Genomic DNA, 144,179 nt, shown 5'->3' on the forward strand with positions numbered 1-144,179 from the left:
AAATCCTACAAGAATACTCATCATGACTTAAGACATATCAGTAAAGCTGAGGGAGGGACAGGAATTGGGCTCATGGGGCAGAGGAGGGGTATTAACAGCACAATCCCAGAACTAGGCTGCCTCAGTGGGACTGCATGTCACACTATCTAGCTGGATGACCTCGCAGGGTCATTATGGGAACCAAATGAGATAATGTGAGTACACTTTTAAGGACCCTGCCTGACACTTAATAGGCACCATATGTGTTTGCTATTATTATTCTGATACTACGACAAACCCACAAATGCATCATTAAGGGAGAAGCCCTTGATTCAGACCTCACAGGTTTCCCAAGAAGTTTAAAACACTCAGTACATAGCCCGGCAGGTGTGGCTTAGTGGATCGAGCATCCTCCCATGGACTGAGAGGTCCTGGTTCGATTCCCAGTCAGGGCACATGGCTGGGTTGGGGCCTCAATGTCCCATAGGGGGTGTGCAGGAGGCAGCTGATCAATGTTCCTCTCTCATTGGTATTTCTATCTCTCTCTCTAAAATATCAATAAAAACATATTAAAAACATTTTTTAAATAAAAATAAATAAAATAAAACACTAGGTCCATCAGACTGAATTCCTGAAGTCGGCTGCAAACCCTCTGTGTCCTCTGTTACTAGCTTTCCCCTTTACTATTGCCGATCCCCTGGATGAAGTGTCCAGTCATTTTCAGTTGTAGCAGGGGAGTCACAGGAGGTGATGTCTCCAGTGTGGGGTGGGACTGGATGGAGAACAGAGGTTCAGGAAAAGTGATTCTAGAGATTAGCTAAGAGACTGGGTGTGCTTTGAGAACGCTGGGCCTCCCTTCAAGGTAAAATAAGGTGTGGTAAGGTAGACTGGACTCTTTATGCATTATATGACCTTTTCTCAATTCTTTTTTTCACCCGGGAAGTGAAAACTTGAGGAACTTGAAACAACCCAACACTAATTAATCTGCCACTTTCTTTTGTATCAGATGTTCTCCCATTTTCTTTCTTCCCAGTCCCATCCTGTGCTGGAGAGGGATGCAGAAGATGTGAGCGAGCAGAATAAAGCGGCGAGAACACTGTTGGGATCAGGAGACGGAGAGAGTGGGTTTAAGAGGTCAGTCTCCTTGCAGTCTGGCCCCGGCTCCCGCTGAGAGCCCCGAGCGGGGGGGGGGGGGGGGGGGGGGGGGGGGGGGGGGGGGGGCTTCTCCGCGCTCCTCTCCTCGCTCCAACCTCTGTATCAGGTTGGAAAAACATCAGATATTTACTTTGATTTTCCTTTTCAAATGTGCTTGATCCTCGAGCCCAGCTTGTTGGGGACACTGCCCCCACTGAGCCCAGGCTGACATCACTGGGTTCCTACCCTATGGAGTAAAAAAATAAACCACAGGAATCTCAAGTCACAGAGCAAGTGAATTTGTTAGACTCATTTAAACTTTCTCCAAGACTAACTCCTCCTGAGTTTTGTTTGGTTAAGAGTTGCTATAAAGTTTCTTCTGCAATGAGGGTGTCAGGTTTTTTGTTATGCTTTGTTTTTAAGCAAGTAAGCAGTAAAACAAACACGCAAAGTATTTTGATAAGAGGGGCAACCATGCTGTTCGTATCTTTCAGAATCCAGAGAACTCCTAGTGACCCACGTTTTTGGAGTTGAGGCAGACCCTTAGCAGACAGGATCATGCCCTTGATTTTTATCTTTGTGGACTTGAAGTCAATGAAAGTCAGAAATGTTATTACTAAGCCAGAATGGACTGTGCATTTCCTGCACTGACTTCTCATATAAGAAGGCCTAGTTGACTTTAACCTTGTGTTTTTATTTCCCAGAAAGGAAAAAAAAAAGAAGAAGAATAGACATACAGAGAGAGCCTGGGACTTGAGGCCAAGCTCTCTAGACAAAATATGTCTGAAATCTATGCCCTTCTTCCATCTCTAATGCCACTATCCTTGGGCAGTCAACCATTACTCAAATTGATCTTCCTGTGTCAATGCTTGGCTGACTTCTGTGTGTTTCGCACATACACAGGCCAGGGTGATTTTCAAAAGTGTAAATCAGATCATGTCACTCCCCCGACTAAAACTCCAATAACTTCCCTTGCACTTAGGGTACACCTGAAGTTTTTACTATGCACACTTTTCACTGTGGATTCCATGGCCCTGCCTGTCTAGACTCAATCCACTGTCCTCTTGCCCCACCAGACTTCAATTCCATAAATAAGCTCTTTCAGGCCTCAGGACCTTTACATATGCTGTTTCCTCTACTTAGAAATCTTTTCTCCACCCTATCCCCTTCTCTCAACTGATTCTGTTTCCATTCTTTCAACCTTAACTCAAATGTCACTTCCTCAGGCAGAAGTTCCCTGACTACCCTATTTAAACCAGATTTCTCATTCTGGTCATTAGTTTCTATTTTAGTCTTTACATAACATTTATCATGGTTGTCATTATTTTTCCTTTTAATTTATTATCTTTTTCTGATTTATTTTCTGTTTCCTGCACTTGAATGCACAGGGTGAAATTATGTTTTTCTTGCTCACCATTGTATCCTTTCTGTTTAGCAAGGCACTTGGCACAAAGTAGAGACTCGACAAATATCTGTTAAGAAGAAATGCTTTATTCTTCTAGGGGGGATTAAACATGGCTGCATTTTCCACAAAGCAGTCTGCTCTTGAAATTTTAATCCTATTAAATTATATATGGCATGCTCAAGTGTCTGCTAAAATCATCTAGTTTTAAATTTCTTTGAGATTGTTTCCATCCCCTAATTCCTCATGTTTTCTTGTCTCAACCTTTGTGAATTCCATCAATATAAATGCATACTAGAATGTAAGCATCATTTTTTCTGTTTTAGTCACTGCTGTATCTCTAGTATCTACATGTGCTTGGCACATCGTAGGCATTATATATGTACTGCTGTCACATAAAAGCTATCCAAGGTGAAATTTCTAAAATGATTTAGCACTGCCCTGGCCAGTTTGGCTCAGCAGGTAGAGTGTCGGCCTGCGGACCAGAGAGTCCTGGGTTCGGTTCCTGCTAAGGGCATGTACCTCGGTTGTAGTTTGTCCCCTGCCGCCGAGTCATGTGGATGGCAACCACTCCATGTGTCTCTTTCACGTCGATGTTTCTCTCTCTTCCTCCCTCTCTCCCTACCACTCTATCTGAAGATACATGCAAAAAATGTCCTCGGGTGAGGATAAATAAAATAAAATGATTTAGCACTAAAGACTGTATACCCACAGAGCAATGGTTCTTATAACACAGATTTTGCCAACTGGCAGTATATTGGCCAGAGTGTATTGTTTGACCTGGGTAGTAGTGTCTCTGTTTAAAGATCGGGATTTTGTATGAAAATCCCGACACCGACTTTTCTTGCAAAGCCAGAAGATCCAGCCACCCCGGGTCCTCTGCCACCTGGCACAGGGAGCTGCAGCTGGAGAGCAGCTGTCTCTATTGGAGGTCTACGTCCTCTCTGTTTGCTTTTTCTAACAGTCTGTGTTGACCCAAGACTCCTTCCCCATACAGTCATCCTGAAAATAAAAGTTGGGGCTTTTAAAATTAGATAAATATAGAATTTCATCAGAAAACCCATCAGAAATGAAGAACCAACTTAGGGAATATTTGTGCAAGATGGAAATGGAATTAGGCCTGATTAGTCCTTCAGAGAGCTGTTCAAAGCTCCCTGTGAGTGGTGCGGGAGGCGGCGGCTAGAATAAAAATTATTTACCCTGGAGATTTTCTGTGTTGTTCAATTCTGGGCATGGAGTAAGAAGCTAAACTGATTTCTTCCCCTTAGGACCAAGCTAACTAAGCTCATAAAAATTAGTGAAGGGTACCACGTCCCCAACTGCTATAAAGAAGGGAGAGACATTATTTAAATCTGTTGCTGGGCCATATGCCTTGAAAGTTGGCAAACAACTACCTGATAAAACAAGTTTAGCAAAGTGCTTATTCTTTCGATTGGTGATGAGTGAACATCACCACCGCTGATAAAATCTGAGTTTTCATCTGGACATTTGAAAACAAGTTAAGCCTCCAAACAATGTAATCAACCATTTGAGCTTGATATAAAGAAGTTCCAGTTACATTTGATCAGGAAATACTTTGGCCATGTCCGTAATAAGGGTCAAAATAACAAGTGATTCATGAGATCTAGAAATGAGTTATTGGCCCTGGCCGGTTTGGCTCAGCAGTCAGAGCGTCGGCCTGTGGACCAGAGAGTCCCATGTTCGGTTCCCACTAAGGGCACATACCTTGGTTGCAGTTTGTCCCCGGCCCGGGTTCAGGTTGTGCAGGTGGCAGCTAGTCAATGTGTCTCTCTCACGTCAATGTTTCTCTCCCTCTCTTTTCCCTCCTCTCTCCCTCCCGCTCTATATGAAGATAAATGCAAAGATGTCCTCGGGTGAGAATAAAAAAAAAAAAAAAGAAGAGAAAGAAATGAGCTATTGGCCTAAGTAAATCTATGCTGATTTCAGAATGATAATTGTCTATTATCAGCATTTTGCATTTAGAATTTTATTTTTTTGCCTCTCTTCCCTTATTGTTTTGGTCACTGTGGAAAAACCTAGGCCTGATGTGGGTAAAAACATCCAAGTACTGCAGAGTTTGATTTAGCCTAGTAATTAGATACGTTTTTGGGAAGTGCCACTAATTGTCCCTTAAAATAAACTGGAATGTTACAAAAATGGATGTCACAGTCTAAAATTACTCATCTATTTTGAAATCTAATTCATAGCTTCCACTGAAATGTTTACAGGTTATAGTAAAGAAAAAATAAGAACTATTAAAATTATAAAATGTTTAAATATAATTTATAAGGAATGTATCATTCATGACTTAATTAAGTGGTTCATTGCAGCTGTTCAGATTTATACCTGAATAAAAATATCTCACACCCAGCAGTACTCTTGAAAATGAAAAGTTTTACAAGACTAGCTAGCTTTTCTTTCTTCTTTTTTTCGCCTAAAAGTCTAAGAAAGCAAGAATCTGGGAAATTGGAAAAGAACACTTTCTAAAACATGGAAAGCATTAACATGTGGTCACTTACCGGAAGAGTAGCAGTCCTCCATGCTCAAGGCCCACGGCCCTGGGATAGGATTAATCTAGAATTCCTGGTCTGGTCCACATTGGCTCCCCCAGCTCAGGAAGCTGAGGTTTCAAATTACTGAGAATCATTGACAGGGCTTATTAAAAATATGCATGTGTCTGGAGCTTTGGTTTACTTAGTTCTAGGCTAGAACCTGGAAATCTGTAGTTTGTAAGGTGCCCTGGGCGGATCTGATGATAAGTGTGTTAAAGAAGCACCAGTCTAGTTCTAGAGGATTTGAGAGACACTAGAGAGACCTGAAATGGATCTGACGTCCTGCTGTCCTTCAAACTCAAGTTTGCTGGGAAACCCATGATCTAAACCAAGTGCTTTGGTCCTTCCCTCCCAATGGTCTTAGATTCAAATGCCTGATCTGAGGTGAATGATTATAAGAAATTTGGCAATCAGAGGATTTGGGTTCTAGACATCTATCTACTTTCAGCCAGTTGTGCAAAATCGCTTTCATCTGCAGCATTACCATCTGTCAAATAAAGGAGGGGCCCCTAAGTGAGGAATACAAACTGGTGGCCTTATGCTACTTCTAGACTACAGATTGACTTTATTGGGTCTATATGATGCTTGAAAATGAATTTCAATTAGTTTCCCATAGAGAGATTTACCTCTCAAATCTAGATTTTCAGCTTATCTTGGAAAATTTGAAATTCTGGACAACAATGGGACCCTTATCCTTACCCAGCAACTGTCACCTGGGTAGAGTAAGATTGGTTCCTCTTTTTTTTTTTTATTTTAATTTTTTTCATCTTTATTGTTGAATGTATTACAGGTCCCCCCTTTTTACCTATTGACTCCCCTCCTCCTCAATCCCTCCCCCTTCCTGCCTTCCCCACACTGTTGTCTGTGTTCATTGGTTATGCATATATGCATAAAAGGTTTTTGGTTTATCTCATCCCACCCCACCTTCCCCCTTCCCTTTGAGGTTCATCAGTCTAAAAACCAATTTGTACTTCTTAATTATTTTATCTTTTTCACCACCGCCCCCAGCCCCCACCCATCTGGCAAGAACAAAAAGTTCTCTGTATCTAGGGGTCTGTTTCTGTTCTGCTTGCTCATTTTGTTGGTAGATTCAATTGTTGATAGATACGTATTAATTGCCATTTTATTGTTCCAATTTTTGTTGTTCTTCTCTTTCCAAAAGACCCTTCAACATTTCATATAATACTGGTTTGGTGGTGATGAACTGCTTTAGCTTTTTTTTGTCTGGAAAACTTGATTCTAAGTGATAGTTTTGCAGGATAGAATAATCTTGGTTGTAGGTCTTTGCTTTTCATCACCTTGAATATCTCTTGCCACTCCTTTCTGGCCTGCAAACTTTCTTTTGAGAAATCAGCTGATAGTCTTATGGGAACTCCTTTGTAGGTAGAAACTGCTTTTCTCTTGCTACTTTTGAGATTCTCTCATTGTCTTTAAACTCTGGCATTTTGATGATGTGTTTTGGTGTGGGCCTCTTGGGGTTCATCTTGTTTGGGACTCTCTGTGCTTCCTGGACTTGTATGTCTGTTTTCTTCACCAAGTTAGGGAAGTTTTCTGTCATTATTTTTCAAATAGGTGTTCAATTTCTTGCTCTCTTTCTTCTCCTTCTGGCACCCCTATGATGTGAATGTTGGCATGCATGTCCCAGAGGCTCCTTAAATTATCCTCATTTTTTTGGATTCTTTTTTCTTTGTGCTGTTCTGATTGGGTGTCTTTTGCTTCCTTATATTCCAAATCGATGGTTTGCGTCTTGGCTTTACCTACTCTACTATTGATTTTCTGTAAATTATTCTTTAATTCAGTTAGTGCATCCTTCATTTCTAACTGGTCCTTTTTTATGTTGTTGATGTTCTCACTAAGTTCCTTGGAGGTCTCCTTAAGTTTCTTGACGTTCTCACTAAGTTTCTTGAGCATCCTTATAACCAGTGTTTTGAACTCTGCATCTGATTGATTGCTTATCTCCATTTTGTTTATTTTTTTCCTGGAATTTTGTTCTTTTCTTTCATTTGGGACACGTTTCTTTGTCTCCTCATTTTGGCCGCTTCCCTGTAATCATTTCTATGTGTTAGGTAGAGTTGCTATGTCTCCTAGGCTTTGTAGGGTGGCCTAGTGTTGTGGGTGTCCTGTAGGATCCAGTGGCACAGCCTTCCTGATCACCCCAGCTGGGTCCTTGACGTGCACTCTTCGTGTGGACTGTCCACCCTTCTGTTGTAATTGAGTCTTGATTACTGTTGGCATATTAATGGAAGGGATTTACTCAGGCTGATCAGCTGTAAGGACTGGCTGTACCCTCTGACTATCTTGGAGGATCAGCTGTGTAGGGGTGCACCACACAGAGCAAGATTTACTTCAGCAGGGCTCTGGTACCCACTGAGTCTACTCATTGAGTGTGTCACTTGTGGAGGTGGTTGGGTGGTGGTGTTTCAATGTGGTCTGAAGCTGTCCACTGGGTGTGCTGGCTCTGGGGCAAGGTCAGCCACTGCCTGTGTTCTTCCTGGGGCTACCAGGTATAAGCTACAGAGTGATCTGCCAACGGCTGCTTCTTATGCTGGGCTTGGAGGTGCCCAGGCAAAGCCAAGTCGTGAACCAAGGCTGGTTGCTAGAGTGCTAGACCCAGGGCCACTTAACAAGAGGTACGGGGCTTCCTGAGACCAGATGCTGCTTATTTGAGAGATTTTAGGAAAATCTGAAACAGGATCCAAGACAGGTCAATCCTGTGGTAAAGCCATTGGAAACAGCTTGTGTGAGCCTAAAAGTAGAGTGGGGCGGGGCCTCAGGGAATCACCAGGGCCGGGGCAAACAGTGTGAGTCGGGTTGCTGGAGTCCCAGATATGGCAGCTGTCTGCCTCCCTGGGAAAGGGCTCACCAAAGGAACAACAGCCTCCACCAGCACGTCTGTCCAGGAGAAATCTGCCCCTCCAATTCAATTCTTCTCTGTTCTTCTCTGGTGCCTTTCAAGCTGCCTCCCCCACCCTAGAGTCTGGAGGATGTGAGCCCAACTAAGTCCATGCATGGGCCCTTTAAGAGGAGCTGCCTGGGTCTCCAAAAGCCTCAGCGTCCCTCAGCCTCAGATCCCATTGGTTTTTACAGCCAGAAATCATGGGGACTTCGCTTTCTGGCACTGGAACCCTGAGCTGGATGCCTGGTGTGGGACAGGGACCCCTCACTTCTCAGGGAGGACCTTCACAGCCCAGGTATCCTCCTAATTTTTATCCGCCACACGTGAGTGTGGGACCAGCCCATCAGCGCTTCGGTCCCTCCTGCAAGTCTCAGTGTGGCTGCTGCTTTAATTTCGTAGTGTTGGACTTCCATGCAGCTCTGTGTCAGGCGGTTCTGATTGATGGTTGTTCTGTACTTGAGTTGTAATTTTGATGTGGTTGTGGGAGGAGGCAAGTACTGAGTTTACCTACACTGCCATCTTGACCGGAAGTAGGATTGGTTCCTCTTAATAAGGGCCATGCACACTTATATGTCAACAGTAGCCAACCAGCCTGGAGCTGGTGGAGCTGGTAACTCCTGCCCCAAGGTCATTTTTGCTGATTCTCTCGATTGCATCCTGAGGGTGGGTGCTTAGTCCTGTGCCGGTCTGGCACCTCAGCAGTTGCTCATTCCTTCTTAATTTTGAGTGAGGAAAGCAATTTCTGCTGTCCCTTTTTCAGGGCCTAGGGAATCGTTAAGGAAGAAGCAAGAGAGGAGGAGCCTGAAGGAATGTGGTGGCTGCAGCTGTAGCAAGGATCCGAAGAACTGAAATGTCTGTGTTTACAAATTCCTAAGTGCAATATACCCAAGTGGCCTTACTCAGGCTGAATGTAACACTGGTTATGGGCAGTTCCACCAAGAATAAAGACATTGCTAAATTGCCAGGTTTTTGCAAATTATAATGAAAATTGTATGTCACTGATTCCAAAATCCTTGTACCAATATAATAATTACTCTATAATTGGAATTACAGCAAGGAAGTGGTTTCTCTGGGAAACAAAAGTAGAAAAAATTCTTTTAGCTTTCTCAGAAGCATCTTCGGCCTAAGGTAGAATTGTTAAGGTTGAGGAACTTGGGAAATGTTATTTAATTGATAAAAACCTGATTATAGATTAATCAGATCTCACCATTATCGGAGGGATTGACCTATTCAGGATATGTTTTTCACTCCACTTTTACCTAAATCTCTTCAAAATATACCAAATATAGTGTGGCCAGGGTAGATATTAATCTCAACTTCCCAAGTCAAATAAGGTGTCAAGAGCATACTCTGTATGGTTGTTTAATTCAAACAAAACATTTCTTGGTCTCCAATTATGGGCCTGATTCTGTTATAAAAGATGGATAAAATTGGAGCCCAGAGTCTAGCATATGTTACAGATATCTATTCAAGTGACAAAAACAAACAAACAAACAAATCAACAAAAACCCTTGGATATTTCCATTGCTGAGAAATGAACAACATGCTATGGGAAAGGGAGGAGGGTGTCACTTAGGTTGGATCTACGAGGATAGTCTGAGTTGGATGGAGAGATGAGAAGGAGCTGTCAAAGGGCCTCACAATAGCACCAGGTGTTGGGGGACCCCTGAGTGGTCTGCTCTCAGGGAGTCGAAGCTCCCTGAATAAAGAGAGACATAAAATGGAGTGAGACTTGGCAAGAAACAAGGGTAGAAAGCTAAATTACAGCCAAATCGAGAAGGCCATGCTAAGGCATTGGAACATTATTTTTAGATAATGGTGAAAGCCAATGAAGCTTTTTGAGACAGACATAGGATTTTTCATATTTTTATTTTAGAAAAATAACTCTCCCCGCAGTGTGCAACAAGGATTAGAGAGGTGGAATGGGGAAGAGGCAGATTTTTTTTGAGGTTTCTTCTTTGGGTTTGTTGTTATTTTCTTCTGCCTTAAATCTAAAAGATAAAATATCTATTAGTTTATACTTTGTTCAATGGTGTGGTTTAATGTTAATTTAATGTTAAATTTGAATAATAGCTATCCTAGGAAATTGAATTATTTTCTTAAAGTACATAGATATTATTTTATTCTAATATACTCTTTCATTAAAAAGTAGTACGAATAAAAAGATAACCACAGTTCAATTATTAAGGGATTTCTCCCTCTTCTTTATGACTTTCCTGGGCCTTTTCCGCTTTCACTGTATTCTAGGCTGTTTTGCAGTAACTTCAGGGCAGTATTACAGAGTCTGGGCATTGAAACTGGGATGCTAATATTTCAGATACAGTCTAGGGGTCTGTATGACCCTCAATATCCCTGTTCTCTTTTGCTACAGATAGCTAAGAGTGTCATGTGACATATGGGATGGAAGCTATCAAGCCAAATGTGATAATAAGCCAATAAACAAGAAATCTGATTATGGCAAGAAGTAGGAATGAAAAAGAAGCTTAACTCAACGAGAAGGGGGAAAACATAGCACACATACTAATCTTTCTAGTATGCTTCACATTGGTCCATTATATATGGAACCTGTTTCGGCCTCATGGAAAATAGATGCTTTTCAATAGAGTCTACTAATGATAGGCTTTTAGGGATTTTGAAGGGAAAAGGGAGCCCTTATGTGTAAAATACAATTACCACCAAGTGAAATACCTTATTGCTGGGTCTGGTATTACTGCACTGCACTGATAGAGACATACTTAAATGTTTAATTCTCGTAAAATATGGAAAACGACAGCTGATAAGGAATATAAGGCTGTTTCATGAATTTCACATAACTTGGGACTCATTCCGTCCATTGATATGCGTGGCTGAAGAAAAATTCTGCGGAATGAGGAAAGGCTGACTTTAATATTTTATTATTTTGCTAATACTTTTATTATTTTGGAGAGCTATTCACAAACTACTTTATTAATACTTCTATTAAGTATTACTTTTACTAATTATAACTCGATATCATCTTAACAAAAATGATAGAATCCCAGAGTGTTTTAGTTGGTAAGAAGGCAAAGAGCAGTAAGCACACTCACAGAATTCACATTTTGAGCAAAGAGAAGGAGAGGTGGAGCTGAAGTCAGCTGCCTCCAAGTTCCTGCAGAGTGCCAGTGATGGACGCTAGGGGCCCTACTGCATCAAGTCTCTGTGATGTCGTCATAGAATCCACGGCTAATCCAAGTTAGCTGCTCCTTTCCCATCAACACACCGTAGTCAAGGTGAAGACCTAGAGTCAGACAGGCTGGAGCTTGAAAGTGGCTCTGCTGTTTACTAGCTATGTAGCTAGAGCAAGCTACCGAACCTTTCCATGCCTCAGTTTTCTCATCCGTTAAATGGAGACAATCTCCTAGGGTCGTTTTGAGTGTCAAATGAGATAATTCATTGGAAGCAGGATTTACCAGTCTTGGCACTAGTGATATTTTGTGCTGAATAATTCTTTGCTCTGGAAGGGTTGCCCTGTGCACTGTAGGATGTTTAGCTGCCTCCCTGGCCTCCATCTGCCAAATGCTGTATCACTTCCTCGTGCTCACCTCTCTGTAACACTTGACAATTAAACATATCTTCAGGTATTGCCAAATGTCCCCTAATGGGCAAAACTGCTCTCCTTGACAAATAATCTTAGTAAGGTACTTGGCACATGGTAAATGCTTAAAATATGTTAGCTATTATTACTATTATCTCTATTATTTTGAATTGCCATTAACAAGCAGAAATTTGTGCTTACAGATTTTCTTTGTTTCTTTCCTTGGCTGTCATAAGTATGGGCAGATACATGGTCAGATGTGAGGAGCAGGAAAGGATGAGCCACAACTGTATAATCAGCTCCTGACGGTTTTGTTAAATGTGGTGATTTTTTTTTTTTTTCCTGTCACTAAGGAAAGGAAGGTGACCCAACCCTTGGATCCTTCCTGATATTTTCCAGATTTTGCCTGGCTCTGCAGATGCCCGAGTAAAGAAAATGTCGTCACTTCACCAGGCCTGCTATATGAGAAAAGGGGAACAATAACATGGTTAAATCACGCACATGCTATTATACAAGTTGCGCTCTGGTGAGCCAAGCTGTCTCTAAAAGTAATTTCCTTGTATTTCCTCACCTCTCACCTTCCACCATTGCCATTACTTAACCCACTGACCCAGATAGCTGCTTATTAACATTTAATACATGTTGAAGTGTTAGTGGGCTTTGAACAAAACATAAAGAAGTTTCTGGCTTGCTTTTAGCTCTTTGCCCTTAAACCATTACATGAGGAATTCTTTAACGCTGTGTACGGCCATTGCTATACCCGTGGCGTGTCTTTTCTTTAAGATAAAAAAGAACAAATTTATGAGAAGAGCCCCCCCATACATGAAGCTTTCGTTCATTTAACGAATGTTGATGAGCTCCTATTATGCTGTACATCCTCTGCTAGGGAGGGCTCGGGGAGCAGACCTGGTGATTGTTTTCTAGTTGCTTGTGGTGGCCGAAGGCAGGGGAGGCTGGGGAGGCTGGGGATACACTGACAGGTAAATGGGCAATTACAATACAGCCATGGGCTGCTTAATGACAGGGGTACATTCTGAGAAATACATCATTAGGCGATTTTGTCATTGTGCGAACATCACAGAGTGTACTTACAAAAACCTAGGTGGTATAGCCTCCTGCACACCTAGGCTGTATGGTATAGCCTATTGCTCCTAGGCTACAAGCCTGTATTGCATGTGACTGTACAAAACAACATGAGATTAAATCAAGCACAAGAGGAAATGATGCAATCTAGAGACGTAATAAACACGATGTACGAGGCTGCTGCTTGCATAACATGGCATACTGTTTTAGAGCACATGTTTTGTGTATGTAGAAAGAGTAAAACAATGATAAAAAGTATAGCATAGTAAATACATAAACCAGTGACATAGTCCTTTATTATCAAGTATCATGTACTGTACGTGGTTGTATGTGTATACCTTCATACAGCTGGCAGCGCAGTAGGTTTGTGTACACCAGCGTCACCTCAAACATGTGAGTAATGGGTCACGTCATGATGTCAGTAGGTGGTAGGGACTTTGCAGCTCCAGTATGACCTTGTGGAACCACAGTCATATAGGCGGTCCATTGTTCACTGCAATGTCATTATGCAGGTGTGACTTCAGAGCGAGGGGTGCTAAGACACAGAAGGTGTGTCAGCAGTCACGCCAATTAAAATACATAGTGAGCCCATAGCTCAGTCTCCAGGGCTTAGAAATGTTGCCTCTCTTTAAAACCAAATGAACAGAAAATTATGCCCACTACCCTCCCTTGCTTCCTAATTAAATAATGTCACACTGATGAGAAATATATAAAATTCAGTCAAGGGGGAACCTGGAAGTTTGTGACATCTGACGTGTACAGCCCTGGTATATGCCCAGTGAAAAAGTACCCAGCACAGGAATGTTTAATTTGACACAAATATTTATTCATATCTAAGTGCATCCCAGAAAATAGCCACTTAAAAAAAAATTTTAAATTAGAGAAGTAATACACGGACATAGTTGAATAAAAGTTAAAAGAGTGCAGAAAGAAAAAGAGGAAGAAGTGAATCCCTCTATTTATGCTCCCCTTGCCCCAGTCCATCCTCTTGTCTTAGATGAATAGTGAACAGTTGGGTGTGTGTCCTATCGGAGATGTAGAGATATATTCTGTGGAACCATGTAAAATTGCTGTTTTAATTGGTAAAAAAAAAATAATAATCAAATTATACCTTCGTATAATTCCACCTAATATTTATTTAACACAACTTGAGTCATCCTGCTCACATTATTCGGTGACTTCCTCTTTCATTAACAACTTACCTTTAAATTCTGTGAACATAGATCAATTTCATTTCTCTGGCACATAACAACTCTAAAAGGATTGTTGTAAAAAAATAATCTTGAGACAATAGATCCATGCTACAGAGGAGAGATGGGAGATAGTAGAGCTACTGGAAAAATTACTCACGCTGTGCTCACATTTGAAAAACAAGCTGGTTGTCTGAGGTCAGCCTGCCCAGAAGGCCTGTTCGTTCTCTCTCCCAAGCCCAGTGTGCATGGTTAAGAAACTTTTCAGTTTGCAAACAAAAGCACACCCCCATCCTTGTCACTGCTGGGCTGGCTCCTCCTGCCTCGTGTAATTTACCTTGCAGCCACCCAGCAATCTCCGCCTGCCCTGTGCTGGGCTCCACGCTGTCTGGGAGAGAGGCTGGCTGGCTCCAAGACCCAGAGGCCGTAGTCTGCAACTCAGACTAAGTTTTTGTGTTAACAACAAATGTTAACTTAGTTTCTGATGACCGTCGGAGTCTTAGGATGGTACCTAATCCTTCTAGATGGTTGTCTAGTATAATTTTTCATAATTGCTATTTTTTCATCATAATGCCGTCAGTGGAAGCACCACTGACTTATGGTCAGAACACTTGCCTTTAAATGTCTGCCCCATTGTTTATTAAAACTGATAGACTTTGGCTAAATCACTTCTCCTCACTGGACCACAATTAGTTTTAATAGCTATAAAATTAAGATAGTAAAAAATATCTATCATTTATTGGGTGCTTACTATATGCCAGGCAATGTTTTTCACACTTTACATATATATTAACTTGTAGTTGTCATCACAGTCCTATGAGGTAGTTGTGACCCTATTCTCACCCCATTCTACCGATGAGGAAATAACTTTCCCAATTCACAGAACAAGGGAGTGAAAGGAATGAAGGCAAGAGCTGTACTGCTTAAAGAAGGGTGAGCAAGGATGAAAGGTTTCGGCATCTCTTATTGGTCACCAGGGCAAAGAGTTGGTGATATTTTTCCCCCTTCAAATATTTCCCCCAAATCAGAGAACCATAAACTTTTAGAACTGGGTAGAACCTCAGAGATGGTCCAGGGCAAACCTCCTGTTTTAAGAGAGGAAAATTCTGGACCCAGAGCCTTTAAGGGACTTGGGCAAGGTTCAAGCTTGCTGATGAGTGTGTAGGGGCATAGATTTTGCTACCCATTAACCTCAGGCATTCCCATGGTTTCCCCCATTTGGTTAAATACTGTAAACAGTTTTTAAAAACTGTTTATTGTGGAGAAATCTAAACTCCTACAACAGTATATGGAAACACATGTCCCACCACCCCCCAGCTTCAACACTCATCAACCATTTGGCCAGTCTGTTTTCATCTAGATTCCCACTCACTTCCCACTTCCCACCCCGCAATGGATGATCTTGAAGGAGCTCTCAGGCACTAAGCATTTCATCATCTATACTGTATGTATCTCCGAACTATCAGAACTCTATTTTTAACATTAGCACAATACTATGACCACACCTTACAATAATATTATTGCTTAATATCATCCAATATCCCTTCAGGGTTCAGTTGCTCCATTTGCCATGCACTTTCATTACTTTGTAGTTGGTTTGCAGCACACAAGTGTTGAACTTTTAACAAGTGCAGGACACTGTGGAGGACAGGGATGGAGAAAAATCAATTCCTACCCTTTGGTTCTGAATGGTAGGTATGAAGTTGAAAATCTACTACCATATTCAAGCGGAACAAACATGCACCGTGGGGCAGAAGGAAGCAGCACGGTGTGGACATTTGCTCCCTGTATGTCTGGGTTCTAAGCCTACCTCCCCCACCTTAAGTGAGTCCCTTGACCTATCAGGCTTTTCTCTGCTTATCTGCAAGATGGGGCTAATAATAGGCCAACCTCAGAGGGTTGTTGGAAAGAAATGGGATAATATAGGTAAACACTTGGATCAGCACATGAAACATCATACTCAATAAACATTAGCTATTATTATGATATCCCAACATGTAATGACCCATTAATAAGTCTTAAAGGCACTTCATAGTAGAAAGGTGGGTAGTTCTGGTTATTATGCCATTAATAATAATAATACATAATAATTATTATTATAGATGATTATTATTATTTCGGTCAGGATTTATTTTTTTATGTGCAAGTCAGTTAAAATTAATGACTTTAATTGTCAACTACAATTAATGTACAGCTGTTTTTGCACTTTCTCTCTTTCTCTCTCTCTCTCTCTCTCTCTCTGCTCACACCCTCCTCTAAACTGAGTTTGGAAGGACTCAATTCCAGCAGCTACATGTTTAAGACATTTCTTTCCTAAAAGACTTAAGGCCCACAAGAGAACTGATTCCTAATTGATATGGGGTAACAACAGAGAGGTTACTATAATCTCCATGCTCAGAGTAACCATTCATCCTGGATTGCTTGGTTCATGCCTATTGTTCCCTTTCACTTCCCAAAGTGTCCCAGTTTGGATGATAAATTATATGATCACCCTGTCCATACCCAACTCAAAATATCAGTCATGTTTTAAAAAACATTTATGTCTTGCCTACCCCACTCCCCCACAACTCCACCCCACTCTCACGCCCCACCTTCATTCTACCAACTACCCCAGCTCTGCCCTTATATACATTCATCTCCACAGTCAGTGTAACCACTGGAGGCCTGGCTAGACTATGACTAGACTAAGCTATGACTAGAGCTATGTCTCTTGCTGGGAGTGGTTTATGTTGCAGCACTGGTGTAACAAGGGCCATGCTCATATTGTTACCCCTTGCACTGTGGAAGTAGTTTCTATCAATCAAGGGTGAGGGGTGGGTCTCTAATCTGAGCCCATTTACTTGTCAATTGTAAGAACTGCACATACCCCAGCTGGTGTGGCTCAGTGGACTGAGTGTCCTTCTATGGACTGAGAGGTCCAGGTTCGATTCCCAGTCAGGGCACAAGCCAGGGTTTTGGACTTGATCCCCAGTGGGGGGCATGCAGGAGGCAGCTGATTAATGTTTCTGTCTTTCTCTCTCTAAAAAAAATAAACACATATTTAAAAAAACAACAACAAATTGCACATAGATTAAATAATTCTGCTCTCTCCCTCCACCAATCAGGAGACCTGGTTTATTTGTCCTGCTCTTTTTATGTTAAATACATTTTACTCCTTGTATTTACTCAACCATTTAACACTTAAATCTTAACGCAAGTTTTTCTTACTCCTGCAATGTGACTTCTTTATCAGATTCTAAGGAAAATGTGAAAAGGTGAAACAGTCATAGGACTCAGTATGAGGTTAAGACAGATTTGGATTATACATATTTATGACAACAATAGTAATTTCTAAAATAAGCAAAAAAAGTAAGCTGGATTTCTTGGAGCCAAAACAAATCCTGATAAAATAATCGTAGGAAAAAGCACGCAGATGCACAATTTGTCAGCAATTCCAGTTTGCAGACGTGCAGTACCTACTGTGTGCACGGCTTTGTTTGGGGCAAGCCCTTCCGTTGAATCACAGCACAGTTTCTTCAAGGAATGGAACATTTAATGGAGAGGCTGTGACAGGGTTACGAATAATTCTAAGGCAGTGATATGACTTAAGAGATGTCAACCCTGTGCTGTGGGGATTTATGGAACAACCAGTGTGACTCTGGAGTCTAGAAATGCTCCTAAATTCTGGGAAGTAGCATGGATTTAGATAAGAGGCCCTATCAAGTTGTTATTTATTTTTGTACAGTGCCCCAGGCATGGGAAGTTCTCAACAATGGTTGTTGATAATTATGACAAAGTAATCTTTTAGTGTCATATTTTAACTCTAGGGTTTTTAAATGAACCCCACACCCTTCTCCCATTTCTCTGGACTGTCCCTGCTGTTTTCTGCTGTCCATTCCTCCATCTTGGCTTTAGATGGTGTTTCCATCTCCTGTTTCAGTCTTCCTCGGCACCAGCTTGGGCACCTGGATCTCCCTCTTCTAGTGCTCTCACTTCAGCCTAGACCTTTTCCAGGCTCCCCAGCCTCCCCTTGCTCCCTTGCCCCATTCCTTCCTTTCTTATTCCATTCCATTTCTTTTTCTTTTTTTATCCTCACCCGAGGCTATTTTTCCATTTTTTGTACAGATAGAGTGGGAGGGAGAGAGAGGAAGAGAGAGAGAGGGAAACATCGACGTGAAGGGACACATCGAGTGGCTGCCACCCGCATGACTAACCAGGGCCGGGGACAAACTGCAACCGAGGTACGTGCCCTTAGCGGGAACCGAACCCGGGTCTCTCTGTACCGCAGGCCGACGCTCTAACCGCTGAGCCAAACCGGCCAGGGCTCCATTACATTTCTTAAAAACATATCAAGCAATAAATTCTTGGATTCACCTCTTCACTTCTAAGGTATTGCTCAACCCACAGCAGCCAGAATTCTGGGCCCACAAACTGTGTGTGTGTGTGTGTGTGTGTGTGTGTCTGGGTGTGAGAGTGTGTGTTTAGTCCCCAAACATCTCCAGGTTAACTAGGGAAGTGAGTTATTACAGTAATTAAGCACAGGAGCTATGCAGTAAGACTGCCAAGGGTTCAAATCCTGATGCAAATTTGCTCAAGGTACTTAACATCCTCATGCCTCTGTTTCTGCAGCCATGAAATTGGGAGACTAAGAGTAACTGCTGGGCAGGGTTATAGTGAGGATTAGATGAGTCAGTGTATAAAAAAAATTTAGAAATGACTAGGCGTTGTCGGTTCTTATTATGATTACAAAAACTCCAATCAATGTTTGTCCTTATCTTATCTGACCTCTCTAAGAGATAGGATACAAGGGAAGACTCCCACTTTCCTGAAAAATCTCCTTTTGCCACAGCCCTCTTGAGTTTCACCTTTCTGACTCTGATTTATCAGGAGTTTGTGTGGGATCTTTTTTCCCCCCCATTTGTCCATTAAGTGAGGGTGTTTCCCTATGCCTTCCTCAAGGTGTACTCTCTCTCTGGAATGACCTTATCTAAATCCTTGGCTACAGCTACGTCCCTAATGCCTGGCCCTCTGCTGAGCTCTAGGCCTGCATGTCTAGCTTTGGAGAAGTCCATGAGCACCTCAACCCAACAGGCTCAACTCTAAATCCTTCACTACATAGCTAATTGCGTGTCTTGCTGAAGGAATGCACATTGCACCAGAAATTGGGGCACTGTCCTAGAGCCTCTCTTCCCAATCACCTTCCCCAGTGCTGTTAACGATCAAGGCCTCCATGACATCTGTCCTATTCATCCCCTCTAACCATTCTCACCTCCATGAACTTAATTCTGTTCACATTCTCCCATGAATCACTACATTAGGTTTCTTACTATTTTATTCCTGCCTCAAATTTTGACCCCTTTAATTCATACTTCACTGAGTTTCTCCACTATCTTTCCAAAATGTAAATCTTATCACATTTGGCCCCAGTGCAAAGTCCCCTCGTGACTCTTCCTAGGTCAGGAGGTGAAGTTCAAGTTTCTTGGCATGAATGATTTTTGTTTATCTCTGTGTCTCAACTCTTCCCAACCCCAACAGGCCCTGTTTCCCGGTGTCACGTTGCTGTGGTTCCTCCTAGTCCTCAGGCTTTTCATGCCTCCTGCCCTTTGCACATGTTCTTCTTATCCTTGAACATTCTCCTCCTGGCTTTGCCTTCCTCTCCTGATCCCTCAGACTCTGCCAGCTCTTTGGGGAGCCTTATGAAGTCACTGTACAATCATTTAGGTGCTCCTCTGTGTTCAAACATTGCCCTGTGCATGGAGCTCTCTTAGAGCGTGTTCAACAATGCAATCTTTGACCCTCGCCTCCCTGCCCCGCACCGTGTCTTTTTTTCTCTGCAAACCCCATGAGGGCAGCATTTGTATTTTGTTTAACTTTGTATTCCCTGCACCTATTGTAGCACAACTGGCACATAGATGTTCAATAAGTACTGAATGAAAGCTTGAACCGAGAGCATGCATCACCTTCCTCCAACCTCCTGAACTGAGAGGTGGTTATTGTTAGTGTAGAATCTATTCCCTTCTACCAGTTAATGGACAGAACAGTTTCAAATGGTTACTGGAAAAACAAGGACTATTAAGTAGCCGATTTGAAAAGGATTACATCTTTGGTATAGTGCTTTCACCTCTAGGAATCTATCCTAAATAAATAATCAGAGGAAGGAACATTTTATTCACCAAGATGTTTACCACCAAGTAATTTATGTAGGAAAAAAAACTGGAAAAAATAGAGAAATGATTAAACATCCAGAATTATGGTACATACAATTGGTCATTATACTGCCATGATACATTATGTTTTCCAAGTAATTTTTAATGGTTTGGGACAATGCTTATGTTATGCTTAATAAAAAAGCTGGACAGAAAACTAGCAAATGTTATAGAATCTTAAATTATATAAATAAAAACTCCTTAGACTAAGCAGGAAAAAGATTTGAAAGAAACATGCCCAAATAAATTCTTCAGTGATGATATTTTGGGTGATTTTGTTTTGTTTCATTCTTTATCATTTCTGGTATTTCCTAAATTTTCTACAATAAGCATTTTATTTTTACAGTCAGAAATATAAAAATGCTTTAAGTTAGAGATTTGGGCTGTGTGAGACTACAGTGAACATCTTTTGTTCTCTCTGTGTAGCATCATTCCTCCTTCTTCTGGTGAGAACACCTCAACTTTGGGAGACACATCCCTTCCCATTAAGAATAGCCTCATGATGCAGACCCCAATCCAGGCTCCAGGGGTGGGTATGTGACCCAGACTTGGCCAATTATCATATTCCATGTGGCTTCAGTAACTAGTCCCAGATGGGCATGTGACTTAAGCCAAGTCAGTATTTTTATAGGAGATGTTCATGAGGGCAGAAAAACTTTGCTTACATTGGTACTAATGAGCTATAAGCCTAAAGCTGCTTGAATATACGCAAGTACAGAGAAGCAATAAAGGAAAGTACAGAGATGGAGGAAATACATGTGTGTATAGACACACACGCACCCTCTTCAAGGCCTGATGACTTTGAGTTCTTGAATCGAAGAAAGTCTGGAATACTGTTATCCAGTTACAAGAGCCAATACATTTTAGGTTTCTTGTTTGTTTGGTTAAGTCCGTTTGAGCTGGGTTTCTACAAGTTGCAATCAAGAATTAACTAATAATAATAATAATGATAATAAATAAAAAATATAATAATTCATGAAAGGGTCCAGGGCTATCACTGGACTGGAGGCTCTCTGCTGTGCCTGGCATTAAACTTTAATGGATCTGAGGAGATTTGGGGTATCTCAAGAAAGGGGTTGGAGGAGGCACTTAGGTATTTAGGGGAGTGGCATTTTTCCAATCAGTACACAAGGATTTTAATATTCTACCAACCTATATGGCTAACTTGTACTGGCTGCACCTGAGTGCTGTTAGCAGTTGTCATAGTTTTTTATTTGGGTATCTGCCCCCGCCCCATGGACTGTGAATCCCCCTAGGCAGGGACTTTGTCTTGTGATTGTTGTAGGTCTTGTGCCTACTTAGGTGCTCAATAGATGTTTGTTGAATGGTGAATATGAAAGACAGTCCAGCATTGTATAATTCCCTATTCTGGTATTTTTTCTGACAGTTTCCTGCCTGGAATTAAATTGCAATATGGTCTCTTTTCACCCACTTTCCTGAAAAGACTTGTTATCCTCTCCAATATCAGTTGATTGAAGAAGAAAATTGTAAATTTTCTCTCTCAGGCATATTGTTGATATTTTAACTCATAGTGATTTTTTTCTAACTACAAAATGGATTTTAGAAATAAATCAAGATCCCAGAAACTTATTATTGCTTTGAGTAGTAGCTTTTATCTTTGTCATCCTAAAAGATATGGTCCAATGGCCCAGAACACAGAGAATTTTGAATTTCAGTTCTCCCACAGCTATATGACTTGAACCATTTGCTAGGACACTGGGGCGTGGGTTCCCACACTTGACTGTAAAGATGGTGGTAGGGCCCACATCTATTAACAATGGTACTTCCAGTGCCTAGTGGCTCCTTGTTCACAGTAGAAACGAAAATGATTATTGAATAAATTAATGAGGTTAAGTAGAAGCAATCATACATATTGATGTATGAGTGATAATTTTTAAGCAGTTAGCTTTAAAAATCATTGTTCTTAAACCAACTTAGGTCTTTTCAATATCAAACAGGAGAGTTTTCAATATTAAAGTGGGGGTGCTGGTTAGTTATAATTTTGTACGCTGTTTTATGGAAGAGTCTAGGTGTATCTAAATTATTCAATTACTTTTTCTGAGGCACCTCCCATTTATTTTCTATTCTTAAGCTCTCTGGAGGGGTGTTTTACTTGTTTATTAGGATGAACTGGGAAAGCTCATCACACCTGAAGTCAGTCTTAAAATTACTAGGTCTCCTCTCTATTAGCTGTGTGATCTTGGGCCATTTTTGGAACTAAAATAATAAACGTATATGCTCTACTTATTTCACAAAGCTGTTATTATGAGCATGAAATAATACTCAGTGTAAGAAGGAACTATAAAACCCTATACAGATACTGTTATCACCTTGGGTAAAACACTTTCTTGACAGTGGAATCTGGCTTAAGAGAATCATTTTACTATCATTTTGCTCCTGGTGCTGGCTAAGGCAGCTAAGAGGAACCCTGAGATCCCCACCCCTCTAACAGTCGTCTCTAACAGAGAGGCAGAGAAATTACCTGGAAGAAGGGGGTGGGGTGGGGAGAGAGAGAGAGAGAGAGAGAGAGAGAGAGAGAGAGAGAGAGAGAGAGAGAATGAATAATAAAAAGCCACATAGAGGACTTAGCAATGCCTTTGGCGCAAATGGGTTTAAAAACTCAGGCTCCCAGAGCAAACTTCACAAGACACCCTTCCCTACTCTGCAAAGTCTCCGCAGAGGTTTGTGGGCGGAGGCCACTCAGACCAATAGAAACCAACTGTGCTCCCACAGGTTAAGGAGCAGGTGGAGAAACTGAGCATAAAGAATTACCTCCGCTCCGCTCAGCCTTTTACCGTGGTGCCAGGTGTCACTCTTGATCCCCTTCGACTCATAGGAATGGTGCAGAATATCGGGGCCCAATTTCAATTCCCCTGAACCCAATCCTGTCCCCGCACCATCTCCACCAGCAGCAGCATACAACCTCCTCCCCCGGGAGCATGCTCGGGGACTGGGCGGACGACCTGTATTGTCTGGGGAGCACCTGCCAGGTGGCGGGCCGTGTCCTAATGTGAGCTCGCTGCCCAGCTTCACAAAGCGAGCGGGCAGCACCACCCTCGTCCGGGAACCGCCTCTGGCGGCCCGACTACATCAACAGGGGAGGGGTGGCGGAGAGAAGGGACTACGGGGTCGGCAGCGGGCGGCAAATGCCGGCGTGCCCTCCTCCACCGCGCGGGCTCAGCCCCCAGGGGTTAAACAGGTCGAAAGAGCAGGGCCCAGACGCCGACCCGAGGGAGCGCGATCCAGGCGGGAGGGAGGGGCGTTGGAAGGGCAGGCGAGGAGGGGCGCCGAGAAGGGGCGTGGCCGGCGCGCAGAGGGAGGGCGCTGGGAGGAGGGGCAGCTCCTCGCGCTGGCGGCTCTGGGGGCTCGGCTTTGCCGCGCTCGGTGCACTTGGGCGAGAGCTGGAACGTGGGACGGATCTCTGATCCTAGCGCAGCCACCGCGATGAGAGGCGCTCGCGGCGCCTGGGATTTTCTCTGCGTCCTGCTCCTCCTGTTCGGCCTCCAGACAGGTGGGAGAGCGCGGCGGCACGGGGCCGCGCCCCCCTTCTTTGCCTGTGCCCCGTGGGCTCCAACTCGCTAGGGTTTTTCGGGGGAGGTGGCTGCCGGCCCCCGGTGCCCGTGCGTTTGAGCCTCAGGAAAGATTCGAGGCGTCCCTGGAACTCTCCTGCGTCCAGCCTCGCTCACCTGCGCGAGGAACCCCGGCCACTGGGAGTGGGGGTGCTACACTGGGGTCTCCCGGGAATGAGGGCAGCAGGGGGCTAGGGCGTGAGCAAGGTGCAGACTGAGGGCGCGGGTTGCGTACTAGTTTGGGGTTGCTTTGTGCTGAGGGTGCGCGGGGGCAGAGGCAGGCGGGTCGGGGTTCGCACCCAGTGCGTTATCCCCGCCGTGCGCGGCGCGCCGCTGCTTCCTTTTGTTAAAAGTTGAGCGTGTGTGACCGGAGCCCGGGAGCACCGGCCCGCAGGTTCTCACCGCGCCAGGGGCAAAGTTGGAGGGCCTTTTCTTTGCTCTGCGGCTGCTGCTTTCCAACCGCGGGCGTTCTTTGTGCCCCGAGCTGGGGACCAACCCGCTGCCGTCTCCGCACGCGGCGTCACCCTTGAACACGAGTCCGAGGCTGCGGTGTCGCCCGGACACCCTGGTTATGCTTTGGCGAGGGGAGCGCGCGGCGTGCGGCTGCGGGGCCGGACACCGCGGACCTGGAGGTGGCAGCGACAGGGACAACTTGGGCTGGGTGTGTGGAAAGCAGCCGCTAGGTTGCAGACTTTTTGCTTTTGTAAACCCCGTGCCGGAGGCTCGCCCCTTTCCACTGCGGTGCTGCTGGCTTTTTTCCTGCCACGCGCCTCGGAGCGGCTGGAGGCTGCGTTGGCCGCCTCCTCTCAGGGGAGGCAGGGACAGAGCGCTGGGGCACGGAGGTCCCCGACCCCGGCTGCCTTCCGCGCCCAGCGCTACTCTGCAAGCCCCTGGAATCGGTGTCTGCGACCTCTAATCGTAGGTCCGTTTTGTTTGGAAATTTTGAGATTTGCAACACCCCCTCGCATGTATATCTATACTTAAGGGCCCCTTGAGGGGGGGAGGGGAAATGGAGTGGGACTTTCTGCAAATGTTACTAGGATCTTAAATCTGATGTGAAAATCTGATTATATCTGCTCGGAAACTTGGGTGTTAAGGTGGAGGAGGAGGCGGAGAGGAGGATTTGCAGGGTCCTGGAAGCCCTCAGGCAGATTCCTGCCCCTTCTTCTTTTTTTCTGGGTGTCAGCCCAGTTCTCTCCCAGGTCTTATTTTTTTTCTTTAAATCTTTAAGGCTACTCTGATGATGTAAGGGTAGAAAGTGAGTCGGAACTGGAATGCAAGGGCTCCAAAGGGAGCCTCGCTATGAACTATTGTGGGACTCCATGGACTGCTGCTCAGTCTCCCCATAAAGTGTGAAGATGCAGCCTCCTGCTTCTCGGTCTCGCAAGGCATTGTGAGGGCTTTCCTGTCGGGGAAGAGAGGCCTTGCCTCTGGACCCTTGTGAGGTAGCAGGGATCCTGAGTTGAGTGCTCAGATTCCCTGACGGATCTGGCCACCTACACTTCAAATGACACATTTGGTTCTTACATCTTTGTGCCTTAGCATTTTAAATTTCAGTTAAGATACATGAATTGAGCCCCAGTAGGGCACGAGAAAGACAAACCACACAGAACAGTTCCCTTTTTAAAAAATGAAATTAATTAATTGCTTCCTTCTTCCTCATAATTAACCTCCATCCAATAGATTTTGGCAAAGGGGATTTTCAGGTCTGGCTTGTGGAGGGGGGCAGTATGGTGTAGTGACAAAGCCTTTTGCTGCCCTCTGGTTTTTCTCTTCTAAGCGACTTATTGGCTCTGTGCCCTTGGGCAGGTTGCTTCCATTCTGGGAGCCCAGTTTCCTCCAGAGGACAGTGAGGCATCCACATCCTGAAGGATCCTTTGGGTCTGAAGTTCTCCTGTTCCAGTGTTCTGAGTGTAGACGCGACACCTTTTCTGACCTTTCCCCCTGATTCCTTTCTGCCTCCTTGAAATTCCTCTGCCTCTCCTGGCTACAGAGATCATTTGGTGGCATCCTACTAGCCTACCCCTGGCTAAAGCAGGGAGATGTGGTTATGCTGCTCTCTCCTCACTCCACAAGTGCTCACCTACTGTTTCACTTTGAAGGCTAGGAGATGCCATCTCTGTAGGACCCTTCATCCTCTTCCCTCCCCCAAGTATTTACAACTCTTGTGCCCAGCAGGATGAACCTGCAAGGAGCAGTGAATCATACCTTCCCCGCGTTCCTGCAGGTGTGAGGCTAGAGTCATCCCCAGCAGCTGTACACACTCTGGATGATTATCCAGCTGGAAATCATGTGATGGTCTTATAAAGGGATCCAAATAAGTCATTTATCCCCATTCTGGTCTTTCCCAGTCATCCACACATTTATTCTTATGATTTATAAATCACCTATGCTGTGCCATTAGTACACATTTTCTGTGGTGCCTGAAATTTCACATTATCTGTATCATACATAGTTGTTGATATTCATTTGGAAACTCTGTGCCCAGCCCTGTGCTGGGGCCTTTACCTAACATTTCCAGTCCTCTCAACAAGCCCAAGAAGCATTACTCTCACCATCCCGACCATTTTACAGCTGGAGGAACTGAGGATAAGTCAGTTCCCAAAATAATCAGCAGTGGAGCCTGAGGTTAGTCCCTCAGAAATGAAGATAAGCTGTTGCTAAAATGACGGTCAGTTGAAAATTTTTCCATCCTCCACTCCAAAAAAATTAAAAAAGTGGTCTTAGCTTTATAAACTTGTGGCATCCTTGTGAAAGAGAAAACCCTCAGTAATGGGTAATATCATTGTGCCACGTACCCTGAATGAGCACAATGAGATATTTAAGGGCAGGTTACCACTCATAGATTTTATTCTCAAGCAAACTCTGTTGAGGAAGTGCCAAGTATTTTGTGGCTTCCCTTGGAGCACGTTTATGTACAGATGTTGTGGTGATGGATTTTGCTGCTGTTGTTGACAGCCTCTAGAAGTTGCTCTTAGGATTTTGACTCATTTCCTCAAGTCTTCTCCCCCCCACCCCCCAAAGGACACCAGGAAATGAGCTGCAGTTGTCCTAGGTGGAATTCTTGAAGCTGGACTGCAGTGTAGGGACTCCTCAAAGGCAGTGAATTTTCTCCAGAATGGATTTAGTTTTAACAATCATAAGCTAGGACGTGGGAAGTGCTTTATTTTGTTGTATTCATATGTGGTAACTTTTACAAAAAGGGATTGAAAGGCATTTGAAGGAATCTTAAATATGCAAAATTTCATGTGCAGTTTCTGTTACTTGGATATTGTTTTTCCATGGCTGCAAATCCAGAGTGGGGAGGGGCCTACGAGGGAGTTACCACCGGTAAAAGTTTGAATGAAGGGTAAATCTTTGTTGAAAGAAGAGGGGACTTTTGAGGAAGCCTGGTTCAGCCCCACTGATTTCTGACATTTTGGACATGAGACAGCTCACCTTTTGACTTTAGACTCTTAATAAATAAAGAGAAGTTGCATGCTGATAGCCCATGGACATGTTTTATGTGGCTCACATGATGCTTTTTTTTAGAAAACATTGAGGCAATATTAAAAAATAATGGAGAATTTACATCCAGATCTCTGAAGAATTGAAAACTGCCTCTCTAGATGGGACCTGTGTTCTTCGGGATGCTCTAAATTTGAGTCTAGGCAATACCGCTCTCTACTGCCAGCCCCCTTAAGCTGGAAGGCGCTGAGCTTGGATGTTGGTAAGCCCAGGTGGTACCACACACATCCTTAGTAGAAGGAGCACAGGTCTATGGAGTGAGACCACCTTGAATTAGTCTGCTGGCTCCACATCTGACAGCTTTGTAGCCTTGGAACAAGTTGCTTAACCTTGCTGAGCACTTTTTCATCCTAGTTTTAGCTGTGTGACTTTGAAAAAGCTACTTAACCTCTCTGTGTCAGAAATGTGTTGCTACTTATAAAGTTCGAGAAGCTCAATACATATCTGCCATAATTATTTGTAAAATAGGAATTATTATTTTCCATAGAATGGGTTTAAAGCCTCCACTAATATGATTGCCCTAAAAATTAGAAAGAGATTCTTGTAAAGATGCTTGGTACAGGGTCTGTGATAGGATAGGCACCTAACACATCCATAAATTCAGCAAGTATGTAGAATTTGACTGTTTCTCTTTATAATTCTTGTACACAGGCACCAGTAAGTACTAACTTGACAGCTTTTAAAATGGAACACACTTTAACTTTTGTCTTGAGTTTTACAGAGTGACATAACAGTTGGGAATCACTAGTTTTAGAGATTGAACAGATCTTGGGGTGGGGTGGGGTGGGGTGGGGTGAACCAGAAGATTTCGCCAGTGAAAACATTTATACTGGATAATTTTTCCATTCATCTTATGTGTTAGTCTTTATGCTTACATTTTGGTTATGACACACTTTTGTTAGACCTCTTCCAATGCATACCTTTCTGACAGCTACATTTTCTTCAACACTTTTGCAAATTTTAACATTAATGTTTAGGGCCTGTGGCACTAGAGTTAACAGTTTGGGCTCTGAAATTGACAACCTGCAATTTTATTCAGTTCCACCACTTACCAGTTGTGTGGTCTGCTTAAGACCCTTCACCTCTCCTTAAGCTTCATTTCCTCATCTGTAAAATGGGCATAGTGGCATAGGGCTACTGAAAGGAGTAAATGAGTTCTGCACGTAGTGAGCTTAGCACAGTGTCCCTCACAAGGGCATCAGGGTACTCCACTATTAGGCTGATTTTATGTTCCTCTTTCAGACTTATCTCTTATTAAAAAAGTGGAAATGGTTTAAAATCAGATTATCTAGAAGTATGTTTTGGTATTAAGATGAAGTATGTACATTTAGTATATAGTTTCTGTTTTGTTTTTTAAAGCCGATAGTTAGTAGTAATGCATACTTCTCTTTCTGGCTTTTTATTTAACCTTATTTAACTTGCTTTTCATCAAAGGGGGCCATCCGGATTGCTGGAGAAAAGCCTAGGAGGGGAGAGGTCTGTAAATGGCCATTTTCTCAAGGTGAATAGGAAAGTGTAGCTCACGTGGGTTCCACGAACACTATTACGTTGTAAAGTGGCATTGAAAGCTCCTTGAGATAAGGAGCTTTTTCCTGACTGCCTTCCTTAGGAGTGAGGGACCAAGGAGTAAGGGACCAGGATGAACTTGTCTATTACCCCAGGCTGGACACTCAGTGGTGCTCAGTAAATATTGGTTTAACATCTCTCCACTTCTCCAGCACTTGCAAAACACTTTGAACGCAATAAATGCTCAGTAAACATTTCAGGTTCAGTTTAACAAAGGTTTATCAGTCTCTAGGCCTTGGTCTCGGCAGGGACTCCAGGAACTGGCTGGGGGTGGGAGAGGGACAGGTAAGAACACAGCCACCGATTCACAGTAGAATTGATTTCTTCTGAAGTATGAGAAAGGGGGAGGTGGGGGAGGGTGAAGGTAGGCAGATGGGGGAAGGGGGACTCCTGCAATAATGTCAATATTAAAATATTTTTCGGTGAAAAAATAAAATACAGAAAGCAAACAAACAAAAAATGGTGCAAAGTGCTTGGGCAAGATTTCAAAGGAAAAGAATTCTTGGTGGGTGGGTGAAAGAGATCATGGATCAGTAAAAGTGTCCATATGAGAGAGAACATTTGAAATGAATTTCTACACCTTAGAAGAGAGAAGGTAGAGTGTCTGTAGTTGAGGTTTCAAATGGAAAAAACAGAAATAGAAAGCAAGACATTAAGGTCTTATTTGAGGCTTGTCCAATCTTTCTATTGGTGTGATGGCTGGGAGTAGGGAGTTGGAGGGGACGAGGCTGGAAAGGTGGACTCTGATTTTGCTTCAAGAGTAGTTAGTGTTAAGTTTGGTCCAGATTCTGAAAAAAGCTTCGAAGTCCAGGAAGTGATTCAGCAGTGGCCCTCCAGACTTTGCGTACTAGTCCAGAGCTGTTCACTCCACCATCCTATCCAATGAAACCCACTCCGCAACCTGTTCTGAAAACCTGGACACCCCCTGTGGGCAGCTGAGACTAAGGAAGAGATGAGTGTTTAAATTTTAGTAAAATACATATAATATAAAATTTACCATCTTAATCATTTTTAGGTGTACTGTTCAGTAGTGTTAAGTACATTCACATTGTTGGGCAACTAATCTCCAGAACACTTCGGTTTGCAAAACTGAAACTCTGTACCCATTACTCCCTATTCTCACCCTCCTCCAGCCCCTGGCAACCATTCTATTTTCTGTCTATGGATTTGAATACTCTAGGGACCTCGTATACGTGGCATCATTCAGTACTTGTCTTTGTGACTGGCTTATTTCACTTAGCACATCGATTTTCAACCAGTGTGCCACAAGAATTTTTAAAATATACGATACCTGACTAGTCAGGGACACTGACCTCTTTTTTCCTCATGTTGTCAGATAAAAAGACAACAGCCAACACAATAGCCGTCCAGTGTGAATAAATGAGAATTACACCTTTTTTGGGGGGTCTGATTGGCAAAAATATATTTTTGGGTGTGCTGCATAATTTTAGTAATTAGTTTATATGTGCCATGAGATGACAAAGGTCGAAAATTGCTGACTAAGCATAATGTCCTCAAGGTTCATCTATGTTGTCGCTTATGTTGTATGTATACGTATGCATATATCACATTTTATCCGTTTATCCATCCACAGACCCTTGGGTTGTTTCCCACTTTTGACTGTTATGACTAATGCTGCTATGAACATGGATGTACAAATACCTAAGGGAGAGTTTCTGAGGGGCCTCTTTTAGGATGGTGGATCTCATGGCGGAGGCTATGTGTTGTAGGGGAGCTGGGCACAGGGATGATTAGACTCGAGATGAAGGAGTGAGGGCCTGGGTTTAGGCTCTGGAAAGGAGGGACAGCACTTAAGGGACAGAAGAAAGATAAAGGTGGTAGACTTAATTCAGTTGGCAAATGTACAGGCTCCTTGGATATGTCAGGCAGCGAAGAGATCGAAGGGAAGGGGAATGGGAGTTATCACAGGTGAGGGTAACTGGGAGAACTGGTAGGGTGGAAAGAACAGAAATAAAGCCAAGAAGAGGAGAGCCCATTTGGTGGCCGTGGTGGAGGATATGATGTTAGACTCTGCTGTGTTTGTTCACTGGTTATTTACAGGCTGCATTTACTTGAAACTCAATTCCGCTGATGGTAGAAATTCTTCCTAGGGTCAGGTCCATGTACAAAAACAAAACTAAACCCCAAAGGTCATGGAACATGGTTGTATGATATTATGGTAGGATTGGGGGATTATCAAGAATTGGGTGTTAAAATTTTTTTTAAATAAACAAAAGAATTGCATGTTATGTAGCAGTTAAATAATAACAAGTAAATTTTCATGACAAGTACATTTTTATTAAAAGAAATACATAGCAGAAAGGTATAGACCTGCATGTATTCTCTGCATTAGGCTATTTAAAAAGTTTATAGGTTTTCTCAGGGAATAAAATGGACATTCTGGATATAGAAGAGGACATAGAGTTAATGAAAGCTTTAGAAAATAGGTCTTTTGAAGGCAACTTAAAGAAATTGGATTTATTAAACCTGGAGTAGATAAGGTAACAGAAGGTTTAGTGAATGACTGTTCAAATATTTGTAGTATGTGAGTGAAGAATGAATGGGACAAAATGAGAATAGTTTAAATTGTCCAAGAAGACAATTGAGATTTTTTTTTAAGGAAAATTCTTTGATTGGAAGAGTTGGAAAAGATTTCATTGCATTATCAGAGCTAGTTATAGGGTCTTCACAGTAGGTATGAGGAAAGCCAAATAATTTTCATTTTGAGATGGTTAGGTCCCGCCTACCTCAATTGGACTAATGACCCTTTAAGGGCCTGTCCGAAATCTTTTAAAATAAAATAACCAGCTCTTTTTTTTTTTTCGTCACTGACTTGGCTGCGGGATAGATTGTTTCTCATAGGTTGTGGGTAGACTCCAACATGATTCACTACTCTCTTCACAGTTTTTGGCCATATTGAAAATAGCCAATAAAGAACCTGTAGCCTAAAAATGAGTTATTGATCTGTTGGGGGTGGGGGGTGTCTAACCACAGAATGAGCTGTGCAGTGTGATAGCTTAAGCTGAATGCCAAAATAAGAAAAACAAAAGGAAGTTCGAGGTCTGGAGAAATCCATAATCTACCATAATTAGCCCTAACCTAAAATTTATAGTGTTCTGTGATTACTCAACTGACTGATCATTTTGAGATAGAGCCAGCCATGCTGCATGGGGGCCAAAAGTCCTTTTCCGCTGATTACTCAGGATGGGTTGTGCACTCTGTGGCTTACCCACCACCCCGACTTCCTTTCCCACCTGTCCTCTTTCCCTTTGGTCATTTCATGGTCAGGGCTCAATGGCACATATGAGGTCAGCCAGCGGTCCAGTAGGGGGAGGGTGGTAGGAACGATATGGCAATTCAACAGCTTCTAGTTGTTTACACCCTTCAGCCTGTCATGTTGAAGTGTATGATGAAGCCTGAGATGCAATCCCTGCCTTTTAGGAGCCTCAGATCTGTGGGAAGATAAGTGCTGGGGAGATGCTAATATGGTAAGATTTGTAACAAGATTAGAAGAACAGTCCTCTCCCAGAAGCAAGGAGACGTTCATTGCCATTGGCTTGGAGGAATGGGTGTCACTCTTGGGTTGAAAGGCTGATTCAAAGGAAAGAAACTCTTGGACCTGAGTTAATCTTGAAAAGTGGGACAGGAATCAGTCAGGGCGTCAACAGCACAAGCGGAGGGTTACCGTCCGCCAAAAGACTCCCGTAGAAAGAATCCTGTGGAGACTAGTGGAAGATAAGATAGGATAATTTCAGGGAACTCGCATTTATATTCTTCAGTAATTTCAGTATTTCCTCCAATGCCATATGTGATGAGATTTGTGGAAGTGTAATGTGGTCAATTAGTTGCTTACTCAGAAATAACTTTAAAAAATGGAAAAGTACAGATCACACTTGTGCATGTTTTACATACATTATATGTATAATTCAAATTCGGAGCAGGTCCGAAAATATGTACTTTGTATTGCTTTTAAGTCTAGGGCTAATTACAGTGTCCAGCCTGCCTACCCCTTCACCCCCACTGATATAACAGGATCTATGGACTCAGTGTTGATAGTGGCAATAGATGATCTTTGACTCTTATTAACAGATTTTATTTATTTTTTTAGATTAATTAATTAATTTTTGTTACAGATGTTTCTCCTTTTTCCCTCACTGACTCCCCCCGCCTCCCCAGCTTTGTTGTCCATGCCCATTGTTCATGCATACATGCATATAGGTTCTTTATTGACAGATAAGTTCTTTATTAACAGACTTTATTAACAGTTCTGATAAGCTGGGTATGTAGCACTCTGCATAAATTCATTTGTTAAAAACAAACTAAAAACTAAAACCAAGCCAGCAACAAGCAAAACCCCCAAACCTTGATAAAGGTACTGTGTGGTTTAGGCCATCTTGAGATTCCGCCCTGGGTTCCCCAGGCTTCCATTAGGAAGCAATTAGGGGCGCTGGTTTCTGCACGCTGCTAAGAGGCTGTTTGCAGGCTGTTTGCGGGGAGGCACAGGTCTCTCATTGAAGGAAAAGGTGTGAGTGAGGACACTGACCAAAGAAAGCCTTGCTCTTGACCAACAGGGAAAAATAATAAGGAAAACAAGAGGGGGAGAAACACCCCGTTCCTTGTTATCTCACAGTTTTAGTGAGGTGGACCATCCAGTTGCATTTGGGTCTGCCCCAGGTTATTTCAGAGGGTGTTAAAACTTTAAGACAACCAAGCCCGGACTGCCAGTAATTTACATATAATGCCTTGTGTAGACCCCTCAGCAGAGGAATTTCTTAGCAGAGGTAGAACAATGGAGGCCTTCTCACAAAGAGTTTAGGAAATTATCTGTTGTCTCTTTTTATTGAAGGAGGTTTTATAGATAGGGACAGAATGTAGATTTGACTTCTGGGGAAAACAGGATTTTGAAAATTGTAGTAGGTGAGTGATGGCATTGGTTATTTGTTATTTGGCTGGTGCATGTTTTTAAGAAAACAAGACTTAATGTTTTTAAAAGTTGAGGATTATTAATAGGTACTTTTATTATTTTTTTAATCCTCACCTGAGGATATGTTTTTATTGATATTTAGAGAGAGAAAGGAAGGGGGAGATAGAGAAACATTGATCGGTTACCTCCTGAATGCACTCCCACCGATCGGGGATCGAACCCACAACCTAGGTATGTGCCCTGACTGGGAATCAACCCCGAGACCTCTTGGTGCATGAGACGACACTCCAACCAACTGAACCACCTAGCCAAGGCGACTATGGGTACTGTTTTTAAAAAAATGTTTTCTCTTTATTGATTTTAGAGGAGGAAAGGAGAGAGAGAGAGAGAGGGATAGAAACATTGATGAAAAAGAACACTGATTGGCTGCCTCCTGAATGCCCCCCACTGGGGATTTGGCCCACAACCTGGGCATACGTCCTGACCAGGAATCGAACTGGTGACCTCTTGGTGCAAGAGTCGATGCTTAAACACAGCCACCCCAGCTGGGCGACGATGGGTACATTTGAAATGATAATAATATGTTAGTTCGTAAAATGTTTTAAATGTGTCTCCAGTCTAATTTTCACAGTGTAGATTTTTTTTTTTAATGGCTGATGTTGATATGCACCTTGGGAAAGTTTTCATTTTAAGAAATGGCCTGTTAAACCACATGGGCTGGTCTTTAGGCTTTTTGTCGTTAAATTAAAGCAGGATTCTCAATCCAAAATATGTCTTTAGCCACTTGAAAATGTTTAATTGGGATGTTTAAATGTTTTTCTACTCATTTTAGTGTAGTCTATATATTTACTGCAGAGAAATAGACAAATTTTTAGCCCAACTAAAATGCACGAGTTTCATAAAAAAGAACCACTCCCTCTCCCCGCTTTTTAAAATAAACTAGCATATGTAGAAGGGTTTATGCATTTTTTAGTGGATCTGAATGTGTAGTGTAATTTACATACCAGCATTTTCAAGGGATATTATTTAGAACGATCTCCTTAGTTTCAGAATGACTGTCTTCTAAAGAGAGGCTGGCCGAGGGAGTGGATGCGGAGGAGCTGACAGGTGGCACCTGGTGGCAGGTGAAGCCAGTCCAAGCCAGGGTCTCCAGGCTTCTCTGTTCACATGAGAGACCTGGAACAGAAGCTGTGGCCATACAACTATAGTGCTTAAGATTTACAGCTTCATTCTGCTGGTCCCTGCTAGTCTCATTTATTTATTTATTAAATATGTTTCTATTGATAATTTAGAGAGAAAGGAAGGGAGAGAGAGAGAGAAACATCAGTTGGCTGCCTCCTGCATGCCCCCTACAGGGGATTGAGCCCTTAACCTGGGCATGTGTCCTGACCGGCAATCGAACAGGGCGGCGGGGAGGGGTGACTCTCAGTCCATGGGACTACGCTCAGTCCACTGAGCCACACCAGCCGGGCCCTTCTAGTCTCTTTTAAACAAACCCTGTACCAGGAATTCATAGATGTTTTCACAAATAATAGTTGAAGCATTGAGAGGTATAGCAGAGAGTACACCAGATAAAAATCCTTGTCCTCTAGGGTCTTAAGTTTTAATGATTTCCTTTCCTCTTATGAGCTCTGGCCCACAAAGAGCCCAGAAAGAAAATAAAAAAATAGTCTAGGCTCTCATAGAAAGCAACTTAATTTAGATGTATTTCAGTTCTATATTATGGTTAATTAAGGAAAGAAGCAGAAAAAGGCCGGGTTTCTCGGAGTCAGGAGGGACTGGGTTCAGGATGGAGAAGGAAGGGCCAAAGAAGGCAAACCGGGAGAACAGGGAAAGGAGAGGGATGGACAGGGACTCAGTGGGAGCTTTCTGAGATGTTTGTCACTTGAGTCCTATCTGCCACCAGTCCTGCCCTGGGAAAGGCTGAGCATTCCCCACTGTTCAGCTCTTCACTGCTCCAGCCTTTGTAACTTCTTGAGCAGGTGTTCGGAGGACTCACCAAAGGAGGTTGAATGTGTGTGCAACACCTGGGCTCACAGACAGGTGTCTCCACCTTCAGGACTTCACGGAGCCCTTAACGGGCCAGAGTGGTTTGTTTGGAACCATTTTTCTCAGAACATACCAGAATGCTTTTTCACAGCTGAGAGAGATGCTTCAGGGGTCCAGGCTGAAATGCTCTTCAGGATGTCTCCAAGGACTGGAGGTTCTGCACCTCTTTTTTAAATTGTTTCATCTTTTTCTTGTTATTATCTGACTTCCTTTGGTTTTGATAACCGTGTTCAACCAATAGCATGTGGTGTCTGACAGAATGGCATTTAGCCACCGTCAGTCATACTGTGCATCACGTGTCAACTCTCCTGTCACTGAGCTGGCCTGGGTGAGGTGACATCAGGTGGACTTCATCTGACTTTTTACATTGTAGCCTTAGGGTGGCCTTTTGGGGCCCATGAAGTGATAAGCTTTTTAGTGTCGATCAAGGACTGACTCCCTCAAATGAGAATTGACAGTGTTGAATTACTCAGGACTGGAAAGGTCTTCCTCTGTCACTTGTGCGGCATGGAACAGGACTCTTGATGCCTTTGGTACTATTAGGAAGGAATCCGACGTGAAGACTGTCTAGGGACAGAAAGTGGTACCCTCTTGAGTTAAGGGCAAGAAGGTGTCCCCAGTGACCACAGCTTTGGTTGAAGGCATTAAGGAGGACTCCTCAGCTGCTTGGTAAGATATCAGTTAATGATATTGATGAACCTACCGGCTTTAGGTATACAAGTAGGGGTACTTAATAAGTAATCCATCAGTTGTGTTAAAGTACTTGCTTTAGCCCGGCTGGTGTGGTTCAGTGGTTGAGCGTCAACCCATGCACCAAGAGGTCACTGGTTCGATTCCCAGTCAGGGCACATGCCCAGGTTGTGGGCCCCATCCTCACTGTGGGGCATGCAGGAGGTGGCCAATCAATGATCTCTCTCATTGATGTTTCTATTTCTCCTTCTCCCTCTCTCTCTCAAAGCAATAAAGAAAAAAGCTTTTTAAAAATAAAATAAAGTATTTGCTCTAGGTTTGAGGAAAGGCTCTAGTGTTTTTAAGCCACAGAATTGTTTTTATTTAGTGTAATAATCATTGATTAGTCACTGGTTAGCACCTATTATTTTGAGTGAGACTTTCAGGGCCTAAATTTAATAGGCCCTGCTTAAGTTTGCTATCAGTTGAGACTAGGAAATGATTTTAAAAAATAAAAAAGCAGGGAACTTATAACATCTAGACTATTTCCTGAGGTGTTTGAAAACCTGTTACCAGCCATTTTATTTCAGGATGGAAGACTTGAGCCTCACATTAACTTAACAAATATATATACATATTTATTATGGGAACATCTCACACATGGAGAATAGTGTAATGAACCCTATGTACTCATCATCCAGCTTCACCAGTTGGATCAACAACCAGTGTTTCTCTTTTACTTCTGTCCACTCATCCTCATTATTTTGAAGCATATCTCAAGCATCATAGAATTTTATCTGTAAATATTTTCAGTATGTAGCTCTAAAATACAGACTCCCATCCCTAAAATAATAGTGCCAATGCCACACCCTTCCAAATCCATAACTCCACACTGTCATCGAGTATTCAACATGCACATTTTCCCCATTTATATATAAATATATACACAAATATATAAATATTTTATAGATTCCAGAGAAGATCTACATATTACAATTGGTCGATATGGCCTTTAAGTCATTTTTTTAATTTACTGGTTCTAGTCCCTTATTTTTGTTGAAAATGTGAGTATTTGTCCCGTGAAGTTTTTCAGTCTGAATTCTGTTGATCGCATTTCTCTGTTCTCTGTATTTCCTATAAATTGGTGATTAGGGTTTTGATTCTATTCATATTTGATTAAAAAAATTTTATTCACACAACATACAATTAACCTTTTTTTTAAACAAAATTTTACTCATTCCCCACCCCTCTCTCTTTGGCAACCATCAGTTTGTTCTCTATATCTATGGGTATGTTTTAGTTTAGTTTATTCAATTGTTTTTTTTTTTAATTCCACATATATTTTTATAAACAAGACTACTTAATAGATCATGTGTTCTACTCTACCCACCCCCCTTTTTTTGATATACCTTTGGGTACTTAGATTTGTATTTTTTGTTCTAATGGTTGCCTTTTTACAGATACCGTATATAATTCCCTTGGTTGCTCTTTGAGGGGAGGGTTATTTTCTATTGGTTTTCTACTGTGAGTAACATTTAAATGAGCTCTAGTAGCTTGTTTCTCCTAGTTTGGGATTTGAAGATTCTTTTATCCTCAGTTACTATCTATAAGGCAGTCACCAAGTATATTATATTTTCCAGATAAGTACTCTTTCCTCCCCTGATTTTTCTGATAGCTGTACTTAAATTAATTTGCCAGAATAAAGAGCAATCACATACTCCTGTCTCCTTGTCACCACCCTTTAGTCTTAGCTCTATAAGTAAATATACATTTAATGCTTGCCCCACTCGTCCTATGGCCTGTCTTCCCCTGACATTTTGGTTTTCTGAAGCGCTTCCTCTAATAGATGCCTCAGGAAGCACTCATGGGAAGTATTTTCTGAATTATAGATTTATAGCAAATTGTGTGTAGCTTTTTCGCTTAAAAGTCAGATTGGCTGATATATAAATCCTTGGCCCATCTTTTCTTTGCTCAAGAATCTTTACTATCTTACTGTATTGGTTTTTGCCATAAAATGTTGTCAAAGTCAGCTGACAATCTGGTTTTCTTTCCCTCATGTTTAACTTGGTGTGTTTGCCCAGGTACAAGGAATGTTTCTTTACCTTTATTCTTTGAAGTCTAGTAGTTTTATAGTGTTGGTTGCTGTGGGTGGATTTCTTTTTTTCCAGTGACATGATATGCCAACTTAATATATAATTTTAAGTATTCTTTTCTAGTAAAGTTTTCTTATAGTATAGCTTTTGCTGTTTTATTCTTTGTTGGCTTTAGGAAATCCCATTATGTGTATGTCAGATCTTCTTTACCTGTCTTCTATATCAGTCACTGTCTCGCAAATCCTTTTTCATTTTTTATTTATTTTTTCTCTCAAGTCCTTTTAATGTCTTTATAATTTGTTTGAATTTAAAAATGTTCATCCATTCTGTCTTCTAGTTCTTGTAAGACATTTTATTTTATTTGCTTTTGTTTTCTTTTTATTTATCTTTCATTTCTAAAATGACTTTTTTCCTTTCTCATTCTTTTCTTAGTTGTTTACTTCTGTTTTGAAATCTTTATTTTCTCCAATCAACTCACTTCTAAGTTTTTAAAATTCTGATTTATGCTGTCCTTTATAGCTTCTTTTATTCATTTAATTTCTCTTAGTTCATTTTGAAATACTAGGTTATAGTTTTCATTTGTGTCTTTCTGGCATGATTTTATTGTCTGTACTAGGGATATCATTCTATTTCTTATTTTTTTCTTTAAATAACTATTTGGAATTCAACTGATGAACTCTGTTGTTCACGCTGAGTGTTCCCATATTCCTGGTGGGGCCAGCTAATGTTATCTAGGTTCACAGTTCTGGAGCATCCACTTCCATTGTCTTCATGACGTGGTAAAGAAGGCGAATTCTACTTTTCCACATCCTCAGATCTTACTCCTTTCTTGTGTCCATTTTCACCACCACCCCACCCCTCTGAACCTTCCCTTTGTCCCTGTTTTGCTCACCTTAGAGTCATCCCCAGAGGTTTCTCCTCAGTATGGGGCTGTCATAGGGCTTAGAACTCCCCACCCTAGCACATTCTAGCACATTCTAGCACATTCTAGCACATTGACACACGTGGGTCAAAATCCCCTCTGTGCTTACTAGTGAAGTCGGAACCTGCCAAGCCCTCTGCCAGTCACGGGTGTTTGCAGAACCGCTTCTGAGCTCCCCAGCAGTACTGAATGCCTGTTCCTGAAGCTGCTGGTTGTCTGTCCCCACCTCATACCTAGGGGTTCATGGTGGGGAGACCTTATCACCTTGTTGTGTAGATGTTGTCCTTTTTGGTTCAGTTCTACTTGTCTGTTTTAAGGTTGGGGTGGGTGGTAGGTTGGGGAGATTCAATAGTTGTACTGCTACCACCCTCTTGCCCGAGTCTGGATGGACTTTTTAACATAAAACTTGGTAACCTCCGAGTCTACCAAATGGGCACCAAAGTAGCAAAGATCTGAATCGTTAAGTCATTGGTAGCTGACTTTAAAAATAATTTTCTTCCAAAATAAGTTATTAAAAATGTGTTGTAGAGAGAAAAGTTAGTGGTCGTAACTATCTGAACACTGGAATTGAGCACTTTGAGGCCTAGATAACATTAGCTTTCCAAGCTAATTATTTATGACAAAGTTGAAATCATCTGAGTACAAGGAAGCTTACATCTGAGCTTTTGTTTCTGAGGAAAACGTATAAAACATGATAGATTTTTGCCATTGTTTGTTTGGTGTGATATTTCTTGAGTTCTGAAGGAGATTAGTTTAAAAGCTTTAAATCTCATTTATACTTTTAATACCATCAAATAAAAATAAAAATCATTGTTTAATTAGGTGCATTTTTCTCTTTCAGCTTTTTTTCTCTAGTGAAAAATTTGCATATCTCTAATTATAGTGATTTGGAAAAAAGTACTGCCAGGGCTTGACATAATATTAATTTAGATTTCAAAAAAATGCTAAATTTCCTTCCTCCAACTTGAGTTTCTTCCAATTGGCCATTGATTTAGATTACATACCTAAAGATTACAATTTTTTAATAGGTTTCTTTTCCTCCTTCTTTTAGGAATAGCCATTATTTTAGAGCAGATAAGGAACAAGTAAAACTTTCTCAATGGAAATATTAGAAACTTTTTTTTTTTAACTCTGGAAAATACAGCAAGATCATTTTCAGACATTCCATTTTGTTTTCTACAAAGAGATTGAAGACATCATCTAAAACATGGGGCTGGTCATTAGGCATTCTTTGCAGAAGGTAGCAGGCTTAATGTATTTCTCTAAGTGAATGTCACCCAAGAAAAATTAAGGGAAAAGTGAACAGTCATTAAGCAAATTGACCAACAAGCGTTCTGATGAATGTTGCAACAAATTTGAATAAACTAATTTTGTCCATTAGTGGGCTTTTAGACCATTGTGATTGTTTGGGTCTAATTATTTTTTATTTTGTTTATTCAAATGTGGAGTGGCTGTAGAATTAACGGTTGCTGCAATTATCTGATTAGCAGTTTAGGAAATTGGTGAATGGGATGGTATTTGATAGGGCTCTGAGCACGAGCACCACTGTCTAGGAGAGGCCTGTGCTGTTTTCTCTGTGTCTCACCCACTTCAAATGGGACTCCGAGGCCCTCACTCGGTTAGCATGGGTTGCGGACGTGGGCTCTGGGCCCTCAGAGTCGTGTACCAGATTGAGGTCTGATGTGCTACAGAAGTTGTCTTTGCCACCCAGTGTCACTCTTCTGGAGTCCTGTCACTGTAACTGGTGAATTTTGCAACATTTCCCACTTCTAAAGCTTGGGGATTTGAGAAATCTGTGCCCGAGTGGCTGCCAAAGCTTGTCAGGGGGACACAGTGCGAGGCCGATTTCTAGGTGTAAAAGCCAGGCAGATTTGCTCACTCAAGACAATCTGTTTCTGCAGGTTCGCTTTGAGTTCCAAGATACAGATACTGGTAAGAAAATTTTTTTCTTTGAGGCACTAATGCCGTGGGTTTCTTCTGACAGCTGCCTGTCTTGTGGGTGAGGGGAGTTCCTGGTTCTCCCTGTGGGGTCTGGACCAGCAGCAACAGCAGCGGCATCACCTGGGACTAGTAGAAACTCTCTCCCTCCCCGCCCCAGAGCTACCGAAATGGGAAATTCTGGCGCAGGACCCAGCAATCCATTTTAGCTCTCCAGGCTTTTCTGGGACAGGCTAAAGTTTGAGAACCACTGGTCTAGCATGTAAAATCAGTGGGCCGTGATAGTTAAAAAGTTAAAACTTTTGCCTGGCCAGTGTGGCTCAGTGGACTGAGCATCATCCCACGGACTGAGAGGTCCCGGTTCGATCCCTGGTCAGGGCAGTGCCTGGGTTGCAGACTGGATCCCCAGTAGGGGTTGTGCAGGAGGCAGCCGGTCGATGTTTCTCTTTCACACCGATGTTTCTATTGCTCTCTCCCTTCCTCTTTCTCTAAAAAAATCAGTAAAAACATAGTTTAAAAAAATTAGGGAAAAAGAAAGTTAAAGCTCTTGTGGTCTCTTGAGTGTCAGACAAGGGTAAAACTCTCAGTTCTCCTTCTGTTGCACTAAGAAGATTATAGATAGAGTTTCAGTTAGTCCAGACAGGAAAACAGACAGTTGCAGTACCGTGGGACAATACAGAAAACGTGTGTGTGCCTGGGAGAGGGGACAGGAAGGCTGCTCGAGAGGTGGTATTGAGAAAGGACAAGTAGGACTGAGACTCCTTCTCATTAAAACCCAGTGCTCTCGGAATCAAATTTGTGCATGCAGATCCAATTCCGGGCCTCCAGCGTGTCCTTTTGATCTCCACTTTGCTCTCAGTGCTTTCTTACTCCTTAAAGGTGTCCTGCTCCATCCAGCACTTCCAGAGCACCCTGTTCCCCCTGGTCTCCTGCACTTCTGATCCCAGCTTCTTATGTGTTTCCTTATGTTTCCTTTCCACCCCCCAGGCTGGGTCAGGTCAGCTCTCCTTGTACAGTGCACGACTTTGTACTCATCACATTGTAATTATATAATTATTAGTTTGTTTCTGGGTGGTGGAACCAAATATACATCCCATGTGGGGGAGAGACCTTGCCTTGTTCACTGCAGGCCAGGGCCCAGCACACAGCAAGCATTCAGGAAATGTTTTTTGTTTTTTTTTTGTTTTTATCCTCACCCAAGGATATTTTTCCATTTTTTGTACAGATAGAATGGGAGGGAGAGAGAGGAAGGGAGAGAGAGAGAGAAACATCGACGTGAAGGGACACATCGAATGGCTGCCACCCGCACAACCAACCAGGGCCGGGGACAAACCGCAACTGAAGTACGTGCCCTTAGTGGGAACCGAACGCGGGTCTCTCCGGACCGCAGGCCGACGAGCCAAACTGGCCAGGGCTCAGGAAATGTTTTTAGATGAATGAATGAATAATGAGGATGGGGGCAGTCCCATCTTTATCCCTAGATTTTGGGGCTGGTTAATGTATGCGATTTTGATAGAGGTATCACCTAATGAGTTTTGCTTCTAGGAGCAGTTGCCACCGCCGTGTAATTCCACCACCGGAAAGGCAAGTCCCTTGCACAGTGGCAGCAGAATCTCAAACTTGGTTCTAATTTGGTGTCTGGCCTCTGGGACACCCCCAGAGAAGTTTTTGAGTATTATTATTCCAAGGATATGAGGAAAGAGAGAAAGCCTCTGACCTTGGAGATATTCATAATACATGGACCAGGAGCCAGCAGCCAGAGTGGTCAAGGTGGCACCTGGGAAGATTTCAGGGACATGACTGTTGTCCCCTCTACCCTCGGGGCTTCCAAGAAGAGATGCCTGCTTTGCTCACAAAGTTGATGTTGGGGCGTCACATTCTCCCACCCACTTCCAAGACTGATAGAAGAACAGGTGTACGTCTTTGCCTTACTGTAGTCAGTTTGTTTTGGCTTGGATAAGGCTTGAGTTCTGCATTCCTATTCTAGAAGGGGAAAACGTGGGGTTGGCCTTCCAGAGGCAACAGCTTCAAGGTGGAGCATTTGTCTCAAGTAAGACACTAAGTAAGCCCTGCCAAAGGATTGCCAATAACATAAGTGTAATTTATAAAAATACACATATTGAGAGAGAGGACTCAATTTTTTTTTAAAGATAGGGATCTCAAGACCTAGAGGGTAAAGATACTGACATATTTATGGGAGCTTTTGATAGACATTTGTTAAATAAGTTGATTATTGTGAGTTTTTTCTGTTTGTTTTTTACATTTGAGGTTCAACATAGTCTTTTATACCTTTTGCAAACTTCTGTTAAAGTAGGTGAATGTAATAAACACAGTAAGTGTGGGAACTAGAGTCATGAACACAGTTTCTTACTCAGTGTGAGAATAGCTATAATCCGCTAAGCTGGCCAGGAGTATTTGAAGGCATGAATAACTATAATTTTATGTTTTGGTGCCTATGTCCTTTATTGTATTTATCTCTATTAGAAGCCATTTCCCCTCATAGTTTCAGTTCATTCCACATCCCCTTCCACCTCTCGGCCTTCCTGTGCATCCTGGTCCCAGTGTGCCTACTCGGATGCTTTCTCTGGTGCTCTCTTATCCATTGCGGTTGCTGTCAAGTACAGTAATTACAGCAGTAGTAGGAACAGGACCATGTATTGAGTGCAGGCTACCTGAAGGATTTAGAGATGACGTAAGAATCCTGAAATATGTTCCCCTAATTTATAGATGTCAAAATTGAGGCTTGGAGAGGTCAAGTAACTTCCCCAAAGGCTCACATAGCTTGGATTGGAATCCATGGTTATCTGGCTCCAAACCCCACACCTTCTTTTCTATGTTCCCGCTGCTTTAGCAGCACCATCATCTCCAGTCTCTGAGCTCGCCTCTAGACTTTACTGCTCAATAAAGTTACAAAAGTTGCAAAAGGAGTACAGAGATCTCCAGGAGACCCTTCACCTAGACTCACGGATTGTTAACATTTTGCCACATTTACTTTGTCTATGTATATACATATTATTTTTTCTGAACCATTTTGAAAGTAAGTTGCTAACATATCCCCTGAAGACCCATCTCAAGGAGACTCAGTGTTGTATTTTGTGAGAACATTGAGGCCAACCAGAATGTTTTTCTTCTTCTGCCCTCCATCCAATGTAGCCTTCTCCCTTCTTGGTTGGGGCCCCCTCCTGAGAGGGACACTCTGAGCTTCTCACTCTTCTCAAGCTTCTCAGTCTTAATCCCAGTCCTTTAAATTCAACTCAGACCCTAAAACTCACCCTTGGCCTTCCTGGAAATTGGCACTCTCTAGCACCCAAAAAGCGGAACCTCCTCTGTGGTCAGGTAGCACAAAGGCAAATAAATAGAAGGGTACTCCTTTATGTTTCTACCTATTCTGTGAAAAGGGGAGACAGGGACTTTGCCTTGGCTTGTTATCCAGAGCTGCAGCTAAACTGTTTTGCCCCTGCTGATTGAGGTCTGTCTGCTAGACGGTTATCAGTGCTGGTAACCTTTTCTCTGGCAACGGCCTCAGATGAAATTCCTTTTCAAATGATTATTATTAATACTTTTGTTTTTACTTTCTTTGGTATAAACTCCCTTGTGGCTATAAAATGACATTTTAAAAGTGGAAGCAGAAGGAAAAAATAGTTCTGTCTGTTGTCTTCATGGAATGGAGGGGGAGACCCAATCTCCCTTATCTGACAAGTCCATTAAAAGCAGGATTTAGAGTATGCCCACTAGTGCAATGTATTGATTTACCATTATGGTGAGAATTAGCTTAAATATCTATTTAAGCCAAGTGTAATTCCTAGCATTTTCCAGAGCTAGAAAATCAGAGAGGTCTTTCAGAAGTGTGGATCACATTTGAAGACAGGGTTTAAAAAATGCCTCAGACGAATAACCCAAAGGTCACAATGAATGGATGAACAAATATATGGTATCTACATACAATGGGATATTATTCAGCTTTTTAAAGAAAGTCCTGACACAGGCTACGGAGGAACGTTGGAGATATTATTCTGAGTTAAGTAAGCAAGACACAAAAGGACAAATATTGTGTGGTTCCATTTGTATGAGAACCCTAGAGTAGTCAGATTCCTAGACTAAGTCAGTGGTTGCCAGGGGTTGGGGGACAGTGGTGGTGGTGGTGGCAGAATGGGGAGTTATTGCTGAATGGGCAATTTCAAGTTGGGCTGATGAAGAATCTCTGGAGATATATAGTAGTCATGGTTGCACAATATCATGAATGTACTTAATGCCACTTAACTATACAATTAAAAATGGTAGACATTATGGTATATGTATTTTACCATATGAAAAAAAAATTAAATGGCTAGTTGGCATATATTTACTGTGTATGTAAATGTTGACCAGCCAGTCCTAACTTTACTGGTATTTTGTTTGATGTCATTAGAATGAGATGCTATAGAATTAGAACTTGAGCTTATGGAGTCACGTATTGTTACTTCTTAAAGTTTTCACCTGCCACTAGCACAACCTCATTTCCTGCGAGCACAGCCCTATTTTCGCTCTTGAGCCTGGGAATTGACATTTTGAGGCATTTTCAGTTTCCTGGTAGGAGGAAATGGTAGGGCGATTAGTTAGTATTGGAGCGCTGCCCACACTCTCCACACGTGTGCAGGACAGTGCTAACGCGAAGGCACTGTGCACCTGACAGGTCCTTCTGCAGAACCTTGTGAGGATCTGGCAGTAGCCCTGGTTTCGAGTATGCAGCCAGGAGGGTCTGCTTGGAGGTGAGACGTGCACATCCCAAGCTCCTCCTGGGTGTATGGAGTAGGTCTTAGGGGAAAGCTGACCTTGGACTAGTATAGCTGACCTTGGTCATGCTCATCTTACCTTTTTGCCTTGTTCTTTAGTTCTTCTGTAAGTTAAGGAAGTTAACATTGAAAGAAATCAAGAGCTCCCACACCTGCAGCTCGAACTTCACAGATGGTGAGGGTCTTGTTCTGGTGTTTATTAGATTTGAATTAGTGCTTTTCATCTGGTTCAGGTTTCATAAGTGCTTTCCGGAACTCAAAACATGGAAACCTACATATTTACAACAGGGACCTGTTCTGGGCTATTGGGAAAAACCCACTGGAAACGAGAAAGTTCCTCTTTGCTGCAGGGATGGATCCTAATATATTGTGCTTGTCAAATCCAGACCTTATCTGACTCCCCAAAGACCGACATCATAATGGCAGATAAAGGTTTCCTGTCTGTACATATCTTTGGCTGAGATCAAAAGGGGAAGTCCTGCTTCCTCAAACATGGGGTTGTATTTTTCTTAGGATGAGTGAGTAGGAAATATATTTAGTAGCCCTATGAATGCCTTTGCTGCTGGCGATGTGTACATACCTGGGAGAAATTTTGCAAGATAATGTACCAAGAGGGGTCTTTTTAGTGTTGAATGAGACATGTATCTCCACACTTGCTCACTTTATAAGATATAAAAGACAGGGTATGTTTAGGCCCTTATTCTAATTCTATGTTCAAAGAATAGTTTTAAAACAAATAGGTGAAAGGTATAAAGGGGGTAACATTTGCAATACTTTCAACAGTAAAGATAAAATAATAAGTGAATAGTTACATTATTTGTATCATAAAAGAATTACTGCTATTAATTCTCACCACAGATAGTTGAGTACTTTTTATGTCCAACCACTAAATCTTTATAAGGGGCTTTATCCTGACCCTTTTGTGGCCTAAGTGTTTGATTATAGATCCTTAAATCTTAGCTCTTTTGACAGCTTTTACTGGCCTCTATATAGTTCTTCAGAATGGGAGACGGGCCTAGAGAACCTACATGACTTGCCCCAGATTTACAATCCCGAACCTCTCTGTCCCCATCATTACATTTCTTTCCTTACATCTTTCACTAACTGCTTAAGAGCAAAAACATTGAGTTATACATTTCACCTAAAGTGTACAAATATTAGGTATCTTAGCAGGCACCAAACGATCACTATATTTTTTCTCCTCCACCCTGAGGAAAGCTTTGCCAGATGTCACATCTTTCAAAGACACTGATTGGAAGCTTGAAGTTTTGCTGTGCAGACCTTTTAATGTTTCCTGGGGGTGGGGGATGGGGGGGAGGGGGCGGGTTTCCTTAGGAGCCTGTAGAACTTTTGAACACCCCCTTGAACTTGGGTGTGCTTTTCAAAAGGCAAAGCAGCCTGAGGGCGTCCTCTTGCCACCAGGTGGCATGCTTGCCAGTTGGGAACCAGTGTGAGGAAGACCTTGAGGTTAACTACAGAGAAGCCCCCAGTGGGGCACTGTGGGGGGATCTGGGTGGGGGAGATGCTTTACAGCGGAGCACAAAGTCTGCACGATTTGCCCAGGGATCACAGTAACCACCAGAAAAGCAGAAAATGCAAATGCTACAGGAAAGGTGTGATCAACACAGGTGATTTATTAGTGTAGGGTTTGTCCATGTGGTTAAGGCAGAAAATAGAGGGGCTGACTTGGCCTCCAGGAGGAAGCCACTCTCAATAGCAGAGGCAGGAAGGGCCCAAACCACAGGTGAATCCACCCAGGCTGAAAACCCACAGAAAGGTGAGCAGGCGAGAAGGTGGGGTGGGGGTGGCACAGCCTGACCCTGCCTCCCCTAAGGAGGGCACCCCATTTGCCATGGGACGTCCCTTTCTAGCACCAGGGAGCCTGGTAAACCCACTCTTCCTCACGTGTCCATGGAAATGTGGTTCCGCTGGCTCCTTTGTGCCACTCGTGTTTCGCTGAAAAGAGTAGTTTCAAAGAAAGAGGGTATTTTCACCCTGCCGTGGGTGCCTTTGAGCCATATAGGGTCATGCACCTTATGACCACATTCATCAGCCCCTAGCTTCCGGCAGACCTGCTTAGCAGTCTTCTCTGCTAGTCACTTCTCTCTCTGTCCCTGCCTCCCATTCCTTTCTTCTTTATTGTTCTCCCTGGCTGCCTGCCTCTGTGGATGTTCATTTCCCAGCTCCTCATCCGAGTCCCCTGTGTGCACCACCCGTGTCTTCCACACTGCAATTAGCCACTGCCTTCTTGCTCACTGACTCCAGGAGTCCCTCCTGCTCCTCCTCCCTCCCCCTCAATGCCACAACTGGCCCCAAGGTTGCTGTCCCCAACAGCACAGGCAGTCAAACTCCTCTTCTTCCACGTCCACGACTGCAGTACCATCAGAGATTCTGCTGTGGTTGGCAGTTTCAGTGTGCAACCAGGGATGTGAGTGGGAGATGTCAGTTTCATGACTGTCCCTCCTCACTACCGGTAGTGACCAATCCTGTGTGCTGAAGACTTTGGTGCTGGTTCTCTGTCCGTGTCTGCTCCCCTGCCTACTGCCATGACTTCAGATTCTGTAGTCCATTTGGAAGGCCCTCTGTACCATCTAATCTGGAATTTCTGTCTCTCAGTCACTGCCATCTCTACCCTACTCCAGCCACCCTGGGCCATGTCTTTCCCGTCTCTGCCCCTTTGTCCGTTGTACTCTTCACTCCCTCCCTGAGGGACTTCATGGGCAGCCCCCGTTGCCGCCCTCTGTGAGTATGTCTGTGGCCCTGACCTGCCCAGCACACCACCCCCAGCAATTTCCAGGACCTTCCGGCTGCCTTCCGCTGGTCCACATGCCTCGAAATTCCTTCTCCAATCTGTTGGCTTTCATCTCCCCATCACATAAGCCCAAAACAGGGATATGTTTTCTCCTTCCTCTTGCTTCTTCACTGCCCAAATCCAGCCTATCCCAAGGCCCCCTACTCACCTAGTAAACACCATCTCTCCTCTCAGTTCCCACCACAGGTGGCTTATGCTGTCATCAGCTCTTGTCTGGATGTAGTCGTCCTAGCTGTCCTGCCTCTACATTAGTCTGTCAGTACTGTCCTTCACTGCTTCCAGAGGGCTCCCCAAAACATACATCAACAGATCCCCATCAGATAGTGCACCCCCTTACCCTGACAGAGGAGGTGCTTCAGTAGTCCTGCCCGCAGTCCCTCCCTGGCCCCTCACCTCTGTGCTGTAGTGATTCTGCATGACATTGGGACTATGACGTTAGCTCTGGTGTCCTCCCATCTAATAGACCTTTCTCTCCCTCTGCCCCAAGCCTGGCCAGGTCACACACATTTTCTGATTCAAGCTGTAGGAATCCTTTCCTGACCCCTCTTCCTGCCCACCTGTTTCCCTTGTTGCCTGTGCTCATTTCGTTGTGCGGTAGTTATCCACCGGCCTTTCTTCCCCACTGGGCTGGAGTCCCAGCTCTGTATTCCCGGTGGCAGTGCCACCCAGGCCACGTGACAGGAGCTCAATGACCATTTCATCAATGCGGACCCGTCCCAGAAGTGCTTGCATTGTTACTGAGCCACCCCTCTCTGCCACTAATGAGTAGTGCTCCCGCTTTCGATTCTCTGTCCTTTGCTTCCCTCCTGTCAATTAGTTCATAATTTTCAGACCAACACTGAAATGTACTTAAGGAGCTGCTTTTTCAAATAAACTGTTCTGCAGTGAAGTCTTTGTGATTTTGTGATTTTTTTTTTTTAAACCGACTTTCAAATGGCACATCATTTTATCTTCAGTGGTGTATTGCTATTGCTTGAAACCCTAGACTGTCTCCAGTATTGAAACAGATTTTGTATGATCAAAATCTGTATGAGCACATTTGTACCTAATGTGCTCACAAGACCTGGCATGCAAATAAAATACTTCTTTCCTTTTCAAAAGCTAAATACAAATTTGCATTGTACCAAGGAGTTGCTCCTTCCAGGCCCCATCATGAGAGTATTGCTGTGGGACTTAAAATTAAAATACAGTGAGGAAATCATGTCAGTTACTTATGGTTTGAGTGGATTTTAATAATGAGTTATACCCAGATAAGCACTTTAATGTCTGTATTGCAAGAGTAAAGATATACCTGAACTCTCTCTTACCCAGAAGCCCCTGGAAATAGCGGAATTATGAATCCGGCTTCATGTGATCCATTTAGTACTATTCTTAAACTTGTCCACAGAGGTACTTTTCAGGTCAGGATTTGGGCACTGTGTTTGGGAGTATGTAGTTGTAAGGTAATGCAGTTTCTTTGTAAGCTCATGTTTTTTTCCTCGAAAAATGCATTTGATTTTACTTTCTATTTTATGCTATATAGTATAAAAGAATATTTAAAGTTATTATTTTTTAAAATATGTTTTTATAGATTTTTTTTTTGAGAGAGAGACAGAGGAAAGGAGGGAGAGAAACATTAATGTGAGAGGAAAACATCGATCAGTTGCCTCCTGTATACCTCCTACTGGGGATCAAACCCACAACCGGGCACCTGCCCTGCGGAAATTGAACCGGGACCTCTTAGTCCATGGGCGACGTTCAGTCACTGAGCCACACCAGCCAGGCTTAAAATTATTTGTCACTGAGTGAAACTGACCTCCAAGAAAACATTCTAGATCCAAGAAGCATGCTCTGTAGGATGATGTCCCAAACTATCATCACCTGTCCTGTACCCGCACATTTCCTGTGTGTAGTCATCCCCATAGTGTGCTCTTACTGAGCATGCTCTGTATTCAGGTGTCCTGTGAGGCTTTGAGGCTAGAGATGGATACTTTCCGTGGATTCTGAGAGCTCACAGTTGGGAGGCAGGGTCCTTCTGAGAGCTGGCAGTTTGGGAGGGCCCTTATGGTAAGAGCCTTCCCTGAATCATGTGCACCTTCACACTCTGAGGACTACCTTTGCCTCTCCCTTCCTTGATGACACAAACAAACCGGACCCATGCCAACACAGATCTTCCAGGCTCCGCTCTCGCGGCCACTCCCCCTGGAGCTCTTGAAGGTCCTTTAAGGCAGAATAATAGCTGCTCCCTTTGAGTCCCAAGGACCTGTCAGCTTTCAATGTTTTTATTCCATTTGCATTGGATTTGTCTTCTGCACAAGGCTGAGCTCCCCATCAGCATCTAGCTCAGCACCGTAATAGATGCGTGTTGAAATGACAGACTTGAATGGCTCTAGTGGCATGGCCTCACCAGTGGCGTGGGGCTTTCTGGGGTCCTCCATTGCATGGCTTCCTTCAGTTTGTGTGGGTGATCCAGAGTGGATTTGCAGTCTCCCTGCCACTGGGCAAGAGCACTTTTTAGGACTTGAGTAGTTTTCACTGAGCTCATAATCCTCCTTCCCCCAGCTTTATTCTATTTCCAGTATCATCTACTTGTTTGAAAGCCTCATGGGTGTTGTGGGCAATTACGAGGATCCTTCCATCTTGCTTTTTATCCAGTTTATTCCTGTGGGGATATAAAAGTATGTCAGAAAGAGTAGGATATACAAATCATTAGCTTTTCTTTATTACAAATTGTGGTTAAACAGTACACAAACCTAAGAGTAGTTGAACTCCAATGGAGTTTTCAGCTCTGCCTTAGTCACAGTTCCTGCCCTACTTCCCCAAAACTAGAGTAGGCCTCTCTATGTGGGTTTTCCTGCCCGCCATTATTTTGCTCGATTCCTTATATTTGTGTTCAAAGGGCAAAAGATTTTGAAATGACTTCCTTACTTTTAACCTCAGCTGTAAATCAGTCTTTGCAGCCTTAGACATTTGTGCAGGGTATGAAGACCTTAGGTGGGTTGCTGAGACTCTAGAATACAGTGGCGGTTGACATGGGCCAGCCACTACTGAAGGTGGCTGGGGAGCACCCGTGCTCGAGCAGGTGGCTCCCACTCACGCAGGTCAGAGAACCTTCGACAGACAATTAGAAGCCCAGTCTGGACTCTCACTTTGTCTTTTAAGCAGCAGTTCACACAAAAAAAACAGGCATACCTTGAATATTTTATTTTCACTTAAGAAAAGACAGGTGGACAGCTACGTTCTTTTTGATGGAGAAGCAAAACCTTTCGCGTTCTGGTTGACTTCGAGTTTGGGTTGACTGATAGGCGGTCTGAGCTTCTCACCATACACCACACCCAGAAGGCAAGGTCTGCAATTTCTGAGTGCAGTTTCTGTAAATGTAGTGCTTGTCAAACCATCGGAATGCAGACCCCCCGTATTTGAGAATTGGAGACCCTGCCATGATCCTCTCCTGTTTTACTCACGTTTAATTGACAGGAGTCTTCTTTTTAGTTGAGTCACCCTATGAAGTGTTTCTGAGTTATCAGAGAATCACCAGCTCTTCTCAATTCACACACTCATATTTCATCAGTTTTCATAACGTGTACTTAATTTACATATAAAACAGTGTCAAGTCCAGTTTCTACAAACAGGTTTGAGAATAAAACCTAATGACTCAGATAATGTGAGTAGAAAGGCAAAGATGTTTGAGAGAAGAACCTTATGGCCTTGAGCATTCAAAGTCTCCAGGACAGTAGTAGCCAGTGTGGTTTAAGACTCTTAGGTTATTGAGCCCAGAGGGTTAAAAGAGCTTCTACTAGAAATGCCTACGTTGTATAAGGTGACAGAGAGATGGGACGAAGATGCCATTCATGCTCCCAGTCGCAGCTGCGTGGAACAAATAAAAATAATGACAAACAAAGTTCAGGGGCTCACAGAGGCTAATACTGGAGGTCAGAGTGGTCCGGTGAGAAAGCCAGGAGAGCTGAGAAGGTCTTCACCGGGGCCTTGAAGAACTGTTGATTTAAAATTTATTTATTTTTTAAATTATGGTAAAATATACATAATATGAAAAGTACCATTTTTTGTGTGTGTCCAAGTCAGTGCCATTAAGTACATTCACAGTGTTGTGTAACTGTCATCACTATGCACTTCCAGAACTTTTTCTTTGTCACCCCAAACAGAAACTTGGTGCCCACTGAATAGTAACGGTCTGTGCCTCCCCCCTCCTTGCTCCTGGTAACCTCTGTTCTACTTTGTTTCTATGAATTTGCCTATTCTAGGTACTTCGTATAGGTGGAATCATACATTTGTCCTTGTGTGTCTGGCTTATTTCAGTTAGCATATTATTTTCAAAGTCTGTTCATCTTGTAGCATATGTCAGAATTTAATGCCCCCTTTTTTTGTTGGCTGAATAATATTCTGGTGTATGCCTATACCTTGTTTATCCATTCATCTGTCAGTGGACATCGGGTTGTTTCTCCTTTTGGCTGTTGTAGATAATGGTGCTATAACCGTGCGTGTGCAAAATACTTGTTTGCATTCCTGCTTTCACTTCTTTTGGGTATGATTGAATTTTATACTGTGAAAGAGGTTCTGGAGGGTGTGTTGGCATAAGATCTTACATTGTTGACTGTTCACAAGTGCCCCATTTCGGCTTTGTTTTTGCTCTTTGAGTACTAGGACTGTCTTCTAGGTTCAGCACTGAGCAAGGTATCTGCGTATTGTCTGAATCATTTCTGGAGTTCCTAGCTCAGGGCCATTATTGACTGAAGTAGTTGGTCTCCAGAATGGTGTTTTTTGGGGGCAGGGGGGTTGGCTCATTAATTGACATGTGTTCAGGGAACAGAAAACAACTTTTAATATTAGCCTTAGTCAAACATAATTAGGGAAGTACATTCTAATGCAAAGATTTCTGATGTAGATAAAACCCAATTCAGCAAACATCTGTTGAGAACTTGCTGTATACCAGACACATTTCAAAGTGTGTATAATTCCAGAGCAATTTAAAAACTCAGTTGGAATGCTTTATTGGTATTGGATTTTGAATATAATAACAGTAGGAAGGTAAGCATATGTGTACACACACACATCTTTTAACATGAATCTCCATAGTCTTTTTTTTTATCCTCACCTGAGGACATTTTTGCATTTATTTTCAGATAGAGCAGGAGGGAGAGAAGGAGGAAGAGACAGAGAGAAACATTGATGTGAGAGAGACACATCAACTGGTTGCCACCCAAACGACCCCAACCGTGGCCGAGGACAAACTGCAACTGAGGTATATGCCCTTAGTGGGACCCGAACCCTGGTCTCTCTGGTCCACGGGCCGATGCTCTAACCAGCCAGGACTTTTTTTTTTTTTATTGTGAGAACATTATAAAAACATTCAAGATAGTTTGGAAAAGAGAATAAGTAACAGTCCCTCTCTAATATAAGCTCTATTGCATTTTAATAGTGTGAGTTTGAGGGTTGAATTTATGAATAATTTATTTTGAAAATAAAACCATGAATTCTTCTGGTGGTAATGATTTTAAAAATTTATTTTTTAAAACCCTAGGAGTAAAGCATAAACTAGTGATCTCAACTTAGAGGCTCCTTTTTTGCAGGTGTCCAGGGAGTTTCATTGGATGAATTCAGCCACTTCCTTTGCTTAGTAAAGGGGCAGAGTGGACTTTTGTGCTCTGCTGGGTCTAGGTCAGTGGACTGTTGACATCTGTTATAGGGACTGGTGTTTAGGACCTGTCCCTCCTCGGTCCTTTATATGTTCAGGGACAGAAGCGAGTGTTCTCAGGACAATGCTAGGGGGAAAAAGTACAATTTATAATTCTTACTCTGAGGCCTCTAAGACCTTGGAGTAGGTAAAGAAGGTAAGATCTGGATGAAGATCACTACTGAGCATCTGTACAAACCACATGGTTGATGTTGGTGGGAACAACATCCAGGAAGACTGGGCTTTCCACTTGACCGGGAGGGAACCCATAGAGTGGGTGTGTCCTGGGGCAGGGGCAGAGAAATGAGCATGCCAAGGAGTAAGAGTATTTGCAGGCTCCTTAGCCAGACGGCCTAAGGGTCTGTCTTATTAGAGAGGCAGCTTGGATCCGGAGGGAACAGCTAGAAATGAATTTCATGAAAGTGCTTTGTAAGCTGTACCTGAGGTCAGTGTTAGCTGCTGTCTCTGTTAGGGTTTTGTGACAGGGAGTGGGGTTGTTAAAAAGGTGGTGTTTTCAGCTGATGAATTTCAAGGTTATGAAGTAGGATGAGTTGGGGCGGGGTGAGCAGAGGCTGGAGGCGTGGAGACCTGTTAGGAGAGGATGTGATCTCCACTGTGAGGTGGTCAGTGACTGGCTAATCTGGGGTGGGGACGCAGGCGTAGAAAGGATGTGTGGTAGAGATTTTGAAGGAAAGGTTGCTGGGACTTGCTGCCAAGCAAGGGAGACATAAGGCGGGACCCATTTGGGAAATGATGGAGCCAGGCACATCCATAGGAAGTAAGTCAGGACTGATTGGAGGGGTATTAAGAGGTTCAGTTTTTAGAATAATTGTGTTGACTATTATTTACATGTTTTCTATGTGCCCAGGCACAGTCCTGATGCTCTACATAGCAGCCTTATGAATATAGGTGCTACTGCTGTCCCTACTTTACAGGTGAGAAAAAGGAGGAAGAATTGATTAGTAACTTGCCTAAGGATTACATACTTAGTAAATGGCAGAGCCAGGATGCAAATCTAGACAGTCTTAATTCAAGGACCAACTTCTTGCCTAGTATGCTTTACTGCTTCTCTGTAATAGCTAGCATTCATTCAGAAACTGCTCAGTCCTGAGTTAAACTCCTTGCATGTATTTACTACATTCGACTCCCATAAGAGCTCCCATGAAATAAAGGTATTTTTAACATCATTTTTCAGACGTGAGAACTTGGACACAGAGAGGTCAAATGTCCTGCCTTAAGTCACACAGCCAGGCCTTGCCTACACTGGCATAGTAGGTTTCCGGAAGTCAGCAATATTTATTTGCCTGGAGTGCAGTATTTACATATGTCCTTAAGATCCAATCATGAGAAATTGACTTGATTGGAATACTTGAGATATAAATTCTTTAAGATGTTTTGAATTGAATTTACTGTCAACGTCACTCTTAATCACTTGGAACTACTCCCATTTTAAAGGGGATAAATAAGTAATAGTGTCTCTATTGCTGTGCCCATTTTTATTATTTAATACTCTGGATGACTTTGAAAATAATCCCAACCACTTCCTTTCCATATTCTGGCTATTCCATTTAGATGCTGAGACTACTGGGTACAGATCGACTCACTATAGCAGTTGTTGGTGCTTAATAACATTTGATGATTATAATTGACCCCATTGTTATCGTCTACGAGTCAAGGCTGCTAAGTGTCTTCTGATCTGGGGTGTATTTTTCGTGACATTTTAGAGGTACAATTGATGTGATGGTTGAAAAGCACCCTGATAAAATATTTGTCTGGGTAACAAACTGGACTTGAGACTGGTCATCTATAAATGGGATGATTTCAGCCCTTTAGAGCACATTTAGTCTAGACTCTTTCTTTTACCTTCAAATGTCCACAGGTCTTTGATTTCCTTCCATTTCAGTCTTTGACTAGAGATCTGTTTTTCTGCTTCCTCTTGCTATAGCTCTTCAAGGACAGGTCTACACTTACAGCCTTTAACCTTGGAGCAAACAAATTCCCACTCAACTGATTTGTACTGTTGGATTTCCTGTGGTCTCTTTCTAACCAAATTTGGGGACTTTTGTTCATATTCACCCCCTTTAATCTTGTTCAGCATCTGCCCTCAGACCCACCCACCTTTCTTTGAAACCTCTGATCTGTTGTCTTCCTTGAATCTTTTGCCTTTCCCCTTTCTTTCTGGGGCCTTTTCTTTTTAAGTCTCTCTTGACTCTTTCCTACACCCTCTTAACTGGTACTCAGTGTGTTTCTCTTTTTCCTGCAAATCTTTCCCCTTGATAATCCGATTCCAGTCTCTGAACTGTATACATTGTTGCTCTGCCTCCACCATCTGAATCTCAGGTTGTGAGGGGAGAAGCCCATCTACCGCCCAGGCAGCGCCTGGGAGCAGGTCTCTTGCCTCTTCTGTGCCTGTGCCTTTCCTCCTGTGTGTCCATCTCCCCGCCCCAGCCATCCGGAACTTGCAGGGAGTCTCCTGGTATGGCTTCCTTTGCCTTCCACCAGCCCCTTTCTCCACCCAGCTTGCATGGCTTTTACTCCTCCTCCAGAACTCAGGTCAATTCTTGTCTGCAGCCTTGTATGTGTGTGGAGGGGGCACATGGACTCTGCACACAAGCCGTTTCCTCCACACACCTGCTTAGTCTTACCTCACATGATCTCCACAAGGAACCCGATTTCCATCCAGGCTGTGTTCTCTTCCGCCTCTTCTTGATAGTGTCAGGGTCCAGCCCACCTCTTACTTTTTCTCCAGCTTAAACCCAAAGCTGGTAGCAACGTCTCACTTATTTTGACACTCGAGCAGTGTGCTGAAGCTCTAGAGTCAGGACCACACGTCACACTTACATGGACTTGCTCCCAGCACCTCCGAAGGTGCTTCTGCAAATCATAAGATTATAATTACTGAACAGGTATTTGTATTTCTGCAACAGAGGCATGAATGAATGAGTGAATTGACTGCTGTGAATTTTCTAAGATTCAACTTTCATATTCAGAGTCTGAAGTCTCCATAAACTACGTTCCTACCTAGGAAACCTGTCTAGGCATTAGGTTGATCAGGCCCCCACCCAACATTTGCCATGAAGCATCTCGTGTCTGATCTTTAAAATGGGATTTTTATTTTCTGCCTTATTGTTTGAAACTTATAAATCATTCTCCTTTTGATGACTATTGTTATATAAGGAGAACTACATAGAAATCACTGAATTCCCAAACTTTAAGAAAAAACCAAGCTATGTCACGGTCACGTGCACTTTGCCAAAAGAGTGACAGGCCGATCATTTTTCCCTAGAGTGGGATTTTGTTTTTAAGCTGGGTGTCAGCGTGTTAGTATCACTGCAGTGGCCCATATTCAGAAAGGAAACTTGATCCAGCTGTATGTTTAACCCAGAGAAGGCCGTGGCATCCAGCAAGTCTCAGCTCGTAACACCAAGTGTGACCCTCAGGATTAATTGCGGGTTGCAGAAAATAACTTAATTTTCTAGGCGAACTTAAGAAACTTTAAACAGAACTCTTTCTGACTATAAATAGCAGGGCAGCTTTGTCCTATTTTTATTGTACACAGAAGATGGAAATCAATATTGGAAGAAAGGCTTTATTTCGCCAAGGAAAAAGATCATACTCAACACGATTCTCGTTTTTCTTGGCAGGCTCTTCTCCACCATCTGTGAGTCCAGGGGAACTGTCTCCACCATCCATCCATCCAGCAAAATCAGAGTTAATAGTCAGTGTTGGCGACGAGATTAGGCTGCTATGCACCGATCCGGGATTTGTCAAATGGACTTTTGAGATCCTGGGTCGGCTGAGTGAGAAAACACACAATGAATGGATCACGGAGAAAGCAGAGGCCACCAGTACTGGCAATTACACGTGCACCAACGAGGGCGGCTTGAGCAGTTCCATTTATGTGTTTGTTAGAGGTAAACGTTCAGCTTTCTTTGATGCTGTGCTTCAGAGAACTTAATATCCTGTTCTTAATTATGGATGACATATAGATGACTAAGCCACAGATAAAATATTACTGGCTGGGTCTAGAAAGCCTAAAACAAATTTTCTTTGTTAGTTTCTCCATCTTTTGATACATAGTGCCTTTGAGTATGAGTCTAGCTGAAGATCTGCAAGGCTGTGGCACCCTTCCTAATGAGATTGCAATATGGCCAGCCCCGTGGCCCTGGTGCTCTGGGTGAACCCTGAGAATAAATTAGGCCCTTTGGGAAGGCTGCATTTTAATGCCTTGAGATCTCAGATACTCCCACTTAGTAAAAAACGCTTCAGGGAACTAAAGGTCTCTCAGGGCCCAAACAAGACGAACACTTCCAGAGAACTGACCCACTTTTAAGGAATAAACTCAGAAAAATAACTCAGTCAGCAAAGCACCCCATGTCCTTCCTAGGTTCTTTTTTTTCAAAATTAATTTATTTTTGTTCCTAGGTTCTTAATAGATGTCAGTTGATTCATTTAAAAAATTGTGACCTCTTAGAAACAAAACAAAACAAATATGATAGTTGAATTTCTAGAACTCATTTCCTGTGATGAATTCAGTGATTCATCTCTGTTTATGCTTTTAATATCTTTGTCAAGCGGAGGTTTGCTGGGGGTGGGGTGGGGGCGGGGGGGGGGGGGGAGAGGAGCACCATTTTGCTGATGTGAAAATGGAAGCACTTGAAGCGAAGAGACACAGCCAGGTTATAAAGAGCAGTGTAGGCCCACTTCCAGTCCTGGGCTTGTGCCTGGACTGGGGCTGTCACTGAAACAGGCCTGAGTAGGAGGCCTCGTCCATGGTATTGTGGAAGAATGATGAATACATTTATCCCAAATAGTAGACCTGAGCAACCTCAAGGGTCTCAGTTCCCTACAAAATTTGATAAGATTACCTGCTCTGTCTTCTTTACCTAATTGTCATTAGGGAGACAGAATTGTGCACATTCTAGCTTTATCAGGGTTAATAAGTTTGACTCACATGGTTGCCATGAAATTGACTTTGCCTCGGTTTGTATGTTGTCCTTTCCTGGTTGGGTGGCTGAAAAGAAACACACATTCATAGGCCACAGCTTGGCCTCTGGCATGGTTCTGTAATTGTTGGGCCAACCTGTGTGCTGTTCTTTGACAGAGGTACTCTGTATTTTCCAGGTGGTAATAAGTATCATTCTGCTTATTAATAGGATGGGTAGACAACTGACTAAATGGGGAAAACTGCTGAAATTGGCCAAATCAGTCTCACAGAACTCATGAATTTTCTTTATAGAGGAAGTCATCCATAATTTAGAACTGTACTTAATTATTACTGATTTAAGATGTTGTTTGGATACTTACATAGTCTAGGTTTTTTTTTTATTGTTGAAAGTATTACAGATGTTGTCCTTTTATCGCCATTGATCCCCTCCTCCCTGCTCCCACCCCCCCTCCTGCTTTCCCCAAACTAATGTCTGTGCCCATTTGTTGTGCATATATGCCTGTAAGTTCTTTGGTTTATAGCAGTGTAACTCAAGCAACTAAGAAAGAGTAGATGGAAAAAAAACTAACTCTGGTCTTGGACCATTGTTCACCCATCATGAAATTAATTTATTTGCAGAATAAATGTAAGGCTGGGAGGCCCATAATTAATTTTGGAAACCTCTTTTTCAAAATTGGTCAAAATTAAATGGTAAGAAGTATATTTCGATGATAGTAAATTGATTTTTGTGGAACATCTAACTTCCAGATGGAAAAGATAACTAAGAAACAAATTTTAAATGTAATCTGTTGGCCCAGCCGTTTATCTGCATTATCTGTACACAGTAAAGGGTGGCAGCATACTGTGTATACAGAATGCGGTTTGTCTTTGCTTATACGGGGTCCCAGTCTGTCTGAGGGTTTCCCAGTCCCTCAAACCCCCTTTCACTCACAAGCGTTCTGATTTAGAAGATAAACATTTGCCACAGTATTCCTGAAACTCATAAATTAATTATTTGATTTTCAGAAGGTATATTTAAACTTACCTTGAAGGAGTTTGAATAGAGTGAGGCCCACATGTTATATGTATAGGGTGGCCAGCTGATACTTTTCTAGATTCTGTTCAGAAGCTGAAGATTCTGGAGGCTGGGAACTCTGGAAAGGGCCCAGCCGGAGGGGTTATCAGACAGCTTATTCTTGGCCCATGCTCCTGGAAGTATTACTTGTTGCAGAAAAAAGAGTGATGGTTTTAATAAAATAGTCTCCGTTTTGAGTGTACATATTTTGTTATCAGTCAGAGCTGGTTTGACTTCTGCCCATTTCCAGGCCATGTCTCTTTAGAAGAGTCACTCTTTGGAGACTTAAGTTTCTTCATCTATAAAATGGAATAATGATAATGCCCATTACATAAGGGTCTTGTGAGAATAAAATGAAATATACAAAGTGTGTAATGGTCTAAGCTTAGTGCCTGACACATGGAAAGTGTTGAATGAACATTAACTTGTACCTGTTAGTATTATTTGGATAAATTCTAGTTTTGCCTGCAAAGAAAAAAGTCAGCAGCCGTTTGATCCACTGGGAATTGTTGTGATGAAAGGTAACATTTTTGATCTTTTAGAAGTGTTTTCGGTGCCTGTATCAGCCATTCAAACCACTAATTTTTGATATGCTATAGATCCTGCAAAGCTTTTCCTTATGGACCTTCCCTTGTATGGGAAAGAGGGCAATGATACACTGGTCCGCTGTCCTCTGACTGACCCAGAAGTGACCAATTACTCCCTCACGGGGTGCGAGGGGAAGCCTCTTCCCAAGGACTTGGCGTTTGTCGCTGACCCCAAGGCCGGCATCACCATCAGAAACGTGAAGCGCGAGTACCACCGGCTCTGCCTGCACTGCTCCGCCGACAGGAAGGGCAAGCCAGTGCTGTCGAAGAAATTCACCCTCAAAGTGAGGGCAGGTATGGACTTCATTGCTTTCTCCCAGGAGTCAGAGCGCCCGCTGCCTAAACAGGACCTCTCTCTTCTCAGTGTAGTCAGGCAGCTGGTGCTTCAGTTCCCCCAGCTTCAAAGTAATGGCCACTGCTTGCGAATTCTTTACTCCCTGGTCCCGACCTCATGGGACCAGCCCGTGACTGCCTTCAGCTGGGTGTGTCTGCCACAGATTGGCATTTAGACCGGACTGGGGACAGTCATTACACCTACTGACTTTAGGACACGTCAGAGTTTCATAATTGCATGAAGTGTTCCTTCCAAGAGAAACCCATGGGGAAGCTTTCGTTACATTGTTTGAGAAGATTAGCATGTCGATTTTTCACTCCTTGATTTGCTATTGATATATGAGCTGACTTTCTCCTCAGCTCTTTAATATTAAAGCATTCTCAAACTAGTCATAATCTGAGAAAGAAAGTACCACCTAATTGTGGACCTCATGCCTATGGTGACATTATGTAGCAGCAAGATATCTAGATTTTGTACCTCAGAGATCATCTCATCCAACACTAGTTGGCACTCAGTTATTGAATGGTTTTTATTAAGGCTTTTGAAAAAGTATGCTCCCTGGAATTAAGGAAAATTTGATTATTTAAGACCTGGGATTTTCAGAAAGAAGCAGGATACTATTTTTATAACACATGGGAAAAGATGCCTGTTGGGTTAAAAGGATATAATCAGTTGTTGGTCACATCCTCATGAAACTGTCACTGTTGTGTGAGATGAAGACCGGAACTGGTCCACTATGCCTGGGCTTCCAACCGTTTAGAAATAACATTGTCCAGGGCATTATAATCTCAAAGTAGACCTTCCTATCTTTTTCACTCAGTATTAATGAATTTATGTGAAGGATGCATGATTTAATTGCTGATGTCTTTAGATATGCAAGTAGTACAGATCAATTAGTACCATACTTTATATTTTGCTTTAAAGATGCCAAAAGAAGCTGTGTGCATTTGAGGAAAACAGGTAAGTTAAAATGTCATGCTCTGATAGGACAACTTATCTGAGGGCCACGTCTCTTTCTGTTCCAGCCATCAGAGCCGTACCTGTGGTGTCTGTGTCCAAAGCAAGCTATCTCCTTAGGGAAGGGGAAGAATTTACAGTAACATGCTCGATAAAAGATGTGTCTAGTTCTGTGGACTCAATGTGGATAAAGGAAAACAGCCAGGTGAGTGAATTGTTTCCTTTGTTATTCTCAATGTATCATTCTTTCCATGTGGGAGATTTTCACATTTGTTTTTGAAGTCTGTTAATTGTCCTGGGGGGTGGCTCAGCTGGCGTGTCTGTCTGAGGTGGGACTGTCTGGGAGTGTAGAGATGCATATTTTCCCCTTTCATAACACCATATGTGGGTGTGTACACTTACTATTGTAACAAGTAAACATCATTTTATAAATTTGTTTTAGAAAATCTAAGAGAGAACGTCGGAATTATGTTATTATTTCACGCTGTTTCTTTGAATGACTTCAGTAGGGAAATTAGGAAAAAAACGAATGGTTAACTGCATAAATACCTTGATTTTCAAAGCTACTACTAATGCTGTTCAGGCCAGATTATTTAAAATATTGGGAAGACTTGTCAATTATTTTCCTTCCATATTTAAAAACAATGACTGATCTCAGATATTAACCAGGAAGCTCTTCTCTCCCCCACAAAGTGGCTCATCCATTTGAGGAGATGGGTTTCTTTTTGTATGGATCAGATTTCCTCCTTTGAGACCGGTTACCTGAGATCAAGTTGCTAATGGTTTTCTATTTGTTTTAGTTGCTATTAATAAAATGGTTATCTTTAATCTGAAACATTTGGACATGTTTAAGTTCTCATTCATTTAACAAATGCGTATTGAATGTCTACTATATGTCAGATTACTGTGTTAGGCATATCCTGAAGTTAAATAACATTTTAGCCAGTTATATTTGAAGTTTTTTTTCCCCCCTCTAAATAATTATATTAATAGCAGGGTCTTTAAAATGTCTTATTTCCCTAATATTTTGTTTATAATTTTCATTGACCGAGTTCTCAGTAATTTTTGTTCGAATAATCTTGGCCATCTAATTAATAACCTTAATTAGCTGTCATGGTGATTTTTCTTCAGTATAGATTATGCATTACATTGGTAAAAAATGCTATATTTTTCTCCTCTTCCTCCTCATGCCCTATATTCAACAATGGCAATCTCATGCCTTTTAAAAGAGTCTTTGCTAAGCAAAGTAACCGTGATGATTAGCATAATGTAAAGCATCATGATGGTATTCATGTAGACCTGTGATGGATGATACCTTGCTAAATGAAGCCTGCCATGGACTAGGAGAATGGATTGTCCTGTAGACTTGTTCTTTCAAACCAGTGGCTCAGAGAAATAAGTTTTAGTTTCCCTATCATATAATTTAATAAAAAAACAATACTTATTTATGGACTTTTCACTAGCCTTACTGAACATATTCCTGTATTAATTGGCGTTCTATACTTTTTTATTTCAGGTGAGAACAGTTTGGTCTGTGTGTGTATTTGAGCTTCAGTATAACTTGAAAATTAGCCTCTTTGAGATGAGAAATTAAATTGCTCCAGGCAGTTTTGTTCTGAACCATTTTCCCAAGAGCCCTGCATGCCATTCCCAATTAATCCACTGGCGCTGGTAGATAAGCCTTCAGTGTTGGGAGCTCTTTGGGGAAATCCCACTGTGCACCTCCAAGGGTTAAGGAAAACCAAATCACGTGCAAGCAATATGTGATGTGTGACTTGCAGATGGGGCTCATGGCTGTGTGCCAAGGTTCATCTATGAATCTTTTATTGATATCCTTCGGCTTAATTTGGAATACTTAGCACAGTTAGCACTATCAAATTATCTTAAAAATCCATACTGTTTGATGCTGACCATTTAGACTAAGCTGAGCTCCCAGTGAAATTTAGAGTAAATTGTTTTAGAGTTTTTGCAGTTGTTTTGTTTTAAAATGTAAGAGAATCGGGAATTTATGCAACACTTATACATCTTGGTTAGCATTTCTAATGCTTATAAACCCTTGTGTTTTTACTTGGTTTTGATTATGATCTTTGACAGTATCCAAAATGATGGTCTTTCCATTTCAGTGTTGATCTTGCACCATTTATAACCAAGCTATTCCTTTGGCACTGACATTTTCAGTGTCTGTGTGTAGTTCCCTATTGTAGACTCTTGGACTCTTGCAAGAACTAAAAGAAAGATACCTGAAATCTAGAATATGATATGGTATCTGTCCATTGTCACTCTACCTTTGCAGAAGACAAGTCTGTGACATGATGGACAGAAAGGCTCAAGAAAATGTCACTTCACCTCGCTATTACATCTTCTTAACAATTGGTCATAGGCAGTGAAGTGGCAGATGTCTGCCAATTAATTATTAGAAGGATCTCTTAGAAGGGAGTATTTTTAAATCTACATAGTGCTTCTAATTGGAGAGGCCTTTAAAGACCCTTGTTCCTTCATTCCCTTTTAGAAACAAAAGACTGGTGGTATTTTTGACTTGTTCAGGATCTCACAATTAGTTAACAAAAAGAAGATTTCTTTTTATTTCAAAACATTCACCTTTGGCAGTCAGTGTCTATGTGTGCTTATTTTAATGTAAAGAAAATTTCCAAAACTATAACATGAGAAAGAGAAATAGATACAGTCCCACCACTGTACAGTGGAAATGTAACGTGAGCCTCCTGTGTAACTTTAAATTTTCTAGGAGGTATATGACAAAGAGTGAAAAAGCAGAATTGATTTTTAATAATATATTTTATTTGACCCAATATATTGAAAATATTATTTTATTATGTAATTACCATGAAATTATTAAAGGGATATTTTATATTATTTTTTCATTTTAAGTCTTCAATACTTGGGACATATTTTATATTTTAGACAACTCAATTTGGACCATTACATTTCAAGTGCTCAGCAGGCCCATGTGGCTAGTCCGTATAAGATGCTATATTGCCCACATTTTTTCCTATTTCTTTTATTTCTGTCCCTGTGCATATGTGTTATCACATGGTCGCAGTTCTAAGTTACGCTCAATTTATGTTTTTTAAGTAATATAAACATTTTCTCATTTTCACCTAGTCATTATTTTAATACCTGATATACATTTAGTTCATTTCCGAGTTTTCACTGTAGTAAACATCTTAGAGCTTTTTGTTGTTGTCGTTGTTGTTTCCTTGAGATAAATTTGCTGGCGTGATCAGGGTCTGAACATGCTGTGGAGTTGCTTTCTGGAGGGTTGTTCTGAGGTACAGGCTGTCAGGGTGGTCTAGCGCTGATTGGTTCACCGTGGCCCGGCCAGCCAATCACCCTCGATCTCCATCCATGTCCTATCAGCTCCTATTTACTTTCCTTTTTTAGATTCCCCTCCCTCCATTGTGATAGGAATGTGTCACATGTCAGAAAAATTGGAAAAGACAGAAAGCTATATGTGACTCCTTTTAATCTTTTCAGAGAATGGCTATAGTTTATATTATGGTTTTTTCCCATGATGTTTCCCATACAAGAAATCTCTCCATGTCATGTCTTCAGACAGATAGTAGTAGGATGGTGATATCACAAGGGTGAATTCACAGCCTTTTTTCTCCAGCTCATGCTTAAATAATTTGGAGCTTGGATTTATGTGTATTATATACCTTGGAACTCCCTTGGAAAGCTGCCAAAATTCTGCTTGGTAAAAACTGTAGAGGGAATTTTCAAGTTAGTTGTAGACTTTGTGATTATATTTTTTATTCATGAAAAGAATATACATGTTAATAAAATAGAACATGATTATTATTAGCAATGTGTTTCTTTCAATCACTGGAATATAGAGTAGAAAAAACATAACAGGAAATATCGATATAAGTATGCTGACTCATTGTAAAATATCAGTATTCTGCAATACTGCACTGATATAGTGACTTTTCAGATTTGGCACTGTTAAAAATATTTAGCACTACAGAGAATTTGGAATTATGTATGCTATGGTTATTAAGAAATGAATTTTCATGTTTTTCCCAATCATTAATAATGACTATCTTTCAATATAATCCTGTAATGTGAAGTGTTCCAATGACAGACTTGTCATGATGCTTTATTATTCTTACTTAAGTAGTGTATAATGAATGCTAATATGGAGAAGTTAATTGCTGCTATTTTTAATTTATCTAGGAAAGATCCTGAATATAAAGTTTATGGTAATCTTTGATTTTTTTTTTTCTCTCCTTCTGAAACCAGCACACTAAAGCACAGGTACAGAGTAATAGCTGGCATCAGGGTGACTTCAATTTTGTACGTCAGGAAAGGTTGACTATTGGCTCAGCAAGAGTGAATGATTCTGGAGTGTTCATGTGTTACGCCAATAATACTTTCGGATCAGCAAATGTCACAACAACCTTGGAAGTAGTAGGTAAATATCTCTATGGGAATGTATAAAATACCGGCAGTAGTAAAAGAAGAAATTACTAGTTTCCTTTTTATGTAAATGAGATGTTGAACAGATTCATTTAGACATTTTTACTGTCACCAAATGAATGAATGAATGAATGAATGAATGAATGAATGAACGAACGAACGAACGAACGAACGAAAATTGTAGCCTCTTCCAACTAGAGCACAAAAGCAAATCCACCTGTTAAACAGAGGGAATTGGAAAGCTGTAACTGAAGTTGTTCAAACCTTTCATTCTCTTTGCTACCCACCCACTCCTCCCCACCAAACAAATAAAGCATAAGTTGAGCTTCTTCAAAAATTCTAGTCCTCGCCAAATGACTTGAGTTTGGAAATGGATGTAGAGTCTCTCTGTTGAGGAGTGAAAATGCTTAGAGCCCAAAGTATTTCTCTGAATCTTTTGGTGGGGCCCCTCAGCCTTTTGGTTTATTGTTTTTACCGCCCATGGCTCTAGCTCATTTGTATCAAGAAGGGATGAATTGGGTGTCTCCCCACCCCACCTCCATCCTCAAGAGGCTGTAGCATGAACCTTCAGGAAGGATGTCACAGGGACATGGGACACTGGTTCTATAGAGCATAAACTGGAACATGGTAACCTATGCCCCTGACCCCATCATATCTGATATACACATTGGTTTAGCCTTTTCTTCCCTACTCTAGAAATTTCACTAAATGTGAATTTTCCAAGCATCTACTTAAAGAGAGCAGAATGTAGTGAAGTATTTGATGTTTTTGATTTATGGAAAATAATAATGATTTTTAAATTACTTTATTTCCACATTTTTTGTCTTTTGAGTATTGTTCTAATTTAATCTATTTTCTTGTCTTTTTAATGCAACCTTAGTCTTAGTGCTTGACTTTGATGAAGTACTTGTAGGGTGGAGAAATTCTTCATCATGAGCAATAATAAAATGATGCCATATTTGTTTTCATTTCTCTCCCTTCCCCCCCATATTTCTTCAATAATTTATGTAGTAATGTTAGAGGTCTGTGATTTGTCCCACAGTAATTTTACATAATTTTGGTATTTCTGCCCATGTTGTAATTGAAAAGTTCTCACTAGACTGAACATGGGAAAGACACTTTAGTTGCAATTATAGAGTCAGCACAGAAGAAGAGGACTACTTTGTTCCTAAACGTGATTGTGAACCATTTATTAATTTGAATAGAAGGAATGCTTTTAAAATATTAAACTCAGTAAGTGCTAATTTGCTAAGTTGATTAGGGAGCATGTTGATATATCAGCTTCAGCCCCAGAAAGCAATTAGTAAGGATGTTTGGAGCATATTGTTGTATGTAATCAGATTTTTTAAATCCATTCATCAATTTCCAAGAATATAACTATATAACTGGAAAGACTTGTGGCTGAGAAATCTGAGTCTGGTTTTGTATTGTTTCAGGATTGGTTGGGGATGGGTCAAGAACAGGAAGAGACAAAGAGTAAAGTAGTTTCTCTAGGGGCTGGGAATAGACTGGGATTTGGATACAACATGGAGGGGTAGCGAGAACAGGACTTTGGGATGGCCCTACCTGGTTTTGAGCTGGAGCTCTGCCACTTAGCTTTCAAATGTACCCTACTTTACCTCTGTCTGTATTTTATCTTCTGAGAAAAATAGCATGTAAGTCCCAAGGCTGTGGAAAGGAGAAAAGGCAGTAGATTTTATAGAAGTACCTGGCACAGTGTTTACAGTTTATTGACTATTAATGCATTATCAAATTCTTAATGCAGACGTACTTGAAAAAAATCATGCTTTGTGTTATAACAACCCAGGTGGAGTTCTTTGATTCTAATAATTCTTACACTTCATGAATCTGAAGGTCTGTTCCATGATAGGACATACAACTATATTGAGCAAACTAGACTATGGAAAACTTGGGGGGATTTAAGACAAGTATTTTATACATGGTGATTATGAAAGAAATAATTTTGTGCAATATTGTCTGTAATATTTGAATATTTTGTGTTGTGTGGTTTGAATTTATAACCTTGAAAACTTGAATATGTAGTGGAACAAAGGAAACATTTATTCCTTCAAAATGAACCTAAATTAGCTTAAAGAATGGCAGAGGGTATCATTTATCATTCAGGAATTAGAAAAAGGTAGTGGTTTCCATAGCCAATTTTCATTTGGACGATTTTCCATTCTCACCTGAAAAGTTCTTTTTCAATTGGTACATAGGACAGTTGGACTCCATTTTTTATTCCGAGTCTATAGGACACTAAAGGGCAGTAAATACTATTCTGACAGCATCATGTGGGACTAAACAAATAGCACCAAAAAAAAAAAAAAGATAATTTTAAGTTCTATAATTAATTTAAAAATTTTGAAAATAAATTGAAAAATTAAATTAAAATTCTTTCATGATTCCACTGACTTGATATAACCATTTTTTAAAATTTGGTATATCTATATTTTTGTATGCATCGGGATTTTTTTATACATATATTTCATTCTCTCTCTCTCCTCAATGAAAGTAGACACTAGAGTACGCTATAGTAAAAAGAGGTCAGCCTTAGCTTCTCATAGACCTTTATTGAAATCCAGGCTGTCCCATTGGGTAGCTAGCTATATGGCTTTCCAAGACTTGATTTTTATAATGTATAAATTAGGGGTTATAAGCTTCCTTTTTCAGTATTATAAGATTAAATATTTGTTATAATTATTAAATGTATGCTAAAGTACTTAGAGCAGTTCTTGGCACATAGTAAGTATTCCATAAATGGTAGCTATAATAATAATATTGGCAATTATTTTATTATTTTTAAAGCTCTTTTAATAATATTATTATATAACTATATCTAAGGGCTACTTCATTTAACCAGTTTCTCATTTTTAAGATTATTAAAGTCAATGTAAATAGCACTTCTTTTGTTTGTAGCTATCCACTTCACTAAGAAGAGTTTTCAAATGCAAAGTACAGGGTTAAATTGAAGAATAATTTTTAAAAATCTACATTGTTAAATGCTTTCTAAGAGTTGTGTCAGTTCACAATTTGTCATTCAGTCTGCCACTTTACCATATTTGCAAAATTATTTAGTATATTTCAAATTAGTTTTGCTATTGTTTTTTAATAGCATGGATATATTTTATTTCTGAAACATCTATATTGAAGTTTTGCTAGTTTTTTTTTTTTTTTTTTTTATCCTCACCCGAGGACATTTTTCCATTTTTTGCACAGATAAGTGAAAGTGATCCTGTTATTTTAATTACTAGTTTAACTAAATGTTTGTCCTTCGATATTATGTCCTCTTTTTCCTGTTACCTTAAATAATTTTTATGTAGACATTTAAAAATATATATTCAGCCCTGGCCGGTTTGGCTCAGCGGTTAGAGCGTCGACCTGTGGTCCTGAGAGACCCAGGTTCGGTTCCCGCTAAGGGCGCGTACCTAGGTTGCAGTTTGTCCCCGGCCCTGGTCGGTCGTGCGGGTGGCAGCCACTCGATGTGTTCCTTTCACGTCGATGTTTCTCTCTCTCTCTCTCTGTTCCTCTCTCTCCCTCCCACTCTACCTGAACAAAAAAATGGGAAAATGTCCTTGGGTGAGGAAAAAAAAAAAAATTAAAAATATATATTCAGATTTGCCTTTTATGATTTTTTTTTCTGTTGCTTCTAAAAAACCTAGAAAATGCAATCCCCTGGTCCCCCCACCCTCCCCCAACCCCATAGATGTTTGATAGGAGTCAGTTCAGTTGTTCAGTTAAAAACATGGTTTGATTGTTAAAATGCTGACCTTGGCCCTGAGCAGTGTGGCTCAATTGGTTGAGTGTTGTCTGTGTACTGAAAGGTTGCTGGTCCCATCCCCAGTCAGGGCACATGCCTGGGTTGCTGGCTTGATCCCCAGTAGGGGGTGTGCAGGAGGCAGCTGATTGATGTTTTGCTCTCATATTGATGTTTCTCTCTTTCTCTCCCTCTCCCTTCCCCTCTCTCTAAAAATTTATAAACTATCCTTTTAAAAAAAATGCTGTCCTTGATTCATTTGTAATATATGAGATGATGAAAAGACCTAAGTTTTATTTTTTTCAAATACAACATTTTTATTGAACTTTTAGGTTCTCTGCCCCTTGATTTATGTCACCTTCTTATCAAATAAACATGTATATTGTGTCTGGGTGTGGGCTGTTTAATCCTTTAAATACTTTTTAACCTAATGAGCATCAAGACTTAATAGTTCCAGAAAAGTTATAAGTTAGTGACAGATCTTTCAGTAAGAGAGTTACCGAAGAGATAGAGATGGGTGAATAAACTTTTTCAGTGTGTGTCCTTTCTCACTTTATGACAGTGATTTTACAAGAGCAAAATAAATATCAAATGGCTACTTTATTTTATTTATTTATTTTATCCTCACCCGAGGACATTTTTCCTTTTTTTTTTTGTTCAGATAGAGAGGGAGGGAGAGAGAGAGAGAAACATCGACGTGAAAGGGACACATCGAATGGCTGCCACCGCACAACCAACCAGGGCCAGGGACAAACCGCAACCGAGGTACGTGCCCTTAGTGGGAGCCACACCCAGGTCTCTCTGGACTGGAGGCCGACGCTCTAACCGCTGAGCCAAACCGGCCAGGACTCAAATGGCTACTTTAAATCCTCTTACTTGTTATGGTCAGTTTATACTGGAAATCGGTCTATTATATTTGTAATCTAAAGATGAAGTTGTGTTTTCTGTTGGGTAGTTGTGGATAATGGTTTCTTTCTGTTTTATTTTGTTGCAATTAGATAAAGGATTCATTAATATCATCCCTATGGCGAATACTACAGTCTTTGTAAACGATGGAGAAAATGTAGACCTAACTGTTGAATATGAAGCATACCCGAAACCTGAACACCAGCAGTGGATATACATGAACAAAACCTTCACTGATAAATGGGAAAATTATCCCAAGTCTGAGAATGAAAGTAATATCAGGTGAGAAAAGGGCCTTTCTCTGGGGATCACACGTGTTTCTTCCTCGTCCACGTGGCTTACCAGAGCCTATTTCTGGGACCCATGCATGTTAGAGAGGACACCTGGCCAAAAAGGAAGTTTGGGGCTGCTTCCTGACGTCCTCATTCCAACATTTCATTTTGCTGTGTGTTTAGGGTGCCTCAGTTTTCTCCTTTGTAAAATAGAGGATAGTTCTTTCCTGGAGTTCTGAGGATACTTCAAAGCAGCGACTTTCATGTCCTAGGGGCACGTTAAATAATCCCCTTCAGAGAAAGGGGAAAGTTAGCACCTTTAATCATTTTTTAAAAAATTATAAGACTGCCCAGCAGAGTGGCTCAATGGTTGAGCATCAATCCATGCATCAAGAGGTCACTGGTTCAATTCCCGGTCAGGACACATGCCCGGGTTGTGGGCCCAATTCCCAGTGGGGGGCATGCAGGAGGTGGCCAATCAATGTTCTCTCTCATAGATGTTTCTACCTCTCCCTCTCCTTTCCTCTCTCTCTAAAATCAGTAAAAAAAAAAACCCAACAACAACAACTATAAGAAACTAAAAATCATTGGGTAGCTTTGGACTGGGCAGGGAACCTCAGCTCTTTTACATCAGATCTCTTGTTTGATCCTCAAAACATTGATAACAAAAATGGTGGCAATAGTAACACTATGCAAGCTGTGTGTGCCTTTTTCTACCTATGCTGTCCTAAGTACCTTTCATATATTTTTATTTATTTATTTTTTAATCCTTACCTGAGGACGTTTTTCTATTTATCTTCAGATAGAGTAGGAGGGAGGGAGGACGGGAGGGAGGGAGAAAGAGAGAGAGAGAGAGATAAAGAGAGAGAGACACACATATCGATTGGCTGCCTCCTGCACGACCCCAACCAGGGCTGAGGATGAACCGCGACCGAGGTACGTGCCCTTGACTGGAATCGAACCCACGACTCTGGTCCACGGGCCGACTCTCTAACCACTGAACAAACCGGCCAGGGCTCTTTCATTTATTAACTCAATACTTTCAGTCCTCCAAAGCCTGTAAGTAGGCACTCTTATTTCCCTTATTTCTATAAAAGAGGAAACTGGGTTAAGGTAGTTTGACCCAGATTAAAGGACCAAAAAGAGGTATGTGCCTAGATGGAGTTTGTATATTTATCCAGTCAGGAACTGTTGGCCATTGTAAGAGTGTGGGTGAGAGAGGATGGTGTTCTGTGCCAAGGCCTAAGGTTGGAGGGAGGAGAATGGATTTGGGAGGTGTCCAGGCTACCTTCTCAACAAGACTCGGTGGTTGAGGGGGGTAGGAGAGAGGGAGGAGCTGAAGATGCCCTTTAGGAGTTTGGGTCCGTCAGCCAGGTTGGGTGGTAAAAGGTGATTCCATTCAAGGAGGTGGGGAGGCTGCAGGCTTGGGGTTTGTTGAATTTGAGGTTGACCATAGCACCTCAAGAGGCAGTGTTCGGGTGGGAAGCATCCAAGTCAGGTTCCCGAGAAGCAAGCCTGAGGCAGGGGTTCTCAGGCAAGGACTCATAAGGGAGAAAGAGACCCGCCAGGGAGTGGGGGAGCAGGGCCGGGAGGGGAAAGGGAAGAAAGGATGTGGGTGAGGTAAAGCTGAGGACAGTCTGACCGCAGGGAGCTCTAAGCTGGGCTGTTGTCCCTCCCCGTGGTCAGTCACCATGGGCTGTAGACCTGGAAGGCAGTCCACTTTCAAGTGTGTCTAGCTGCCCAAGGGCAAGAGGTGGGAGAAGGTTGCTGGTGTGGGTCGTCATTAGCTGCACCCAGGCAGGGGAGATGGTGGCCTAGAAAGAGCCCTGTAGAGGAGGCGGAGGTCAGGGAAGTCTGGACGAGAGGTCAAGGTTTGAAAGTGAGCAAACAAGTAGTTCAGTGTGGGAGTGGATTGCCCAGGGCGCATGTGCAGTGTGAGGAGTGTGAGCACGCCGCTGCATACGCCCAGCGGCCTGCAGCTCGTGGGGGGCCCAGGGCTGCCCAGGGTGCCCGTCCACACTGGAGCCCCCGTCAGTGACTCCCCACAGCCACACATGCTCAGTCTACACAGTCATATCTGGTGGCCCTGCCGTGCAACAGAAACTTGAATAGTAAATACGGCAAAGGAAGCTCGGAAGAAGTCGGGGAGGAGGAACACTAGGGGATCGGGGTGTTGCAGGATGGCAGGTGAAGGCCACACCGTGACCTTGCCTCGAGGGCCCGGCAGTGTCTGCATGGAGACGGCCTGCCAGCCGGAGGTTTTTCCAGGCCAGTGTATTTAAAGCAAAACGGGGCAGGCGAGTCAGGACGGCGGTGAGAAGGTGGTCCTGGGGACAGCGCGGGAGGCGGGAGGGGCGGAGGTGTCTGCGCGGTTGTCTCTGCTGAGAGAGCCTTTCCCTCTATTCTCACACAACAGGCGCTTGTCCCAAATGAAGTGTGCGTGTGTTTGTGTTTGTTAATGCAGATCTTGTTCATACTGAGCTGAGTGAGCTGTGCTTTCCCTAAATAGGCACGTATTTCCAGGTAGAAGCTGGGAAAAACCTGTTTTCAAGGCAGGCCGTCCCCAGTGATTGATTTATTGTCCTCTCTTTGTAGATATGTAAGCGAACTTCATCTAACCAGATTGAAAGGGACCGAAGGAGGCACTTACACGTTTCTAGTGTCCAATTCCGATGTCGATTCTTCCGTGACATTTAATGTTTACGTGAACAGTGAGTAAAACCAGTGGCTCCTTATCTTTTTATTTTTTTATTATTTCAAGTTGTGGCTCGTGTTTGTAACAGCTGCAGGACTGAGCTCATTGTGTACCATGTAAATAATGTTTCATGATAATTTTGACCTTAACAAAGACCCTGTGGTTTGGTGGTTGGGAGAATGTGTACGAAAACCAGTGTCTTGGCCTACATTTCAGTGACCACGGGACTCGGCCGCCCAACTTCTGGGTGCTGCCTTTGAAGTAAACAGAGGAGCCATAGAAGTTAAAAATAACAGTTCTTTGAGGGAATGTGCATTATTGTTGATTGTTGAAATGGGGAGCCAGCCTTGGCCAGTTTGGCTCGGCAGTTAGAGTGTCGGCCCTCAGACCAAAGGGTCTCGGGTTTGATTCTTGGTCAAGGGCCCGTACCTGGGTTGCAGGTTCGATCCCCAGTCACGGTCAGGGTAGTGCAGGAGTCGGCCAATCCATGTGTCTCTCTCACATAGATCTCTCTCTCTCTCTGTTTCTCTTCCCCTCCCTCCCTTCTACTCTATTTAAAAATCAATGGGAAAATATCCTCTGGTGAGGATTAACAAAACAAAAAAAGAAAGAAAGAAGTGGGGAGCCAGAGGTTGAATAGGAGCTAGGCTGACATTTTTTTTTTGTTGTGATGCTTTCTGTTTTGGGGTTGTGATATTTCTTCTGTTGAGATTGTTCTTCCACTAAGATGATACAATGTTGATCCAGCTCAGTGAGTCCCCAGTGAGTACCACCTGGGTGTTATGGGCGAGGGTAGTGGGATGTGATTGTGGGAACCGGAACTCCTGAGTCTTGCCCTGCTGTGGCCTCATCCCCAGCAGGAGACATGTCTCTGCACAGAGGTTAAGGCCAAGGGAATATGATCACCGGCTGGGGTTTTTAACCAGGACAGGGCTTCCTCCTGGCTCTCCTCGGGGCCTGTCTGCAGATCCAGGTGCATGCCACACCACACCAGCCAGGGCACCAGAGGACAGGAGGCCTCCAAGGACAAATTCCAAGGGAGTGGCCCACAAAGTGAGCCACCCTGGGTTTGGGGGGTGACGAGACGACCTGGAACATTCCTCAGAGCACTGTGTGTGCTGGGTGCAGATGGGAGCCAGCTCCTTGTCCTCAGAAGAGGAGCTGCCTGAGGTAGTTTTTATGTCATCATCTCCCTGGTGCCGGAACTCAGTGGTGGGGGGGGGGGGTAGCATGATCCTGGTACAAATGAAGACAATAGACAGCGAGTAAGTGATCCTTGAGGTGTTTTTGATTGCTGGTCTAGAGTCTTTTGACTATGCCAATATCTCCAAAATTGTGTGTTCTGAGCAAGATACGTGTTTAGGTAAAGAGAGTCACATCTGTGCACTCAAACCCTCTTCTTAATTATAGGCCTTGTCAGAATCCTTAATATGCTGAGGTGTGCGATGCCTTGTGGGAGGGAGCAGACATCCCAAGCTTGTTTGACCACAGAAATTTCCTTTTCCAAGGAAATCGTGTTAATTAATATCTTGATTCCTTGGAACAGTTTTAATTATATGGTATCTCATTAGCCCACAATTCAAACATCTCTAGATTAATTCAGATGTTAATCAGAGGAGCTTAGTGTAGTGTAGTACACGTGAGCACAATTACCTGCTTCTGAGAAACCTTAATATTCAGGGAACTGAAGAGATGATTGCAGAAAGCCAGCACCCTGGCAGTCATATGTATATTGTCCAGCAACACTTTATTTGGGGTGCTTTAGTGAGGTGCTTCTCTAACTATCCATGGTGAAGGATTTTTTTTTTTAATTTCCAATTTATCCTGGATTGATACTTATAAAATACATAAGAACTAGTTACTAGAAAAGTGAAGTGAAAAAGAAAGATACAGAAAATAAAAGATTTTTTAAATTCATAGATTCAACAGATACAAAAAATACTGTGTCAGTTGCTCTTTCTGTACTTCCCTCCTGTGGACTAGCAACAGTGGATCTTGGACGTGGCCTCCTCCACAGACTTCACTTGGAGAGGCTCAGTAGTGGGGAATTTTATAAAATTAAGAGCCCTTTTCATCTCTCCCTGGCTTCAAGGCCAAGGAGGCATTAAGAGGTGCCTCTTTGCCCCTTTCATGCTTCCATTTCAGTGTGTGGTCTGCAGGTTGGTTGTGAGTCACTGACCTTGGGAGGACATCTAACAGTCACCTTACTTTTCTCTGGGTAGCAAAATTGCCACCATTTCACTTACCAGGCTAATTTGCCACCCAACAGGATCAGTATTAATCACTTCCGCTGGGAACTCATGCCTGTTTGAAACTAGATAGGAAATGGCATTAACCTCCCCGAATGATCCTCTCTTGGAATTCTGTTAGTGCAGGAGGCCTTCTCTGTGTTCCCAGACCTGGCTGCAGACGCCCACCCAGCTCTGACTGAGCTCCTGATTCACGGCGGTAGGTGGACAGATGAGGGTAGTGTGGGCTCTGCCCTCCTAAGTTAAGCTCTTTAGGAAATCTTTTTATTAATGTCAGTGTGTTACAAACACTACACTGACTAAAGGCATTTAGTTCGCTTTCCTCACACATCAGATTTCTTTATCTCCGGTGCTTTGATAGAGATAGCCTTTTTATGTGACACTTAAACATTTGCCTCTTATGAAATATGTCCCAGTGGTACTTCACAGATATCGTTAGCTCATTTCTAGGTTGATTTTTTTTCATTGAAAATATGAAAAAGTAATCTAGTTATTATGAGACAAGATTGTTTTGATGTTGAAATTTAAAATCAAAAGCTAAAAATAGTTTTAAATTTTAAACTTGTAGCAGTGAAGCCCGGCCGGTGTAGCTCAGTGGATTGAGCGTCGTCCCATGGACTGAGAGGTCTGAGTTCGATTCCTGGTCAGGGCACATGCCAGGGTTTTGGGCTTGATCCCCAGTAGAGGGTTTGCAGGAGGTAGCCAGTGGGTGTTTCTCACATCCATGTTTCTAACTCTCTCTCCCTTAAAAAAAAAATTAATTAAAATTGTAGCAGTGGTGTCCATTTTGACACAACATTTTAGAGTATATAGATCTATTGTGTGGTTTACTCTGTAAATAAGCTTAGCCCCAAGGATGAAAGAAATTATACTCTGTAAAAAATAGAATTAATAAAAATCAGAATAATAAATGAATAGTATTAGAAATAAATGAATAGAAATTCAGGTTACTTTTATCAGTGATGTTGATGCCTAATTGCTTAATGGATTCAGCTTTGAGAAATACTCATGAAAATCTTTGATTTTGAATGGTTAAATGCTTCATGGTTGAAAAATCAGTTTTGAAATTTTCATATGTAGATTTGGGTGTGTGGAGAAAGAGTTGTTTGTTTTTTTGTTTTTTAAACACTTAAGTGACTTAAAAAATCATGTTCTGTCAGTTTGTGTTAAAGTACCAAATGTAACATGTGAAGCTCAAAATTGTTTTAATATACTGTCTTTCATCTGTCTAAGTTGGCTCAGTGACATTAAAGGTGGTTTATAACGGCAAAGAACTGTTACATTTTTAAGCAGAACTTTCAGTGGAAATTAATGGGTGTTTTTATTAAAAACAAAACAAAAAGATTCATGATTTTTTGCCCTGAACTTGCATTACTATAATTACTCTTGCATTGCTTATCGAAGACTTTTATAGCAATCGGTTTCTTCGTTCTAAAAGTTTGATGTCTTTTGGTGAAAATGGCCATTTGTTTTTCTTGCAGATCAAAATTGGGAGAAAAATAGAGTTCTAAAAACTTCAGAAAGTATCCCCAAGTGACATCACAAGAATCTATAGGTAGCTTGTGATACTTTTTTGGAAACCTACATTCTCTTAGGTTGAAATAAATGTCACACAATAAGGTTTTTACCATAACCAGGCACAAAGAAAAGGCCAAATGTGTATCTTAACACTAATTTATCCGCGTGGCTCTTTGCCCTCTCTACCCAAAATTTCTTGAATTCATTTCAGGCTTTATAGTGGACTTAAATGTTAATTGGTAATGTAAATAAGTGTTAATCGGTAATGTAGATATTTAATAAGTTTAATTTGGCTTATAAGTTCAAATATCCCATGTGAATTTTGAAATAATTCACATAATCGTGGAAAGAAATTATGACAGACATGATAAATCAATTGTTTTTCAAACCTCTGGAATAATTTAAGAAGATCCAGTAACCTTTTTTCTTTTCTTTTCAGCTTTATGAGGTATACCTGACAAATAAAGTTGTGAGATATTTAAAGTGTACAGCATAATGATTTGATCTATGTATACCACCTTGTGAAAGGATTTCCCATCTCGAGTTAATTAACACACCCATCACCTCCCAGATTTGCCCTCTTTGTTGTGTTGTGTTTTGTTTTGGTGAACACATTTACGTTCTTCTGTCTTGGCAAGTTTCGGTTATGCACTGCAGTGTTATCCGCTGTCGGCACCACACCGAGCATTAGATCCTCAGGCCTTATGCAGCTTAGAACTGAGAGTTTGTATCCTTTTGCCAACCTCTCCCTATTTCCCCCACCCCCATCCCCTGGCAACCACTTTTCTGCTCTGTTTCTGAGTTTAACATTTTTTTTTTTAAGATTCCACATATAAGCGATACCATGCACTATGTGTTTTTCTCCATCTGGCTTATTTTACTTAGCATAATGCCCTCCACTTTTATTCATGTTGTCACAAAAGACAGGATTTTCTACTCCTTTAAGGCTGAATAATATCCGTTGTATATATATACCACATTTTCTTCCTTTTCTTTTTTATTTAGTATGTTTTATTGATTTTTTTTTTGAGAGAGAGTAAGAGAGAGAGAAACATCAATGTGAGAGAGAAACATTGATTGGCTGCCTCCTGCACGCCCCCTACTGGGAATCGAGCCCACAACCCAGGCATGTGCCCTGACCAGGAATCCAGCTGTGACCTCTCAGTCCATGGGACGAGACTCAACCCACTGAGCCACACTGGCTGGGCTATATACCACTTTTTTTTTTAATCCTCACTCAAAGACATTTTTGGCATTTATCTTCAGATAGAGCAGGAGGGAGAGAGAGAGAGAGAAACATCGATGCTAGAGAGACACATCAAGTAGTTGCCACACACAACCCCAACCGGGGCCAGGGACAAACTGTAGCCGAGGTATATGCCCCCATCAGGAACCGAACCCGGGTCTCTCCAGTCCGCGGGCCAGCACTCTAACCGCTGAGCCAAACCAGCCAGGGCTATACAACATTTTATCGATCCATTTATCCATTGATGGACACAGGTCATTTCCATACCTTGGTTATTGTGAATAATGAATGTTGCGTTGAGCATGGGAGTGGAGATATTTCTTCACGATAATGGTTTTGTTTCCTTGGGTTATATACCCACAAGTGGGATTGTGAGAGCATATGGTAGTGCTGGTTTTAATTTCTTGAGGAAAGTCCACACCGTTTTCCACAGCAGCTGCATCGGCTTGCATTCCCACCATTAGAGTACAGTTGTCCCTTGCCACTTCGCACTTCGACTTTCGTGGCTTCACTGACGCGTTTTTTTCAAATATAGCACAGTATATAAATAAAGACTCCTTCTTCGCAGAAATTCATTTATCACGGTAGTCTGGAACTGATTAACTGCGATAAATGAGAGCCGACTATATGAGCATTCTCTTTCTTCCACATCCTTGCCAGCATTTAGCTCTTATCTTTTAGCTAATAGACATTTTCACAGGTACGAGGTGATCTCTCGTTGTGGTTTTGATCTGGTAGCATTTCCAGATATGTATTATGAATTTAAATTTTTGACACATGCTATCTAGGCTATCTAGATTATAAATAGATCTCTCTCCAGTCTTAAAGGTCTGTCTTTAATCACACACCTACCAGTCCAGTGAGGGCCCGGGTGGTGGTGACAGGCAGGCAGACCGGCAGGCAGGACAGTAAGGTATAGAGAGCTAAAGGACTCCTTTCATCACTGGGCTTATATAGAACACATGAAGTGTTCAGCTAGACTGGATATCCAAATGACTGCTGAACTGCACCAAATTAACTCTCAAAAGTCACCAATTTCACTCCATTTATGGGAGAATGTTAACAGGGGTTTGAAACAATTTAAGGAAATGCTAAATAATGTATTATTTCTAAATCACTGCATTATATAATTAGCATGCTGTCTGGTGTGAACGATTATTTATAGATAATACAGCATACCCAAATCAAAGTAATAAATCACCCAGAATGAGGCCTCTTGATGAGAAACTTTCCCTCTGACCGCATTTGCAAAATCTGGGCTGCCTTATATGTGTTTTTGGTCATTGTTAATTTTAGTTATGGGCGGCTAAACTATCCTCCTGCTAAGAAGAAGCCACTGTAAGTGTAACACCCCACAAATAAAGCACATTCCCAGTCCACCATCTGGCAAAGGTGAGGGCAGACCTGTCAAGCCGGCTATGTACATAGATGACTTTGGACTGCCTGCCAGCCGGCCATCTGGGTCACCCACCTGGCTGGAGGTGTCAGGGACCTTTTGTTACCGACCCTTCCGGGTCAGGGACCCAAACCAAGGTCCTTCTGCTCAGTGCCATTTGCACCAGGAGAACAAGACTTGAGTTGGGTAAAGCAGAGCAGAAACTTTCTTATTTGATCAAGGAATGGAGAAGGGTGAGCTTATGCTGTAACGGCACCTCTCCTTGACTGGGAAGGAGCCTTCTGGATTTATAGGCTGTAGCGTAGAGTGATTAAGTTCTTTTAGACACACACAATTATTCTCCTGTTGTACTCAGCCCTCTTGCACACGGTATTTTGGGCACACTGTGCCCGGCACCATCTCGGTCTTTGCGCTCAGCACCGTGGTCTTTGCGCTCTGCCCTTCTCATATGCAGTTGGGAATCTTTTTCAGTTCCTGTAAGCAAGCATAGCTTGTGACATAGTTTAGGTATTGAGACACGTTAGTGTCTTTTGGGTGATAGCCTGGAGACACTTTTCCCAGGGTAAAATAATAACGGTGGGCCTGCCTTTAAGGACTGCTCGGTTGGGGAGCTTTGGGTTCGTGCCTTTCCAGATTCTCAGGAAATGAGAGTGAAGTTACTAGAACTTTGCCTTTTTCAAAGTGGGAATGTTTTCTTACCTCTTAACCTCTTAGCCTTTCTATTTCCATTTTTAAAATATGATAGGACCTTCCAAACATAGGGTGTCCAAACCATACCTGGGTTAGAGACTAAGAGTTTTTTAGACTTGCTGCTGACACACTAATCTGTTGAGTTTGCTGGAGAGGCTTTGCTTTGGCAGTGCCCCCCCATCTTTGCACCCCATTAGGTGGATTCTAGTACACCTACTCCTGTATTAAATTACTGGAATTCTTAAAGCAAGTGCTTAATAGAACTCCTGTTGGATATATTTACCTGCCTGGAGCATTTGCTGTGAGGCTACCACAGTGACTGGGATGTAGCTGGTTTTGTGCAAGCATTTGTACACTTGTGTTTTTAAATTAAAACAATTTTTGGCCCTGGCCAGTTTGGCTCAGCGGTTAGAGCATTGGCCTGCGGTCCAGAGAGACCCGGGTTCGGTTCCCGCTAAGGGCATGTACCTCGGTTGCAGTTTGTCCCCGGCCCTGGTTGGTTGTGCGGGTGGCATCCACTCGATGTGTCCCTTTCACGTTGATGTTTCTCTCTCTCTCTCTTCCTCTCTCTCCCTCCCACTCTACCTGAACAAAAAATGGAAAAATGTCCTCTGGTGAGGATAAAAAACAAACAAACAATTTTTGAAATTATAAAAATGTTATGTGAAAGATGATAAAAAAAAAAACATAACATAAGCAAAAATAAGAATCAGGCCTGTTTAAAATACCCCTATTACTATATATTTCTCAAGACCATTAAAAAAATTTATTTTTACAAAAATTAGGTTCTGTTCTTTGTAACTTTGTGTTTTGGCGCTGAACAATAAGTATGTTTTGAGCATCTTTCCACGTCATAAAACACTATCCCACCGAGCATCATTTTGGTATCTTATTGCATGGATAGTTCATAATTTCTTTAACCCATGTCTGACGCAATTTTGAGACATTGAGCAGTGTGAGGTGGGACTCTGAAATGATGTGACTAGGTTTGAAAAAGAAACCTGTCTGACAATTAAAGTTTATAATTATCTTGGTTCATCTTCAATGAGCGATCTTACCTAAGTGCCCGGAAGTCGATGAGGCTATCACTTGTCATGATCGCTCACGCTGCTGTCGGGGGCAGGTGTCATGCAGCGTGCACTGTGCTGGCGTTAGGGACAGCTCTGAATTAGGGGATGCTTTTCAGGTCTTATGGTGGCAGTTCATCTAGGTAAAAATAGCTGCTTGCCTTTCTACATTAATATATCTGGTGATAACTGACACTGTCTGAACTCTGTTTTTATTTTCTGTTCCTGAACTGAAATGAGGTTTTGTTCTTAAATTGCTTTGGAGTTATGAGTGTTGTTTTTGATGTGACATTTTAATATCTGCTTCTTATGAAGACAATCTCTGTGGACACAGGAGTTGCTATAGACATTTAAATCGGAGTAAAAGGGCTATCATGGTAACCTACTTTTAAAGCAGAGTTTGATGCTCTTCTATTCTGAAAAAGATTCGGAAATGTGGCCCTGAACTAAAGAGTCTCATCCTCCACCTTCCCCGCCTTGGGCCCTCCAAGTGTTGGTATCATTATTTTTCTTTCGTGGGTCATCACAAAGTTGGTCTGGTAGGGTGTGTTGTTAATTTGGGGGATCTGTGTAAAGACCACACTGTTAGGAAACAAGGTAACCTGTGTAAATCAGTAGATCCTGTGTGAGTGTGATCTGGCCTTTTTGTCATGCGTTGGAAAGGCAGGAGAACCAGGTTTAGGTATCCAACCATGTCAGCTTATGCTAGCATTGACCCTGAACTTGGGACCTACTTTCTTAAAAAACGCATGAGAAGCCCCTTTTATGTTAGTGGAACTTCTGTACGGAAAATTTTTTTCCAGTTGAATCACATGTGTTTTTACATCAAAATTAGCCTCCTTCATTTACACATGTATACAGGGTCACCTATAATTTAGTGGAAATTTAAATAACTCTAAAAATAGGCACATAATTTTTCTATGGGCATTGTGTCAATAAGCCTTCTCCTCCACTTCTGAGTTATGTGGCAAAATGAAGTCACTATTTTTAGAGTCGTACTGTGATGTGTGTTCACGTCCCCCTCCCCGCGCTGGGGCGCACGGCTGGTGTTTCCACTTAGCGACGTTGGCGGAGGAAGGCCTTCTCCAGGTAGTTTCCTCGTTTGTTTGATCTCGGCATCGCCAGCTCCTTTCGATGGCTGTTCAGAACCGGCGTTGTCAAATTACAGGCCAGATTCAGTCTGCAGCCTGTTTTTGAATGGTCTGTGAGCTAATAGTTTTGTTTTTTAATGGTTCCAAAAATCACCGGAAGATATTTATAAGACATGAAAGTAAAACTTCATTGTCCCTAAATCAAGTTTTATTGGGACACAGAGGTGCGTATTGGCTCACGTGTCCTTGGCTGCATTGGTGCAGCGGCAGAATTATCTGTGAGAGACCCTGAGTGGCCCACAATGCTTAAAATATTGCCTGATTCCTCCTTCACATCAGAAGTTTGCTCACCACTAGTTTAGAATATCACTTCCTTAAGAGAATGATTTTTTGAAATGGTAGATGCTCTGTTAGAGATAGCTGGGGACACAGGAGGTTACAGCTGAAGTTTTGTTTTGTTTGTTAAAACAACTTCTGTTCAAGTGTCCATATGCCAGTTTCTGGCTATCTTTAAGAGTATACAAAATGTCCTGGCCAGTTTGGCTCAGTGATTAGAGCATCAGCCAATTGACTGAGGAGTCGTGAGTTCGATTCCAGTCAAGGGCACGTACCTGGGTTTCAGGTTCGATCCCATGCAGGAGGCAACCAATTGATGTGTCTCTCTCACATCAGTGTTTCTCTCTCTTCCCCTCCCCTCTCTGCCTCCCTCCCTTCCATATTATCTAAGAATCAATGGAAAAATATCCTCAGGTGAGGATAAAAAAAAAAAAAGAATGTACAAAACAAAATAAGTTTTCAAAATATCTATTTTGGGGATTTAAAAAAATATAATATTCCTTTTATAAATAAAAGTTAACCTGAGTTTTTCTATATTCCTAGTTCAGCATTAAGTTTCTTTATTATAAAGGTATCATGGCAGGAATGTAGATTTGACTCAGACGCAAACCCAGGATAGTGAGATTGCTACGAAGCATTGCTGTATGGCCATAAAACACCAGCAGGCCTACCGTCAGAAAACCAAGTTCATCCCAGAAACAACCAGAGTGTTCATTGACGGATAAATGGATAAAGGAAATGTGGGGTATAAGTACAATGGAATATTATTCAGCCATAGGAGAGAATGAAATCTTGCCATTTGCAACAACATGGATTGTCCTCAAGGGTGTTATCCTAAGTGAAACAAGTCAGACAGAGAAAGACAAGTCCCATAGAATCTCACCTGCATGTGGAATATTTTTTAAAAAGTGAACTTAGATACAGAGAACAGGCTAGTGAGCACCAGGAGGAGGGGGGTTGAAGGTGGGCAAAATGGATGGAGCGGGGAGGGTAGTTAAAAGGCACAGACTTCCAACTATAAAATATGTAGGTCATGGGATGTAATGTACAGCATGGTGACTATAGTTAATACTGTGCTGCATGTTTGAAAGCTACTAAGAAAGCAGATCTTAAAAGTTCTCATGATAAAAAAATTTTGTCACTGGTGATAGATGTTAACTGGACTTACTGTGGCAGTATAAAAAATACCAAATTGTTATGTCGTACACCTGAAACTAATATAATGTTATATGTCAATTATATCTAATTTAAAAATTCATCTTTATGATTCCTTTTTGTTTAATCTTTTATTATTTGGAGGCTTAAGTCAGCGAGTGATTCGGATTTTTAATTGCATGAGCAATAAGTTAGTAGAAATTATAAGCTCTCTCAAATCTGCCTAGAGGCTGATCGATGTCGTTGGAGACTCCAGAATGACTCAGGTCCATCGTGCTTTGAAAGGAGAAATGGGGCTATTTTTGTCTTCACAGGAAACACATAACTTATACAACTCTTAGGCATATCTAAACCTCCAACTTGGGAGGAGTTAAGGAAAGTGTCATTTGGTATCCTGCTGATTGCAGAATATCTAAGAAACCATAGCTTAGATTTAACCTGGAGAGCTGCAGAGGGTCCTGTATCTTTAAAAGTAAAAGGTATATTTAATGTCTTACACAGTGCTTTGAGACACTTACAAAATGCAGATGAGCCCAGATTTTTATTTTCAGGAATCAGACTTATACCTAGATTATTCTTTATGCGTTAAACATATTCATAGTGCGACTTGTCATATACTGCCCATGCTGTAATTGTGCAGCTTAGCCTTTTCAGAATGAGTTCCCTCATCACCAACATTGGGGACAGGGCTGGGATTAAGGGTGAGACAAGAGAGGCACCTAGGGTGCAAAATTCAAGGAAGTATTCACTCTTGGTGCCAACCCTGTACCTGCAGGGCCTCGAGGGTGAGTGCCCTTTTAAATTCTGCATCCTGAGTGCCTTTCTTGCCTCACCCTAGTTCCAACCTGATCAAGGGTCCCTCGAAGATACTTTAAAAAAGCACATTGCTAGGTCAGACCCTCAACCTACTAAATTTCCATGGGCTGGGCCCAGGAATCTGCATTCTAACCTCTTAGTGCTTTTAATGCACACTGAAGTTTGAGGACCCTCTGAGCTTGGTTGACCAACTTAAGGCCCAACAGGACAAATGCTGCTCCGCTAGCTTCAGGTTATGACTGAGACAGTAGCCGAAAAATCTGCCTAATTAACCAGTACCCGGGAGTAAGTAGGCCAGCCCGGCTGTTGCATAACTACTACCAGGTGTCACGCTGGAAGGCTTGGACCGGGAGTGCTTGTAACCAAAGCGAAATGTGATGGATTATATAATTTTGAGCTGTTCCAATTTTTCAAATTAAAAAATGTTTTAAAAGTTTATTATTAGCTACATGTTTATTATAAACAAAAAAAAATTTTCTTTAAATAAGTTTTTAAAAAACAAAAGAATAATATAGGAACGATCCATAACCCTATTACCTAGAGATAACCATTGTTAAACATCTTAAGGTATCCTTTCAGCCCTTTTTTTCCTATTGAGTCAATTCCATTAAAATTCATCATATGTGTTGGGGGGAAAGGAGGGACATCTGCAATTAATAAACAAACAAATAAATCAATCAATGATTCATCATGTGGCTGTAGGAAGAATGAGTGACGCAGGGAATATTGGTGTGAGATCTGTCTTATGAACTCATTCCCCTTTGAGTCATGTCCAGTGGTCTTTGCTGTCTATGTGGTGTGGATCCTCCCCTCTCAACATTAATCTCAGTATTAAAAGAATTCACATGTCCCAGTATGTGGGTGAGCTTCTTGCCTTTGAAAAGTACTGGAAATAGTGCCCCTACAGAGGGAAGTCGCCATTAGGCTGTTCTTCCAGGTCCCTGCTTGTGACTCTAATTCAATTCCTTTGGAGTCTGAGGGGCTTGTTCCTTTAGGGGAGCAGCCATTCAGCAGCTCTTACTTTGTGCCCACCCCAGCTCAGACTCTGCTAGGAGTCAGAGGTTCAACCGGTAGGACCTGGCTCCTGCCCTGAGAACCCGCAGTGTGGTAGGGCACTCAGACTGGGGCACTGCATGAGTTGTCAGGTGCTCTCCCGAGCTGTGGGAGGAAGGAATAGGGATCCACCACCTTGGCTTTGGAGAGTCGAAGATGGCTTGGATTGAATCCAGAGAGACCCACTGAATGGCACCTGCAGTCTCCAGCCAATAGCACTCTCCAAAAGTTCCACTTTTGTGTGTGCTATGTCCTACTTTCCAGTCCGATCACACAGTTGCCCATGATAATTAAATGAAGCTTGCCAGATGGATGCCTTCGCAAGGCGAAGGCTCGTTTTCTTGCTCTATTTGTGAAAGCTGGCATTGGGTCCAAACTCTCAAGGATGCCCCTACCTTGAGATTGCTTTGGAGTGTTGCTGTCTTGTGTGTTGAGCCAAATGGCCAGCCCATCAGCAGGGCCAGGTCGAGTGACAGGTGGGTGTGCCATGCATGTGGACACTCTGATCCCTGCCAAGCTGTTTTGCATGCAAGGAGGTGAGGTGCTGAGAGGTTGTTCTACAAAGATGTCATTTATCAGTGTTACCTTCCTTTGAGGAAATAAGCTTCCTAAGCTTCTGATCTGTCGGTCTTTCCTTCTCACCATACAGAGTTTTCCTATCAGTTGCAACATAATTGATGTCAGATTCCCAATTTATCAGATTAAAACATACACAATTTCACACTATTTTAAAGAAGCAATACTTGGATCGTGGAAGAGAATCTTTAGAGTGGCAAATATAGTGAACTTAGTAGCAAACTTGATTAACCAAGGAGGGTGACACTCTGAACAGAAAAGAATGACTGAATGATTGATCATTGTTTCATTTCTGCAAAGTGTTCTTAGTTTCTCGTTTATTTCTGTGAATCATCCTGTGCTCCATCTCATGTAATTGTCAACACCCCTATGAAATGGGTACTATTTGATTAATGACCCATTTTACGCGTGAGGAGACTTGATGGAGGGCACAGAACTGGCGAAGTTGGAGCTGGTGTGCGGGTTTGTCTACCACGCACCTGGCCTCCCGAGTTCTGTGCCAGGCTGGGCATGATGCTGTATCGAGGATCCAGGGTGAGCGCATCCCTGACCTTGCCATTCAGATATTTACAGGTTAGCTTACTCGTTCTCAAAGGGTTAAACTCCTTCACATACATTACTAATAGAACAACTGATCATAAGATCGTTGCCTTCCACTTTAGAAGTAATCTCAAGAATGCAGTGCTTTAGGGCACCCTTGATTGAATATCCGTTGATTATTGTAGTTACACAGAAACGTCAAATTAGAGCCTTCCTGCTGATATAATTTATTTTTTTGGTGATTGTACTCAGGTTTAGATATATGTATAAATAAAACTCTGGGGCTGATTTCCTCCTCTAATTTTCTGTCAGAATGTTGCATCTGGGATAAAAATTTGGAGTTAAAAGCTCATATTGTATTTTGCTCCTAGTTTGGGGTTTTCTGTGAAAAGGCTGATCCAGCTATGTATCTTATTATCACTTTTCCTCCCCCTCCAAAAAAGAAGGAATTCTGGAGAGAGAGCAGGGCTTTGCTTTTCCTGTGTCCATTCATTCCAGTCCCCACAATAACTTGAAATCCTGATGTCAGGAATCCTTGCAACAGAATTTTCACCTTTAAAACCCTGCCAGGTGGTTCCGTGCCCTCCACGTCAGCCATCCCCGGAGCCGGGAGTTCTCAGGACCCCCACGTCTGAGGGTGGGCAGCTCGAACTGCGGAAGCCTTTCCTGGCCCGACCCTCACACCCCCTCCCCCGTACCTTCCAGCCTGGTTCAGATTCTCCCTCGAATAACGCGTTCCCCAGGGTCTTCTTCAGCCTCAAGAAGGTTCTGAGGATTCTAAGAGTGGGTACCCCTCGGTGACGTTCTCCAGCTGTCTGACATATGCCAACTTCTCTTCCTGCAGCAAAACCAGAAATCTTGACTCACGAGAGCCTCGCGAACGGCATGCTCCAGTGTGTGGCAGCAGGCTTCCCAGAGCCCACAGTAGATTGGTACTTTTGTCCGGGAGCCGAGAAGCAAGGGTGAGATGATTATTTTGGTTACCACTTAACATGCAGAAGGGAAGGACTGCAATTCAGCTGTATTTCAACTGTTTTCAGATCCACCCCCCAAAGGTTTATTTTGATGATTATTTTTTTCTGTCCATGTGGCTTTTGAGAAGGCATAATTGCTATATTTTTCTTGGTAGACATTCATTTTGTTTGCTGAAAAATGGTTACTGAATGACTTCTCTGTTTTGGTGGTTATCTTTTTGGATTTATCATGCAGTTTCTAGCCTGCAGGTAGATAAAGCAGTTTTCCAGGACAGAGTAATTAGATTTCCATTCTAGACACAGGAGGTAATGTGTGTGGGAAATGTGGCTGCAGTTATCATGAAAAAAAAATTGCCTCGGAAGTTAATTGCCAAGTTACCAAAAAGTAATGATCGTGCAGTTACAACATGCATACAGTGCGTGTTTTAAAGCGGTGTTCTCCTTGGTGAGGTGCCCGGCCCCTGAGCAGAGCACCTCAGGCCGTGTGCTTCCTTCCCCGAGTGTCCTTTCCCATTACCTGAAGATGAAAATGGGGTCAGCGTTGCTGTTTTCACCCAGCAAACAGCATTTGATGCTCAGGCTTTAAAAGCCTGGTGTAACATCACAATTGAATAGTCAGGATAATAGTAGAAATTTTATTTTTCATTGAATAGACCTTTTTATCACAACAAGTGGAAAGAGGTTACATAAGATTGTTGTTTTCAGCTGAGTTTTAGTGGAGTGTTTTCTTTGGGGAAAAATAGGGTTGGTTCAAGACCCGGAAAGTCTGTCCATAGTGGAAGTAACCCCAGGAATTACAGTCAGCCATTCAGCATAAATGTATCGAGCACCTGAGCCTCAGCTTTGTGAGTTCATATTCTAATGGGTGGAGATGGACAAAAGATGAAATAACCAACGTAGGCAGATGTTTAGTGCTAAGGAGGAAAAGAGAGCAAGGTAAGGAACAGAAAACTGTTAAGCATGCAGGAGTGGGGTGGGGAGGGGTAATTTAAATAGGGTCACCAGGGTCTGGCTCTACATGGTCTTTGCAACCTGGCAGGACAACCTGTACCTCTCTGCATAGAACCTCCAGTCATGGGGTCCTCGCTGCTGGAGTTTTGGGGGTTGCCTGTGGTCGTCTTTGTTGAGACAGTGCTTCTTTCTCCATACTGTTCCTTTTTAACACTTCATACGTCATTTCACTATTAGTTTATTTAAGGATATTTGAGTCATTTCTGTTTAACTCTCCAAGGTAGGTCTGATTATCCCAATTTTACATCTGTAGGAACTGAGTCTTACAGATTTTGAAGTAGCTGGTCAGAAGTCAACAGAGAATAGCTGTTTGAGTCAGGATTCAAACCCACCCCTTCCTCCACAACCTCATCTCTGTCTTCTCTTCCATGGCCCTTTCCCTGCTCCCTGTGCCACAGACGTGCTCGTTCATCGTCAGACACTCTTGGTTGTCAAAGGAAATTTCCAACTGTAACCCCCTCACTTAGTTCAAAGAGAATGCCAAGCCCAGGTTGTTTGAGTGAAGGTGTTCCTGGAGTCAGCCTGGTCTGTTGTTTGCTTCCCTCCAGATGTTCTGTTCCCATTGGGCCGGTGAACGTGCAGATGCAAAACTCCTCTGTGTCACCGTTTGGAAAGATAGTGGTCCAGAGTTCCATCGATGACAGCGCATTCAAGTTCAACGGCTCAGTCGAGTGCAGGGCTTACAATGATGTGGGCAAGAGTTCTGCCTTTTTTAACTTTGCAATTAAAGGTAACAGCAAAGGTATATTTCTTTTTAATCCAATTTTAAGGGGATGTTTAGGCTCTGCTACCATATCAATCATGATATTAAGTCCATTCCATCACTGGTCATGTCATTCCTGGTAATATCTACATTGCACTGTACTGTTGTCAAGCTCACTAAGTTTCATTCTGTACTAGTCTATTAATACAACATATGCGGTAATTTTAACCATGTATATGTATTTAAAACGTATGTGTCCACATATGTGTGTATGTATAATGCATTCTGTATTTCCAATTGTTTTTATTAACAATGGGTAGAGAAGGAAATAGGGGGCTATATTTATCTTACATCCAAACAGAAACAGAATTAGGGCAATTGAAAAATGTAAATTCCATTTGCCACCAGTTATTTCAACACATTGCCAGACACGATCAGAAGGTTAACATTGCCTTTCATGAAGTCATGTTAGTGAGCTATTTCTTTAACATCTTTAAAATGTGATTCATGAGTGACTAGCTCTCTTAACAGAAGTTAAATGATCCTTGTGGACACATTGATGAATTGGTATGACATTAGAAGACAAAGAAACGGAGTGCCTACATTCTTAGGGCTCAGTTTTTGTTTTCCTGAGTTGGCAAAGACGAGTGCCAAAAGTGGTATATTTTCAGTTTTTGAGTAATGAGGAGAAGAATTCTTACATTGTTCTTCATCATAGATTTCTTTCCAGACGGGGCAATAAAAAGAGCACTTTAAAAATGTTTTTCTCAGTTGTGGAAGAGATTCATGCTCAATGTAGAAAATTTGGAAAATACAGGAAAGCATAAAGAAGAAAATAGAAACCATTCATAAAGGAAATTTCTTAAAAGTTGTCAAAGGAGGGAATTTGGTTGAAGTACAAAGTTCATTCAGATGTTCCTTTTCATTGACAAATGGCATACAATTATTTTTGTGCTATAGAAATCTCAAACTCTCTTCCACAATATGTTGTTCAAAGTTATTTTAAAAGATTCCTTTGAATGACAAGAGTAAGGTAATAACCAAGGCAAGCAGCTGAGACTGGCACCGCTTTGAATGCTGCCATGGGCTGGGAGGTGGGAGGTGGGTGGTCTGTGCTAGATGGTTGTGGTGAAAACCAGTCCTGCTGAGAAATTGTGATTCCACGTTCCTCTTTCATTTTAGAACAAATCCATGCCCACACCCTGTTCACGCCTTTGCTGATTGGTTTTGTGATTGCAGCCGGTATAATGTGCATTATTGTGATGATTCTTACCTACAAATACTTACAGGTAACCATTTATATGTTCTCTGCCCTGAGCACTCTAATGATTGAAACATTGATCATTAAGAAATAATGTATCTTTTCCTGGCTGGTTTGGCTCAGCCGTTAAGCATCGGACTGAGGTCCAGAGAGACCCGGGTTTGGTTCCCGCTAAGGGCGCGTACCTTTGTTGCAGTTTGTCCCCGGCCCTGGTTGGGTCGTGCGGGTGGTGGCCACTTGATGTGTCCCTTTCACGTTGATGTTTCTCTCTCTCCCTCACACTCTATCCGAACAGAAAATGGAAAAATGTCCTTGGGTGAGGATAAAAAAAATTTATTAAAAAAGAAATAATGTATCTTTTCCTTTCTCCTTCCCACCAGAAACCCATGTATGAAGTACAGTGGAAGGTTGTTGAGGAGATAAACGGAAACAATTATGTTTACATAGATCCAACACAACTTCCCTACGATCACAAATGGGAGTTTCCCAGAAACAGGCTGAGTTTTGGTCAGTATGAAACGGGCTTTCCAAGTACCTTTCTGTGAACACATAACGATGGCTGCAGGGAACCCCAATAGCTTCCTTTGTTTTATTTCACCTGTAGCAAGAATGGTTTTCTGTGAAATGTCACCATCTTTGATAGATTTGGCATAAAGCACATTATGGGGGAATGTATCTAGACAAATTTTGTCCTTAATTCCTTTGTTGACATTAAAATGACACAGTCGTTTGACCCCACTGCCAGCACTTACTTTGTTGTCTTTCTTTCTGCAGGGAAAACCTTGGGGGCTGGCGCTTTTGGGAAAGTTGTGGAGGCCACAGCTTATGGTTTGATTAAGTCGGATGCAGCCATGACAGTGGCTGTAAAGATGCTCAAACGTAAGTTTCTTCGGGCGACCGCATGTGTTCAACATCAGTTTGCCAAAAAGGTGTGTGTGTGTGTGTGTATAATTTTTTTTGCTAAAATAAGATGTTTCTCATTTTAGCGAGTGCCCATTTAACAGAACGAGAAGCCCTAATGTCTGAACTCAAAGTCTTAAGTTACCTTGGTAACCATATGAATATTGTGAATCTTCTCGGCGCGTGCACCATCGGAGGTAAACTGTCACCAGCTGGCCCATTGTCACTTGTCAGATGACCAGAATGGGGGAGGTTTTGATATGATTTTGACACTGCTTAGTTATAAGTTCCTTGCAAGATTTTTACCCAGGTTATTGTTCTGAAGAATGTACATTTTAGTTTCATCATGGGGTGGGGCAGCCCAGGACATAACCTTAGTTACTGTCTGTACATCCCATAGACTGTGTTGACCTCTGAGTATCTCGAGAATGTCTCATCTCTTCCAGAAAGTGTTTCTTTTTATCTTGCAGGATTTATATTTTGCTGAATCATATTTAGTCACTAAAGGGTTAGTACTCATTTCCGTACCACAATTAAAAATAGGCCTTTGAACCTACCAGCTCTCATATATGTACCAAATGAGGAAAACACTTCACTTTTAATTTTTTTTGTAATTTTTTTTTCTTTATTGATTTTTAGACGAGAAGGGAGAGAAAGAGAGAGATAGAAACATCGGTGAGAGAGAACATTGATTGGCCGCCTCCTGCATGCCTCCCACTGGAGATCGGGCCCACAACCTGGGCATGTGCCCTGCCTGGGAATGGAACCGGTGACCTCTTGGTACATGAGTCAAAGCTCAACCACTGAGCTGCACCAGTCGGGCAACACTTCACTTTAAAAAAAGAACAAGTTTCCAATTTGGAAGCATGAGTTGAACCTCCCATGAAGGGTTTCATTTTGGTGGAAAGGAACAAAGCCATGGGAAAGGAACTGTTCCTTGAGATCTGGAAAGTTCCACAGTCAAGTTGACAGCTTTATATAATTTCTTAAAACAGTCCCCATAAACGTTGCTTTACCACATCATGAATTGTTCATGAGAAATTTCTGCCCAAGTTAATGAGTTGCCTGTTAACTTCAGAGCTGTAGTTTTAAGTATTCACAACACCTAGAAAACGTTTGACTTAGTTGTGCTCAGAACCCAGGTGATGCCCCGACAGTTTTTCACCCATTTTTCTGATGGGTCTCAGCTGGCTTTTCCATGTGGTTGGTTTTCCTATTACGCTGCAGTGTGTGCCATCATTTCCATAATAATGTTACCAAGAGGGTGTGAGCCCCTCTGTGTAAGCGGAAGTGAATTAAAGGGTTTGTGTAGGAAGTTCAATAATAGTATAACCACAAGTCACACCTGGTCCCTCACCTCTCACAAATTTAGGGGAAAACGGGCTTTCTTGTTTAGTTTTATCCACGTAATGCTGCTTTTTAAATAAGCAGTATTAATAGGAGGCTTATCCATTGAAACCGATTGATCCTGGCCTAGATCACCTTTGGGTATTTTTATGGGAGGCAGGATTTGTCTGTATATCTCAACTCTTTCTAACATATTCTTATATACTTGTAGGGCCTACCCTGGTCATTACAGAATATTGTTGCTATGGTGATCTTTTGAATTTTTTGAGGAGAAAACGTGATTCATTTATTTGCTCAAAGCAGGAAGATCACGCAGAAGCAGCACTTTATAAGAACCTCCTGCATTCAAAGGATTCTTTGGGGTAAGACTGATTTACATAAATAGCTGTTGACAGGCAGTTCTGGGGTCATGAGGGTTTGCAATCAAGGCTGATTCTTCAAAAAACATAAACTGAGGTACTTCGAGTTACAAAATCAGAATTATTAAGTCATTTAAATGTGATTATCAGTTTACAGAGTTCAAATAGTGCTTTTAAAGATTCAGGTAGTGTTAGATTTCTGCTGATATATATATATTTTAATGCATTCTTAGTTTTTTCCCTACGCTTTTGTTCTGTTCAGCTGAATGAGCACTATACCTGTTTCTCTTATCATGCTTCTGCTCTGGTGTGTCATTCCATTTACACTGCGGAGCTCGGCACTGGGTGCATCTTACAGTGAGATGCTGTTTATAGGGAAAACACATAAGCTTGTCAAGTTGTCACAGTGAATTCCTTTAAAGCAGTGGTTCTCAACCTGTGGGTCGTGACCCCTTTGGGGGTCAGACGACCCTTTCACAGGGGTCACCTAAGACATAATAGTAGCAAAAGTACAGTTATGAAGTAGCAATGAAAATAATTTTATGGCGGGGTCCCCACAACATGAGGAGCTGTATTAAGGGTCGCGGCACCAGGAAGGTTGAGAACCGCTCCTCCAGAGCCTTTAACACAATGGCAGGAAGCTCTGCACCTAACTGATATAGTTTTCTTGCCATCTACCTCTAAATTATTTCTACATACCTTACCCTTAAAAAAAAAAAAACCTTATTATGCTGTAAAAAGGCACATTTAAAGAAGTTCTGTAGCTTATTTTCCTCTTTCATCATTGATAGCCTTCTGAATTTAAATAATGTGTGAAGGGCTTCAGGTTCCTTTAAAGAGAATTAGTGTGGTTTACAACTAGAATAGAAAACTTCTATGCCATGCCTGCCTCTTTTTTTTATATCCTCACCCGAGGACATTCTTCTGTATATATCTTAGATAGAGTGGAAGGGGGCGGGGGGAGAGAGAGAGAGAGAAACATTGATGTGAGAGAGACACATCGACTGGCCGCCACCCATACGACCCCAACCAGGGATAAACTGCAACCGACGTACATGCCCTTAGTGAGAACCGAACCTGGGACTCTCTGATCCACAGGCCGGCCTTCTAATCACTGAGCCAAACTGGCCAGGGCAATGCCTGCCTCCTTTTTCCAAATGTTGATCAGATCCACCACTAAAGAAGGTTTCCTAGATTCACTCAGCCCAAAAGAAATCATGCTTCTCATGCTCAATCCCTTATTCTTCGTATTTCTGCAGTTGTGCGGTGGGTTGCTCCTCTCCTTTTTATGCACTGTATCCCCTACATTTTGTGATGGCAAGACTTTGTCTCCTAACCTCTTAACTCCAGCCCTAAGGAGATCTTAGTAAATGTTGTTGATGGGCAGTTACCTCTGAAAGCCCCTTTCTGTACCTCTGGCTAACGTTTTAAACCCCAGGCGAAGCTTTAACATTTTTTTAATTCTATAAACTTGAGTACTGTCAAGTCGTAGTAAAACACAGTACCAACCACCTTTCGTTCGTTCCTCCAGAGCATATGCGCTTTATATGAATAAACGAACCACTTTGTCTTATTTCTAGAGCCTTGGTCCCATGTATGTTTTTTAACTTTCTGAAATAATGGCCTAAATTGTTCCGTCCTGTGTGGTGTTCTTTGTGCTTTGGGATCCCATATGGGACTGGAACCATCCACACATTCTGAAGGAGATAGTTGTCATGGTGTTTCTATGCTAATCACAAGCAGGAAGTACTAGAAATCTTGAAGGCTCTCCAGCCAAATGTTACAGATTCAAGGGTCCAGATGGTTCAGAAAATCATCCAAATTATTGGTGTTTATCTGAACCAAACTTGGTTTTTTAAACCTTCTTCCATCAGTTGCTGTATGTTAATGATCTCTGCCTTCTCCCTCATAACACATCTCAGAAACTGGTTCTTTGTCTCTTTCATCTTGTCTCTTGGGGATAATTTAGAGTGTTTGAAGTAATGTATGATAATGCTTTTTGGCTCTTTTTCCCATTAAATCTCTGGTGTCAAGGGATGGGAAGTTTCTAAACTAAGTGTACTACCTATGATTGAACAACAACAACAAAAAAGCCATCTAAGCCCTGCCGGTGTGGCTCAGTAGATTGAGCATTGTCCCATGCACCAAGAAGTCACTGGTTCAATTCCTGATCAGGGCACATGCCCGAGTTGTGGGCTCAATCCCCAGGAAGGGGGTGTGTAGGAGGCAGCCGATCAATGTTTCTCATTGATATTTCTATCTCTCCCTCTTCCTTCCTCTCGATCTAAAAATCAATAAAAACATTTTTTTTAAGCCATCTAATTTCTGGGGATTGGACCCTAATGTTGAATGTTAAAATTTTATCTCTTACTGAACAAGATTTTCTTTATTCAAACCTGGCAATCTTTTCTTTGAATAAAATCGGAGATAGAACCTGCCCATGGGTGCTCCCTCCGTTTCCGAGTCTATTCAATCATGATTTGATGGATATTTTGTCTCTCCCAATAGTGACAGTGGTAATGAATACATGGACATGAAACCGGGAGTTTCGTATGTTGTGCCAACCAAGGCAGACAAAAGGAGATCAGCGAGAATAGGTGGGTACTCATCAATTAATGAACTCCATTTTCAGAGGCTTCCTCATGCCACTGTGGAATGTCACACCCTTCTGGTAGTGACCAGGTCTCCTTTACAGTAGGGTCCAGTGGCAATACCAGTAGTGGCCAATGGCAGTTAAGGGTTACGAGAGGGTATCGAAGGTCAGAGCATGGGCTATTACATCAGCATTTTATTGCATCTATGAAAATATCAGCATAGCAAATATGTGTTTTTGCATATTGAAATATGTTCAATATATATTTTACACATTAAAATATGAGACTTTTGTATTAATCCTCTACATCCGTCTCCTCCTAAAGATTTTGTAACCTAGCTCAGGATTGAGACTATTACTTGGTGATTCAGCATCTACCTGTTCTCAGCACTGGGGAAGTCACTGGCCTGCCAGTTCCCATCAGTTCCTTCATTACCCTTGGTGTTACCATTGTCACCGTCTTTCGTTTTCCTCGTCTTTAAGGTTTTAATTCCTAAGAAAATCCTTCTCCTCTTAACAGGCTCATACATAGAAAGAGATGTGACACCCGCCGTCATGGACGATGATGAGTTGGCCCTGGACCTGGAAGACCTGCTGAGCTTTTCTTACCAGGTGGCGAAGGGCATGGCCTTCCTGGCCTCGAAGAACGTGAGTGGGGGCGCTTCTTAGAGGAGCCTTTTTTCCTCCAGAGCGAAGCATTTTAAAGCCACAGTTAGAATGCAGAGTGTCATTTGAAGTGTGGTAACCAAAAGCCAAAGAAATTTAGTTTCTTCGTGTTCCAACTGCTGTCTCTTCAAAATTCCTGCTCTCATTTATAGGCTTTAAAGTGCACTTCTGTCTAAATGAGCTTTCTATGAATATTTTTATATGCAGTGAATTCATTTAAACCTTTTAGATTTTAGAATATAGAAGCTGTTCTTAGAAAATAAATAATTATTTTATCAGCAAAAGGAAGCGGGGTACCAGGGACTACCCCGTGAAACTGCAGTGCCTGGTGAGGCACATACTTGCGTTTTATTGAAGTCAGACTACTAATATTACGTGGGTGGTTTATAAAGTATTGGGGCAATAAAGGGTCAGAAAGAAGAATAAACAACTGGGAACAGGTTGGGATGGGAAGAGAATGATGGAACCAAAACAAGGAGCATGGTCTCTGGAAGGGGGAGAGGAATTCTCTAGGAAGTGGGATGAACAGAACAGGATAAGGTCACAGATCCGACTCTTGCGTGTCATTGGTGACATTTCCAAACAATTACCAAACTAAAAGAGGATATGGGATGGCTGAAATAAAGAGCCTCTTCCCTGTGTCCTTGGGAGATGTCAAATTGAAGTTGCAAAGACATTTTAGAAACTCTATAAAAAGACATTCACAGAGATGCATGCAAAATGAGTTCTCAGTGTAAAAAATATGACATGACTATTTAATGTATTTTCCTATGAATGAAAGCAGTCTCCAGAAAGCATTTATTCAAGTTGGTTTTGGAAAGTGATTATAGTAATTAAGGTCCTAACGATGTGAAACACAAATTTTGAGCATCATTCAAGTATCATCATTTCGACTCTTATTTTTGGTGCACCAAATAGTTTAAATGTAAAGCAAAAGTATTGGATTTGTATAACATAAGCAGCACCATAGTATTAAACATAGTTTTCACTCTCTAAAAGTTTAAAGTAAATTTAAATGGCTCTTTCCCTACCCTCTCTCCTATAGTGTATTCACAGAGACTTGGCAGCCAGAAATATCCTCCTTACTCATGGTCGAATCACAAAGATTTGTGATTTTGGTCTCGCCAGAGACATCAAGAATGATTCTAATTATGTGGTCAAAGGAAACGTGAGTACCCACTCTCTGCTTGACAGTCCAGGGAAGGATTTTAGCCACAAGTTTTTATAAGAATTGTTTTCTGTGATTTTCATATTGCACATCCTACCTTTGAGATGTCATGCACTTTGGCAGTCAGATTAAGCCTACTTCAGCAAAATGGGCATGGCATGCGGAACAGTGCAACCACCATTCCGATAACAGAATTCCTGAGTCTAATTGTGTAATTATGGGGCATGAGGAGGAAACAGAAATAGCCTTAATTTTCATGATAGCCTGAGAATAGCAAGGAACTCGATTTTGCTCCAGTGAAACAAATGTGGACCTGAAGGTCACAGCAGGAGAATTTCATTTTGAGATTGACATGCCACATGAAAAAGATTAAAATCTAAGGGAATGTTCAGAATTGGGTGTAGAGCATGTTGGATCTGACAGTCAATAGAGAGCTTATTAAATAGGTTTCTAAGTTATAACTGGTTTATAGAACATCGTGATTTTATTTCAAAGTCTTTCTTTCCTTGCCGGTTCTCACTGTAGGATAAACCCTTGCCTTTAGAATGCACTGGCTTCCCACTTTCAGAGTTGCAGTCTGTTTTAGTGGTGTCTGCCTGAGATGACGTGGGTTGGTAGAGGCTGGGACTAGAGCGCAGGACTTCCAGAGCAGTACCCCATGAGCATGGGGAGTCATGTAGTCCCGTATCTATATTCTGCACCTGTCTTCCGAGCCCCATTTCAGTAGTCTAGATTTATTCCCCAACAATAAAGTAATACTCTCTCCTCCGTCACTATGGCATCTCTGTGGATTGGCTATCTTTGACTCTGGTTTGTAGATACAGTGCCAGGTTCACCCCCTGAGCAGAGCATGCGTTTCTCATCGGTCTCCTCGGAGGTTAGCTTTCATCATGAGGAGCGTTGAGAAAACCACGTTCTCTCCATCCTAGGGCACTGTTTGAAGGAAGAGTATAAGGTGATTCTTTATCTAGGCCTCTCAGGACCGCAGGCCGACACTCTAACCGCTGAGCCAAACCGGCCAGGGCTAGGCCTCTGAACAGCAGCAAAAGGCAGAAGGAAGAAGGTAGTGGCTCCTGGATCGGTCTCTCTGAGTTCTAATCGGGCTCCATCATTTAGTGGCTGTGTAGTATTTGGCAAGAATTACCCAACGCTTATGAATATTGGCTTTCCTCCTGATGGGAATAATACTGGCAGCTGCCTCATAAAGTTGTAATGAGGATTAAATCAATTAATATATATAAAGTGCTTGGAATAGAACTGGGCACATTGTGGATTGTGGCTAATACTTATATGGCATTTATTATCCTGATGATGTTTCATTGCTGTCTTATTTGAAATAGAAAAATCATGACAGTGGTGACACTGCAGTTCCTTATGGGTTAGAGACCTTAGTTGGAATCAAGAAGGATGGGTTAATTCCCAGCGGTTTCCATATTGTGGACTCCAGCTCAGGTCCATTGAACTAACCAATCGCAGGTGCCACTTTCACCAGGCTACCGAGGAAGGACAATTTGTAGACAAGTGAAAAGCAAGGAAACTCACATAGAATGTTACCAGCCCAGAATTCATATCCTCGTCATTTGAGATCTTGTTGTTTCTCTGGACGTCCTTCCGTTTTGCATGGTTCTTCGTCACTTCTGGGAGGTGGTTCCTGTCTGGGTCTGGCCAATCCCGTGGCTCCTTTGTCAGAACTCTGTTTCACATGCACAAAATAAAATAAGTCAGACAACCAAGAAAAGCAGTTAAATTGAAATGCAGTCATCAAAATATTAAAAAGTACCATTTGTGATATGACAGCACGTGCTTTGTTACACAGAATAACGTGTTCTAGCCATGGGTCTAAAAACGACTATAATTTCAGGTGGTGATGAATGGAGCACTGTAGTAGGACAAGGTATCTGTGATCACTGCAGGTGGTAAGGCGCAGACACTGCTCAGACTGCTGTGTTCACTGCCTTCATTCATCATTTAAGGGAATACTAACCTTCATTTAGAGGTTAGTATAAACAGGAATATCATTTCTTCCAAGTTCACGGGCACCTGGATTCAAGATACATGTGAGATGTCAGATTAAGAAGCCCCTAGAGGAGCTTTAGCACGATATCTCAGGGGTGGGGTGGGGGTAGTGGAAGAATTTCTTTTCCTATGGCTTAAAATAACTTAAAGACTAAAAGAGTGTTTTCTTAGTTCCCAGTACTAACTGGATTAAGAGAAAGATTGATTTAGTTTTCTATGGCAGATTAGGGTCCAGAAATCCAGAGCGTCTTTAAGAGGAATAGTCACGGAAAGTTTGGCCTGGTTTTAGCAGCAAGGATTCAGGATGTGAAATTCAGCTGTTGAATTTAAGCCCTGAATCTGCCACTCACCTCCTTGGAATAGTCGTAACCGTCATAAACCACTGGTAATGATCGGTTACTTGCATAGGCCAGACCAGTTCTGAGCGTCAGGGAGTCGGGCAGGACTGTGCTGAGCGTGCTGACACACAGGCACATTTAACCCACAGAACAGCTCGCAGAATTTTTGTTTTACAGAAGGAGATAAAGAGGCTTAGATGCAGATATTTAAGTGACTCGCTCACTGCATTTGTTAGGGATAGTTTTGATTGCATATTAAGGAAAACCCCAAAGAAAGGAAAAAGAAGTATAGGAGTAGCAGGCCAGGCCTGTTGGGAGGCTCCATGAAGTACCCAGGGACCAAATATTCCCCTTCTTTACCATCCCGGGGGCTAGCCCTAATCCTCATGGTCCAAGAGGGTCACTACTCGCCAGGCACACCACATCCAGAAGGCAGGATGGAGGAAAGGACAGAAGGGAGAGGGCCCAGGGCAAATGCCAACTGGATTTTAAGGAGGTTTTCCTAAAGCTTCCTTACAACACTTGTAACTTAGTAGCCCAAACGGAGTCTCATGACTACACCTCACTGCAGAGGAGCTGGGAAATGTAGTCCTTATTGTGGGAAGTGGTAACTAACAAGTCTGTGTCACTCAAAGGCCAATGTCAGTCAGGCTTAGAACCCATGTCTGTCTGTCTCTGATGCCTGTGCTCTGAACCACCATGTAGTGACTCCATGTCTCCATCGTTAAAAGAGTGTGAGCCACCCGTTTCAGGGGTGGTTGGGGTTCATCTGAAGTCACATAGAGAAAAGGCTTTTGTGAGGGGGCAGTCAAGTTCTCACCCTCACCTCTCAGCAGGAACAAGCTGTACAGGAATATTTTCTATTCAGCTTTTTGGAGCTGCTTAATTAACATTGCTGAATCCGTTGTGCTTCCATTACAGGCTCGGCTACCTGTGAAGTGGATGGCACCTGAAAGCATTTTCAACTGTGTGTACACTTTTGAAAGTGATGTCTGGTCCTATGGGATTTTTCTGTGGGAGCTGTTCTCTTTAGGTAAAATGATCCTTGCCAAAGGCACCTTCATAGGCTCAGAGCATCTTCTTAAGGTTTTTATCAGTGTCCTGCTTTCTTCTGATTAGCACTAATTTGCAAACTGTTTGTGCCTCAGGGAGCAGTCCCTACCCTGGGATGCCGGTCGATTCCAAGTTCTACAAGATGATCAAGGAAGGTTTCCGAATGCTGAGCCCCGAGCATGCACCTGCTGAAATGTAAGGGCCAAGACACTTTCCTGCAGATTATGTTTCCCCTTTTATTTTTATTTTTAAAGACAGAAACCCAGATGTTGAGGGTTTTCAAGTAGGCCAGTTCGAAATGCCACTTGGTTCCTGTTTAAGGCACCCTGGTCAATTGTATTTCTATAGCTATAGCTTATTATCATAACCTCTTGTCACTAAATACACAGAAACTTTCAGCAGCATTTCATGCATAGTGTATGCCATTCAGTATGTCCGGTTGCCCAGCCCTGGAATTATTTTTGCAATGATTGCATGGCATACCCTGAAGACAGGTGAAAGGCATTGAGGAGTAACAGAAAAGGCCCTTGTTTTGCAGGTATGACATAATGAAGACGTGCTGGGATGCTGATCCCCTAAAGAGACCGACATTCAAGCAGGTCGTTCAGCTGATTGAGAAGCAGATTTCGGACAGCAGCAATCATGTGAGTACACTCTGGGCAGGCGAGGATCTCCCTTCTTTCGGCCCCAGGCATGTCCTCCTTCTCTCCTTGGCTTAGGCTGTAGATTGGACTTTGGGTGGGAAAATAAAGCAAAGGAAACAAATTCTTTCTGCTCAGTCCCCCTTTTCTGAGCCAAAGAAGGCTGTGCGATGAGTGGTGGAGAGAGTGGGGGGCTTGACGTTCAGAGTGTGCAGGTGGGAGTTTCCGCGAGGATTTGCACGTGTCCTTGCCCACCCAGAGACTGTTCATGGGTCTTCGAGGGCTCTCTCTCATGTGTCAGGGCCATTCAGCCTTTGGAGGGTTGGGGTGATGTGAACTAGAATAAAAGCCTAGAAAAGACAGCTTGTTACCGCAGTGAAAAGCCTTTTACTCAGACAGGCATAGACTGAAAATGGCAGAGAGCTCTCATGCCCACGAGCCGGACAGAATGAAGTTGTTTGAAGTTGGGAGATGCCTCCCAGTGATTTGTGGAGGGAGGAATTCAAAACCCAAATCCATTATTTCTTCTGCTTTTAAGGAAGACAGGGATCTTTACTCAGACTCAGATTTTTAAAACTGCTTTGTTTCGGGGTGGTGTGCCTGGAGCTGGCCCTCCTTTGCTAGGTGTCCCCCATGGTACTCTGGGTTAACGCTTGCTCTTCCGTGTCAGGGAGTATTTCAAATTCAGCAGCATTTTCCACCCAAGTGCTTGATTCTCAATGGAAGACCCGTGGAAGGGCCACTGATTTCTCAGCAGATTGGCTCTTGGGGTGTAGTTAGCTACCTAGATTTATAAACCTTTGGAATGGGTTAGGTAGTGCCTGTCCTAGCAGAAAAGCACTTTTCCCCCCATCACTTTCGGTATCATCAGGCCTTGGGGGAAAGGAGGGGTAAAACCAAACTTGCATTTTCTTTTGTCAATACGATTCGGTTTTGGGCCGCGAAGGTCTTGAAACTCTGTTGAAGAGTCTTCCTCAAATTATTTGTGATTCTGAAGCTACACGCTTGCCCCTTTGTCACTGTGTTCGGTGTGGGGACGAGTGTATTGACTGTGGACTTGTTTTCTTCAGATTTATTCCAACTTAGCAAACTGGAGCCCCAACCAGGAGAACATCGTGGTGGACCATTCTGTGCGGATCAATTCCGTGGGCAGCAGCGCCTCGTCCACCCAGCCTCTGCTCGTCCACGAAGACGCCTGAAGCAGAGCGCAGGCCTCGGGTCTCCCCAACACCACGACCCCCGTCTTCTGGTTTCTATGACTGTTTCGTTCGACTTGCATCCTACTCCAGGATCATGGACACCCCACTGTACTCCTGTGTTTATGAGCACATTTTCATAGCCGATGGTTTTTGTCATCAGCCCCATTCCCTTGCCAGGCCAGGGCTCAAACTGCATATATTCCCAATAGCAGAGTAGCTTCCAGTAATGAAAAAAATTCTGAGTTGGAGAAAGGGAGGGTGGGATGGGCTTTAGACACCTTGAGTCCTTTCTGAGCCTTCTCTAATTTCTGTTCAAAAAGTATGGGGGATAGTTTATTTGAATAAATGGCAGTAGTCTCCTTCGGCCCTTGTCACCATCTGTGATGATATGATGGTGCAGCAAGATGAGAAGCTGAAACCTAAGCCCTTGATGTGGAAAATAGAACATTATTAGGACAAAGGTCAAAAGTCTATACATACCTGGGCTTCAGAAACCTACTCTTTCATGCTGGGAATGAGACATAGACCATGAAAAAAAAAATGCTCCTCGAACCTGAATGAAGACTTGCTGCTGAGCGTGAGCCTTTGTGCTACTGACCTGCTTTCTAACCAGAGTTTTCTGTTAGGGAGCTGAATTGGAATGAGAGCCTCCCCAGCCTGCATGTGTATATACTCATCCTGCAATTGTACGTGTTCATATATCTGAGGGAGGAAAACCCACAAGGTGTCGTTTCTGGATACAACTCTGGCTCAAGTCTGCTGTGTGTAGGAATAGATCCAGAGACAGGCAACTTTGAAGGACACAGTTCATGCTTTTTTTTTAAAAGAAAAATTGTAATTGTCAAGCACAATGTAACAAAAATCTCCTTTTGTAGCTGATGAACTTGCTGTATAGATTCTGCAGAACAAGCCTACTAGCTTCAGAATGGCATTGTGCTCAATGGACTTGATGCCATTTGAAAAAGATTCACTGCATGGCTTCGGCAGGAGTGAGGAAACGGTGCCGTCTTAGTTTGTATGCTTCTGTAGCAGGAAATAAAGTTTAGATTCAGCCTCCTTTGCAGACATGTCCTGGACACCGGGCCAGTATCTATATAAGTGTGTATGTGTGTGCGCACGTGTGTGTGCTTGTAGACAAACTTTTTGGGGTGGGTATTCTTGCCCTGAGCCCAAGAGGGTCCTTAAGTACCCAAGAAGTAGCTTGGCTGCTCTTAATTCCCTTCACCTAGCTGTCCTGAGACGCTGACCGAAAGCTTATGTAGAGGCATATGGGAAGCCAAGTGCCTAAGTACCTATTTATTTGCAATCCACCTGCACTTAAGGCACTGTTATTTATACTCAACATACTGTACTTGTTCCTTAGACCTTGTTAATGCTCCTCTCCCACTGAAACGTATTTAAACTTTACCCTTTAGGTTTTAGCCTGGATGTTATCCTTAGAGTTTACCTTCTTTTCCATCACTGCCCAACTGTAAGAGGTCCACGTGGTACACAGCAAGGTTTGTGTGCTGTCTTGCAAGATTCAGGTATGCTGCCTTCACAGTTTCCCCTCCTAGTCCCTTAGATGACATTTAGAGAACTGTGGCCATGTATCTGGAAGTAACCATTTGCACTGGAGTTCTATGCTCTCGCACCTTTCCAAAGGTAACAGGTTTTGGGGTTTTGTTGTCAACATAAGAGATTGTCGCTGTTCTCCATCCTTTGAAAATTTCCTTTGTGTTTCTGTTGATGTTGATTAGAGTAAGAAAAGTGGTTGTTAACTGTAGATGTCTAGGTACTTCAGGGGCACTTCACTGAGAGATTTGTCTTGGATATTCTTGAAAGTTTATATTTTTATAATTTTTTTTTTTTTTACATCAAATGTTTCTTTGCAGTGGCTTAATGTTTGAAATTATTTTGTGGCTTTTTTTGTAAATATTGAAATGTAGCAATAATGTCTTTTGAATATCCCCAAACCCATGAGTCCTTGAAAATATTTTTTATATATACAGTAACTTTATGTGTAAATATGGAAACGGTGCAAGTTTAAAGGATGTTGCTGTTCCATGTGTTTTTTTCCTGATATGTTGTCCAATTGTTGACAGTTCTGAAGAAGTCTAATAAAAATGTAAATATATCAATCAAGTGGGTTTTTTGGATTATTTCCAGCTGAGTGAAACTGAACTTTAGAATGGTTCACCTTGACATTAGGACGTCTCGTGCCCAGTGCGCAGCAGATCCAGGCAGGACTCGGATCACTAGGATCTACATAGTTGGAAATTCAACAGACATGTATGAAGAATTTGGTATGTGCTATATTTTCTTATTCTTAAAATTCACGGTCTCCATTTACATTGAAAAATAAACGTAGAAAACATTTTGAGAATTCTACACATCACCATGATTATTATTAGGTTGACTCATGTGGAATGGCCATTTCTGTGGGGAAAGTAATGGTCAAATAGCAGCAGGTTTATGTGGTTCCAGCTAATAGAACTAGCATGTTTCCTCCTAAAAGAGACTGTCTAAAAGTGAACATGGACCGTAAAGTAATTTTCAAGGTTGGCATGAGGAATTGCCCAAGGAAGTGGCTGGAATTCTTGTTGGCTTGGGTTTTGAAGAGAGGTTAGTTCATCCGAAATATTCATGCTCCACCTTTTGATTCTTATACTCGTTTGCTTCTAGAACTGAGTTAGGTTCTACCACTTGCTTGCAGGGAGGTACTTGTGCCTGTTAGTTAAGTAGTCTTATAGCTGGGACATCCTTTGTGATCAGGAGGCACTGTCCAGCCAGCGGATCCTGCATGGACCTGAGAAGTCTTCCATCCAGCTTGAAGCAAAGAACCGCCCTGCACCACGTAATCTTGTTAAGAATGTGTTAGGCACACCAAACACCATGAGTCTTGACTTCCTTTATTGACATGGCATCTGCCCCTACAGAGAAGTATCTCCTGAAGGGAAAGGGAGGGGTGAAAGGTAACCTGTAATGAAGAAGAATCTTTTTAAAGAAGGAAATTGTGTGGCCAGGAACATGTCAATATTCAGTGAAAAACTGACCCACAGTTCAGCCGGGTGATTTTCATTATTTCAGACAGGAATGAATGCTAATTGACCACAAAACAAATCATTTCTGAATGCTTTCAATGTCATTTGGACATTTCAAGTGTGCAAAGCCTTGAGTTAGATGCAATCAACAGCCCCTTTATTATTAGTCTATAGCTGTGTCCTTCCCTGGCCCAGCTTTTATAGCAAAGTGTAGTGTCCGGTGCTGGGTGTCCAGGCTCGAGCTGAGTTCAAATCTTTTTTGCCAGCTCTGTCTACCGCTTGCTGCTGTGTGATGTTGGGCAGATTAGCTCTTGCAATCTCAGTCCCCATAATAGTAGTATCTACTTTGATGTATGAATATGAGCCTGTCAAGACTGCCTAGTTTGTATATCAAATATATACATAGTGCTCAAAGATGGTTACTTGTCATAGCTAATTAGTGTTATTAGGAAGAAGATGCTTGTGTACCAGCATAACTCAATTACACAGTTGCCCTGGCCAGTGAGGTTCAGGTGGTTGGAGCATTGCCCTGAATACCTGAAAGGTTGTAGGTTTGATTCCCAGTCAGGGCACATACCTAGGTTGTGGGTTCTGTCCCCAGTCACAGTGTGTACGGAAGGCAACCAATCAGTGTTCTCTCTCACATGGATCTCTTTCTCTCTCCCCCTCTAAAACGAATAAGCAGCCCTGGCCGGTGTGGATAGAGCATCGGCCCATGCACAGAAGGGTCTCAAGTTCGAATCCTGGTCAAGGGCACATGCCTGGATTGCAGGTTCAATACATGGCCTGTTCAGGGCACTTTTAGCTAGGAATTTAAGGCTCTCTGTTCTCATCCCCGCCTTCTTTGTGGGTTTTTGTCCCATTTCCATGGGCCCACGAATACGCCCCACTCTTCTAACGCCACCCTTGGACATCACAGTGTCTGCTGTCCCCACAGCTCCCAGCTCTGGACCTCTGGCTGGCTCTGTGTTGCCATGTACTCCATACTTACTGCTCCCACAGGTCTCTGACTGCACTGGAATTAACTGGGTTCTGGTCTTATCGCCTCCTCACCCCACTATATCCAGTCTTGAAAATCAATCAACATAAAATACCTATATGTTCTAGAGTCATTGGCTTTATTATTTACTTGTTAAAATATTTAATTATCCAGAAACTCAGAGGTTAAATTGTTCTGAGCTTGTAAGAGGTTACAACTTGCCAAGTTCACTGGGTGATACATGGAGCCCGAATCTGAATACAGATCTGAGTCTCTGTACTTCAGGGATGGCACATACCTGCCTTCCCCTGCTGAGGTCTTGACTCCTTGGTCCACGCAGATGTCACTCATCTCTCATAGCACTGTGTCCCATGGACCCAAGATGCCTCAGCAGTCCAAACCTCCAGGAAACCCAGACAAATCAGCTGGAGTTAGGCTAAGGACGAACTTACCTGTCACCTTTAAATGATTGCCAAGTTTCAGTTTTCCTGAGGCACAGGTGTTCCCCATCGCAGACACTCCTGAGGCCGCGAGCACAGCGCTTCGTGCATGGTTAATTAATACACTTGGAATGAGTAATTAAACATTCCATCAGTATGGAGTAAAGGAAAGCCATCTGGGAGGAAATCGGTCCAGAAACGACTGGAAATATAAGAAAATACAGCTCCCCCCCCCCCTGCCCCCCGAGTGGAGCCTAGGAGGGCAGGTTCTTTTCACACTAAGGGTGAGGCTTTGGGGAGAAGGGAAGGGGAACTCGGGGAGTTCTTCGGGCAGCTTGCCAAGGCCTGCACAGCTGCTTTGTGGGAAAGAGCCGTAAAGGAGGACTTGGGTGCATGGGGAAGGGTTAGAGGAAGGGGAAGTAGCAGAAATTCTCTTCCTTATTCCGAAGGTGGGGGAGGCACTGAAGGTACCAAGGAGAAGTCTCTGGGCTAGAAGCTGAAGATGGAGGGGGCCCCCAACCCCAGGCTTAGCCCTGGGAAAGCAGCAACAGCCTCAGCATCTCCAAGGGCAAAGGTCCCCCAGGAGAGGTCTTAGGACCAGCTGGGCAGCCTTCCTTCGAGTTAATTTGTAAAGGAGAGGATTTCAGTTCCCTAGGGTTGGCGGAACAAAGGACCACATACTGGGTGGCTTTCTTGTTGTCTCAGTTCTGGGGGCTGAAGCCCAAGATCAGGGTGTTGGCAGGGTTGGTGCTTTCTGAGGGCTGTCAGAGCGTTTTCCTGGCCTCTCTCCTAGTTTCTGGTGGGGTTCCGGTCATCTCTGGCGTTCTCTGGCTTATAGATACTGCTTTCTTCACGTGGTCTTCTTCCTCAGTGCATGTATCTGTGTCCAAATCCTCTTTTTATGTAAGAACACCTGTCAGATTAGAAGCCCACCCTATTCCAGAATGACCTCCCCTTAACTAATTATATTGACAATGACCTTATTTCCAAATAAGCTCACTTTCTGAAGCCCTAGGGGTTACATTTACGACTTCAACATACGAATTCGGTGGGACATGGGAAAACCCTCAGAATCCTCTGCACGGTAGCAGGGGACCTGTTCTTCACTGGAGTGCTGAAATTTGCTCTCTAAAAACTCTAAGAAACTAGAATAATGATCTCCAAAGTGTCTGTTTCAGAGCACACTTTTCAGTTAGTTTCTAAAAGAGTGTCTAGAACAGTAGCAGACACTCGATACTTACTGAGCAAATGAACCTTCATGCAACGGAGGACCCCTCCTCCTTGCCTGCCCTCCCTGCTCGTCTTAGTTTCCCTCCATCACCCTTTTAAAGGGCAGAGTTCCAGGTTTGGTCCTTTATTGTCTTCTTTCATCTGACAAGCTTCCACTAAATTCTGGTCTATCTCCTCTAATCCCTGGGATGTGGCTGTCACCTACCCACTGACAATTCTCAATGATGTCTCTGATATTTCTCCCCTTGTATAGACGGGGGTTGCCAGATAAAATAGGACACCCCGTGAATGTCCTGTGCAATATTTGGGACATATCTGACATTGAACTGTAACTGGGTATCCTTGCTAAATCTAATAACCCTTGTCTTGATTTGGGGCCTCTTGAGGTTAGGGACTGCGCCTAATTAATCACTGAATATTCAAGGTTTCGCATGTGGAAGAAATGTAGTTTCAGTGATTGTAAAGAATGGAGGAAGGGACTTCCGGTCAAGATGGCGGCGTAGGTAAGCGCGGTATCGCGTCCTCCCACAGCCACATCAAAGTTACAACTAAACTACAGAACAACCATCATTGAAAACCGCCTGAAATCAAGCTGAATGGAAGTCCTACAACTACGGAATTAAAGCAGCAGCCGCATCGAGACTGGTAGGAGGGGCAACGGGCTGGTCCCACACCCACGTGTGGCGGATAAAAATCAGGAGGACACCTCGGCTGGGAAGGTCCTTCCTGAGGACTGAGGGGTCCCCGTCCCACACCAGTTGCCCCGCTCAGGGTTCCAGTGCCAGGAAGAGAAGTCCCCATAACTTCTGGCTGAAAAAACCAGTGGGAACTGAGGCTCAGGGAGGCTGAGGCGGCTGGAGCCCCAGGCAGCTCCTTAAAGGGCCCGCGCACGGACTTATCGGACTCTCTCCCTCTAAGCTTGGAGGGGAGGCAGCTCAAGGGGCACCAGAGACACACAGGGAAGAACTGAGCTGTTTGGCACTGGAGCGAGGGCTGGAGATGGGGCTTCCTCTGGGACAAACATGCTGTCGGAGGCCTTTGTTCCTTTGGTGAGCCCTTCCCTGGGGTGGCAGACAGTCACCATATCTGGGACTCCAGCAACCTGGCTCACCCTGGTAGCCCCGCCCTGGTGATTCCCTGAGGCCCCACCCCACCCCACCCCACCCCACCCAACTTTCAGGCCCACCCAAGCTGTTGCCACTTGCTTAACCATAGGATTGGCCTGTCTTGGATCCTGCTTCAGGTTTTCCTAAATTCTTTCAAAGGAGCAGCATCTGGTCTCAGATAGCCCCATACTTCTCGTTAAGTAATACACAGAAACAAACACAGGGAGACAGCCAAAATGAGGAGATAAAGAAACAGGTCCCAAATGAAAGAACAGAACAAAACCCCAAGAAAAGAACTAAGCGAAATGGAGATAAGCAACCTAACAGATACTGAGTTCAAAATACTGCTTATAAGGATGCTCAATGAACTTAGTGAGAACCTCAGAGAACTTAGTGAGGGTTTCAAGAGCATAATAAATGACCATTCAGAAATGATGGATGCACAGTCAGAAATGAAGGAGGCATTAACTGAAATAATAATTTACACAGATTCAATAGTAGAGTACGTAAATCCAAGAAGCAAACCATCGATTTGGAATATAAGGAAGCAAAAAACGCCCAATCAGAACAGCAAAAAGAAAAAAGAATCCAAAAAAAAGAGGATAGTGTAAGGAGCCTCTGGGACAACTTCAAGCGTGCCAACATTCGCATCTTGGGGGTGCCAGAAGGAGAAGAGCAAGAACAAGAAATCGAAAACCTGTTTGAAACAATAATGGCAGAAAACTTTCCTAACTTGGTGAAGGAAACAGACATACCATTCCAGGAAGCACAGAGAGTCCCAAACAAGATGAACCCCAAGAGGTCCACACCAAGACACATCATCATCGAAATGTAAAAGGTTCAAGACAAAGAGAGAATCTTAAAAGCAGCAAGAGAAAGGCAGCTAGTTACCTACAAGGGAGTTCCCATAAGGCTGTTAGCTGCTTTCTCAAAAGAAACTTTGCAGGCCAGAAGGGAGTGGCAAGAAATATTCAGAGTGATGAAAAGCAAGAACCTACAACCAAGATTACTCTATCCTGCAAAGCTGTCATTTAGAATCGATGGCCATATGAAGACTTTCCCAGACAAGAAAAAGTTGAAGGAGTTCATCACCACCAAACCATTATTATATGAAATGATGAAGGGTCTTTTTGAAGAAAAAGATAAAATATATGAACAAACAAAATGGCAATGAATACATATCTATCAACAATGGAATCTACAAACAAAATGAACAGGTAGAACAGAAACATTCTCATAGATACAGAGAACATTTTGTTGGTTGCCAGATGGGAGGGGGGTTGGGGGAATGGGTGAAAAAGGTGAAGGAATTAAGAAGTACAAATTCATTGATAGATTGACAAACTTCAAAGGGAAAGGGGTTGGGGGGTGGGAAGAAATAAACCAAAGAACTTATATGCATAACCAATGGACACAGACAATAGTGTGGGAAAAGGCGGGAGGGAGGCGCAAGTGGGAGGAGGGGGTCAATGGGGGAAAAATGAGGAATATCTGTAATACATTCTACATTCAACAATAAAGATTTTTTTAAAAAAAAAGAATGGAGGAAGAACTTTATTTTGGTGAAAGTCTATAGGTGGCAAATCTTAGATTTGTTGTCTAAATTATTTCACTGTCATTCTTTTTTTTTAATGCTGACCTAAGGATATTTTTCCATTTATCTTCAGATAGAGTGGGAATGGTGGGGAGAGAGAGAGAGACAGACGTCGACATGAGAGAGACACATCGATTGGTTTCCTCCCGCACAACCCTAGGGGGACAGAATCACAACCGAGGTACGTGCCCTTGACTGGAATTGAACTCGCGACTCTGGTCTGCAGGCCAATGCTCTAACGACTGAGTAAAACTGGCCAGGACTCTCCTTCATTCTTGAAAAATACTTCCACTGTATATAAAACTCAAGGATGCAAATTCTATTTTTTAGTATGTTTATTTCTACTCTGGTTTCCATTGGTGCTTTTGAGAAGTTAGGTCAGTTTGTTCTTTTAAAGAGAATTATCTTTCTTCATTGCTTCTAACGTTTTCTTTGGTCTTCGTAGTTTCACTATGAATATATCTAAGCTTGAATTTCTTTGTCCTTTGTGATTCTTTGGACTTCTTGAATATGTGGCTTGGTGTCTTGCATCAATACTGGGAAATTCTCAGCCCTCTTTGTGTTGCCTCTGCCCATCCTGTTTCTCTTCTTCTGGGATTCCAGTTCAGTCTTCTTAGAGCCTCTCACTCTGTCCTCCATGTCTCTCACTTTACCTTTAATATTCTCATTCTTTTTGTCTTTCTACGCTGCATGCAAGGTAACCCCCCTCAGTTCCTGTCCATGGAAAATATTTTTAACATCTTTATTGAGGTATAGTGGACATACCATAAAATCCACTCATAAGGGTATAAATCAGTGATTTTATTAAATTTATAGAGTTTTGCAACCATGATAGGCAATTTTAGAGCTTTGTACATTCCCCAAAGTTTTCCTCGTTCCTCTTTGCAGATTATAGGTATTCAAATAATTTTAACAACTAATTTCCAATTATTCTTGCCTTGAAAGATGATACCACATGTTTGACTCTCTTATAGCATACACTCATCCATTGAGCCATTTATTTTCTCTGGGACTTTTCTAAATGTTTTGTTCATATGAATGACAGTGATAATTGGTAGGTTACCTTGTTTGGATGATTTTCAGTGATGATGACAATGATGATATGATGATGATGATAGCTGCCATTTATTTAATGCCTACATATTGCTTTATTTAAGCCTCACAAGAACAGTAGGAGGCAGGTATTATTTATCTGCATTTAAAGTTGAGAAAAGTTTGCTTCTGAGAGGCTCACATCTTGCCCTAATCCTCATGGCTGTGAGCTGTGAAGTCGAGAGGCAAGCTCTAGTTTGTTTGACCTCCGAATCCTAGGATTTCGAACAGCAGTACCGTCAATCTAGTTGGTATAGGAGCATGCCCTGTGTTGTGTTTCTTTGGGCTTTGGATGGTCTTTTAGCCATTTCATTTCAAAAATACAGAAACTATACCGGAAGAGGTAATTCAAATCAACCACTGTGCTATTCATTACCAACTCATAATGCAGAAAATGGCAGCTGAAGTAAAAGTTAATGTGAGGCTTCAGAATTATCTGTTGATTTCACAGGTTTATGATCTGCCCACTCCCTTATGCACCATGTGAACTTCCTCGTATCCTCCAAGAACATTTTTCTCTTTATGTTTCAAAGAACAGTCTTGTTCATTTGAGCCTCGTGAGAAAAATGTGTTTGCAGAGGGGGCTGAGGTCTGAAGTGTGGAGAGGAGCCTGAGAGAGAGAGCGAGAAAGAACAAATCAAGAATTTCTGATCAGTGAGAATATGGATGAAAATACCCCCTTTCCTCTGCTTCCACAGTTGTTATTGTTGGTTAGAAATTAACAAGCTGTTACCCATATGTCTTCTTCACTGTTGATTCCACTTTTGTTGGTTAAATGCAGTTTTTATGATGTGGGTTCTTCTAGGAGGTGTTTAACCTCACAAGGGCTGGGCTCTTCAGGGTCTGTCTGGCTCCTAGATGAGATAATGTTCTCGAGTGACTCACCTATGTGTCTCTGTCCATTGCTGGCTTTGAAGTGTGTGTACTTCTTCAAGCCCATCAGCCGGACCACGGTGTATTTTATGAGATTGACCTTTTTCTTTGTGGTCTGTGGCTTAGCAGCCACTCTGGCTCTATAGCAGAGGAAGAATGAGGACGGGCAGAAGGGTGTTTGCATGGCTGCTTCTCTCAGGATGTGAAAGGGCATGCCAGGGCAGCTGCGGACCTGTGTGTCCATGCAGCTGGCGGGCTGGCCTGAGCGCCGATCTGCCTGATGTGGCGTCGTTTGCCTCCGGCCAGCATGCATTTTATTCTTGTGGAGCATTAGGTATAGAACATGTGTGGGTGAGCTGACTTTGCAGCTTATATCCACACATTCCAGTTGACATTATACAGTAATAGGGCCTGGAAATTATTTTCTTTTAAAAGTATGTTTGCAGCCCTGACCAGTTTGGCTCAGCGGTTAGTGTCGTCCTGTGGTCCAAAGAGACCCGGGTTTGGTTCCCGCTAAGGGCATGTACCTCGGTTGCAGTTTGTCCCCGGCCCTGGTTGGGTTGTGTGGGTGGCAACCACTCAATGTGTTCCTTTCACGTCGATGTCTCTCTCTCTCTCTCTCCCTCCCTCCCACTCTATCTGAACAAAATATCAAAAAAAATGTCCTCGGGGGAGGATAAAAAAAAAAATGTTTCCATTATAGTTTACTTTCAATATTTTGTATTGATTTCAGGTGTGCAGCACAGTGGTTAGACAGTCATATACTTTACAAAGTGTTCCCCTGATATTTCCAGTACCGACCTGGCACCATACGTAGTTGTTACAATATTATTGATAGTCCTTATGCTGTACTTTACATCCCCAGAACTATTCTGTAACTACCCCCTCCTCTCTAGCAACCATCAGTCTGTTCTCTGTTTCTATGAGTCTGTTTTAATTTTGTTTATTTTGTTCTTTAGATTCCACATATAAGTGAAATCATATTTGTCTGACTAATTTCACTTAACATAATTCCCTCTATGTCCATCAATGCTGTCACAAATGGTAAGATTTCATTCTTCTTATGGCTGAGTAATAATCCATTGTATATATGTACCACCACTTGTCTATTGATGGACACTTGGGTTGCTTCCATATCTTGGCTATTATAAATAATGGTGCAATGAACATAGGGGTGTATGTATTCTTTCGAATAAGTGTTTTGGGTTTCTTCAGAAGTATACCCAGAAGTGGAATTGCTGGGTCATAAGGCAGTAATATTTTTAATTTTTTTGAGGAACCTTCATCTTGTTTTCCTTAGTGGCTATCCTAATCTGCATTTAGTGTGGAAATGGTTTCCATTTGGTGAGCTATCCAATAAGCAACGACATGGAGTGGCTTTGTTGAGAAGGATAGAGTCCCCAGACAGATTCAGTGAAAAAGAATTCTGTCATTGATTAGTTATGTCTGTCTGGCCATAGCAGTGGGGAATGAAGCACACGTGCTGACTCATATAGCACCTCACATAGTTCTAAGTGCTCTACATACATTGTTAATACTAATTGGATCCTCTCAACCATATGCAACAGTTATTATTTTATAGGCATGATAATTAAAAATGGCTATACTTTTAAGGCATAGATAGGTCAAATAACTTGACCAAGATCACATAGCTAGTAAGGGCAGGACTTGAATCCAGGGAGTCTAGCTTCAGAATTTGGGTTCTGAACCACTGTGTCAAACTGTCTCTATGTATCTGTTGTCCCACTGTGATCAGGACAGACTACCTGGCTCAGCCTGGTTCAGTACAGGACTCACATTTTTCCTGGCCTAGGATACAAGAAGGGTCCTCTCCACTGCGATGCTTACTAGACAGGAGTTTCATGGGTCTCTCCTGCCCTTCTTTCTTCTAGACTGATAGCATTTAGATTCCTGACCTTGCAAAGTGCGATCTTTTATAAGCAGAGAAAGGGAGTCCCAAGGATGAGAAGGTTCTCATAGAATATGTGGGTGACAATTTAACCCAAGTTTCTGAACATGAAAGGCATGTCTGAAGGTGATAGGGAATGGTATAGGCAATGGTATAGTGCAAGTTGTTCCAAAACTGTCACTTGCCCTACCTGTGCCTCTATTTACCACTTAGGTGACCCTTTTTTTTTTCCTTCTAAATGACCACTTCTTAATTGCTACACACTTAACTGTATTATTTCATTGCACCCTTACAACAGCCCTGCATGACACAGATGAGGAAACTGATCAGGGAGAATTAAGTAACTTTTGTTTGATTTCAAAGTCCCTCTCAACAGAATCATAAATTTCACCTTTTTTTAAGTGGTTTTGAGGCTGAATCCCAAGTTAAATGGAAATCTCAATATGCGACCCAGACAGCGGCAGTGGGGTCCCAGAAGTTTGCCTGCCAATCTCTCACTCCTCCTCCCACAACTACCCCCAGACTCAAGTCCTTCTCAGACCACGTTTGGGAAACCACTGAAAGTCCCCTGCAGTTTAGCAGCTTAAAATCCCATCTTGCCGCGGCATGCTGTGGTTGACTGTGGCTGTCTGCTCGTGCTGGAGGAGTTCCTGTCCCGGGGTGCTTTGGGGGCATTCCCCAGCCACTTGAAGACAGACTCCCCTTTTGACTCACTAGGAAGACAAGGAAGGAAGTACACCTTCCTGTCGGCAAGTTTTCCAGACTTCTCCAGCACCAATTTGTTTTCAAGTTTCTTTTTAATTTCTGTGTAAGATAATACTATTTTGAAAAGATTTGTTCAACAGTCACTCCCCCTGAAGTAATCAATGTTAATTTTGACATGGTTTCTTCCATACTTTTCTATTTTTATACAAATTTATTCATGTATTTTTTCCTGTTATTTGAAGAAATGGCATCACTATATTCTGCAACAAACATTTTTAACTTCCGCTGTATTGTGATAATCACTCCAGATTGCCACATAAAAATTAAACTTGTAATTTCCCACAATATGAACATAACCAAAAGCCTGATGTTTTTAGATAAGAATTTGTCACATTAGCTACTAGAAGTCTAAGGTCTTATATTTTTGGTTCACTTCTAACAAATGTATGACACGCATGTATTTGTTTGGGTTGAAAGCTAAGTCGGGGAGCAGTATGTGATCATAGGTTTCGGTCAGTTTATTACATAAAGACACATATGAGAGAGCCTAGCCCATGCCCGACAAGGTGCATGTGCTCATTAGAGGTTAGGTCTGAAAGTATAATATCCTTTTGTAAGTGGAAATGGTCTGAGAAAGTAGGATTGATTTTTAGTCAGTGTATTTTAAAAGTAAGATTATTACCTTTTCTTTGGCGTCTATAGGAAATTGGAAGAAAAGGAGTTATTTTCCAATCAAACACATGCTTCTACGGTTCAGTTGCCTATGATTAAAATACAGCCAAACCACAGCAGGGTTACATTAGATATTCACTGTTCAGATAACAATAGGTTATCACTTTCCCTCTGAACTGCTCTCCAATGATTGCAACTCCCCTACCCCCAAGAATGTCAATCCTTGCCCCTGTTCGGGCTGATTAGTAAAGCATTAGTCTGCTTTTAACCGACAATGAAAACAGCTGCACTCCAGGTACTTGTCAGACAGCACAACCTCCAAGGCCCCCACATTCAAATCCATCAAAGCCTAGTTGATGGAAACAATGCTTATGCACAATTGTCTAAAGAATAATCAGTTCGTTTCCCCTCCCCTATGAAATTCAAGTTCCGTCCAAAAACATGAGAAAGCTGTGTGCATGGACCGGGTTCTATTGTACCAACCCCAGAAACGCTTTTCTGAACTATACATTGAGTTATTCCATCAGCTTCCACCTTAGATTAAGGAAATTCTACTGCAAACATTGTTGTGATTAACACTTGGTGTTTGGAGTTGAAAAGACCTGCGTTTTAATCCCAAGCCTGCCATCTATTAAGTGTAAGACTTTAGGTGAGTGACATAATTTCTCTGAATTAATGTAATATTGTGTACTAACTATATTTAAATTTATATGTATATATCCAGGAAGAAGAAAAAGAAAAATATCTAGATCATAGGCTGTTTATAGAATTAAATAAAATAATCTATGTTAAGTTCTGCCACTTAGGTACTCAATTCATGGTCTTCCCAGAGCAGCAGTTATTTTACCCAGAGTCCTCTAGGCCCTCTGCAAATAGTAAAAACTGACATTCACAGCCACTGAACACTTGGGGCAAGTAGGCTCTTCTCTCGTTTGCCCACCCACCAGGGCTCATACCAGCCAAGCTCTATGCTTACCAAAGTCAATGGTTTTGCTCCCAAACATATTTGTCAGTTGAGTTTATCACAATAATGTATTTTGATTATTTACATTAAAATGTTTCAAAACAGCCCTGTCTGGTTTGGCTCAACGGTTAGAGCACTGGCCTGTGGACCAAAGGGTCATGGGTTTGATGCCAGTGAAGGGCACATACCTTAGCCGCAGGGTCGATCCCCGGCCTCAGTTGGGGTTGTGCAGGAGGCAACCAATCAATGCATCTCTCTCACATCGATGTTTCTCTCACTCTCTTTCTCCCTCTCTCCCTTCCACTCTATCTAAAAATCCATGGGAAAATATCCTTGGGTGAGGATTAACAAACAAATGAATAAACAAACAAACAAACAAATCTAAAACACATGACAGGAATTATTTCAATAAAAATCCAGGGAAAATATTTGGAAAGGCTTCATTAAGGTTGAACAGCCAAGAAAAATTGGTGTCAGAGTAGATAAAGGTATAATGACTATTTAACATATGGAGAAAGTCTATAGAAAATCTAGAAGTGCATACTCAGAATGCTCCACAAATGGTCTAATTTCACACCCCAGTTTAACTCCAACACACAGATGATGTATTGGAATGTGATCTCTGGAAGCAACAAGGCACAGCGCAGATCAAGGAAAGGCCTTTGTCCTGCACCGGAAGGTGGGGAATGAAGGTATATTCATAGGGTTAATTTAAATAAAAGGTATAAGGAACGTCTGTGTCATGATGTTTCTGTGAATAATTCCCCCATAGTAAACTGTTGGTTTTTTTGTTTTTAAATAAACCCATGAGTTACTGTGCCCAGATCACTTCTACTATATTAGTATCATTACCAGTATTTTTTTTTTTTTTTAAATTCAGATAGAGTGGTAGGAAGAGAGAGAAAGAGAGAGAGAGAGAAACATCAATATGAAAGGGACACATCGAGTGGTTGCTACTCGCACGACCAACCAGGGCTGGGGACAAACTGCAACCAAGGTACGTGCCCTTAGCGGGAACCGAACCCGGGTCTCTCTGGACCACAGGCTGATGCTCTAACCGCTGAACCAAACCGGCCAGGGCCATTACCAGCATTTCTAAAACCCATGAGAGAAGTCTCTTTCTGGCCCCAGAACAAGTGCTTTTCCATGAAAAGAAATGTTTTAGTCAAATGGATTGTGTGAATCAAATCATTGACTTTCCTCTTTGTAGTGGCTCCTAGAAAGGTCAGGACCAAATGAGTGATCTACCCCTGGTAAACAGAGACCATCTGATGCTAAGCATTTGGTTCTAATCTCAGGCCTGGCTCCTTGATTCTCCTTCTTTAATTTTGCCATGTATATTTTTAAAGTTTATGTTTTTTACATATATATATAACTTTATGGATCATTTAAGGTACAAATGCAAAACCCATAACTGCCCCAGCCTCTGCGAATGGCCCCGTAGCCTCCCCTATAGGTCCGCAGGTCACCGGCTCCGGGCGAACCTCGCCAAATGCCCCCCGTGGACCCAGGCTTTAGGAACGGAAGCTGCAAACAGGAGGCAGCGCTGTCTCTGACCACAGTTGCCTGTCGCACAAATTAATCTCCACAAATCAAACTGCCACAGCTGGAAAAGGGTATCTCGACCTGTCAGGTGTCTGCAGTGCACAGGGTACTTCTCAGGGCTTCGCTGTCTCATCCGCAGGCTGGTCTTACCCAGCAGCAGCATTCAGCCGTGGGCTCCGGAGAGCGCCCCGGAGCAGCACACTAGAAAATCCAGAGCACCGTTTCGTCACCGTTCCTCGTGGACTTACATTGATGGGAAAGGAAGCAGAGGACATAATGGAGGATTCTCTTCTTCGGACCTGTTGGATCCCACCTACGTGCTAGGTGACTTTTAGAGTCATTTCAGCTCCCTGGGTGGGGTTTGGCATTTTTGAAATGAGATGGTCATGATATATCAGTGGTTTTCAAACTGTTCGGTGAGCACGAGGATGGGAGTGGGTGGGACTCCGAGTTCTCACCCTTGCTTTAACCAGAGCTACCTGACTTTTATCTGGGGTGTATATCTTGTTAGAAGAAAGAGTTCTGCTACTGAAAGCAAGAAAAAGGTCTTAAAAACCACTTGATTGGTTGAGTTCTAGGGTTTATGATTCTGTGAATGTAGCTGAATCTCTGAGAACAGGCGATGACCTTTCCCACACTGTGCTCACTAGTCCCTCTCAGACCTGAGCCCCTGTAGCAGCAGCCCCCACCACCGGCTTGGACCCAGAGACGCCACAGCAGCACTGAGCCTTCTGGGATGTGCGCAGCTCCTCGGGAAATAGAGCGGCTGGTGCGATGCCTCCTACCCTGGCTTTGGCGATCCCTCTCCCTTGCCCACCCCCACCCCCACTCTTGCTGTGAGCTGCGCAAATTTGACGTAGACGGATCAGGTCACAGCCAGGCAATCATCATACACTTTCTCTTTGGCTGCCTTAACGGTGGCTTGGGCGTTTTCCACGCTAGCCAAGTGGAGCCTACAAGTCCAGAATCTGAGGCACTCTCTCCAAAGTCACAGCTAATATTAATTAATTAATTCCTTTTATCCAGCAAACATTTTCTGAGTCCCTGCTCTGTCCGAGGCACAGGACTAGGTCCCAGGCATAGAGTAATAAATAAGCATCGACAGTGCCCTCAAGAAATTACGAGCTCCTGGGGGAGGGAGATTATCGTGTGCAATGCATTACCATGGGGTCGGGGTAGGCACGGTACCTTGGGAGCACAGAGGAGGGAACAACTCCTTTCCCTGGGGAGTTGGAAAGGCTTTGCGATGTCTGGAATTTAGTAGCTCCTCAATCAATATTGAAGGATCACCCATTTGAGAAGATAGACTCTGGAGCCAGACTGCTTGGAATTGAACTCCAGCTCTTTTGGCAAGTTAACGTCTCTATGTCTCAGTTTTTCCATCTGAAAAATGGGGCCAATAGTACTGACTTCACCTCACAGGGCTGTGCAGAATTAAGAGTTAATGCAGGTAAGGTCCTGAACACAGCGTTTGGCATGCGGTCAATGCACTGAGCAGCTTGCTGATAGCATGGGTGTTGCTAATCTGCAGTTTGCAGGGTAGAGAAAGGAGGCAAAGACAGTTCAGGGGATCCAGATTAAAAACACAGGCGTTCCTTTCAGGAACTCAATAAGGGAATTTACTTTTATTGGAATTTTTTAAAAAAGTGGCGAGTAAGCCACGCTTGCATGCACGTGTCTCGCCTTCCTCCCCTTGGCCTCACGCTCGCTTCCTTCTGCCTTCCCCCCTTTCCTTTTATCTTCTTCTGTTTCTTCTTTTTCCTCCCTCAGTCCACCTTCTCCTCCCTGCTCCCTCCTCTCCTCCTTTCCATCTCTCATCAGCCTCTGAGATCCAGGCTTTTCATTCTCGTTCTCTCCCCTCCTTACTTCCCTGTATCCCTTTCCCTTCCCCCTTCCAGCCAACCAAGCCGGGCCCGGGCCCATAAATATGTCCCGAAAGCCTGAAAAACCAGACCCTCCCTCCCCTCTCTGCCGCTCCCTTTAGCAGGAAGCGTAGTGATGGGATTAAGTCAGGCCAGGGCAAAGAAGTAAATCTTTTTATGTTATTGTTGCTTCTCCGTGAAATGTGCCGTGGATGCCCTTTGTTGCCAACACAGCCAGGGTCGCTGGTGACATTTGTAGCTTGGGGCGATCGCAGCCTTGGTCTTCTAACTTTTCACTATCTGACACTCGAGCAGTTTCCAGGGTTTCAATGGCAGAAAGTGACATGAACAGAGCCACCCTGCTGACACCCTGAGGGGCCTAAAGCCTGGATCCTCAGAAAGACAAAATTCACGAGTTGACTACACTCAGAAACTAAAGCTCGGGCGAGGAGGGCGAGCCTGGAGCCAGGGCAGGAGGCCTCGGCGAAGTCTGGCCTGGGCACCTGCCCAGAGGGGCCTTCATTCTCTCTATTCTGAAAACGGTTCCTGCAGATGACGGTGTGCCTGACGCCATTCGAGGTTCTGGGGGTGCAGCGTTGACAAGGCGGGAAAGGTCCCCGCTCTCCTGGGATAACTTCTACTGGGAGAGGTTGACCATCAACAAGTAAAACCACGAACAAGATACTTTTAGATACTTTACAAGTAATTATAAAGGTACTTGATGGGAAAGGGTTTGCTTGCCCTTTGAGCTGACTCCTCAAGGATAAGACCTGGGGAAGGGCAGGTACAACAGACCCAGGCAGAAGAGTTTGGAGGAAAAGGCTCGAGGGATGGAGTGTGAGGCCCGAGGGGCGGGGTGTAGGGCCCGAGGGGCAAGGGTAGTATATGATGAAACTGGTGAGGAGACAGTGGCCAGGACTTGTAAAGCCTATAAGCCATGTTTGCAAGTCTCTGTGTAAGTCACAGGCTGATTGGATGATTATAGCAGAAGAGGAATTTATTGAAAGGAGTTTAGGTAGCCCTCTGGATTGAAGTGACAAGAGCAAGAGGCAGCAGCTGGACCCTGACATTGCTGGGGCCGCCACCCATACCATCACTGGTCAGAGGACCCTCCTGCTGGACGGCAGTCATGCTGCTGTGACCCACCACCGGAGCGATTCCCTGCTGTCACCCCTGCTTGCTTCAGGTGGTGGGCATATTAGGTTCTCCGGAGGGGCAGAACCAACACGATGTAGAATGTATGCATGTGTGTATATGTAACACATAGTCAGCTATAGGGATTGGGTCACTTGACTGCGGAGGCCAAGAAGCCCCCAGATCTGCAGTCGGCACGCTGGAGACCCCGAAGAGCCGGTGGTGTACTTCCAGTCCAAGTCCAGGACTCAAGGTAGGGGAAGAACACTCTCAGCTCAAAGACAGGCGGGCAGAGACGGGGAATTCTCCCTGCCTAGGCTTTGTTCTCGCAAAACTTTCAGTGAAGGGATGATGCCCCCACACTGGGGAGAACAGTCGCTTTACTCAGTCCACAGATCCAAGTGCTGCTCTCATCTAGAAGCACACCCAGAGATGCCTGGAATAGTGTTTAAGCAAACATCCGGGTGCATGTGACCCAGTCAAGTTAACATATGAAATTAGCCATCACAGTGGGCAAGTACAGCCAACTGGCTAAGTGGTCACCTGCCCAATACTTGGGGACAAAACAATCCTGAAAGTGAATGTCTGATGTATTCTTGAGTGGAAAGAGTCTGCCACCCACCAAAACTCAAAAGTCAGGGAATTTCTCAAGTATAGAAAGTGGGTTAGGATTCTGGATAACCAAAGAAATGGCATATGTCCCCTCTATTATGGCAAGAGTTCGCTTTTTATTTAAGTTCAGTGGGAAGTCATTGGAGGACTTTAAATAGGAAGTGATAAAATTTATATTTTTGAAGGGTCACCCTGGGTGCTAGGTAGAGATTGCAATATAGTTTAATATATTAATTGTTTTCTTTATAATTACTACCTTTTGTTTTGTTTAAGAAATAGTTCCCTCTTTTACAACCATGATCATATTCTCATATGTTATCTTCTAGAAGCTTTACTCTTTTCTTTACCATTCACATTAAAGCTATAATCCACCTGGAACAGATTTTTGTATGTGGTGGAAGGTGAGAGTCAAGTGGTACTTTTTTCCATATGGACATTCAGTTGAATGGCTCCATTTACTGAGGAGAGCAAGCCTTCTCCCTGCCCTGCTTTGCCACTGTTGTTGCCAGTAACGTATCCGTGTAGCTCTATTTCCATGCTCTCAGTTGTGTTCCTGTGGTTTGTTTGTGTATCCTTGTGCAAACACCACGTTACCTTTATTGCCTGGGCGTTATAATAAGTCTGGATGTCTGGTAATCTAAGTTATCTAAGTTAATCATAATTTTATTGGGGGTACTATTCTTGAGTTTGTATATTTATATAACATTCAGAATTGCCTTGTCAATTTTTTAATTTTTTATTTTTAGACAGAGTGAAAGGGAGGAAGGAAGGGAGGGAAAGAGAGAGACAGAGAGAAACATTGATGTGAGAGAGACATTTCGATTGGTTACCTCTCTCACCACCCTGACTAGGATGGGGATCAAGCCTGCAACCCAGGTATGTGCCCTTGATCAGGAATCGAACCCAGGACCCTTCGATCCACATGCCAATCCTCTAACAGCTGAGCCAAGCTGGCCAGGGCTGCCTTGTCAATTTTTTGAAAAGTTACCTGCTGGGATTTTTATTGGCATTGCATTAAATCTATGGATCAATTTGAGGAGATTGACATCTACAATATTGATCTTCTGGTTCATGAAAATTGGCATATTCTCTAATTTATTTATGATTTCTTTTATTCTCTCAGTAACATTTAATAATTTTCAGTATGTAGACCTTGAACAACTTTATTTAGACCTAGTCCTAGGTATTTGATTATTTTGAGGCCATTGTAAATGATATTAAAACATTTTTATTTGCTAATTGTGGCTGGTATATAAAAATACAAATCAGCCCTGGCCGGTTTGGCTCAGCGGTTAGAGAGTCGGCCTGCGGTACAGAGAGACCCGGGTTCGGTTCCCACTAAGGGCACGTACTTCGGTTGCAGTTTGTCCCCGGCCCTGGTTGGTCGTGCGGGTGGCAGCCGCTCGATGTGTCCCGTCACATCGATGTTTCTCTCTCTCTCTCTCCCTCTCTCTCCCTCCCGCTCCATCTGAACAAAAAATGGAAAAATGTCCTCGGGTGAGGAAAAAAAAAAATACAAATCATCTTAGTTGATCTTATATTCAGCAATTTTACTAAATTAACTTATTATTTATAATAATTTCTAAGTAGATTTCTTGGGTATGAATACAAATCACATCATCTGTAAATACTAACAGATTTTTGATCCTCACCCAAAGACATTTTTCCATTTTTTGTTCAGATAAAGTGGGAGGGAGAGAGAGGAAGAGAGGGAGAGAGAGAAACATCGACGTGAAAGGTACACATCGAGTGGCTGCCTCCCACAGGACCCAACCAGAGCCAAGGACAAACTGCAACGAAGGTACATGCCCTTAGCCGGAACCTAACCGGTGTCTCTCTGGACTACAGGCCGACATTCTAACCAATGAGCCAATTTCCAATCCTTTTACTTTTTATTTCTTTTTGCTACATCATTGCATTTATTTAATTACATTGGCTAGGACCTACAATATAATGTTGAGTAGAAGAAATAATAAGAACATTCTTATCTTGCTTTTGATCTCAAGGTACAGTGTTCTGTAGGATTTTTGTAGATACCCTTCACCAGATTAAGGGAGTATATTTCTATTTCTAGTTTGCAAGAGTTTTTATTATGCATGGGTGTTAAATTTTGTGAAATGCTTTTTCTGCTTCTATTCAGATGATTTATATTACTTCTTCCTTTGTTCTATTAATGTGGTGAACCTCACCTATTGATTTTCAAATGTTAAATCAACTTTGCCTTCTTATAATAAATCCAGTTTGGTCCTGATGTATTTTCTTCCTTATATTCAATTTGATAATAATTATCTTGGAATTTTGCATCTATGTTTATGAGACAGTTTGACCTCATGATAATGTGCTCGTTAGAATTTACTATAAAAGTTTTGTCTGTCAATAAAACAAGTGGGAAAGTGTTTCCTCTCTTTCTACTCTCAGGAAGAGTTTGTATAAAATGGATGTTGTTTCTTCCTTAAATAACTTAAATATTTGAAACAATTCACTGATGAATCCAAGTGGGTCTGAGTTTTCTTTGTAGGAAGGTTTTTATTACAGATTCAATTACTTCAACAGATAGCTACATGATTGTTTTGATTTTTCATTTGCTCCAGTTTGGTAGGTCTTGTTTTTCTAGCGATTTGTCTAGTTCACCTAAAATTTTAAATTTAGTGACAAAAATTGATTATAATATCTTTTTATTATACTTTCAGTGCAAGTGTAAGATACAGAGTGACAATCATTTTTCATTCTTGAAATTGGTTATTTGAGCAATGTCTCTTTTTTCTTAATCATGTTATCAACACATTTATAAAATGTTTTAGTCTTTTCAAAGACTCAAAAGTTTTTAATCTTTTGTATTATTTATTGTTTTCCTTTCACTAGTCTCTGCTCTTATCTTTATTATTCCCTTCCTTCTACTTTTTTCAGTTTTAATTTGCTCATCTTTTTCTAATCAAGTCATTTACTTAATTTCCAGAAACTGGGGGATATTTTATTGATTGCTAGCTTAATGAAATTTGCCACAGTGCAGCATTTGGACACTTTAAATAAATATTTCATGGGCATTTGAAAAGTATATGTATTCACCCTGGCCGGTTTGGCTCAGCAGTTAGTGTCCGCCCACGGACTGGAGAGTCCCAGGCTTGGTTCCCACTAAGGGCGCGAACCTCGGTTGCAGTTTGTCCCTGGCCCTGGTGGGGGTTGTGTGGGTGGTAACCAGTCGATGTTTCTCTCTCCCTGTCCCCTCCCCCCCTCCTGCTCTGTCTGAAAATAAATGCAAAAAAAAAAAAAAAAGTATATGTATTCTACAGTTGTTGGGTGTAGTGTACATATTGTATGTATGCATATATATATGTGTATATAAATATATAAAGTCAATTTATATCCATCATCCATTTATATATTTATATCTATTTTGTTTATAAATTAAGTCAATTTTATTAATAGTGTTCAACTCTTTTATGTCTCTATTAATACTTTTGTCTACTTATTTTATCAATAGTTAAGAGAGATGTGTTAAAATCTCCCACTGTGTTTGTGAATTCTTCTGTTTCCTCTCTTAGATAGGTCAATTTTTAAAAATTTATTTATTCTTTCAACATATATTTACTGATGACCACTACTTATCAATGACGAATTTCAATGTATATTTCCTGATTACCTAGGTCCTGGTATACAATAGTAACAGACCCTTCATGAAGCTTATGTTGTTGTGGATGAGCAGAAATTGATCAAATAATCACACATATTCAATTTTGCTTATGACACTTAACACATAAAAGGAACCATGAATACCTATGGTAGGGACACATGACCTATCTCAGGGGGTGAGGAAAAGCTTTCCTGAGAGCTGATATTGTGCTAGAAGTTAAGTAGCTGGGAAAGTAGAAGAATATCCGGGCAGAGTATAGATCGGATGTAAGGTCCTGAGGCAGGAAAGGCAAAGGAGTCATGGATACGGCTGATGGGGCAGAAAGAGACCACATCATGGGGGCCTTTGCAGATGACATGCATGAGCTGCATGACCTTAGGTAGATCCCTTAACCTTCCGAAGTCTCAGTTTTCTTAGAAGAGGGATAATTTTCAATATGTGAAAGCTCCAACCGTGACCTCTCCTCTGGGCTCTGTCATTCAATGCAGCTTGACATATTCATGTCGATATCCATCGGGCAGATGCAGCTCATTTTCAAACAGGACTGTTGTTTCCTGCAGCTCCTTCCCCTGAAACCTCCTCCTCATCCATCTTCCCCTATTTCAGTGACTCCCTCTGTCATCCACCCACTTGCTCAGGTCAAAATCTCAAGAGCGAACCTTCATTTGTCACTTTCCTTCATTTTTCACATGAAATAAGTCACGTTGGTCCGATGCCCAAACAGATTCCACATCTGGCCTCTTCTCACCATCGCCACCGCTGTTGCTGTAATCTAAGCCTTCCTCTCCTCATTGGGGTGATTGCAGTCACCTCCTAGCTGCCTCCCTGTCTACTCTCGTTCTCCTGCAATCCATTATCCACTCAGCAGCCAGAACGTTCTTTCAAATGTATGTGTTTTCATGTCATGCCTCTATTTGAACACTCACTCCTACAGTTTTCCACTGCTCTTGAATACAAACTCCTTAGCACGACATGTCCCCGGATGAGCTAGTCCCTGCCTGCCTCTTGAATACCATTTTCCATTGTTTTACTCACTATGCTCCAGACATGTTGGCAAACTTCTGTTTGTTCCTCACACATGGCAAACTTGCTGCTGACCTTTCTGTGACTAGCTCCTTCTCCTCAGTTAGTCTCCAGCTGAAAAATCACGTTGTCAGAGGGGCCTTCTAGTCCATCTAAATCAGCCCCTTTCCAGCCTCCTCCTGCATGAGCACTATCCCATTATTTCTTTTCAGTTGCTCAATAATAGCGAATTCTCTGAAATTATCTTATCCGTTTACTTATTTCTTGCCAACTTCCAAAGATAAGCCCCATGGGAGCAGGACCTCGTCAATCTAGTGCACCTCATCTAGCGAAGTGTCCCGCGCAGGGTGGGAGTGCAATTCAAGTATTTTTGGCCGAATGAATGAATATGAGGATGAAGCCACGCTACAGGGACTCACTCAGCCCAACAGCCAGGATCAGTTTGCCTAAACTGCATGCTCTGGTGTCATAGCTGAAACACACCAAACGCTGCTAGTTCTTGAATGAAGACCAGCATTTCACTAGTGTAGACCCAATTTCAATTTTCAAGGCCCAAATCCATTGTCAGTATAATTCAGGGGTGTTCTCAACATTACTGTCTGAATCAGTAAACTCATTGGAGCTGAGATGTTCCTTTTGGATGTATGTGTTCTATAAAAATGGGTAGCTTATACCCATGATCAACTTTCTATGTATACTTCAGTTTAAAAACAAACATGAAAGACCTCAGAAAAACCATCTCCCATGAAATGCATAAACTTTCCAGTAATGGCTTAAAGCATCTACTGATTGCCCAATGGATGATTTGTAATTACAGATTACACATTTGGTTAGTATGTCTTTGTGGGCCCTTTGAAATTTGTTTTATGGGATAGCAGATAATTAGGGTCTTTTATGTAGACACACCATAACTGCTCCTTTGGAGCAATTAAAGTTTGCTGAATGGATCCCCAGCTTTGGTATTTCTTTGATGCATTCCTCCAGCTCCTATTACAGCTAGTCAGAGTAGCAGGGACAGGCACAACCTGGTGTTTAAGTAGAAAGCTGTTTTGTGGTCAAGGTAGACCTTCCCCCTGCCCCCAGCCGGGTCCGAACTCCCGGAGGCTGCCCAGCGCTCCGCTCCCGCCAGCCCATGGCACAGTGTACGTTGCTGCTGCTTTCTCACCAGGTGTGCGCCACCCACCTGAGCTGGATCGGCCTCGGCACATTCTTCTGCAGGCAGGATGCACCGTTTTTCAGATTTCAGTTCCAAGTATCTGTTCCCAAGCCGGTGCCATGTTAACAGCACCTTTTCTCTGTCGTTTATGAGTCCTGCTTTGAGAGGGACTTTCAGATTCTCATCCCAAAGTTCTCATTCAGACTCAGGAGAAACATTCTGGATTAGAACCTGGGCTCTGGAGTCTGACAGTTCTGGGCTCGAATCCTACCTCTGGCATTTACTAGTCGTGTGACCCTGGGAAAGTTACTTAAACTCTCTGTAAACCAAGAAGAAGAATATTAGTAGTATCCAACTTTTAATGAACACTTGCTCTGTGCTAGGCACCATGATATTTTTATACCTTTTTCTCGCTTAATAAAATCTTTCCCAAGCCCACAAAAATTATAAGTGATGGAGACAGGGTTTGAATTCAGAACTGGCTCATGTGTTCAACTATTATGCTCTTCTGTCTCCTGAGAGTATCCATCTCTAGGGTTGTTTTGTGAATTTGATAAGATAATGTTCATAAAGCACTTAACAGAGAACTAAGTAAATTTTCAATAAATGCCTATTATTATTGTTGGTATTCTTCTTATTTCCTTGTGAAGCTTTCCTTGACTCTTCCCTGCTTACTGACTATGAACTTCCCAAGGCAGGAATTTTGCCTTATTCATTACCAAGCACAGTCTTAGGCACAGTGTAGAAAATCAATGGAAATATTTTTAATAAATGGCAGTGAGAAGGTAAACTTGATAATCCATGGATAATAGCATGTGTGAAGACCCAGAGTCCCAAAAGGGAGCCTGGCCCATTTGGGACCTGCTGGTAGAATAGCATGGCTGGAAAATAGAGGTAGGAAGAGGTGGGTGGTGAGAGGAGAAACAAAATGACAAGGGATGATGCTGGAAAGACAAACACGGCTCCCAGGCCATGTGATAGTGTGAACTTGACCCCAAGAGCAACGGGAAGCAATAGCCGTGCTTTGAGCAGGGGATGGCACAGTTGGATTTGTTGCAGAGAGGTCACTGGGCAAAGTGTGGGGAATGGATCGGGAGTGGTGTGGAGCAGGGCCGGACCAGAGGCAGGGAGTCTGCTTAGGAATCACTTGCAGTGGTCCAGGCACGAAACGAGGCCCGCGTCAGGAGTGGCCATAGGGCGTGGTTTCACGGTGGTGCATTCCCAGTGTCCGGCAGACCCGGGCTCTTCCGCAAGCTTGGAAAAATACCTTCTACATCTTCAATACCATATAAGGACCTCAAATAGCTATTGTTTTTCAATTACCACTTAATGTGAATTATTTTCTCATCTGTTCCAGAGGCCAACCCATGGGAAATGGAGAGCTATGGATATACCTGCTGTATTCACCTCAAAGTTGTGGTGGGGGGTACACGTTAGACAATTCCAAGAAGTTCCAAGGATGAGGATACCCAGGTAACTAGTCTGCCCACTGGAGAGAAGAAGAAAGAAAGAAAAAAAAAAAATCCAGATATAGACCTTGGTCTCTACAGTTGACTTCTATTTATTCTGAACCTCCTCCTAGGAGATAACCTCTAGTCATTTTAGCCTTTTCCCTAACATTCTCGCTGATACTACTGATTTTTTTTAAAATCCCAATCAATAAGAACAAAGAGGGCATTATCAAAATCTCTGGGAAAAGTTTAGGTAGCATCAGACGTAGCCCTTTCTTCCAGAGATCTGCAAGCAGCTACGGAGTACTTGTCTCCCTGCGTACAGATGAGAGCCCTATGTGATAGGTGCTACACAGCTTTCCTATTTTTCTGTCCCTTATAATAATCTTGAGCCACTCTGATCTACAAAGGGCACATGCTCTGTTGATATGCATGCCCTTGTGGGTTTCCCGTTGGCTTTGTACTTTGGAGGAGAGGTCAATTAGGAAAGAGGAAGAAAGACCAATAGGAGGTGGCTGAGTTTATGAAGCCTAAGTAAGCAATACGAGCATGTAGGCTCAGTCGAAGGACCTGTGCACTCCTCAGGGGACAAGCTGGACCTATTTTACTCCTTTCTGAGCCTCTGAATGACCTGGAACCCAGTTACAAGCCTTGTGAAAACTTCCCACGTGTTGGTCAAAGTCAGCCCCTTCTGCAAGCTTAGTGACTGGATGGAGGAAGTGCCCTTTGCTTCAGAGGGACGATGCTGAGTCTCAAGTGTGAAATCTTACAATGCAAGGTTTAATCGTCGATGAAGCACTTCGCATACATTATCATATATCTCCTCCATATAGATTCTGTGACATAATTATGGTAAACTCCAGAAGTTGAATATATTTTCAGAGGTCACATAGCAAATTAGGTGGTTGATAAGGAATTAGTCATTCAACTTGTCAAATATTTTATTGGTCCTAACATGGTCAAGCAATGTCTCAGGTGTGGGGCATACAATGGTGATAAAGAAATAAGAAATTTTCCCTCATGGAATTTATAGTCCAATTAGAGAGACATTCATTAGACAAAGTACTAAAAAAAAAAAAAATAGAAATGAGAGTTATGAAGGAAGAACAGAGGATACTAGTAGAACATGTAGCAAGGACATAACTCAGATGCGGTGTGTGTTTGTGGGGGGCTGTACTACTGAAGACTGATTATAACATGTGAGACCTGAGAAATGGGTAAGAAATTGGGAGAAGAGTCTGGGTAAGAGTTCAGCAGGAGGTGACAGGAGGTCTAAGACCCTCAGGCAGGAGGAACTTAGCATGCTTTGAAGATCCATGAAAGGCTGAGTGAGCGAGTTGGACCTGGGAAGAGGGGCATGAGATGAGGTAACATTATTGGAAGGCTTGTCTAGGTCACATAGAGTGTTTAGCCATGGGTTTTATTCTAAATGTGATGAGAAACCATTGGAGGGTTTTAAGCAGGAAAGTTATTTGGGTTTTACATAGCAAGGTGATCATTCTAAATGCTCAACCAATATTAGATTGTAGGAGACGAGAGTAGAAGCAGGGGGACCAATTAGGAGAATATTGCAACAATACAGGGGAAAGATGACAGCCCTGTACCTTCAAATCCTGGAATTTTTGGCTACAGGATGTGCTATAGTTGTAATTCTAGAGAGCTGGCTGACAGCTGAGAAAGGTTGTCATTTGCTACATTTTTAAAACCAGTCTTGAGTTTTCTTTACTTATTAGGTGTCGAGGGACAACGGAGGCCTTGGCACATTCCAGAGCTGGCAAAGATCCCAGCCACACAGCTCCAGCGTTAAGAAGACCATCTCTTCATGACTTAAGAGGCTGCATAAAATGCCATGTAGATGACATTGGAGAAGGAAAGTGGCCACCAGAACTTCCACTAACTGGTCTTTACCCAATAAAGGATATTCTAGCACTTTCACTAACCATGTGACAATGGACAAGTGACTTAACCTTTCGTAACCTAATTCATATAAATTTTTAACGAAGGGTAAAAGTAGTGCTTTTTTTCCTCAAAGAATTCTACTAGAATGACAGATTTAGAATTCGATTTATATGAAGATTAAATGAGATAATACATGCAAAGCACTTAACACAGTGCCTAACAGAATGTGCATTCTGCTTTCAACAAATAATGGCTATCATCATTATTAACAATGATACTTTTACATTTGTAAATGAAGTAGAATTAGATACCAACATGACTTTCATGGAATAATTAATTTCTATCTCTGGGCAAAGTATTGACATATGTAGCTTAACTTACAAAATATTACATTTTCCATCACCCCAAACTATTTTAAAATGCTTTGAAATTCTTGGATGAAAGAAATTATAAAAACATGAAGTATTATTATTCCAAAGAGAAAGTTTATCCTACAGAGCTCGACTTTCCCTAATGACTACCAGCCATCTTTAGAGTAGCTTGTTTTATTATCAAACTGAACAGTTGAGAGTATTGAACACAGTTACAGATTCTGCTTTAAAAACCAAACCTTAATTGGATTTCTGCATGCCATTTGAACTACAGAGAAAGAAAATTCTTCTAGCTCTAAAACCTACTTACTTTCAGCACAGCAGAAAGAGTTTTACATCTTTGATAGTCTCCTCATGGCTCCAGGTAGCCTGGAACTAAAGCATTAGCTTCCCAACGAAGAAAGGAAATATCAAATAGCAAATGCGCGGGGCTGCCATTTACCCCTCTCCAATTCGCTGGAAAGACTACCCTTTGAAAAACCTGTCTGATGAGCACTGTCAGGGAAATTCCTGCCATGAGCACCCTTTCTAAACCTCAGTGGTCTGAGCTCGATCCGAAGACAATGCAGAAGTTCCTACACTTACCTGCCCCAGTGTGTAACCTCTATGCCTCCTTGACTCAGGGGGCTCAGTTTCCAGAGAGATTTATATTCAAAGACTTATAGATCAAACAGCCAAAAATAATCAAGGAGTCTAGCCTCTAAATTGATTCTCTTAAAAAAAAAAAAAGAAGTGATGAGGATCCAACCTATAAGCCAGCAACACTTTTTATATCTCGTTTTTTTTCTCCCAGCTCTTCATGTATATTACTTTCCAAATCCCATTCGCTCACACCACCCCACTCCTCATAAAGTGCTTCTCCATCTCATTTTGCTTTTCATCTCCCACTCAGTATTTAGATTAACTTGGTTTTTTCTCTTAGCCTTCTTTTCCATACCCTCCAACCTGTGATAGTGTCTTCCTTTGCCCACCATCCAGTTCTGTATTATGGACATTGAGGGATTCGATGACAGATGCCAAGTCTCCACAGGGAACAAAAATATTTCATCCTACTAAGGGCCTGATATTGGTCCTATGACCTGCTGAATGTTGTACGAGATGTGTTGTACTGTGGACATGGGGCTTGGATCATTGGGTTCCTGTTGGTTGCATTCAGTCCCAGTTTGGACACATTCTATTGTCCTCCGTGGGGGAGGGGGGAGGGGGACAGGGAAGGAGAGGGGAGGGAACTGAGTGAAGCTGGTGTGTTGATCCTAGTGGAGGTTTAGAAATATGAGGAATAGTATGTCATAGGTCGAGGTGCGGGGGAAGGAAACATGGAGGGGAAAGAAAGGTGTAGGAGAGAAAAGGGAGGATGGGGAAGAATGTAGAGGGAGGTGGGACAAAAAGGGAGAAAAGAAGAAGTAAGAGACTCTTCAAAAAATCCACAATCAGCAACTCCATTGCTTCTGGCCATAGTCACCAACTCATGGTCCCGGAAAAGGAAAGGATTTACAGTGGCACGGGCTATAGTCAGGAGCAGGTGTGATGGGAGACTTGGGACTGGGATCAAAGATCTTTCTCGACTGTGAGTAGTTGAATTAGCCTTGTAGGATTATGGCCCCAGATGATGAGCAGGTATGATACTCTTCTTCGTTGTCCACACCCATGTTATTATGCTTCAGGAACATGTCGAGGTCTCTGCCCCAGCTCCTGAGGGAGTCATGCCCAGAATAGCTGCTTCAGAGGCTGAGATAGTAGAGACTAAGCTGAGGTTTACTTAGACCTTGCCTCTCATTCCAAAGTAGGTCAAGACTCCATGACTGACCGTCTTGAATGGACTGCCTGCCTTTTCTTTAAAGGTTGGAAGGAACCTTGGAAACCTACATGAAAACTTCCTTTTACAAATGAAAAAATGAGGGGCAGAGTGACAACTTTTTAAAAAATCTACTTCTGAGGTTGAATTCATACTTTTCCATCTCCAGAAAAGGTAGAAATGAACCCAGTAGTGCCTCAAGGTTGATCAACAGACCAGAACTAATGATGAATAACAGCCAGAGCACTTCCATGATCCTTTTCTTTTCTTTTCTTTTTTTATGAATTTTTTATTTATATTTTTGTTACAGATATTTTACCTTTTTACCCCATTGGCACCCCCACCCCACCCCACCTCTGCCCCGTCCCCGGCTTAGTTGTCCATGTCCATTGGTCATGCATACATGCATATAAGTTCTGTGGTTTATCTCTTCCCACCCCCCTACCTCCCCACCCCCTCTTCTGAGGGATGTCAGTCTGTGCCCTACTTCCATGTTTCCATGATCCTTTTCAATCCTCTGCACAATATGGTAACAAGGACAAGTTGGGCAGACCCATTTTACAGATGAGGACACTGACTCCAGAGTTTTAAAAATGCACAGATAATAGCGAGAGAACCTTCTGCTTCAGACACTATATTCCAGATGAAATGCTTGTGCCTTCCTAACAGGCTGCCTCTTTCTCACTTGTGTGAATGGTTTTCTTCACCTTAGTTTCTACCTCTGTGGTGTTGCTAATGTTGAACAGTTTAAAGTGGAGCCATTTTGACTCACTGATGCTTAGTTTTAATATTGACAACAGAGTCCTTTATTGTGCCCACTTGCAGTAGAATCACTTAAGAAGCAAATTGACCGTTCGGGAGTCAGGGAGGTGGGTGGCAACAGAATGGTGAGAAGAAAAAGGATCTTTCTTCACGTTAGGTCTTCCCTTCTGTTTCACACTTTTGGTTGCTTCTTCCCCCAGGGTGGTCCTTTGGTGTCCACTTTAATGGGAACATCAGGAAGAAGATGATGATGCAGTGAGGTGGTACCCACACAGGGTCGTGCTGTTGGCTGATAGGTAGCCAAACAGGGAAGGGCAAATTGTTTTCTTCTCTCACTTAAGCTCCCACTGAAGAGCCCTCTTTAGCAGATAATGACAGAATGAGGTCCTGGAAACCTCAAGAGGGGACTGGTCTATGCGTCCTCTGATAACATATTGTGTATGTGTGAGAGGCTAAAAACCTTAATAATATGCAAACATTCCTGGTATCTCTCTTAGTTCCACCCTCCACCCACTAAAAGGATACTGTCTTTGGTGGCTCAGTTTTTTCCCTCTCCGCGTGACCACCTCAGGGGATGAGCCAGGGATTTTACTTTATCACAGATGGTTCCAAAATTTCACAGACTACCCAACAAGGCATTTAAATGTTTCCCTTCCCTGACTCCCTGATTGGTTTGCTTTTCCCAAACCCCCAACTTTCTGCTCCAACTCATCATCCCCACCCCCTTCTTTTTCCTTTTTAAAATCATTAGGTCCACATTCACTCTCTTCACTGGACAAGTACAAATGAGGAAAACCTGTATCCTGGTTCTTCACAGCCGAGCATCGTGGCTTCAAGACAGCTCAACTCTGGGGGTGAGAAGCACCTCCGAGAAAGGAACCTCGTCCAATAAAGCCGGGCTGTTGTTTTTGGATCACATGCTGTGAATTGATTTATTGTTTGAAGTGATGAAAAAAGGTGTTCGGAGACTCGGAGGAGAGTTTCGCTCCGTGCCGGCGGTGCCCCCCGCAGTCCGGGAACAGTCTTCTGAGCGGCGGGGAGGAGGCAGTGTGGGGTTATTTTGGTAGCTGTCAGCAGGAATTGGCCAGAGTCTGTATGTTAAATAAATACAAACTGCCTATTTAATTATTTAACAATGAGAACAATCATCCCACTGTTGGCAAGTGGAAAACAGTCAACACTCCAGCTATGTAAAATCCGTCTTGTTCCCATGATGTGATCTGACCCCGCTTGCGCCCCACAGGCTTGTCTTCAACCCTCCAGGGCATCTTGTTGCTGTTTTATTGGAGTTGGAATGCGGCTGGAATTGGAGTGCAAATCTCCTTAAGTAAGGAAATGCTGGAGCCGGTTAACCTCCAAATGGGTTCCAAGGCAACCACGGTGTTGAAACTGCACTTGGGTCCCACTAGCTTTTTTTATTTTTATTTTTTTCTGCCTCTGCCAAATTGTTGATGGCCTGGCCTCTTGGAAACTGCTGAATTTGAGCAACCAGAGGCAACGAGTCTCTCCTTTACTTAGGAATGATTACAGCAAAAAGTCAAACTCTTCAGTTTTTGAGAAAGTAGCTATAATGCTATGATATTTGCTTAAAAAGACCCTCGAGGCTAGTTTAGATAAGCAGATAGAAAGCAGGCTTAGCTTGCTAGAATTAGTGTGGCGGAAGCATTGAATACTAGAAAACTATTTGATTCTAGCCTATACAAATAAACTCTTTGTATTTATTATGTGTGTTTGTGTAAATAGAAACAAAAGCTTTCTTTTGTGATACAGTAATAGTTTTTTGTTTTGTTTTTTAATCCTCACCCCAGGACATTTTTGCATTTATCTTCAGATAGAGCGGGAGGGAGAGAGAAACATCTATGTGAGAGACACATCGAGTGGCTGCCACCCACAAGACACCAACTGGGGCCGGGGACAAACTACAACCGAGGTACGTGCCCTTAGCGGGAACCGACCACAGTACTCTCCGGCCCGCGGGCCGACGCTCTAACCGCTGAGCCAAACCGGCCAGGGCCATAGGGTAATAGTTTTGCCAAACATATATGTTTTTAAATTTTGGAACCTAGAACACAAGTGATAGTGTTTAACATGAAAAATGGATATATATACTTAAGATTAATAGAATAGTTGATGTTAATCTATAAAAGTGAAAAATAAGGAGGGTAGAGGAGAAAGGAGAGAAATGGAGCCAGAGAGGAGAGACATCACCGACAGGAGGGGACAGAAGGAAACAGAGCTGGAGGACCCTGAGACAGAACTGAGCCATGTGTTCTTGCTGCCACCTTTCCACAACCTTACAGGGCGGCTCATCGGCACTGTGACTTCTGTTTCCATAGTATGTTACATTCTGGTGTCTATTAAGTTGATTGGACTTTCATCTTGGCTACCATGAAGTTCCAACTTTTTGACTTGGGCTGAGAATTATGATGTAACTGTGAAATGAGTACTTCTAGGGCACCCTCTTGCCTCGCCTGTACCTGGGGAACCCCCGACACGTCCCGGATGCACAGCAGACGGAGCCACAGACTGCAGTTAGCACCTGCTCTCCCTGATGGCTCAGCCCAGGGAAGTGTCTGACATGACAGCCCAGGCTAGGCTCCACCCTCTTGGACGTCCTCAGGACCCCTTTGCTTCTCACTGGCAGCACTTATCCAGACTCTAATTATATTTATGCTGAGGCTATTTAATGTTTTCTTCCCAACTACACTGTAAGGGCCATGCCGGATCCCTTACCCTTGTGGGTGTGGCACCTGCAGTGTCTAATATCTAGTAATTGATCCATCGATATCTGTTAAATGGATGATTATACTTCTACCTATGTAGACCTATATCTATCTATGTACATCGTGTTATAGGATGTGTAAATACACGTAATATCATGTATATTCATAGAATGCATATATAATGTAGTGTGCATGCACACACATGCAATGTTTACTTAATTTCTCTGAACCTCGTTTACTCATTTGTAAAGTGAAAGTTCATGTAAGGCTCTTTGCCAAGCCAAAGTGCTAGACCAGGACTAGGGATCAGAATAACCTTTCATTTTAGACCCTATGATCGAGACCTCAACAAATGCTTTACATGCTGTTGGAAGACACTTAAGCATCTCTCAGTTAAGCACTTTGCTCAAGCCAGTCCGTCATTCAAAGAGCTCTAAATTTAGGGTCATTTCCAAATATAGTGCATTTCCTGTGCGATTCCTTCCCTGAAAGACAGCCATGTCCAACCAGAAGTGAGACTAATGCTTCTTATTAGCCCAGTTGCATTTCTGTCTCCCTCTTGGCTGCAGTGTGTGAGCTGATTGGGGGGAGGCGGGGGCATGTGACTGTGTTCACATCCAGGCTCAAGAGAATGAATTCTTCAAGCCTGATTTGCAAGTTACTCTATCACATGCCTCCCGAGTCCAGCTGTGTTGCAGCTGCCGCCTCCCCTGCATCCGTTTGTCTTGCACTTGGATCCAAAGCACGAGCACATTTGCCTGAACGGATTTGGTCTCAGCCCAGCTGTTTGCTCCCCATTGTCATCAGGATGTTTACAGACCTGCTGTTCTTGTTTCATGATCATACTTGGGTCTGAAGAGTGTTTTGCCACATGGCCCTGGCTGAAGCAGGCAATTTGGCTAGCTGTTTGCTGTTACTGAAACTTCTAAAAGGCATTTATTTCAAACCTTTCTATCTAAGTATGCACCTGCATATTTCCACAGTGATAAGATGGGCCACCAGTGTGTCATTTCGGGCCCACTAATCTTATCACCATTAGTTTCTAACTGTTTGAGCAAGAGAACAATTTCAACCTGAGACAAAGGTGGATTAGAGGAAGAAATTCATTCTTTCTTCTCTTGTTTGGGTTAATTAGGTAAATATATCTTGCCTTCCCAGAAAGATATTTTGATTGTTCCTTAGAAAAAACACCTGTCACTCCGGACAGGTGATTGTTGGCAGGAACTTTCCTGAAAGAATAGTTGGCAGTGGCCCTGGCCGGTTTGGCTCAGCGGTTAGAGTGTCGGCCTGCGGTCCCGAGAGACCCGGGTTCGGTTCCCGCTAAGGGCATGTACCTTGGTTGCAGTTTGTCCCCGGCCCTGGTCGGTCGTGCGGGTGGCAACCACTCGATGTGTCCCTTTCACATCGATGTTTCTCTCTCTCTCTCTTCCTCTCTCTCCCTCCCACTCTACCTGAACAATAAATGTCCTCGGGTGAGGATAAAAATAAATAAATAAATAAATAAAAAGAATAGTTGGCAGTGGACATGTGGTGTGGAAAGAGCCTGGTGGGTCAGACCAAGGCTCCAGGCTGACTGACTCCTAACTATGAAACCATGAGTGAGTCATTTATTATTAATACTTATTATTGTATTAAAACTGGTAATCAAAAATCTGTTTTAGAAGAATACATTTCCAGAGTCCCCCAAAGATCCTGGTTCAGTGTGTCCAAAGTGGGGTTTATCTATTCTGATGTGGCCACACAGGGGTCAAAAATGACACTCATGACCCACCTTTAACAAAATATATAGCCCTATACCACCATGAGCCATATGACCCAGGATATTTTATATGTTTAATAAAATGCTCTTCTCTCATAAAGAACATGGTCCTGGGGCATATTTCACAGATCTAGAACAAATACTCCAAAAGTTTACATGGAATCAAAAAAGATCCTGAATAGCCACAGCAATCTTGAAAAAGAAGAACAAAGTAGGAGGGGTCACAATAACAGATATCAGGTTATACTACAAAGCCACTGTAATCAAAACAGCCTGGTACTGGCATAAGAACAGGCATATAGACCAGTGGAACAGAACAGAGAACCCAGAAAGAGACACAAGACAGTGTGCACAATTAATATTTGACAAAGGTGGCAAGAGCATACAGTGGAGTAAAGACAGTCTCTACAATAAATGGTGTTAGGAAAATTGGACAGGAACATGCAAAAAAATGAAACTAGACCACAACTTACACCACACAAGAATAAACTCAAAATGAATAAAAGACTTAAACATAACTCATGAAACCATAAAAATTCTAGAAGAAAATGTAGGCAGAAAAATCTCAGACATCACACGCAGCAGAATTTTCACTGATACAAGCCTAAGGTAAGAGAAACAAAAGAAAAATTAATAAATGGGACTACATCAAACTAAAAAGTTTCTGCACAGAAAAAGAAACCAGCATCAAAATGAAAAGGAAACTCACTTTCTGGGAGAATATATTTGCCAATAATATATCTGGTAAGGGGTTAATATCCAAAATATATAGAGTATTCATACAACTCAACAAAAGGAAGACTAACAATCCAATTTAAAAAATGGGCAGAGGACCCGAATAGACACTTTTCCAAACAAGATATACAAATGGCCAGGAGGCATATGAAAAAAAGCTCAACATCTCTAATCATCAGAGAGATACGAATTAAAACGACTATGAGGTATCACCTCACACCTGCCAGAATGGCTGCCATCAACAAATCATCAAACAACAAGTGTTGGCGAGGGTGTGGAGAAAAGGGGACTCTAGTACACTGCTGGTGGGAATGCAGACTGGTTCAGTCACTATGGAAAACAGTATGGTGTTACCTCAAAAAATTAAAAATGGGCCCTAGCCGATTTGGCTCAGCGGTTGGAGTGTCGGCCTGCGGTACAGAGAGACCCGGGTTCGGTTCCCGCTAAGGGCACGTACCTCGGTTGCAGTTTGTCCCCGGCCCTGGTTGGTCGTGCGGGTGGCAACCACTCTATGTGTCCCTTCACATCGATGTTTCTCTCTCTCTCTCTTCCTCACTCTCTCTCCCGCTCTGTCTGAACAAAAAATGCAAAAATGTCCTCGGGTGAGGAAAAAGAAAAAAAAAAAAATGGAATTGCCATTTGACCCAGTGATCCCACTTCTAGGAATATATCTTAAGAAGCATGAAACACTGATCAGAAAAAATATATGCACCCCTATGTTCATAGCAGCACTATTTACTATAGCAAAGATCTGGAAACAGCCCAAGTGCCATCAGTAGATAAGTGAATAAAAAAGCTGTGGTATATTTACACAATAAAATACTATGCAGCTGTAAAAAAGAAAGATCTCTTACTCTTTAAGATGACATGGAGGGACGTGGACAGTATTATGCTGAGCAAAATAAGCCAGTCAGAGAAAGACAAATATCATATGATCTCACTTATTTATGGAACATCATGAACAAAATAATCTGTCAACCAAAATAGATCCAGAGTCATGGAAGCAGGAAACAGACTGACAAAGCTCAGAGGGATGGGGGATGGGAGGGGTGGGAAGAGATAAACCAGTGAACTTACATGCATATATGCACAACCGGTGGACATTAGACATTTAGGTTGGGGAGAAAAAAGGCGGGGTAGGATTGGGGAGGTGAGGGTCAATGGGGAAAAAAGGAGGGACATCTGTAATACTTTCAACAATAAAAAGAAAAAGATCATTTTCCTTCCTCCTTTTTCTACTTACAAAACAACAAAAAGAACATGGTCCTGATTTTCCAGTAGCTCGAAGTATTAAAAAGTGGATCCCACGCACCGCTGATGGGCTGGGGCTACAGAGCTTCCCCGTTCAGGACCCGCGCGGCAAGTAAGCACTTAAAATGTGGCCAGTTGGAATTGGGATGTGGCATGACTTTGTGCATCGGATTTTATTTTTTAAATATGATTTTATTGATTTTTTTAGAGAGAGAGGAAGGGAGAGAGAGATAGAAATATCGATGCAAGAAACACTGATTGGCTGCTTCCTGCACGCCCCCTACTGGGAATCGAGCCTGCAACCCCGGGCGTGTGCCCTGACTCTGGGGATCGAACCAGGGCCTCTCAGTCCATGGGAGGACGCTCAATCCACTGAGCCACACCGGCTGGGCTATGCATTGAATTTTAAAGATTTAGTATGAAAAAAGGAATATAAAATATCTAATTAATAATTTTTGTATGTTGAAACAGTAGGTAGTATTTTGGAGATGATAGGTTCAAGACAATTATTATTAAAGTTAATTTCACCTGTTTTCTTACTTTTCTAAAAATGTGGCTATTAGAAACTTGAAAGTGACCCATGTGGCTTGCATTATGCTTCTACTGGATGGCGTTGCTATCGAGCACGAGCAATTGTTTGGAGAGAACATGCTCACGGGAGAGGCTACCAATATGGACTATAAAATAGTAGTCTTATAAGGTGACCCAGGGTCACCCTAGTGGTTCAGATTTAACCCCTGCTCCTAGTTTCATTTGGTAGAATTTGCAAGTGAAGGCTTGAGAAGGAATGGAACGGACGATGGGAATGTATTGTTTCCTCAGTTAACGGGGCCTTTCCTAATGCACATCCCCTGCCTGGTCCAGCTGCTATTTAAAAGTAGAGAAGTGAGCCCAGCCAGTGTGGCTCAGTGGACTGAGCACCGTCCCAGGAACTGAGAGGTCCTGGTTCGATTCCCGGTCAGGGCACATGCCCAGGTTTCAGGCTCTGTCCCCGGGGGGGGGGGGGGGGCGGGGGCATGCAGGAGGCAGTCAATCGATGTATCTCTCTCATGTCAATGTTTCTCTCTCGCACTAAAAAAAAAAAAAATCAATAAAAATATATTTTAAAAAATAGAGAAGTGTTATCTATTCTCATTATAGACTCAGACTCAACACACTCTTCTTATTCTCTACTTCACCCCTGGGTAACCTAACATCAAGCTGTCCCCTTGATGCTATGGAAAAAATGGTTTTTTAGTAATACTATCCATCACAGGGAAAGGTGTGGTGAAATTAGGACACTTCTCTATTGTTGGCAGTAACAAAAAATTAATTCCTTTGGAAACCAACATAACATCATGTTTTAAGAGCTATAAAAAATGTCTTACTCATTGATTCAGTAAAACCAATTCTGGAAATTTTTCTGAAGGAATATTCAATATTAGCAAGATAATGTATAAACTATTAAATGCAGCATTATCTATACTACACAGTTAGAAGCTATTTAGACATCTAAACAGTTAAGAAAAGTATGC

General features: G+C 42.4%; 1 protein-coding gene across 1 annotated transcript; it reads left to right on the forward strand.

Annotated features, from left to right (window-relative positions):
• Nucleotides 1-23,380: 23,380 nt before the first annotated feature.
• On the forward strand, nucleotides 23,381-104,610 carry KIT (KIT proto-oncogene, receptor tyrosine kinase). Its single transcript, XM_036239734.1, has 21 exons — nucleotides 23,381-23,485; nucleotides 58,111-58,380; nucleotides 61,068-61,349; nucleotides 62,415-62,551; nucleotides 66,604-66,775; nucleotides 71,533-71,722; nucleotides 74,308-74,423; nucleotides 88,985-89,102; nucleotides 90,674-90,855; nucleotides 92,011-92,117; nucleotides 92,470-92,596; nucleotides 92,864-92,968; nucleotides 93,076-93,186; nucleotides 94,548-94,698; nucleotides 97,204-97,292; nucleotides 97,809-97,936; nucleotides 99,000-99,122; nucleotides 102,398-102,509; nucleotides 102,625-102,724; nucleotides 103,068-103,173; nucleotides 104,241-104,610. Exons 1-21 carry the CDS (start codon nucleotides 23,419-23,421, stop codon nucleotides 104,367-104,369), a joined length of 2,922 nt encoding a protein of 973 aa, XP_036095627.1. The 5' UTR covers nucleotides 23,381-23,418; the 3' UTR covers nucleotides 104,370-104,610.
• The last annotated feature ends 39,569 nt before the right edge of the window (nucleotides 104,611-144,179 follow it).

The sequence above is a fragment of the Molossus molossus genome, unplaced genomic scaffold (assembly GCF_014108415.1).
Source record: "Molossus molossus isolate mMolMol1 unplaced genomic scaffold, mMolMol1.p scaffold_m16_p_1, whole genome shotgun sequence".
NCBI lineage: Eukaryota > Metazoa > Chordata > Mammalia > Chiroptera > Molossidae > Molossus > Molossus molossus.

Excerpts from the sequence above, each read along its gene's own strand:
- KIT (XM_036239734.1), top strand. The coding sequence starts at position 23,419 with ATGAGAGGCGCTCGCGGCGCCTGGGATTTTCTCTGCGTCCTGCTCCTC. Across the intron at positions 93,187-94,547 it reads CGGCGCGTGCACCATCGGAG|GGCCTACCCTGGTCATTACA; the intron begins GTAAACTGTCAC and ends ATATACTTGTAG. Across the intron at positions 99,123-102,397 it reads ATTATGTGGTCAAAGGAAAC|GCTCGGCTACCTGTGAAGTG; the intron begins GTGAGTACCCAC and ends CTTCCATTACAG.